This window comes from Nomascus leucogenys, chromosome 3 (assembly GCF_006542625.1).
Source record: "Nomascus leucogenys isolate Asia chromosome 3, Asia_NLE_v1, whole genome shotgun sequence".
In the NCBI taxonomy this organism is placed as follows: Eukaryota; Metazoa; Chordata; class Mammalia; order Primates; family Hylobatidae; genus Nomascus; species Nomascus leucogenys.
Window position 1 is genome coordinate 1636298 of NC_044383.1, and position 143288 is coordinate 1779585.

Here is a 143288-nt window from a genome sequence, read left to right on the forward strand (position 1 = left end):
GTTCCCTGTGCATATAGTGTCACTGAGGTTTGAAGGTAACAGAAGAATTACATTCATTTGAATAAGCCCCCACCCACTTTGCAGCTTTGAGAGTTATTAATATAAGAGAAACAAGTCACTTGGATTGTTCCTTCCCCCAGTGTTCTTCCCCACCCCACACCCACCACCAGATGAAAATCTTGCCCCATTTTCATGACCATTTTCGACCTGGTCTCAGTGAAGTAATTTTTGTGTCCTGGCCAGTGAAACTATCAAAACTCCCAACTTTACTCTGAGTCGAAATGCCTCCTGCTCCAGCCTGGGCTCTGCCCACTTCCTCTCCAGTTGTAGCTCCTGACCCTCTGGGGACAGCCCAAAGGCCAGCGGCAAGGGCCGGGGGTCTTTGCTGCCTACACACTGCTTGGGCTCCCAGGTGACCAAAGCTGACTGCCCCTCTTGGGCCACTTTTTTGGGGTCTGGAGTATCTCTGCCTTCGGGTGAATACTTCCAGCCTCCTTCAGTTTCACTCTTCCAGGTCCCCACTTCAGGCAGATTCTAGACAAGCCCAGCCCCGCTCCCCTTCACATGGGGTCCTCCTGGATCCCAGAAGCCAGGTCCTTGACCTGCCTGCAAAGGTGCAGCTTCCCGCTCTGCTCAGCAACCTTTCATTCAGAGGGGGCAGGCAGTGTGATCCCAGCTCTGCCCTCTCTGTGTGCCAGGACATGAGGACATGTTTGGGTGGTACCAGGCTGGGGAAGTGTAGTAGTCAACAAGTGTCCGCTTGAGCTCGTGGCCATGAATTTAAAATGAAACCGGTCTGCATGGCTGTGTCTCCTCTCTTTCCACTCCCGGCAGCTTGGGTGCAGGCCCGGTGCCCAGCTGGGCTTGGCCAACTGGGTGAGAGGGACAAGGCAGCTGAGGGTGCACTCCAGGGAATGAGCAGATGGAGCTGGACTAAGGCCTGAGGAGCTACAGGCAGCAAGGGGCAATGGAGGGGGAGTAGGCAGGACAGAGACCCCCGAGCTGCCCGTTCCCAGCAGTGAGCACAGCCGGAGAGGAGGAAGGGCTTCGTTGCTTTAGCATGACGTCCCTGGGTCTGCTAAGGCTGCGCGTCTTTTCAGATCATTGGCCATTTCTCTGTTTTCATGAGGTGCCAGTTCTTTTTCGATTTACCAGATTGTACTGCTGGGGCTGGGTGTGGTGGCTCACGCCTGTAATCCCAGCGCTTTGGGAGGCTGAGGCAGGTGGATCACTTGACTCAGGAGTTTGAGACCAGCCTGGGCAAAATGGTGAGACCCTATCTCTACAAAAAAAAAAAAAAAAAGAAAAAAGAAAAAAAAATTAGCTGGGCACAGTGGGGTGCACCTGTAGTCCCAACTACTCAGGTAGCTGAGGTGGGATGGCTGCTTGAGCCCAGGAGAACGAGGTTGCAGTGAGCTGAAATCACATCACTGCATTCCAGCCTGGGCGACAGAGCCAGACCCTGTCTCAAAAACAAACAAACAAAAAAGATTGTGTTGTTTGTACATTTACTGTGATTTTTAGATCCATCTGCATATTCCATTACTAATCCTTTGCCTATTATGTGGGTGGTGGATATCTTTTCAGTTGAATATACAAAAATCCATTTTACTTCAATAAAATGGACGCTCCACTCTGTAAAAAAAGAACAGTATAATTCCTGCCTGCATGAGTCCTGGACAGTGTTAAATGGGTCATTCAATGGCAAGTGCTAGAACATTGTGGGGCCCAGATAAGGCAAGGGAGAAGCTGGGCTATCTTTATGATCACCATTATGATCAGTTTTGTCCTTTAACAACACGCTATGTCTTATAATCCTTAGTGACGTCTTCTTTTTCTGTTTTTATTTTATTTTTATTTTTTTATTTTTATTATTTTTTTTTTTGAGACAGAGTCTTGCTGTCACCCAGGCTGGAGTGCAGTGGCGCGATCTTGGCTCACTGCAGGCTCCGCCCCCCTGGGGGTTCACGCCATTCTCTTGCCTCAGCCTCCTGAGTAGTTGGGACTACAGGCACGCCCTGCCACCACGCCTGGCTAATTTTTTGTATTTTTAGTAGAGACGGGGTTTCACTGTGTTAGCCAGGATGGTCTCGATCTCCTGACCTCGTGATCCACCCACCTTGGCCTCCCAAAGTGCTGGGATTACAGGCGTGAGCCACCGCACCCGGCCTTTCTGTTTTTGAAGAAGACCCGGCCAGCTTGGGTGCAGTCCTGGGTAGGACCTGGGGGCCCTGAATAGTGTCTGTTATATCTTAACATAAAGTTTTATGATTTTCTTTGTACGTGTCTTGAGTCTTGAACATTTTTCTTTTTTTGAGACAGGGGTCTCACTCTCTGACTCTGTTGCCCAGGCTGGAGTGCAGTAGTACGATCTTGGCTCACTGCAGCCTCCACCTCCTAGGCTCAGGTGATCCTCTGACCTCGGCCTCCAGGTAGCTGGGACCACAGGCACCTGCCACTACACCCACCTAATTTTTTGTATAGATGAGTTTTTGCCATGTTGCCTAGGCTTGTCTCAAACTCCTGGGCTCAAAGGATCTTCCCACCTCAGCCGACCAAATCTTTTTTTAAAATTAAAAAAACTTTTATTTTTTACTTTTTTAAGAGATGAGGTCTCTTTATGTTGTCCAGGCCGGTTTCAAACTCCTGAGCTTAAGAGATCCTCCCACTTCAGCCTCCTGAGCAACTGGGATGACAGGCACGAGCCTTTCCTTGAACACTTCTTCTTAAATTTATTCTTAGATTTTGTTGTTGTTGCTCTTACAAATGAGGTGGTGTTCATCTCTAAAATGGTCATTGCCAGTATATGAGAAAGCTACTGATTTATATATGCTTACCTCTTAACACATACTTTATTGCATTCTTATTTGTCAAATAGTTTTTCAGTTGATTTTCTTGGATTTTTTAGGTGAACAATTTTATTATTCTTTGTGAATTTATATTCAGCAAATGTTAACAGAATACCTGCTATATACCAGGTGTGGTTTTAGGTGCTCAATGTACAGCAATAACCCTAAAAGACAAGGATCCATACCCTCATGGAGCTCACATATGGTGGGGACGATAGTGGGCAATAGAGACAGTGTGTCTGTTTGGTATTTAAAAGACTTCATTTCTCCATCTTGCCTTAGGGCATGGCCTAAGCCCCCCAGAACACAGCTGAGTAACAGGGGTGCTGATGACAGCCACTGGCCTGCTGCCCACTGAAATGGAAATGCCACTCATATTTCACAGCCAAGCACGGTGCTCACGATGGACGGTGCTCACGATGGACGGTGCTCACGACGGACTTCTGGTAAACACCCTTTATCAGGAAACTTCTGAGTTGCAAGTAATAGAGACCAGCTCTGGCTGATTGAATTGGAAAAAACCTTTGCTGACAGAGTGTTGGAGGGCTCACAGGTGGCTGGGAGGGCCCAGATTTGAGAACTGGGCAGGAACAAAGAGCAGCCACATGGCCAGGACAGCAGAATCAGCCAGTCCTGCAGGTAAACCACAGCCACTGAGGTAGAGCATGAAGCACAAGCACCACCCCTTCCATGCTGGCACCAGGTGTGGCTCATGCCTATAATCCCAGCACTCCGGAAGGCCCAGATCAGCAGATCACTTGAGCCTAGGAGTTCAAGACTAGCCTGGGCAACATGGGGAAATCCCATCTCTAAAAAAAATACAAAATTTAGCTGCATGGGGTGACATGCACTTGTATTTCCAGCTACTTGGGAGGCTGAGGTGGGAGGATTGCTTGAGCCCGGGAGGTCGAGGCTGCAGTGAGCCAGCTGTGATTGTGCCACTGCACTCCAGCCTGGATGACAGAGTGAAGCCCTGTCTCAAAAAAAAAATTTTCCCTGGAGCCTCTGGAGGGAGTGCAGCCCTGCTGGCACCTTGGTTTCTGCCCAGTTAAACTGGTGTTGAACTGGCCTCAAGAACTGTGAGAGAATAACTTTGCGGTAGTTTGTTATAGCAGCTACAGAAAACTAATATACTAGGACACAAGAAGCATGAACTATTAAAAAAATCAATAAATTGGACTTTGTAAAAATTGAAAGCTTTGTTTTTCCAAAGACACTTATGAAAAGGCAAACCATAGACTAGGCGTAAATGTTTGCAAACACATATCTGACAGAAGGACTTGTATCCAGAATAAACACAGAACTCAGAACTAAATAAGAAAACCCAGTTAAAAACTAGGCGAAAGATTTGAACTGACACTTCACTAAGGAAGATATACAAATGGCAAGCAAGGTTTGTGGGTTTGTGAAAAGATGTTACGATAGGGAAATGCAAGTTAAAATCGCGAGACGGCAGCATACACCCATTAGAATGGCTAAAATTAAAAAGCCCGGCTAAACCACAGTTGGAGTGGGTGTTCAGCCACTGGCACTCTCCCGCTGGTGGGAATGTAACATGTGCGAGCACTCGATGGCACACCCTTACCATGCGACCCAGCCACTGCACCCCAGGGTATTTACCTGCAAGAAATGGAAGAACGTGTAGATACAAACTCTGGCACATGAACGTGAACGTTCACAGCAGCTCGATTTGCCAGCGGCAAGAACTGAAAACATCTCAAATGTCCAACAGGTGAACAGTAAACAAATGGTGGCACATCCATACAACGGATTCTGCTCAGCCATAAAGAGGAACCAACTACTGATAAATGCAGGCATCACCGATGAATCCCAAAGTCATTACACTGAGTGAAAGCAGCCAGAGGAGGAACCTTTTGGAGATAATGGGTATGTTCATTATCCTGATGGTCTTGTGGTGTCTACAGATGTAAATCTCATCAAATTATAACTTTAAATATGAGCGGGTTTTGTACATTAATTACATCTCAATAAAGCTGATTTTAAAATTGCATAATTTTAAGGTCTTACGAAGCCTGAATCTGCTTCTGCTTTTGGACATTGTAGATTGCTTCCTCGTGTGTGTGTGTGTGTGTGTGTGTGTGTTTAAGAAACAGGTCTCGCTCTGTTGCCTAGGCTGGAGTGCAGTGGCGCGATCATAGCTGACTGCAAGCCTCGAACTCCTAGTCTCCAGTGATCTGCCTGCCTCAGCCTCCCAGAGGGTTAGGATTACAGGTGTGAGTCACCGTGCCCAGTCTTCCTGTGCTCTTTTATATTGTCAGTGTTCCTGTCACTTTGTCTTCTAGATGCTATTAACGCTGGTCCACTGAGGAACCTACTCTAGTTCTCCTCTCCATTGTGGGTTTAATCTCTTGCATTATTTCTTTACTGTCATTTCAATGACGTCTTGAGAGGAAGGCAAGACTAAAAAATGTGTTCAGTATGCTATAATTCTCACTTAGGTTGTAACACATATTGACTTCATAATCTTTTTCTATTATTGTGAAAAATATCCAACATATACAATAGTAGAATAACATGGACCCATATGTACCTAAGACCCGGTTTCAACAACTGTCAAGTCGCAGCAAATCCTGTTTCATCCATACCCTCAGCCATGGCCCCCCTCTTGTGCTATGTTGAAACAAATCCAAGACATCATTTCATTTTCCCCATAAATATTTCAGCAAGCATATAGGTGACACATTAAAAGATAAAAATGCCAAAAGAATGACAAAAAAAGACTACGATACTATTATCACATCTAAAAGTAATAATCTATTTTAAATCTTCAAATGTCACATGTTCAAATTTCCAGTTCCTTTTCTCTCTCTCCTTTTTTAGTTTGTTTAGATAGGGAACAAATCCATCTCCTATTTTTCTTCTTGCAATGTATTTACTGTAAAACTCATTTATCATACTTCTCCACTTGATGTATTTTGCTGATTCCAATTCCACAGTATTATTTGTCTATTTATTTTTTATAGAGATGGGATCTCACTGTATTGGCCAGGCTGATCTCCAACTCCTGGCCTCAAGCAATCCTCCCACCTTGGCCTTCCAAAGCACTAGGATTATAGGCCTGAGCCAACTTACCTGGCCCACAGTGTCATTTAATACATTCCTCTGTCCTGAATTTGGTAGGCAGTTCTAAAGCCTGATCAGGTTCAGGTTCTATTTTGCAGGGAGGATGTGGGAAAAGGACAAAACTATTTTTTTTTTTTTTTGAGATGGAGTCTCGTACTGTCATCTAGGCTGGAGTGCAGTGGCGCTATCTCGGCTCACTGCAACCTCCGCCTCCTGGATTCAAGCGATTCTACTGCCTCAGCCTCCTGAGTAGCTGGGATTACAGGCGCCCGCCACCACACCCAGCTAATTTTTTTGTATTTTCAGTAGAGAAGGCATTTTACCATGTTGGCCAGGCTGATCTCGAACTCCTGACCTTGTGATTCGCCCGCCTCAGCCTCCCAAAGTGCTGGGATTACAGGCGTGAGCCACCGCGCCCGGCCGGACAAAACTATTTCATAGGCCATGTTAGGCTCTTCCATCAGGAGGCACAGGATTTCTGTCTGTGTCTTTTTTTGCAGTACTGACAGTTGTGATTAGTAGTTAGATTCACTGATTCATTAGGTGTTATAAAATGTGATTTTTTTTTTTGAGATAAGGTCTTGCTTTGTCACCCAGTTTAGAGTGTAGCGGTGTGATCATGGCTTACTGCAGCCTTGACCTCCTGGGCTCAAGCGATCATCCCACCATGGCCTCCCAAATGGCTGGCGCCCTGATAGTTTTAAAATCGTTTTGGTAGAGACAAAGTTTTGCCATGTTGCCCAGGCTGGTCTTGAACTCCTGAGCTCAAGCGATCTGCCTACCTCAGCCTCCCAAAGTGCTGGGACTACAGGTGTGAGCCTCCGTGCCAGGCCCTCTTTCAATTTATATGAGTAACTTAGAATAATTTCTTTTTTTCTTTTTTTTTTGAGATGGAGTCTCATTCTTATCACCCAGGCTGGAGTGCAATGGTGCAATCCCGGCTCACTGCAACCTCCACCTCCTGGGTTCAGGTGATTCTCCTGCCTCAGCCTCCCGAGTAGCTGGGATTACAGGTGCCTGCCACCACGCCCAGCTAATTTTTGTATTTTTAGTAGAGATGGGGGTTCCCCCATGTTGACCAGGCTGGTCTCGAACTCCTGACCTCAGGTGATCCACCTGCCTCAGCCTCCCAAAGTGCTGGGATTACAGGCATGAGCCACTGCACCTGACCAGAAGGATTTCATAATTAACAATTGGAATGATTTCTGGCGGGAGGTTTTCTTTTTGCAGATGATGTTGAGAACAACATTGTATTCAGAATGCAGCCTGAATAATTTCTACTTTTGATACTTCGAGGTTTGTGTTTTAAAAAAGTGATCCAATACATAGCAGATTGGAAAAAAAGATCCAAGGGTGTTTGATTTAAATGTGTAGTTTCTGTGTGTTGCTATAAAAATTCATATAGACGTGAAATCAAGTTTGTTAACTGTTTTATTCATATACTTGCTATTTCCCCTTTCCTATTGCTAGTTTTCTCTTTTTCTCTCAAGGAGTTTGAAAGTTGAGGGCCTAAATCTAGTCTTCTAGTGGTTATCTTTATATATATATATTTTTTAATTTTTTATTTTTTTTGAGATGGAGTCTTGCTGTGTCGCCCAGGCTGGAATGCAGTGGCATGATCTCGGCTCACTGCAACCTCCGCCTCCCGGGTTCCTGTCATTCTCCTGCCTCAGCCTCCCAAGTAGCTGGGACTACAGGCGCCTGCCACCACGCCTGGCTAATTTTTTGTATTTTTAGTAGAGATGGCGTTTCACCGTGTTAACCAGGATGGTCTCGATCTCCTGACATCATGATCTGCCCACCTCAGCCTCCCAAAGTGCTGGGATTACAGGCGTGAGCCACTGCACCCAGCCCAGTTATCTTTATATTTTAAGAAACATAGTTCAACTTCTACTTTTTCCATCAACATATTTAACATATTTCTATACATATCAGTATCTACAGCCTTTTCTTCCTGAAAGTCCTGTAATGTACAAGTTCCTTGCCTCTTCCAATTTCTAACTGAAATCCTGCGGAATTTTAGTGCAAGATTATATTTTTATTTCATTCTATCTCAGGAATAATTTATTAACAATTACCTTAGGGTTTTCAGCCACATTAGCAGCAGTTATTTTCTACTGTGATGGGAGGGCACTGGGGGGTGGATGACACATGCAAAGAGGGACGCTTCTCCCTTCTGGAAGCTTTCAACTACTCAGTCCAGGAAGTCACTTCTATTAAAGGGGTTGAAGTTGAGGAGCTGTGAGAAACCTTTCCTTTTTTCATGTGAAAGGCAAAGAAACCACTTGAGCTGGTAACATTTCTAACTCTCCATCAAGTTCACATTTTCTATCTCCTTTTCTCTTAGTAGACCAGCTGGTCTGGTAGACAATTCCAGGGCCCTCCTCTTTCCCTTTATGTGTCATTGGGGCCTGTGCGGTGGCTCATACTTGTAATCCCAGTACACTGGGAAGCCAAAGCAAGAGGCTCTCTTGAGCCCAGGAGTTAACGACCAGCCTGGGCAATATAGCCAGTCCCTGTCTCTATTTTTCAAAAAACATTTGTCATATGTCCGGTCACAGGTATCTCCCTCTGCTCAGTTCTTACTTTGTGCCTTTCAGGGACTGGGCTTCCCTCTGCTACAGTTTGTACCTCCATTTACATGTTTCGTTTTGCTTCAACTAGCTTTTCTTAGAAAGGACTAGAGTCTATAGTAGTTTAAAATAGTAATGTTTGGGCTGGGCGCAGTGACTCACGCCTGTAATCCCAGCACTTTGGGAGGCCAAGGCGGGTGGATCAACTGAGGTCAGGAGTTTGAGACCAGCCTGACCAACATGGTGAAACCCTGTCTCTACCAAAAATACAAAAATTAGCCGGGCGTGGTGGCAGGTGCCTGTAATCCCAGCTACTCGGGAGGCTGAGGCAGGAGAATCGCTTGAACCAGGGAGGCAGAGGTTGCAGTGAGCCGAGATCCTGTCATTGCACTCCAGCCTGGGGGACAAGAGCTAGACTTCCTCTCAAAAAACAAAAACAAAAACAAAAAACAAAAAACAGTAATGTTTGTCCTTAAAAACTCTGATCCGGAATGCTCAAATGCTTGAGGAGACTGATTTGAATAACAATAAAACTACAGTCTCCTGCATAGCCGGCTGTGCGTGAACTACTGTTTCTCTATTGCCATTTCCCTGTCTTGATAAACTGGCTCTGTCTAGGCAGCTCCAGCAAGGTGAAACCACTGGGCAGTTACAATATAAGTGGAGTCATATAGTATGTATTCTTTTGTATATGGCTTTTACCTAACGTTTATGAAATTCATCCATGTTGTTACGTGTATCAGTAGTTCATTTCTTTTATTGCTGAATTCTATTATATGAATATACTGTAATTTGTTTATCCATTCTCTTGTTCATTGACATTTGTGTTATTTTAGACTTTCGGCTATTATGAATAAGGTAAATCTGTAAACGTCATTTTATGGATATATGTTTTCATTTATCTTGAGAAATACTTGAGAGAATTATTGGATCACGTGTTTATGTAACTTCATGAAAAACTTGCAATCAGTTCTTCAAAATGGCTGTACCACTTTACATTACCACCAGCAATATATGAAAGTTCTTTTTTTACCTTTTATCTTTATTTATTTTTTAAATTATACTTTAAGTTCTAGGGTACATGTGCACAACGTGCAGGTTTGTTACATATGTATACATGTGCCATGTTGGTGTGCTGCACCCATTAACTCGTCATTTACATTAGGTATCTCTCCTAATGCTATCCCTCCCCTCTCCCCCTACCCCACAACAGGCCCTGGTGTGTGATGTTCCCCTTCCTGCGTCCAAGTGTTCTCATTGTTTAATTCCCACCTACGAGTGAGAACATGCAGTGTTTGGTTTTCTGTCCTTGTGATAGTTTGCTGAGAATGATGGTTTCCAGCTTCATCCATGTCCCTACAAAGGACATGAACTCATCCTTTCTTATGGCTGCATAGCATTCCATGGTATATATGTGCCACATTTTCTTAATCCAGTCTATCATTGATCAACATTTGGGTTTGTTCCAAGTCTTTGCTATTGTGAATAGTGCTGCAATAAACATACGTGTGCATGTGTCTTTATAGCAGCATGATTTATAATCCTTTGGGTATATACCCAGTAATGGGATGGCTGGGTCAAATGGTATTTCTAGTTTTAGATCCTTGAGGAATTGCCACACTGTCTTCCACAATGGTTGAACTGGTTTACAGTCCCACCAACAGTATAAAAGTGTTCCTGTTTCTCCACATCCTCTCCAGCACCTGTTGTTTCCTGAGTTTTTAATGATCGCCATTCTAACTGGTGTGAGATGGTATCTCACTGTGGTTTTGATCTGCATTTCTCTGATGGCCAGTGATGTGAGCATTTTTTCATGTGTCTGTTGGCTGCATAAATGTCTTCGTTAGAGAAGTGTCTGTTCATATCCTTTGCCCACTTTTTGATGGGGTTGATTTTTTCTTGTAAATCTGTTTAAGTTCTTTGTAGATTCTGGATATTAGCCCTTCGTCAGGCTGGTCGTTGCTTTGGCTTCCCAATGTACTGGGATTACAAGTATGAGCCACCGCACCGGTAGATTGTAAAATTTTTCTCCCATTCTGTAGGTTGCCTGTTCACTCTGACGGTAGTTTCTTTTGCTGTGCAGAAGCTCTTTAGTTTAACTAGATCCCATTTGTCAAGTTCTTGTTTCTCTATATCCTGATTAGCATTTGGTATTGTCAGATTTTAAAAAATAATTTTTGCCTATGAAATCATAAAAAAAAAGTAATGTACCACTTGTGATGCCCCCTGCAATCCTGCAGCAGATTTTTTTTTTTTTTTTTTTTGAGACAGAGTTTTGCTTTTGTTGGCCACGCTGGAGCGCGATGGCGCCATCTTGGGTCACTGCAACCTCAGCCTCCAGGTTCAAGCAATTCTCTGCCTCAGCCTCCCGAGTAGCTGGGATTACAGGCATGCACCACCACGCCTGGCTAATTTTGTATTTTTAGTAGAGATGGGGTTCCTCCATGTTGGTCAGGCTGGTCTCAAACTCCTGACCTCAGGTGATTGGCCCACTTCGGCCTCCCAAAGTGCTGGGATTACAGGTGTGAGCCACTGTGCCACTACGCCCTGCCAGTTTCTTTAAATATCATCAGCAGGGTACATTTTCTGGTGTATGAGCCTTCATTGGTTAACCTTGCAGAAAGTAACTTCTGCTTCTGGCTGCACCCACCTCTCCACTGTTTCCAAATATTCTCCAAATTAGCTCCTTTTGGGATTCCTACAACTGCTTTATCTACCCATAGCTGTACCAAGAAGAAATCTCAACCTCCAAAACTCTGGGGACTCCCTGTCTGCAAACCTAGTTCAGTAATACTGAACACTTGGCAGCTTTTACAGGGACTAGGCACGGAATCCTCCCAAATACTGGACCATTGAGGGTCTCTCCCACTCCATTCCTGCCTGTAGAACCTGAGTTCTCACCAACTGCTTGCTCCCTGCTATATGCTGTCCTGCCACACATGACAGCTTCATTGTCCACTGATACTGCCATAAAATAGCCCTGTTTTCTTTAAATATCTGCATCAGAGGCAGCAGAGGCGATGACAATGGGTGAGTGAATCCAATATTTAAGGACAGAGAGGTTTATTTCACTGAAACAAAGATTCCCTAAAACGAAGCATGTGGATTATTCAGTGCTTGCTGGAGAGCATTGAAGAGAGGCTCCAAGGCCAGGCATGGTGGCACACGCCTGCAATCCCAGCACTTTGGGAGGCTGATGTGGGTGGATCACTTGAGGTCAGGAGTTAAGAGACCAGCCTGGCCAACATGGCAAAACCCTGTCTCTACTAAAAATACAAAAATTAGCCAGGTGTGGTGGTGGGCACCTGTAATCGCAGCTACTCAGGAGGCTGAGGCTGTAGTGAGCTGAGATCACACCACTGCACTACAGCCTGGGTGACATAGTGAGACTCCGTCTCTAAAAAAAGGCTCCAGATGGGAGATGGCCTCGGGTGGGGGGAAAACAAGTACATAATTCCCAGAGGACAGTGAGATTCACCCAACAAGCCAAAGTGTGAGAGCTGATGGGTAGGGCTTTGGTGCTCCACCTTCCCGGTCAATTCCCAAGCCCCCCTTTTTTGAATAAGGACTTTAGCCAAGGCTCTTTCTGATGCCTTGCCCCAGTTCTTTCCTAAAAATGTAGATTGGAGGAGAATTCAACAATGTACTCAAAGGTCAGACAAATCTGTGCTTAGATGTTTTGAAGGGTGTGTAAAAACCTTTAAATAATATTCGGGAAGGCCTGTTAACCTCCAAGATCATTAGAATGACTCCACATAAATTCCACTTTCCTCAATGGCTTAAGTGAGGGTTTAGTTACCTAAGTTAAAAAGATACCAGCTTAACTGGGTGCATATACAAACCCATAAATTAGTAAGCTATGCAGATCAACTTCCTAAAACGATTCAGAAGGAAGAAAAAAACTAAGGTCTCAAAGATTATGAATTTGCAACTACAAGAACTGACTAACCAAATGAGGCCTTTTAAGAAAAGACAGGGCCTCCTTCTAACGATAAAAGGGCTGTTTGCTTCTAGTGTAAAAAGCCTGGCCATTTCAAAAAAGATTGTAGAAAATTTAACAGCAGGACCAATGAAAAAACAGGATCCTACATGATGAACAGGATTGCTCTGAGGATCAAAGGGAGGTGTTCCTATTTCTACTAATGCATTAGGAGAAATGGACATTTCCATAAATGAAGAACGGACACATGCCCTCAAAGACACTGGAGTCACTCTTTTCGTCCACTTTAAATTGTCTCCTTCCTTGGAGTAATGGAACTGTACAAATGGTAGGGTTATCTCAACAGCCTATCACTGGATACAAGACCAAGCTCTTAGAATCCCAGGGCCCTCATTCTTTTCTTCATTCCCCCACCTTCCAGACATCTCTTAGACAGACATTTTGTGTTGGAACGTCACAATGCATGCATTTCCTTCTCCCAAAAGGAAGAAATGGATTCAGGTTTAGAATGGAAGGAGCAAATGGAAAAACTACAGAATGAGAAACTACTGAAATTATAAAAATACAGATCAAACAACTTTTTTCTAAACTGGGACTAATGACACGGATGGCTTAGGGCAAGCTTTGTTAGACCACTTATGGTCAGAGTCTTCCACTGACATTAGTAAAATATATTCAGCCACTTTCATTAAAGTGGAAGTAAACCTGATTAATCCTTTACCCAAGATGAGACAATATCCTCTATGACCTGAAGCAACTGAAGGAATAAGATCCATAACAAAAGACTATATTAAAAGGGGTCTAATTATTTCTTGCACCAGCATGTAATACTCCAATCCTTGTAAGGAAGCCAAATGGGAAGAGTTGGTATTCTGTACAAGATTTGAGAACTGTCATCAACACTGTGATCTGGTAGTACCAAAGCCCCATCCTCTTTCGGCAGCTGGAAGTGAGATACTGTGACTGATTTATGTAGTGCTTTCTTTAGTATTCCAGTGGACCTAGAGTATTTGTTTGCTTTTACTTGGGATTACTGCGAGCATATCTGGCCTATCAGGAAATATTGCTGATGAAACTGCTGCCTCCATCACAGCCCAACAAAAAGCTAGTGACTCACTAAGGCTGCACTGGACGACTGCACTGCTTTCAATTATTAGCTGAGTAAGCAAGTGTATGTATGGTGGCAAATACCGCTTGATGTGCATACACCCTTTCCACAAAGTAGAAACTCATATGGGAAAAATTACGAGCCACTTGGCTACGCTATTCTAAAGAATTCTCCATTTAATTTTCTTCATAATACTTTTAGTTGACTCCCTAGAACAGGTTCCTTTTTTCATTCTGGCATACACATTCTCTTTTTCATTGTAATCCTTATGTGCACCGTACTTGGTAACATTTTTGTTTTAATAGAGATGGAGTCTTTCTGTGTTGCCCAGGTTGGTCTTGAACTATCAGGCTCAAGTGACACTTCTGCCTTGGCCTCCCCAAATGCTGGGATTACAGACAAGAGCCACTGCCCGGCCAGCATTACAGTTCTACTATCGAAATTATTAATGCTATGCTATGTATCTCTGGCTGTTTTTTTTTTTTTTAAGACAGGGTCTCACACTGTTACCCAGGCTGGAGTGTAGTGGCCTGATCATGGCTCACTGTAGCCTCACCTCCTGGTCTCAAGGAATCCTCCCACAGCAGGTGTGACCATACCCAGCTAAGTTTTTTGTATTTTTGGGGGGGAAAGTGTTTCACCATGTTGCCCAGACTGGTCTCCAACTCCTGGGCTCAAGCGATCCTCCTGCCTCGGCCTCCCAAAGTGCTGAGATGAAAGGCATGCACCCCACACTGCCCTCTGGATGTTTGTTACTTCTGAGAAAACTAAAATCACGGCACTCCAAAGACTAGAGACTATTCAACAGGCAAGAGCAGTGATGAAATGCACGCAGCGACTGAGGTCTGGCTTCGCGGCTCTGTGACCCCGGTTCAGCTTCTGAGCTCCTGGTTCCTTGGCGGGACGCCTCCTCCTTCCCCGCAAGACCAGACACGGCTGTCTGGGAAGCAGCGTTTCTGGGGCGCACCTTGACACTTGGATTTGGATCAAAAATGCTTTCAAGAAGAAAGACTTTTGATCAAAAGCGGGAAATGAGAAAGCGACTTTCCTCTGAAAAGTGCCTCCCAGTCCCGAGGCTGCGAGGCCCCCCTGCCAGGCTGGCTCCCACGGAAGCCGGGCACCCACCCGGCCCGACCAAGCGCCACTCCGCCCCGTGACCCGCGGAGGCCCCGGCCCACCCCGGGGACGCCCGCCCCACACCGCGTTTGCACCCCGGAGGCCCCTCGCCGCAGAGGCGTATGGCGCGCCTCTCCCGGGCCCCTGGGGTCCGCGCCTCCCTCGGGCGGACTCTTTCGACTCTGCTCGAGCCTCCGCTTCCTCCTGCGGGCGGACGCCCCAGACGCAACGGGACCCGCTGTTCACGCAGGGGCGCCCCGGCGGGGCGGGCAGAGACCCAGGGACGCGGCCCCGTCCCGAGACGCTCAGCTCCGGCCCACCGCTCGCAGCTCCCGCCCTGGGCGCAGGTCCCGATCCCACGGGCCGTCTCGGAGCCGCAGCGGCCGCTTCCCTGCACGTCCTCACGCCCCCCGCACGGACGCCGCCAGCCCCGCGCCTGTTTCCCCACCAGCAGGATGGAAAGACGGGCCCCGCCCCGAAGCGTAGCGGCGTCTCCGTGGTAGCGAGTGCCCAGAGCGTCCGCCGGTCCCACCGCCCCTTTAAAAGAGGACCCGGCCCACCGCCTGCCGCGGCGACGACCGCCCAGCCCACTCGTCACGCGGCCCGCGGCGTCCAGCCCACGGCAGCTCACCTCAGGCGGTCGCTGCCGCGCTCGCGCCTGCGCGCCCCTCGCCCCGCCCCCTCGCCCCGCCCCGCCCCTCGCCCCGCCCGCGTCCCGCGCACCGCAGGCCCCGGCCCCTCGCCCACCCCAGGACCCGCCCCGCGCACGCGCCGCACGTGCCACACGCACCCCACGCCTCTGCGCACGCGCAGGCCCCGCGTCGCGGCCAATGGGCGACGCGGCCGCAGATCCGCCCGGCCCCGCCCTGCCCTGTGAGTTTCTCCGGCCGGGCTGCGGGGCTCGGCTCAGTCCCGGAGCGCAGCTGGACCGCGGCACTCCTTCCTCCGCTTTCCCACCGCCAGCAGCTGAAGCAAGCCCGCAGCCCGGCGCGGACTGCCATCGCCGCAGTCGCCCTCCGGCGCCATGTCGCAGAACGGAGCGCCCGGGATGCAGGAGGAGAGCCTGCAGGGTGAGGCGGAGGAGGCGGCGCGGGAGCCGAGGGGGCGCGGGCGGGAAGCCTGGGGAAGGCCAGAGGGAGGCCAAGGGGGCGCCAAGGGGGCGCCAAGGGGAGGTTGCCGGGGAGGCCTAGGGGGCATCGCGGGCCGGGCGAGGCTGCGCCATCCTCCCCTCCCGTACCCACCCCTCCTGCGGGCATGCGGAGCCCGGGGCGTGGGGACCTCGCGTACTGCCCGGGGTTCGCGGCCTCGCCTCTCGGGCGGGGGTTGGCTTGGACCCGGGTCGGATCGCACGGGAAAGCCCCGATTCTCCAGCTCCGTGCGAGCTAGAATTCCACCTGGAGGTGAATCTGCGTCTCGCAGTTGGCCCGAACAGCCTCAAAGTCCACGTTGCCCTCCGCGGTCTGTAGTTCAGACCAGTATTGGTTTTAGTGACCAAAACCAAGGCGTGGCAAGTGGCCTGTTACGTGGTTTAATTTTGTTATTAATGTTTATATCCATGGTGACTTAGGATTTCCTGAAGGGTGAACGCAGAGATGGGAGGGGGTTACAGCATTTTTAAAATATGGCATTAAATGGGCATGTTCCAGTTCCACTAGAGGGTCATTCCAAAACAAAGCTTTAAATGACTTACGGATTAAGAAAACAAGCAAAAGGACGCTGCTCGTGCAGCACTCAGTCGTTACAGCCTGCTTAATGCCCGAGTAGAGGCTCGCTGTGTGCCCTTGGCTAGATTCGCAAGATCATCCGTTCACGCAGCGGGAAACGCAGGCCTGGGGTGCAGGACTTGCCCCACGCACAGCCGGGTGGCGTGGAGACCCACCCCACCCGGTGGGTCCGCGTCAGAGTCCAGACGAGCCTTTGCTCAGGGAAGCGGGCACTGAAGCCGCCTTCCCAGGGTCCCTAGGGCCCAAGCCTCGGAGGAGGGACCTGGTGGCAGCTGACCTTTGTGTTCTTTGAAGCCAGAGTTTACTAAGCAAAATTAGCATGTAAATAAGCTTGGGAAAGGACTGCTGAAACCTCTGACAGTGAACTTTTAATCTTCATTGAGAGTTTTTAAAACCATATATTCTCATAAATTTAGTGAGTTGCTAATTTTATTACAAGAAAAAGATTTTACTAGGCAGGACTTAGTTACCGTTTTATATATACACATATATACACATATACACATATATATACATATATACACATATATATACACATATATATACATATATATACATACACACATTTGAACACTACAACCATTTTTTATTAACTTTTTTTTTTTAAGAGACGGGGTCTCACTGTGTTGCCCAGGCTGGTCTGAACTGGGCTCAAGCGATCCTCCCGCCTCGGCCTCCCAAAGTGCTGAGATTATAGGCCTGAGCTACCAGGCGCGCCTGGCCTAGAACCATATTTTTTAAAATTCTGTAATTCAGATTTTTCCTCTTGAAAGTTAAACATTGGCGAATTACTATTTTGAAATAGATTAAGAGATGTTTTCCTGTCTTCTGTCATAAAATAAAATCCAAGGGATGTTTTTATAAACTCTTTGCCATAAAATCACCCATTTTCCGGTTGTGAAGCCGCGTTACTCCTGACATTGTGCGTTTCACTGCCTGGCTGGGATCTGGGCGCTGGGAGGTGGAGGGGGCTCCGGGGGGGCTCGGTCCTCTCTCCAGTATGTAACTTACACAGGCTGCTGAGTCATTGGCAGCGCAAGACGGCCAGCGCCGGAGTTACGAGATTTTTGTTTTTCTGTTTTGTTTGTTCTATAAAAAGGTAGTTACCCGCGGGGTGGATCCCATGTAGGCGATTCCTTGGGCCGCCCTGAGTGTCCGCGCGGCAAGACGGGGCCACCCTGGGCTCGGCGTGGGCGGGGTTGGCCGGTCCCGCGGGCTCCAGCTGCCTGCAAATCCAGCACAGAGCGGTGGCTCAGGCAGCGCTCACCTCTGCCTGTCCGATTTCACTGCCCCTTGTTTACCTCGGAACAGAGAACTCTGGGAGCCTTGCAGCCAGACCCACAGATGGAAGCAGCAAGCACTGTCTCCTCTGAGTGTACGCTGTGGGGCCAACTGCTTTTCCTAAAGAGTTAATGGCAAAATGGGCTGATTCTGTTCCTTTCTGTCTCTTGATCATTCTAGCTAAAGTTGCTGACTCGCAGGATGCTCGTATTCGTCTTTTTCCTTTTTATTTTTTATGAGCCCAGTCTTACTCTGTCACCCAGGCTGGAGTACAGCAGCACAATCATTATAGCTCACTGCAGCCGTGAACTTGGCCCTTTTCTCCTAGACATGTCACTGCCAACATGCAGGAGAGGTAGGATTCTGTGATGAGATCGTGTCACGGTTGCGGGGGCATCACTTCCTTGAAGGACCCACTGTCTTCACCAGGAGGGCATCAGTTCAGTAAAGTGCATGCCCATTTACTCTGGAGCGGCCGTGTTTAATGATCCAAGCCCTCACCTCTTCACCCACTGCTGTGTCTGCAACTGGCAGATGGTTCTCCCTTTTGTCAGAGGCAACTCACCATGGGCAAAGTTGTATGAGGGGAAAAGATGTTTCTACTTATTTTGGAGTGGAATTGTAGCATTGTGCGCTTTGAGACCTGAAGGGGTTGCAGACATCTAGATTCTCGTCCAAGACCTGCATTTCAGAGATGGTCCCAATGAGGTTCTAGAGGTGGAGTGAAAGGCTGGCAACAACACTTAAGAAGAAGCCAAGGACTCTGCATTAAGCACCAGTGGGATACCTGGAGCCCAGATGCCTGAGGCTGCGTGCGATAGGCCAGGGTCCTGGAGGAGAGTCCGGCAAGAGGAAGGTGGAGGGAAACGAGCCCCGTTAGAAACCAGGGACCTGATTTACCTACCGGGCTGACTTGATACTTGAAATCTTTTGTCAGGCAGGTCTCTTTTGTTCCTCTCCCCACTAACCTGAGAAGCTTTTAAAGGTAAAAACAGCAATTTCTTAGAGCCCACCTCCCCTGGGGAAGAAGCCCTTTGTATGGTTTTGGGGGTGCTAGTTCCCTCTGGGGTTCACAGCTCCTCTGCTTCAGGCTTTTTTTCTGGGATGCTGCCTCCCTCTGTTCTGACATTTATCCCAGAGCTTTTTCAATCTGTTTGCCTGGATTCCACCCCAGCATCCCAAATAGTCACTTTCAGAGTGGGCTGAGTTGGACACAATGAAAAAAACACCACAGGTGATTCTCCCTTCATAGCCAGAGTTGAGATTGTCACCCCAGGTTAGGGCATAGGGTGGCCTTGAGAACTTGGCCCTCTGTTTACTCCACGTGGGGCTTATGGCTGTGGCCCGTGAATCCATGTTGAGGAATGGGACCCAGGGAGTTGACCTGGGACATGCAGAGGGCAGCGAATCGAAGGGATTCCCTGGCGTCTGTCACTGGAGAGAGAACTGCTTTGGGCACCTAGAAAAGCTGGATGTCAGATTTTTTTTTTTTTTTTTTACACAAAGTGAGAATAAATGGATTAAGAACTCGTTGGATTGTATTTTGTCTCTGAGGCAGACCTATCAGTTTTCTTTTTGTAATGTGATATAACTATTTATAGTCTAGGCTTTTCAAAATCTCATCTGCCTTGATAGAAGAGGGAGGTAAGATTCACTGGCTGTGTGTCTGGTTAGCAATGTAAATTATGAGTGAGTGAGGAGGGGGAGGAACATAAGGAGAGGGACGTGAAACGAGATTAGGAAGGAGGGCTTTTCTTGCAGCAGTAACAGCAGCACCTTTCTTTCTGGGGCCTAATTATACTACAGTTATTTGAAGTGTAAACTACTTGTGATTATGAGCAAGTTTTCTAAGGTTATTAAGCAACCTTACTGTAACCCCATCTTTCTTCGAAAAGGTGAATGATCCGAGTGGAGAACTGTAACATGTGAGTAGATACACAGCATGCTGCATTCTCCAGGAAGTGCCTTCTTTTCCTACCCGGTTGCTGTAGGTTAATAATAAAACTCCTGTCGCTTAGTAAATCATTCCTGGGAATACAGCTTTTGGGCCCAAAGTCATTAGCCATGGACAATCGGGAATGGGTTTTTTTTTTCCTTGTTTCCTGGATTTTTAGGACCCTTTCTGGGGCGATTTTTAAAAAGCACTGCTTTGGTTCGAATGCGTCCCTCCATGTTGCCAGTGGGATGGTAGTAAAAGGTGGGCCTTTAAGAGGTGGCTTGGTCATGGGGGCTCCTCTCTAGTGAATGGGATTAGTGCTCTAAGGGGCTGGATGGAGGGAGGTGGGTCCCTCTGTAACCTCAGTGAAGGGATGAGGCAGGAAGGCCCTCACCCGACACCAGATGTTGGTGCCTGGATCTTGGACTTCCCAGCCTCCAGAACGGAGATCAATTTCTGTTCGTAAATCGCTTAGTCTGTGGGATTCTGTTACAGTAGCACAGACAGAGGAAGACAGAGATACACTTGTCCCTACTTCATCTTCCTCTTCCTGTCGTCTTCAGCTTGCCCCTTGGGTGATAGATAGAGTGTTTGGTCTTGACCCTACCTACTTCCTGGTGCAGAGCACCCAAACCCCTGGGGTTTCCTGAGCAGCGTCTTTTTTTTTTTTTTTTTTTTTGAGACAGAGTTTCGCCCTTGTTGCCCAGGCTGGAGTGCAGTGGCATGATCTCAGCTCACTGCAACCTCCACCTCCCAGGTTCAAGATATTTGTCTGCCTCAGCCTCCCGAGTAGCTGGGATTACAGGCGCCCACCACGCTCGGCTAATTTTGTATTTTTAGTAGAGACGGGGTTTCACCATGTTGGTCAGGCTGGTCTCCAACTCCTGACCTCAGGTGATCTGCCCGCCTCGGCCTCCCAAAGTGCTGGGATTACAGGCGTGAGCCACTGTGCCAATAAGCGTCTTAAGCATGTTTATTAAGAAAGTAAGAGAGTAAAAAGGTGGCGACTCCATAGGCAGAGCAGCCTGACCAGTGTGTGCGTTATTCATAAAGTCACCCTATTAGCAGCGTACTCCAAAAGTGCTCCTTGGTTAACCATTTTTGGTGTAAGTTGTAAGGAGCCCCTTCAGAATACACTGCTAATACAGTGGCTCAAGGGCAGCCCCAGGATAGTTATTTGAGGTGGAAATTCCCAGGGCAGCCCCTCCTAGGAGGGGAGGGGACTGGAGACGGAGATGGGGGAGCCATGAGGTGTGGGTAGCATGGTTGGGGTTAGAGTTGGGGCGTGTGGGGTGGGTGGGGATCTGGGCTGTATGTCATTCCCATTTGTCTGCTCTGAATTGTTCTGGTAAACGGATAAATGTAAGTAAAGTGTTTTTCTGAGTTCTGTGAATTGTCGTAAATTGTTGAACCCGAGGCAGGTGTGTGGGATCCCGAGGCACTGGCAGAAATGTGGGTAACCCGGACACCCCATTCTCCACTTGCATCTGTGGGAACGGTCTTGTGGGCCCGACACTAGGGTTTAGGTAGATAGTCAGAATGGAATTGAATTGTTGGACACCCCGGTGGTGGTGACTTGGTGTCCCACATTTGATGTTAAGAGTGGCATCGGAGAAGAGACCCCACACCTTCAAGCTCCATTTGTGTTCCATATCGTCAGATATCTGAACAACACTTTAGTCAAGTAAATTGAAGCAGGCCCAGAATGTGAATACTGTAGATTCAGCGTAGAAAGACAGCTGGCCAAAACAGAGGCTGTGGTGCCATTCTCTCAGGGGCAGGCTGTGGCTAGCTGGCCGCATGGCATCTTGAACCCCAGAGAGGGAAGGAGGGCTAGTGAACATCAGAGTACTTGGCAATACTGTCTGGTCAGATGAGCGGCTTCAGGAATGGTGTGGTCTGTACATCTCGGAAGGCACCACGTACCCTCTGCCGGAGTGTGGGTCAGACTGACCTGGGCCTTTCTCCTCCATTGAGCTCCAGGATCCCAGACAGACCCTGGCTTGCCTTTGTATTAGGGATGTGCTTCGTGTGGGCCAGGACATGAGGCAACGTGAGACGCCAAAGAGAAAATCATGCATTCATGTGAAAATTTGTGACCATTTCGTTAGCAGCTTACTGGGAGACTGTTGATGGTGTAAGCTGCAAATCCACTTTTCCTTCCTGGGCCTTCGGTTTGCTTTTTTCTGGTTAATATGAAATACACTCTGCAATGAGTGGCGTATTGAGCCCAGGCCAGCCCTCTTTCAGGAGAGATGCCTCGTGTGTGGAAATGCACCTGCCTTTGCTTCCAGTGAACATGACAGATGAAGAGGCTGCTCCGTTCCCCCAGTTGCATGGTGTTATTAGTGCTGTGTTGGTTTAAGGACAGTCAGCAGCTCAGGGTGATTATTCTGCTTAATACAATTATAGTGACTGCAAAATGAGATAATTCTGTTGTTCTCATCCATAAGTTTCTCCGTCTTTTATGGCCTGCACTTTCCTCCCACTGCACTCCATCCTCCATACGCTACCAGAGGAAGCTTCTACCAGATTTGCTTTAAATAAATAAACCTATGACACAAAGTAGAGAAATTATCCTGGGCCCAGAAATAGACATGTGCCTATAGGCACGCTTGATTTCTGACAAAGGAAGCAGCCCAGAGCAGAGGGGAGGTGGGAGCTGTCTGCAATAAATGGGGCATCCGTATCACATCAATGGAAAACTTAATCCATGTAGATTTTGGATCTAAATGTGACTGTCATAACAGAGCTGTGTGAAAATAATAGAATAGAATATCTCAGCTCAGGAAGGGATTGCTGCATTTGACTGAATTAAAATCAAGAACTTCTGTACATCAGAAGACATGAGAAGTGAAAAGAACAAGCTACCGAGTGAAAGTTACGTGCAACGTATTTAAATGCAGAAAAACGTGTATCTAGAATACAGAATTATCCCACAATTGCACTTTTAGCAGGAAGGGAACGGAAGCAGCGTTCCAGCCTCAGTTCTATTTATAATGGTGACATGGAAAAAATACTGCTGGATGCCCACAAATAAGAGAAAGACAGATAATAGAAAAGAATAAGAGATTCGAAGAACCAGTTCAAAAAAGATGCTATCCAGATGGCTAGCAAACTTGTAAAAAAAAACCGTGTTCAACCTCGTTAGAAATTATATAAATGCAAAGTAAGCCACGCAACGCAAGTAATAGAGGCTGGGCATGGTGGCTCACGCCTGTAATTGCAGCACACTGGGAGGCTGAGGTGAGAGGACTGCTTGGGCCCAGAAGTTCGAGACTAGCCTGGGCGATAGAGCGAGACCCCATCTCCTAAAAAAAATAGCCAGGAGTAGTGGTACATGCCTGTAGTTCCAGTTATTCCGGAGGCGTCAGCTAGAGGATGGCCTGAACCTAGGAGTTTGAGATTATAGTGAGCCTTCATTGTGCCACTGCACCCCAGCCTGGGTGACAAAGCGAGACTCTGTCTTGAAAAGAAACAAAAAATAGAGTTTAAATCTTTTAAAGAAAACTTCAAATCCCTTAAGCTTATGTTGACATTAGTGTTTTTTTTTTTAAAAGACCTCTTTTTCCAAATAATAGCCTTTTTCTTATAAAAGCTCACTGCAAGGAAGTATTCTAATTGGATTCTGGTGACTCAGCAGAGTTATTGGACATTTGCTTGGTATAAAGGAACTGCAAGAGCTGGACAGATACGTGGTCTCAGCCCCAGGGAGCTTCCTTCCTGTACCCGGGGAGTGTGTGCGTACAGTCACTGCCATGAGAGTGGGCAGAGGGATGTCTTCAAGTCGGGGTTAAGGGATGGCTCCTGGTGTGTCACCATTGCTACCTCTTGGAAATGGAAGGGCAGGCTGGTTAGATATTAAGACCAGATTCCAGAGTGGGTAGAAAATTCCATCTGTGCCCCTTTGTTTGTCCCCACCAGGCTCCTGGGTAGAATTGCACTTTAGCAATAATGGGAACGGGAGCAGTGTTCCAGCTTCAGTTTCTATTTATAACGGTGACATGGAAAAAATACTGCTGGACGCACAGCATGAGTCTGGACGGAGCAGCTCCAAGAGTTCTCACTGTGACAGGTAGGTGCACGTCAACAAGTGTGTGTGTTACAGTGCTGATGTCTTCAGTGGGTGAGTCACAGCTGGAAGTGCCCGTGTCACCTCTAGGACAGTGGGCTGCTGCTCCCCTCAGGCCGCGTTCGGGAGTGGCTCCTGCGGCAGTCCGTTCTTACATAGGAGCCTTGCCCTCTTTGGGGATGCAGTGACCTGGGACTTAGTCTGTGGGGAGCCGTGTTCAAGTAGTCAGTAGGCAGCAGAACAGCCACAAACCCCGCTCTGAGAAACGCACTCACGCGCCTCAGCAGGGCTGTGGTTGCAGAGGAGCCGTTCCTGGTTAGCAGCACTTCTGAGTGACTCCAAGGTAGAGTGGCTGACAGTGGTCAAAGGTCGTGTGCCCTTGAGAGCCGTGCAACAGACCGTGAAGGTGGCAGGTGACAAAGCCAGCTGCTTGCCAGTTGCCCCTGTGTCTTCTCTGGAAGAATGGCTAGCTAACTCCTGTCGTGTTCAGTCGAAAGGGCTGAGGAATAGCTTGGCTCTGGCTGGTGCTGGGTGGAAGGGAAGACGCGTACGCTGACTGGCTAGAGCCCCTCATCGCGGAGGCGGTTCACTGCCTTTGGGGTTTGAGCTTCTAATGATAGAATGTTCACATGATGTTGTTTTTCCCATTCTATTCACATCGCCAAGTCCACCTCGCTCACAGACACCACAAGATACCAACAGAGTTTCTGAAACAGATACCCATAGCATTGGAGAGAAAAACAGCTCACAGGTAAGCTGGAAGGAGAGTGTGCAGTTGTAAAAGTATTTGTGATCTGTTTGTACAGGAAACAGTTTTAAATGTAATTGAGCACCTCAGAGAAAAGTCGGGCTTTAAGGGTGTCTCCTGCTTTAAAAAAAAAACAAAAAAAACCCAAAAAGAAACTGTGGGTGGGAACATCCACAAGCACATGGGCTGGACACTCAGCTGAGCAGGGGAGGCGCCTAGACAGGCAGCAGGGGCCTCCTGTCCCTGCCTGCCATTAGGGATACACCAGAAAGGAGGAAGGGCTCCCTGGTGGCTGCAGCCTAGAGAGGAGGGAGGGACCACTGGAAAGGGTGGCAGTGAGCCAGCTACTGGCTGGTCTTTCCTCGTGGTTGCTGGTTGGACAGTGAGTGGGTTTTAATATTTGCATGCTGTGTGGGACTCAGGCGTTGCCCACGGGGCCATTTGAGGCCATTTGGCCACTGTGGCTGTGACTCTGAGGTGTCTTCCTCATTAGACATTGTCACTGCCTGCCGGAAATTACACCCTGTGCCTTTCGTAGCATTAGTCCTGAGCTAACTGGTGCCTGAGCAGTGTAGCATTAGTGGCTGATCAGCCTGATAATTTAGTGTACGATCATCACTTTTTCTTCTTTTTTAAAAAAGTTTTTTTGTAGAGACGGGGTCTCCCTGGGTTACCCAGGCTGGTCTTGAACTCCAGGGCTCAAGTGATCCTCCCAAAATACTGGGACTATAGGTGTGAGATACCATGTCCAGCCCAAGATGACTTCTCTGTTAACAGCTATTTAATGGGCCTTACATACCGGCATTCAGCATTGTTGTGAAAGCAGAGTCTTAGAGGAAAAAGTGTACCTGGGATTATTGCCTTGGTTTACTGTCATTCTCCCCTCCTACTCCGGCACAGATAGGGTTCGAGGCAGTGATCAGTACCGTCTTGCTCCGTTGTATCTGGTAGTGCCTTACCTTGTTGCAGATGAGATGTGCGATAAATGTTTTCTTGGATGTTTGTTGCTGGTGAGAACTTTAATGATGGACCGTGTTCTGTATTTTGGAAGCTCTGTGAGGAAGCATGGCCTTCCAGGCAGGATTGGTAGCTGGCCCTTCGGTGCCAGCTTCCCTCAAGGCGTCCTTCACCAAGGAAACAAGGAGTCCCTGTTACCCAGGCTTTCTCAAGGCATCCCCCTGGCCCCACTCCGAGGGGCAGCATGATTTCGGGAGCCCCAGGAGCCCTGGCTGTGGGTGTGTGGGTGCAACTAGGGCGTGCGGCCTGCTCCTGGGCACCTGGGGGTGTACCCAGCTTGGGTGTACCCAGATGTTTGGTGAGTTTGGAGAGCTATATTCTTGAGTATTTTCAATTTTATTTTATTTTTTTGAGACAGGGTCTTGTCATTTTCACTGTTCTAAACAAAACTTCCCCCTTAGTTTTAAAAGGAATTAGATGTTCAGGTACAGAATTTTGAAAATGCAAAAAAGTAGAGAAAAACACTTATAGACTCTCAGATTTAAAATCCTCTTTAAAATTTCGTGCTGCTATATAATTCTGAGGATTTGGCCGCAGCTGTGGTTATGTGTACATTTCTGCCTTTTCCCTCCTGCTTATCCCGGAAGCATCTTGTAAACCTGCTCACTATACAGTGTCCGTTTTCTTCGTCATGTCCCTGTTTTTTTTTGAGCCATTTTCGGCTGTTTTCATTTTCTTTTGTTATAACCAGTGCTGCAGTCACCATCTTTGCCCTCATGTCACATGACTTCCCTAGGACAGTGTTTGCCGCTGTCAGTGCCCCCAGAATCTCACAGTGACCCAAATGTATTTACACCCTGTGTGGGGCTCCCCCAGAGGTGATCTGTCCCTGGAGGAGGCGAGCATGCTGTGAGCCGGGAGTGCGGTGCGGCCCGGGGAAGGCCCCCAACCCCAGGACTCCCCTTGGACCACAGTCTGAGGCAGTGACATGTGCCTCTGGGCACTTGAATTGAGCCTGGGGATCTGAAGTTTGGGTGGGAGCTGGGTGCTTTCCCGTGTCAGTGTGGTACATTAATCTGCATTTAACATTGACTTTATCTTAGTCTGAGGAAGATGATATTGAGAGAAGGAAAGAAGTTGAAAGCATCTTGAAGAAAAACTCAGATTGGATATGGGATTGGTCAAGTCGGCCTGAAAATATTCCCCCCAAGTGAGTGTGTTCTCAGTGTCACGGGGGCACCCCTTGACAGAGGACACATCAGCTGACACGTTTCTTCCCGCCTCAGGGAGTTCCTCTTTAAACACCCGAAGCGTACGGCCACCCTCAGCATGAGGAACACGAGCGTCATGAAGAAAGGGGGCATATTCTCTGCAGAATTTCTGAAAGTTTTCCTTCCATCTCTGCTGCTCTCTCATTTGCTGGCCATCGGATTGGGGTAGGTGATGTGACTGTGACTCCTGTCATGGCGTGTCGTGGGGCGATTCTGGGTCGCGGTGATTTATTCGTAAACTGTTCCCTGAAGTCCAGATCATCAGTTACAGCTTGGTGCATTTTCACACACACACCCACGTAGTCACTGTTCAGGTCAAGAAACCACCAGCCTGCAGCCCCGGAAGGCCCCAGCACAGGCGCCCCGTGGTGCTGCTGTCTGGCCTGGACGAGTCTGCCTGTTGTTCGCTGAATGTAAACGGAGCCAAAGCAGGGATTCTTATGTCTGACCTCTCTGTCCTGTGTGTAGTTGAAAGCAGTCAACTACAGTCTCATTTCTGCGTAGTACTGCGTGGTGGGAATGCACCCAGCTGTCGGCTGTAGATGGAGGGTCTCAGTTACTTGCTGTACTTCCTCCAGACAGGACTGTTCTAGTTAACTCTCAGGAATAAAGGAACCGATGCGGGCTCTGATTTTTCTGGCTTGAGTTTCGCTCTTGTTGCCCGGGTTGGAGTGCAGTGGCGTGATCTCGGCTCATTGCAGCCTCTGCCTCCCAGGTTCGAGACTCTCCTGCCTTAGCCTCCTGGGTAGCTGGGATTCCTGGTTAATTTTTGTATTTCTAATAGAGATGGGGTTTTGCCACGTTGCCCAGGCTGATCTCGAACTCAAGTGATTGCTCACCTTGGCCTCCAAAGTGCTGGGATTACAGGCGTGAGCCACCGCGCCTGGCCTTTTCTGGCTTCTTATACTAACTCACTCTGCAGAAAACACAGAGACCAGGCAGGTGCCGCTGTGGATTCTGAAGAGCTTTAGCTGCAGCAGGGGTGAAGAGCCAGAGCGGGAAGCCAAAACCACTCCTCCTCGGGCTGGTCCCAGCCTCTCTCAGTGGGGAGGAGATGTCTAGTCCTGGCGTGCAGACAGTGTTCTGTGCCTGCCGTGTATTGGACAGACTGGAAAGACTGGACTGCCACTGGGGGCAGGTGGGTTAGGTTGGCCAGAGGGCTCACATCTGGCGTTGAAGGAAACGGGATAAAAGCCACTGAGTCTCCTGGGCCGGGACCTGAGCACTGTCCGTGTCTCCACCTCACCCTCGTGTGTGCATGGTTTTCTCCTAGCTCTTGTACACATTCTCCCGTCCACCCCCCACCCCCCATCACCTTTATTTCTGCTGGTGCTTTTTGGAGTCAGACCCACAGACTACATCAGCATCACCAGGCAGTTTGCTTTCTGGAGCCTTTTCCAGAACTGTCAAGCAGACTCTGGGAGCAAGGCCTCGGGATCCTCATTTTAAATATGAGGTTTAGCCTTTCGTTTCAGGATAGATTTCTGCAGCCACTACTTCCCAGCTACTGTCCTTCATCCTGCCCAGGTTTTCAGAGCCCGATGCTGCCACTGGCGACCCACACCCCCTCAGCTGCTTTTCAGAACCGCACGATAAAATCTGCCCCGAAAGCTGCTGCAGCACTGTCCGTGCTCACGGTGCCCACACCACTGCCCACAGGCCGGCACTGTCTGTGCTCACAGTGCCCACCACACCACTGCCCATAGGCCAGGCCGGCCAGGCTTCCGATTCTGCCCTTTCCTGGAGACCCATCCTCCTCCCTCCGGGAGTGATGCCCACTGGTCAGCCGGAGCGAGCCTCTCTATTGCCGAAAAGCCTTTTCTGACACTCCTGCATCTTTAGTTTGGGACATCTCTCCCACTACCAAACTGAAACCACATGAGAGCAGGGGCTTCATTTTTAAGCAGTTGGCTTTGGTGAGACTGGTGGTGATGAACTAGCAACACCATCTTGCCCTGGTAGGTGACTTCCCCCAGCACTGAGTTGGAACAAAGCAGAAGCTTTCTGTGTGGAAACAGCATTCAGTTTGGTGATCCTTCTATGTAAGAATACAATCTGATGTTTTCTAAATTAATTAATACAAAATACATATTGATAAAACACTAGATAAAAGATTACAGATAGATTCATTACAAAATTTTTATAATGGGTGTAAAATCACCAGTCCCCTTGCATAAGCTCTAACCACAGTGAGTACCCTGTTTCAGCTGTAACACAGTCTCCTGTGAATCACAAGATACGTTAACTGCTGATAATTTTTCTGTTAAGGATCTACATTGGAAGGCGTCTGACAACCTCCACCAGCACCTTTTGATGAAGAACTGGAGTCTGACTTGGTTCGTTAGTGGATTACTTCTGCTTGCAACGCAGCTCACTGAAGAGCTGTTAGATCCTGGGGTGGCCGTATCACTTGTGTTTATTTGTTCTGTAAATGCTGCGTTCCTAATTTAGTAAAATAAAAGAATAGACACAAATGTTGATCTATAATTATACCTATGGGATCAATAAGCATGATTAATGTCTGACTGATTAATGTCTACTGTAAAAATCTGGTAGTGAATTTTCATTTGATATTAGATATAAATATCTGAATATAAATAATTTTAATATACCAGTCATGATGTATGTTGTATTTTAAAAATTATCTGCAACCTTAATTCAGTTGAAGTACTTTATATTTCAAAAGAATGAATAACATTGATAATAAAATCGCTACTTTAAGGGGTTTGTCCAAAATAAATATTGTGGCCTTATATATCACGTTATTGTAGAAAGTATTATTTAATTTAAATGGATGCAGGTTGTCTACTAAAGATTATACATAACTTGCTAATTGTTCGTAATCAACAGAAACCAAGATAGAGCTACAAACTCAGCTGTACAGTTCATACACTAAACTCTTCGGCTTTTGCATTATAAGGAATTAAGTCTCTGATTATTAGGTGATCACCTTGGATGATCAGTTTTCTGCTGAAGGCACCTGCTCAGTATTTTTTCCTCTTACCACTCTGCATTGAATTTAATCTTCTCCTTTGTGCTCAACTTTTGTGTGCTTTTAAAATCAGCTTTATTCTAAGCAAATCTGTGTCTACTTTAAAAAACTGGAAATGGAAAAAAAAATAAATCTTTGCCAAATCCTTCAGATTACTGTATTTACATATGGTTTAAAATCAGACATCATAATAGCTTCTTGATGAAACCAGGACTGGTCCCTGTTTTGACATTATCTTTCCTACAGCAAGCTTTTTAGAAAGGCTGCCTGCCGCCTTGATGTTTCACCTTTCCACGCTTAATTTGGGTGTTAAATCTAACGTTTTCATTTGTAAAAATCTTCGTTGATACTACCTTGGAAGCAGTCATCTCTTAAGTCTTACATTTGGAGAAAGTGCATGGCATGACATCAGAATTCCTTTATATAATTTAACCTCAGAATAATCTGAGATCATTTCAAAGCATGCTGGTCAAGAGAATTCCGTTTTTGGTTTAGAGCAAATGTTTGCTGTTTGTCTTTCATCACAAACATCAGTGGAGTTTCAGCACCATACAGAGCTCAGTGAACCCCCCCGTCACCATCAAAGCACACAGCAAAGCCAACCACGTGTCCCCCTCACAGATGACAATGGCTGAACTCTCAGTGAAACCAGCTGTATGGCTGGGCGCAGTGGCTCATGCCTGTAATCCCAGCACTTTGGGAGGTTGAGGTGGGCGGATCACCTGAGGTCAGAAGTTCAAGATCGGCCTGGCCAACATGATGAAACCCCGTCTCTAATAAAAATGCAAAAATTAGCTGGGTGCAGTGGCACGTGCCTGTAACCCCAGCTGCTTGGGAGGTTGAGGCAGGAGAACCGCTGGAACCCAGAAGGCAGAGGTTGCGGTGAGCGGAGATCATGCCACTGCACTCCAGCCTGGGAGGGAGAACGAGACTCCATCTCAAAAAAAAAAAAAAAAAAAACCAGTTGGAGATACTAAGCTCCGGGACTGGGCCAGTGTGATGGCTCCACACCTGTAATCCCAACACTTTGGGAGGCCCAGGTAGGAGGATCACGAGTCCAGAAGTTCGAGACCAGCCTGGGGGAGCATAGCAAGACCGTCTCTACAAAAAATACAAAAATTAGCCTCATGTGGTGTCACACCTGTCGCCCCAGCTACTTGGGAGGATCCCTTGAGCCCAGGAGTTCAAGGCTGCAGTGAACCAGGATAGTGCACGTGGCCTGAGCAAGAGCAAGACCCTGTTTCAAAACAACAACTTTGGGACTGGACTGCTTTAGACAGATGGGAGACCAAGAATCAAGTTTTCTAGAGGTGTTTTTCATTAGATTGTAACATTAGACATTTTATTAAAAATGAAACAAGTTTGATGTGTGTGCGTATCTGAATGTTTTTATCTTTGAGGTAGGATAATGGCAGTAAGCCTTTCTGGATAGCTTTTGTAAATGGCCCTTTTCTACAGTGGTTAATACAAATAACTGCCCATACCACTCATTTTAATCATTAACAAGTTTACAAAATTAACATTATCTAAATGATTTTGATATAAAAACATTGAACACTTGGCCACTATTTACCTAATATGTACTCCGATGCAGACATTTGCCCATACACATCTGCTTAGGGTGTGGAACGTGACGCCTACACGTTGCTTAGAAGGAATGCACATGGCTGCGAGAGAGAGGAGTTGGCAACACCTCAAAAAACTAGCCATGCATCTATGCTTTGGACGCACAATCCACTTCTAAGAATTCACTCTGGATAGACCTAGAAACTTCTACGTGCACATGCACAAGGATGTAACTAAATATGTAGTATTTATTATAACATGTTTGTATTGAAATATATGAAGCAACTGAGGTGCCCATGCATAGAGACTCGAGAGAGCGACAGTGCTGCCCTGCAGGGCCGGTGCTTGGCCACTCATGCACCAAGGGGAAGAGCTCGCGATGAGAAGGGTTTCCAGGGTACGTGAAGTAAAACACCGTGCAAAAATAGATGTGTCCCTAGCAGAAAGGAAAGAACATTTGGAAGCAGCTCCTTGAAACAGGAAACCTGTAGCAGTTTTAATACAGCCCCCGGCCAGGTGCCGTGGCTCACGTCTGTAATCCCAGCACTTTGGGAGGCTGGGGTGGGTGGATTGCCTGGGCTCAGGAGTTTGCCTGGCCAACACGGTGAAACCCCGTCTCTACTAAAATACAAGAAAATTAGCCGGGTGTGGCGGCGTGCACCTGTAGTCCTAGCTACTTGGGAGGCTGACGCAGGAGAATTGCTTGAACCCGGGAGGGAGAGGTTGCAGTGACCCAAAATCGTGCCACTGCACTCCAGCCTGGGTGACAGAGCGAGACTCTGTCTCAAAAAAAAAAAAAAAAGCCCCCTAGTTTTTTTGACAGCCCTTAATGAGTGATGGGGGTCTGTGCCCCTTCGGCTCTGGACTCAGGCCAACAGGATAAGGAGGGAGTGATGCCAGTGGTGCAGCACCACTTTCTGGGCCCGCCCAGCCTTAAGAAACTGGCAGCCACCACTTCCTGTCTCTTTGGGGGTGCACGCTCTTGGCGCCCAGCCTCCGCGCTGGGAAGAAGCCACATTGCTCAGTAGAGAGGCCTGGTCAGATAGGATCCAGCAACTAGCACCCCTGCCAGCCATGTGGCCCCCTCTGTGGATCCTCCAGTGCCAGGAGAGATGCCCTCGCTGACAGTCTGGAGCACAGATGAACTGAACCTGCTGAGCCCCATCCAAACTGCAAATGGGAGGACAAAATACAGGATTATTTAAGTATATACAGTATACTTTCTGTAAAAAGAGCTAAGAAAAACACATACCTGCTCATTTGTGCAAAAAAATTAGGGTGAATAAGGTAGAATTAAATGAGATTGGTTACCACGGGGTGGTAACAGGTGGAGATGGAAAATGGAAGAGGGTGGAAGGAGTGCAGCTTTTTGTGTAACAGACTTAGAACCACACTAATGCTTCACATGCTGCCAAATTCAATAAATAACTATTTTGGGGGGAATCCAAAATGGAATACCTACAGTAAGGGAACCTCACTGTTATAAATAATAAAGCCACACTGAAGGGGTGGGCTGGTGAGCTAAATGACCAGAGAACACCATTTGGGGTGGACACTGCAAGGTTAAAGTGACAAAAAAGAACCCAGTATACTCTTGCTAGTGAATTTGCTTCCCATGGGTTGGCAATCCTGAAACCACAGGCGTATTAACATTGTGTGATGTTACACATAATGACAGCCTCATTTCCCACTGCTGGACAGTCACAAGGAAGGCTAGCATGAAGCCGTGGGCTTGCTGGGTTTGGTTTAGCAGTGAGTTGCGGTTTGAGCTGGAGCTGTGCATGGGGGAGTGTGTCTTTCCAAGTGCCACTCAACAAAAGGGCCTGGAAGCAATGATCCTCCAACAGCCGTGTTCATGGCCAGCCCTGGGTCCCGGTGGTGGTGACGGTTGTCTCAAAGAAAAAAATAAATAACAGAAAGTCACCATCAGGCAAATACCAGTAAGTGCTGATTGTCGATGGAAACTAAAGTTAGTGGGTTCTTGAGAGGATATTCTCGTTGTGTCCCCGCAAGATACTCATTACACCAAGGAAAACAGTAACTCTACAGTGAAGAGACCTGGCAGACACCACCTACATCCTGATTTGATGCAGAGGAGGCCAGATCTCTTCCGTGTTCTTGCCAGAATGCATAATTGCAGTTTAATCACGAGAAAATATCAGGCAAACCAAAATTGAGGGGGAGTCTACAAAATGCCTGCCCACACTTCCCAAGTGCTCAGGTCCTGAAAGACTGCAGCAGAGACTGGAAGACAGGGAGACAACGAAATACAATGTGGGCCCTTTGGGAAGGCCCTGGACAGGAAAAACTGACTCGTGAGACAGCCAGGCGGGTGCCAAGGCAGGTGCAGGTGAGGCCACTCGCCCTGCATGGTGCGAGTCCCCATGAAGCTGCAGGACACACCATTGTTAGGGGGCTGGGTGAAGGCTGCAGGATTTCCAAAACCTGTTCAAAATTATTTCAAAGTACACTACTAAGAAGGAAAATAAATAGAAGATACCTTTTTACTAAAAAAAAAAAAAAAAAAAAAAAAGGTGTGGTCCCTGGACTAGGGGTGTCAGCGCGCTGCCTGGGGGCTTGTTAGAAAGGCAGCGCCTCAGCGCATAGCCCTGTGGCGTCAGAAGCCACGTCCTACATGTGTGGCGACGCCATCGTGCAGCGGCCAGTGAGGCTTCACGGATGGTGTGGACAGCCTGCCCAGATGCGTGCAGTGAGGACAGCCAGCTGCCCCGCGGCATGCACAGGATGCTACCCAATGTGTAGAAAGGGAAACAGGAGTGAATCTTATTTGTGTTTGTATAAAAACTGGAAGTACCCCCCCCCCCCCCAAGAAACAAGTATCCAAAATGATCCAGGGAGCCAGAGGCAAGGGCAAGATTTTGTCACCCTCCTCTGGGGACTTGTGAATGCTGTACATATGACCAGTTCACAGCTTCTGTAAGAAAAAACACTTCTAGTAAGAACCAGGGTTACACTGTGTTCAGATATTTCGGTTTGGATAACAAATTTCCCCTGAAAGTTCTTGGAATCATAAATTAGTGTTTCCCATCCTCCTGGAACAGACACACTTAAAAAGATGTCCCAACCTTTTTTTGAGATGGAGTCTCACTCTGTCGCCTAGGCTGGAGTACAGCGGCGCAATCTCGGCTCACTGCAACCTCCGCCTCCTGGGTTCAAGTGATTGTCCTGCCTCAGCCTCCCAAGTAGCTGGGATTACAAGCGTCCACCACCACGTCTGGCTAAATTTTTTGTAGTTTTAGTAGAGACGGGGTTTCACTATGATGGCCAGGCTGGTCTTGAACTCCTGACCTCGTGATCCGCCCGCCTCAGCTTCCCAAAGTGCTGGGATTACAGGCGTGAGCCACCATGCCCAGCCCCAAAGATAATTTTCTAACAACTCCAAGGCAAGCAAGTGAATTGTCTAAGGTCACACAGTCATCTTCAAAGGTATAATATTAATAAATGGAAAGTACCACTGATTATGAAACTCGATGTCACGTAGTCGACCCCTTCAAGCAGACGGAGCTCTATCTGGACCTCTGATCGGTGGAAGTGCAGCCCCCTCTCGGCCTTGGCTGGGCTGCGGTTGGGGGTGGAGCCCGGCAGGCAGTCACGTGGTCTGGGCCTGACCATCTGCAGGGTTGGTGCCCAGTGCAGGCAGCCCCTGCCAGTTCTGACTGGGTGGTGCCAGTGTTTTGTTTTTGCATCTACACACCAGTGATGGACGGTCCCTGCAAATCTGCAAGGGACCCAGTCTCTAGCTGAGTTTCAGGTCCAGGAACACAGCCTGTTAGAAATGTCCAAGACACGTCCCAAGGATAAGAAGAAAATGGAGAGCTACAGAGCCTAAGACAATGGGAGTTGCAGAACCGAAAACTATTACTATCGGAAGCATTTCCCAGCAACCAAAAGGAAAATGAAAGTCACGGAACGTGACTTTAACCACTCACCAGATGGAGACTGTGATTATTAAAGAAATCACAGTTTCGCCTCTTTGCAATCTTCATCTGGTGAGTGAGTGAAGGTGACTGTGTGGAGCTGGAGAGCTTTCTTAGGACCGTACCGCCCCTCACCCCAAACCTGTTTCCCGTGCGTGATGGTAGTTTCACGAAATGCCGTTCTCACCTCAGCATTCCACTGTCAGGGATCCCGGCCACTGCGAGCCCCGCTGCTCCATCCGGTGTCGATCGCTGGGCAGCTGGTCTTGTATTTTAAGACACCAGTTTGTTATATTAAGAAATACACTAAAAGGTTCTAACTGGAGATATTTATACAAAATCATCGTACAGGCCAGTCTCAGAAGCAGAGTCCTGGGCACCGGTGCTCCCCGGAAGGCAGGGCCGCCCCCTGGCCAGCTGCCTTGCTGGGCTCCCACTTCCAAAACCCCCGCGGGTTCGGACTGGCACAGGGGTGTGTTTATTCAGGAAACGCGTGCAGGAACTCAGGCGGAGGTGCATGAAATTAGGGACAGGTGGGAGCAGATGGGGTGGGAGTCTGTCAGTCCTTAAGATAATGTAAAAAAACCCTGGAGGACATCAAGTGTGGGTTCCCATCCTGGGTATGACACCACCACCTGCCCTGGCCAGAGGCAAGTCGCAGCCGCCGTGCTCTTGGGACTGGGTGCCGGGGCCAGAGCGCAGAAGGCGGAAGATGAGGCCCGGCCCAGGACGGCAGCACCTCTGCACCTCTCACAGCTTCGGCGGTGCCACAGTTCCTAAAAGATCAAGGAGCCCTGGGCGTCCTATGCAGGCGGCCCCGCACCGTCACCAGAGCTCTGAGGGGCATATGGGGCACAGAGGCACGGAGCTCAAAGCCAAGCCCAGCGTCACCCCAGTGCCCAGCTGGGTGCTGTGGTGTGTGCATCTGTGACCCACGGCCAGGATGGCTGTAGGGAAAGCCCTGGCTCAGCGCCCGCCTGCAGCAGGCACTCAGGAGGGGTTGCCACCCACACCAGCCAAACCCCACAGCTCTGCAGGGCCTGAGCTGTGACAGCCCCGTGGGGCTGGGGGTGCTGCCCTTACTCACAACTGGTCTACACTCCACCCACCCCCACACACCGCCTGCGCGGAGAAGCCCACCGTTGGGGACTGCTGAACTCGGCTTCGGCAGGTAGCCCCCTCGGAGGGTAGGAGCAAGTCCTTCTGCCGAGCACAGGACCTGAGGGAAGAGCGCGGGGCCCGCCAGGCCCCCAGGCCCAGCCCTCTCCCGGGGGTTGGGGAAGCGTCTGCCGCAGGCAACGTCTGAAGGTGGTCTGTGGGCCCCTTGCAGCTCCACCGGTTTGAGCTGCATTTTCTCCCCACCTGCGGCTGGATTCCTGGCTTGCTGTCTCACCAGCTCATGGACAGCCTCCGACCGACTCCCTTGGTGATCCCGGCACAGCACCGACAGGACAGCTCGCCACAGAAAATGCGGCTCCAGCCCCGCTCAGCACCCCTGGCCCAGCCCAGGGCGAGCAGAGCCGCGCCCTGCATACAGCAGGCACATCCTCTCCCTTTGCCTGCAGCTCTGGGAAGACGCAACCTCTGCTGCCCCGCACAGCCCGGACTCCTGCTGGCTCTGACCTCATTCCCCCACTCCCTGGCTGATGCCAAAGCCGCTGGCCAAGGACAAACAGCACAGGTTTAGGAGAAAGCAAGCTTAAGGCCACCCGGAGAGCCTCCGCAGCCCCAGACCCACTGTTCCTCCGAAGCAAGCAAAGGGGTGACGCAGAGCAGCCGGGCCAGGCGGATCCAGGACCAGCTTCTTCCGGCCAGGAGCAGGACACACACCAATCCCATGGCACTGGGCTTTGGAAGGCTTCTGGCACTGACAGTGATGATTTGGCTCCACACAGGACAGACAGACACGCACATGCTGCTGCCTCCAGCCCACACCTGCCAGTCGTGTGGCCTCTGAAATCAGAACGAGTCTGTCCACGAGGGCATCATACACTGGTTCATAGGAGCTCCATTTTTCTTTCTTCAAAAAAGGCATGTTAAATCCACATATGAAGTGTGTTCATGGAATCACCTCCAGGTGAACCACGGGCACAGAATCCTCATCAATGAAAACTGCTCAGCATTAACCTTCAGAAGCTGATGACACTGTTCTACTTTAAGCAGGAAAGAGGAAAGTTTTAAAACAAGAGAAATGACAGATATTTCCTAAGCTTGAATATAAATAATAAACATAAGTCTGAAAAAGACAGGATTCTTACCTCACTGGGATGGAAAAAGGCTTGAATGGAATCCGAAGTATAAAAGGGAAAAGAACCCAGGAGAAGCTTCCTCCACGCCTGTTGAGAGCACTTCTTTCTCTCAAGTGAATGGATCCTGCTTTTTGCGGACATAGGTGCCTGCAATCGCCAGCGCCTCTCAGAACATCAAGACTGCACTGGGGAGAACCCACAGAAACGGACAGGACTGCTGGCCAGGTGGCTTCCCTCACAGGCGCCCCAGAGCCAGGTGAGGACACCTCCAGGGAATGTGCGCCTCTACACACGGGACTAGCCTGGGCTGCACCTTCTGCTCTGCCCTGGAGGTGGAGGAGGTGGGCTATTTAGTGGGAAATACGTTCTAGAGGAAAGATGGAAAAAGGTGTCCAAATACGCAGTTAAAATCCAGTTAAACATTTAAAATTTATTAAACTTTTTGGTCAAAATAGTTGAACAAATATATACAATCCCATTTTACTAGAATTGTCTTAAGGACCAGGGTTGACTAATGCTTAAATAACTCTGTTCCACACCTCAGACTTTGTAAATTGTGTCACAATCAAGATACAGTATATAAATTATTTTTTAGTTAAAATAAAGGTACTTTTAGATTCTCAATTTCTAACTTAATGTGAACTCAAGTTGCACTGTGTTAGCATTAATTCAGGGTAATGACGGACAGCCTGTTCTTGTGCATGTGGATTAGTAATCAGCACACACTTTCATCTCCACAGGGGGATGGGGGATCAGCACACACTTTCATCTCCACAGGGGAGGGGGATCAGCACACACTTTCATCTCCACAGTGGGACGGGGGATCAGCACACACTTTCATCTCCACAGGGGGATGGGGGATCAGCACACACTTTCATCTCCACAGGGGGATGGGGAATCAGCACACACTTTCATCTCCACAGGGGGATGGGGGATCAGCACACACTTTCATCTCCAGAGGGGGATGAGGGATCAGCACACACTTTCATCTCCACAGAGGGATGGGGGATCAGCACACACTTTCATCTCCACAGGGGGACTGGGGATCAGCACACCCCTTCATCTCCACAGGGGGACGGGGGATCAGCACACCCCTTCATCTCCACAGGGAGACAGGGGATCAGCATGCACCTTCATCTAGACAGGGGCATGAGGAATCAGCATGCACCTTCATCTAGACAGGGGGATGAGATAGGGGGTCAGCACACACCACCATCTCCAGAGCAGCATGAGGGAGCAGCACACACCTCCATCTCCACAGGGCACAGGGGATCAGCACACACCTCCATCTCCACAGGGGCACAGACAATCAGCAAGCACAGACCTTCATCTAGACAGGGGGACGGGGGATCAGCACACACCTCCATCTCCACAGCAGCACGAGGAATCAACACACACCTTCATCTCCATAGGGGGACAGGGGATCAGCACACACCTCCATCTCCACAGGAGCACAAGTAATCAGCACACACCTTCACCTCCACAGGGGAATGGGAGCCCGACTCCTCACTCCCCTTGGGGACATGTAGTGGGCGTGTGTTAAATCCCACGGAAGCAAGCTCTGCTCACTCGGCATTGGCACAGCTCTGTATTATCTGTCTTGGAAAATTTTGATTTCTGGTATCAAAGATCTTACTTTGAAACTAAACCAAGGTACTTGTGGCATCATGTAATTAAAATTGCTTAGTTTTGCTGGCTTGAAATGCAGGATGAAATTTAGCACGCATGTAATTTTAGCAGTATTTTAAAAGTATACTTCCCCCAAAGTGCTTTTTCAAAAGCCTTAGAAAGAAAGCACATATTTCTTCAACTGTAGTGAATTTGAGGCTACTTTAAACCAGGCTTACTGGACGGCAGCAATTTTGGTTCTTCCTTGCAACTTTCTTTCTCAGAGGTGGCCTCGGTTCTGGCTTTTCCCAGACCTTACCTGGTGTATCCGATGGGTTACTTCTACAGAAACACAGCGGGTGGCAGCTTGGGGACAGAAATGCTGCACACATACCCCCACGCTGTCAAAGAAGGACACACATTTCGCAAACAGTTAGTTCCAAAGAAGAACCCTGCATAACTTCATTCTGTGCAATAAAATTAAATAAAAAGACAATACTTATGTTTGGATTTAAAAACACTTTATAGTGTGTTGTTTTTATTGAGTGCTCACACCCGAAGGGGTGGTGGCGGATGCTGTGGGTGAGTGGGGCCGTCTGAGCCTGCTCGGGCCATATCCACACATCCACGGAGTCCACCAGGACTCGGAGAAGGCCGAGAGGACACGGACGGTGGCCACGCCACGCTGCAGGGAAGGCCCAAGTGCGATGGCAGAGAAAGAGGGAAAGTTGGAGAAAGAGCGATATCTGACAATAACTTTTCTCTTGGATGTTAATTTTTTGGTCTATAAATTGGAAAGGAAGGCTCGGACTGAAATAAATACATTTATTCTGAGTAATGGCCTTTTGGGAGCAGTGTCCGTCAACTCTGCTTCGAAAGTGTCTCCACGTGAGCAGCAGCGCCTGCCTGGCACCTCACAGAAGGCAGAACCACACTGGGCCTCCAGCGGAGGCGGCTTTCTCCTGTGTCTGTGAAGGGAAGTAGCAGGTGCTTCACTGTTCTTAATGGAGCGGACAATGATGCCTTTTCTCTGACAGAAAAATGACCGGCTTAACTATGCAAGACAAGACTTGGTCCTCACATTCGCGTCTCTAGTTGATTTTGTCCTGGAATATGTACAAGTTATTGGTGGCAGCCACGGCAATCACATTGTCCGCGGGGTGCCAGGCCGTGTGCAGGATCTTCTTGTTGAAGTCCAGACTGTCCACGCTGATCTCGTCTTTCTTCCGCTTACCCCCTGTACACACCTTCCGGGGTTTGAGGCTGGCGCGTGGTTTGCTGCTCTCTCTCGAGGCCTCCAGGGTCACATCCCTCCGTGTGTCTCTATCAAACATTCTGAAGAAGTTGTTGTAGGACCCGGTCATGATGGCGCTGTTCAAAACAAGAGCAGACAGCAGCACTCCTAAGTGGGGGGAGCGGCAGCAAGGACTCAGACCCCACCCCTGGGGTGCACAGCACACACCACCCTCCCCCACAACCCAGTTACTTTCAGAAATCAGGAATGAACAATCACAATGGGTAGAAGAGAAATGCAGTGAAGATGCTTACTGAATTTTATATATAATCATGTCAGTAAGAATAAATGTCACAGGAGAAACAAAATAATGGAGTCACACTTTTAACAACATTAGTATATTTTTTGAAACAACCCCACCTATTTATCTCACTCATGAATAACAGTACGGTTTATTTTTAAGCCTTAAGTTCTGCAATGTCAATAATTCATAATGACCTGAACATAATCCTTATCATGTTCAACAGTTACTAGTCATATCTGTCAACGTTTCTTCAGAGTTAAACTGCTTTTCTATTAATTTCAAAAAGTTTCTTTCAAATGAAGCAACGGATAGAAATAGTAAAAATCCACTGGGCAAAGTGTGGCAGAATTTTGGAACAACTGCATTTCACACACGTTCCAGATAATACAATATCGTCCATACTTTTGTTTCTTCAAGATCAACTGTAATGGCTTTCAAATGTCTCTGCTGTTGAAAAATTCTACTAACGCACACATCCTCATGATAAAACTTTATAATATTGGTAAAAACCTCTGCAATCTTACTTTTTCTACAAAAATGACAGAAAAATGGCTGAATGATAGCCAACGCTGCCATGATTTGACCCACGGCTTTATGAGTCCAGTTTCTGATGAAAGATGTGTTCAAACAATGCCCTTCTGGTTTCTCCAGCAGTCCTCGAAGCTCGCCTCCTCTTCCTATTTTGACACTGACCCGCACCCTCACGTCCTGCCCCCATGGTCATTCGTGGTGAGAGGCCTTTCACGCTGGCGTGTCTTCAAGGTGCCTTGAGAAAGAAGTGAGCCGTTTCCCTTCCACGGCCCAGCACTGACCCCGGCTGCTGGCAAATATCTAGTGTCTGACTGACCTTGTCTAAAACTTCAAAGCGGGAAAAAAAAAGACAAACTCAGAGGAGAGAAACTGCATTCAACAATCCACGTTTATTTCCCATCTCCTGCTTCCATCCAGGAGCCCACAGCGCCACAGAGGCGGGAGACACAAGGTGTGCCCAGCGCCCTCCAGCAATGCCAAGCTGTGCATGTGGTCTTGGAACAGGGGTATGCAGCCAAGTTGGCACGTGAGGGCCATTGACTGGGAGTTCCCCAAAATAGTTTCCACATAGAACACAATCTTTACGAAAGGGTAAGTAATAAGAATGTGTGAATCTGAAGCTTACATTTATGTTATTAAAACTCAACAGCAACCATTATTCAGAACACAGACGACGAAAGATGTATGGCCGACATTGACTGGAATTGCTGGTGCACGGTAATAATGCAAAGCACATCAGCTTTTAAACAGATTTATGATCACTTTTAAATTCTTGACAGACAGTGCCAGCCCCAGAGTGGGCGTTTCCACACTGCAAACAAGGGCGCTGCCCAGCAGCCCGGTGCTGGCCCAGGAAGGGAAGAGCACAGACACAGACACAGGCGTAAGCGCATAGCTGGTTTTGTGGGGTAACCTAGAACACAAGAAGGCGCTGCCACACGGAGAATCAGGATTGGGCTGAGGCAGCACTGAAATGCCTCACTCCCCTTCATCGCATCCCTCAACAGAAGTTTCCAGGTAGGAAGACGGGAGTGTTTCTGAGAGTGAATGGACCAAGCAAATGTTACTGGGAACGCTTTTAGATGTTCCTGGGAATATGTAATCTAAGGGTATTTTGCAATATTTGAAACATATCAAGAGGAATAAAAAATATAGTGACTATCTATGTACCCGCAAGTCACTGCTAAGACAGCGAACCGCCCTGCACACCTGCAAGTCACTGCTAAGACAGTGAAGCCCTCCTCACACGGCAAGTCACTAAGGCAGTGAACCCCCCCAGCACACCCGCAAGTCACTGCTAAGACAGTGAAGCCCCCCTCACACTGGCAAGTCACTAAGACAGTGAACCCCCCACATACCCGCAAGTCACTGGTAAGACAGTGAACCCCTGCACACCCACAAGTCACTGCTAAGACAGTGAACCCCCGAACACTCGCAACTCACTAAGACAGTGAACCCCCCCAGCACACCCGCAACTCACTAAGACAGTGAACCCCCCCTCACACCTGCAAGTCACTGCTAAGACAGGGACCCCCCCGCACACCCGCAAGTCACTAAGACAGGGACCCCCCTGCACACCCACAAGTCACTAAGACCGTGAACCCCCACTCATACCCGCAAGTCACTAAGACATTGAATCCCCCTGCACAACCTCAAGTCACTGCTAAGACAGGGACCCCCCTCGCACACACGCATGTCACTGTTAAGACAGTGAACCCCCCACACACCTGCAATCACTGCTAAGACAGGGACACCCCCCCCGCACACCTGCAAGTCACTGCTAAGACAGGGACCCCCCCGCACACCCACAAGTCACTAAGACAGTGAACCCCCCGCACACCCGCAAGTCACTAAGACAGTGAACCCCCCTGCACACCTGCAAGTCACTGCTAAGACAGGACCACCCCCCCCCACGTCACTGTTAAGACAGTGAACCCCCCCGCACACCTGCAGTCACTGCTAAGACAGGGACCCCCCACACACACCCGCAAGTCACTGGTAAGACAGTGAACCCTCCTGCACACCTACATGTCACAGCTAAGACAGGGACCCCCCCACATACACCCACAAGTCAATGGTAAGACAGGGACCCCCCACATACACCCGCAAGTCACTGGTAAGACAGTGAATCCCCACTGCACACCCGCAAGTTACTGTTAAGACAGGGACACCCCCACAAGTCACTGGTAAGACAGTGAACCCCCCCGCACACCCGCAAGTCACTGCTAAGACAGGGACCCCCCCCGCACTGTGTTGCCACTCTGGAAAGAAAGATGATCTCCTGTCCGATCCCCAGTTGGGGTCCTCACTTGCTAGAGTACATATGTGTCACCCCCACACATTTATATTTTGAATAGTTACAGATTTTTCTTTTTTCTTTTTTTTTGAGACAGTCTCACTCTGTCGCCCAGGCTGGAGTGCAGTGGCACGATCTCAGCTCACTGCAACCTCCGCCTCCAAGGTTCAAGCGATTCTCCTGCCTCAGCCTCCTGGTGGGATTAAAGGCATGCACCACCATGTCTGGCTAATTTTTGTATTTCTAGTAGAGATGGGGTTTCACCATGTTGGTCAGGCTGGTCTCGAACTCCTGACCTCGTGATCCGCCCTCAGCCTCCCAAAGTGCTGGGATTACAGGCGTGAGCCACTGCGCCTGGCCAATAGTTACAGATTCTTAAAACAAAACTGTCTTGTATGTCTTAAACATGTTGTATGTCATTGCACTGTGCGCATTCCTCCTGAATTTTCTTTGTGGATTATCTTTGTGAGATCCACCTAGGTGATCCATGTAGTTCTAATAATTGATTCTCACTGCTTTGCAGTATATGTTATGATAGAGAACAACTTACCCGTCCATTCCTCTAATGATGCACCTGTGGGCTCTCTCCAGGTGTTCGCTATTTCAGGTATCTGAGCATGTTTTCTTTCTTTTTTTTTTTTTTTTTGAGACGGAGTCTCGCTCTGTCACCCAGGCTGGAGTGCAGTGGCGCGATCTCGGCTCACTGCAAGCTCCGCCTCCCGGGTTCACGCCATTCTCCTGCCTCAGCCTCTCCGAGTAGCTGGGACTACAGGCGCCCGCCACCACGCCTGGCTAATTTTTTGTATTTTTAGTAGAGACGGGGTTTCACCATTTTAGCCAGGATGGCCTCGATCTGACCTTGTGATCCGCCCGCCTCGGCCTCCCAAAGTGCTGGGATTACAAGTGTAAGCCACCGCGCCCGGCCACTGAGCACGTTTTCTTGTCTGTACATGCAAGAAGCTCCCAACCAGACTGAATGTCACCAAGGAGGTCACAGGAAGGGCACTGGGTGAGACCAAGGAGGTCACAGGAAGGGCGCTGGGTGAGACCAAGGAGGTCACAGGAAGGGTGCTGGGTGAGACCAAGGAGGTCACAGGAAGGGCACTGGGTGAGACCAAGGAGGTCACAGGAAGGGCACTGGGTGAGACCAAGGAGGTCACAGGAAGGGCACTGGGTGAGAGCACTGGTCTCCACCCTCTCCCCCACACCATCATCATTCTGATGGGCATGAAAGGACGTCCCTCTGGCTTTACTTGCTGATCACTAAGAAGGATGAGCATTTCTATTTATTTTTCCATTTCTGCGAAACCCCATTCATGGTTTTTGCTCTTTTCTGAGTTTGTTTGCCACCTTCTTGTTGACTCCTAATTCTGTACCTATTCTGGATACTTAATCTCTGTTCATTATCCTTTTGTGGATTTTGTTTTCACTTTTAATTTCAATATAAAGAAGTTTAAAATTTAATGTAGTTGAATTTCTTAATGTTTTCCTTGGGCTTTGGGGGCCTTCTTAAAGAAGCCCTTGTCTCCAGAGCTCACAAAGATGCCTCAGGCTTGAAAACACTCAGAGCTTATTTATTTATTGTGTGGGGCTGGTGAGGGCTCTAATTTTTCTCCCCCCAACACAGATAACTAAGGCCGCCCAGCTGGCAGAGCTTCAGAGTTCGCACTGCTCTTCCCCGCGGGCTGTGTTCCCCTGCCTGTCTGTCTCAGCCCCTTTCTGCAGGGCCACGCTCCCTTTACAGCTTGCTCTATTGAGTTTCCTGTTGTGATACATTGTTTCCCATTTGAAAATGCCTTTATCACAAGCAGATTCTTGAACAAGCATCTATTTCAAAGCTTGATTCTAAGCTGGCAGTGGAGAGTCAGGAGTCCCACTTGCTGGATCTGTCACACGGCTTCTGGCTCCCACTGTGGCCGTGGCAAAGCCGAGTCTCAGTCTCAGTGTCTGCTCTTGGAGGTAATTTGAGTTTCTTCCTTGGGTGCATTGAAGATATTCTCTCTGCGTTTGGTGTCCTGCAATTTCGTTATGAGATGGATGAGCATTTCTGTGCTCCCAATCCTGTGTATTCAGGCTTTCAGAAGTTAGAGAAAATTGCTGGCCACTGTCACTTTAAGCCTCACACCCCCACACTTCGTTTAAACGTGTGCTGTGCCTCACCCTGGCCTCCACGGTTCCTACTGTCTCTTGTTTTCTGTTTGGCTCTTTAGCCCGCATTTCTTCTGGTTTTCCTTTCCGTCCACTAATACAAGATCTGTTTAGCCAAAATGCACCTGCCGCTAAACCCACACAGTTTCATCTATCATACTTGTCATTTCTAGATGTTCTCTGATTCCTTTCCAGCCTCCAGGTCATGTTTGGCGGTCATGTGGCTCCTGGTTCAAGCCGTTTCCTTCCTCTAGTCTGTGAATATCTCAAGCATTCTTAGTTTATCTTCTTTAACTTGGGATCTCAACAGCTGCCTTCCTGGAGGTTCAGTTCTGCCATGGTTCTGCTGACTTGCTCACGGTGGCTTTTCCTGTATGTGCTTGGTAATTTTCACCTGTGAGCTCATGTTTAGATGATATTAATGTGAGGAAATCCAGAGAGACCTGGGTGTGTTGGCAGCAGCCACCTGGGCCACTTCTCAGGGCTGTGCTTCCAGCAAGCGGCCTTGAGGAATGAGGTCATGTCTCTTCTGGTCAAAGTGCAGGTGTGTTTACTGCCCACTGTGAAAGCAGTGGGGTTCTCCAAGCTCTGTGCATCAGCCACGGCCTCAAGTGTCCACCCGTAGGGAACCCAGGCTTACGCTGCCGGCTGTGCCACGAGGACCTGGGAACCTCATGTCTTCAGTCAACATCCGTGAGATGCTACAGGCTGGCAGGTCAGTCTGCAAACAGAGTAGAAGCCAGAGCTGGAAACACGCCGGTCCCTCCCGATGCCCGCACACAGCCCTCATGGAGGCGGGAGCCCCACAGTGTGAGATTTTACAGATTATGACGTAGCTGGCACAAACCCAAACTGCAAACCCTTGTGAGGAGAGGTTTTGCTTCCACTTCTCAGGGCAGTGCTGGCCACCCCCATGCAAGGCCTCAGACAGACAAACTGCCCTTTGGACCCCATCTGCCAGTGGAGGGACACACCATCCTCAGGGGTCCCTGTTCCAACTCCACACCTCGTGTGGGCCAAGGCTTCAGCTCTTGAAGATTACCAAGCACACACAGGAAAAGCCACCGTGAGCAAGTCACCTCGTGTGGGACAAGGCTTCGGCTTTGCACCACAACCTGCTGTTCACAGAGGCAGTGGTTCCTGCTATGGGCTGATGCCCCTGAGGCCAGCCGGGGCTGCGAGGCTGCTCTCGGAATAGACGCCTTCAGAGGCTGCCATTCTGGTTTCAGCTCCCTCTTAGTTTCTGGCCGTTGTGAGATTTCCCTTGCTCATCTGTGAGCTCAACTATGCACCTGAAGAGACACCTGCTGTATCATATCCAGCATTTCTAGGTGTTCATGCCAGAGGGTTTTGCAGAATATCCAGTCAATCACTTACTGCCAGTAGCAGACTCCTCTGTTCTCTTGAATTCTGAACAAAAATTCTATATAAAAATGGTGCAAGATAATCTTCCATCATCTGAAACGTAACATTTGCATAATAAAAAAACATAACTCTCAACCACACTAATCATAGTATCTTTAAAGAATGTATACAAAATAAATTATCAAGGTACTAGAACCATCACATTATAAATTACATCGGTGTTTCAGACCAGCCATGACCACGCTGTGTCTGGGCACGACGGGCAGTGGCTCTGGGGTGTCTTCATCTGCTTCTCTCCAGAAGGAAAGGCAGACTGCAACACGGTGAATCACTTCCCCACTTCCTTCCTTTTCATTCATCTTCAGCATAATAGAAAGTAATAGACTATCATTCACTAAGCATTTAACGCATAGCCGGCCTGTACCTAGTGCTGTACTTCTTGTCTAAATACAGATGGAATGACAAGCTAGGTGAAAAACTTGCTCAGAGATCCTATTTTCTCTACCTTGATACTATCATCCATCAATCAAAAGGTCTGGAAAACAACACCCTATAAGCGAGGGTCCTCCTCTGACGCTGGAGGACAGCTCGCCTCCCTCACTGACCTTGCACTCTGGGAAACCAGCAAGCTTGGGGCGATGGCTCATCTCCACGCAGGTCTTACCTATCCGAACCGTTCCAGCAACACTCAAACTTGTCAAAGATGCAGTCATTCTCATAGAGAGAGCAGAGCTTGCTGCGCAGGTACTCGTGGACCTGGTGGGTCTCCACCGGCCTGCTCTCCATGTTGAGGTCCCACACCTTCACCGACAGGTAGTCTCTGGTCATCATGTACCGCCCACTATGACTGAATTTTACATCGGATATGGATGAAATTATTTCTGAGAAGAAGGACCTACTGCTGGGATCTTCAGGCTCTTCAAAAACTGAAAAACAAAATGAAATGTTTTCAGCTTCTGTTTAAAAATCAGAGAATAAATCATTTTCAAGTTCAAGTAGGACGTGGCCCCTTCACAGAGACTCTGGAAGGGCTTGGCCTCAACACTAGGTCTTCTGATCTTTCTGATTCTCTAGGTTTCCTGATCTTCTGTGACTTCCGTGGACAAGAGCTTCGGGTAAGACATTCTAGCACCAGCTATGGACAAGGGACGGGCATCAGAAGCGCAGACACCCAAGTCTCACCCAGACCCTGAATCAGAATCTCTAGGCAAGGTCCTGGGCACTGCAATCTGTGGGAGCTCCTCGGGGCATCCTGATGTGTGCCAGGTTCAGCACCACCGCATTCCTGTAGGAGTGTCTCCGCGTCCTCATGGCACCAGGCCCGAGCACATGAAATCCTATCACATACACATCATAGGAAGACACAAACAGCATTATATGGTCATGCAGACACAGCGGTCTGTGCCTCTAAGGAACTGCCTGCTCTTTGGAGGGTTGACAGCTTGTGGGTGGGTCTGCAGGAGTGACCACCTTGACTGGCAACGCTGTGGTCCTGATTTTAACCACCAAGATGGTCCCGCCGGTCAAAGCCAGCCAGCAAAGGTTTATCTCCAATACTGAATACTCAAGTTCTACTGTGACAAAACTGGATTCCTAGTTTCAGAAAGATTTGGGTGCTTCCTCAGCAGAACTTGCTTTCTCTGCAGTAACTTGACAGAGTTCCCTCTACCTGCACCTGTGGCAGACGGAGGAGCCTGCGGCCCCACTGGGCCACTGACTGCCCTAGCATACGGTTATGCTTTAAGGTTTTGTAAACTTCAGGCCAGGAGAGATGTGCTTCCTTTCTTTTTTTTTTTTTTTTTTTGTTAAACAGACAAGATCTTGCTATGCTGCCCGGGCTGGTCTCAAACTCCCAGGCTCAAGCGATCCTCCCCTCTCAGCCTCCAGGGTAGCTGGGACCACAGGTGCGTACCACTGCACCTGGCTTGTGCTTCCTTGACCTTAAGCTGCTTTAGGTTTTTTCTTGATGTAGAAGCATGTGTGTTTGTTGGCGTAGCATCTGCAGTTAACTTGAAGCCAGCTGTGCCAACACCAAGAATTGACTCAAATAAATCACTCTGATGACAAATAGAACTGGAATCTGAAATTATTTACTCAAGAATATTATGCTTAAGATAAAGGCCAAATGCTATGAAACACTTAATCTTCATCGCAGGAATTCTAGTAGAAATACGAAATTCTTAAAAACACACCTCACCCTCAGGAAAGAGAACAGACAAAAAGGCTGCTGAGCACAGTCCGTGGGCACAGTCCACCGAGGCACTGGGGGCGCCGCTGCACATGAGCAGCGACTCAGTCTGGTGGGACTGACTGGCGGCTTCCCCGTTAGAGGAAGTCACTGGACCCGTGTCTACCTGCTGGCACTGGAGGGTCAGCAATGTTTCAGGACCCTGGGACATGCTGACTACAGTGCCCTATAAAGTCAAGCCCATTCTTTATGGCTAAAAATAAAAACAAAACCAGAACCTCCCTCACCTAAAAGGAACTTGAAAGCTCACTGGATTAAAATGCTAGACTTTCAGCTCAGGGAAGTGGCTTCCAATCCAGCCAAGCTCAACATGAACAGAGCTCATTCCAACAGCTGGGAACGGCCTCCTGTGTGCTGGCGGCCTCAGCCCAGGTCTCATGCACAGAGGCAGAGGCAATGGGTGGCTCTTGGTGAGACCCAGTGCTGGCAGCCTCCCAGGAGACGCCCAGGCTCTGGGTAGAAGTGACCCCGCTTCTTGGTAGTGCCAAAAGCGTGCCCACCCTACAGCCATAAGCCTGTGGGAAGCATGACCTTGAGTTCCACTTATTAGCAGCAGCCTCTGACACAGCCCCTCTCAGACGGCCCCAGCAAAGGAGGGCTCCCCAGGCGCGCAAAGGTACTTGGGGAACAGGAAGAACCCTCTAAGTCTTTGCAGTGTCTGAAGAACAAGTGGCTCTAAATGAGATGCTTTAAAAGACGCCAGGCATGACCGGATGCGGTGACTCAAGCCTGGGAGGCCGAGGGAGGGGTATCACCTGAGGTCAGACCAGTATGGTCAACATAGTGAAACCCTGTCCGTACTAAAAATACAAAAATTGGCTGGGCAAGGTGGCACATGCCTGTAGTCCCAGCTACTTGGGAGGCCGAGGCAGGAGAATCGCTTGAACCCGGGAGGCGGAGCTTGCAGTGAGCCGAGATTGCGTCACTGCACTGCAGCCTGGGCGACGGAGCCAGACTCCGTCTCAAAAACAAGACGCAGGCACTTACACTTGGAGTGTCTGTCGCACAGGGCCGAGGAGCGCATGTCACACAGTCGGATGGTCCCTTTGCTACTGCTGTAGACGAACACGTTGCACTGGTGTGGGTGGAACTCGGCTGCGGTGATGACTTCGGTCAGCTCCTCCATGTTAGCAGGCTTGATGTCCACGATGTCTGGGAGTGCGTGGTTAAGGCACAGTGCTCAGCTCAGCTGGTTTTTAATTAGTCTACATTCAGTCACGAGAAATAGGATGCCAAATAATCCACGCAGTGAGGTTTAAGGGATTAGCTATTAAGAAGGCCGGTTACACATCCTGAATTCCAAAGGAGCGCCTGGTAAGAGGATTGGCATGAGCACACTCGGACTACAGCAACGCCCAGCCCAGGGGGAGACCCAGACACGTGAACACCGCTTTCATCTTGCTGCTATTATTAATGTTATACAGAAAGCCCTTAACAGCAAGACAGTACATACTTAATCATAGAAATAGGAAAAGCAAGCTAGCACCATCTGTGCAAAATTACACACTCCCATACAAAACTACAACACAAGAATGCCGCCGAATTCCAAGATGCTGCTCTTCCTGACATGAAGAGCTTACTCTGTGTAGTTAGAGCAGATCCAACATAGCAGGCTGCCCTATACAGAAATCCTTCAACTGAAAAAAATAAGAAAGGGCAGAATTCAGCTGTGGGCCAATTCAGACTAGCAGGCCCAGTTTCACCCTTCAAGCTGAAACAACTAAGAAAACCAACATACCACATGGAACCCCAGCTCAAGCCGCTGGACAGCAGAGGGAGGATGGCAGGGACCCTGGAGAGGCTGCAGACGAAGCAAGCCCCGTGCTCCCAGCTGCTGGCTGGAAAGGGGCCCATGTGAGGAGGGCTGGGGCCACCCAGACCGTGCACAGCCACGGAAGAAAGCAGGTTCTAACTGGAAGCTGCTGCTCAGATGGGTGATTAAACACTGCTCTAACCTAAGCCAGTATTTTCTATTATCCATTAGCAAATTTAGAAAAATAAAAGAACACATAATGTTGGTTTTTCAAATGCAGCCTATTTAAAACTGCCTCTGATTAAACCAGGCAGGCAGTGGACTTCAAGTAATTCTCATTATACAGATAACTTTTTCCCAAAGGTAGAAAGAAATTTGTATTTTTAGAGACAAACATTTCAAATCAGAGAACTTGTATCACAGGCCGCTGTGCAGCGACGGTATTGACAAGACTAGACTCTGAGATACACATGTATAAAGGAACAAGAGAAATTACTATCTAAAGTGCACCCTTGGGAAGACGCCAGTGTCCCTCTGAGGAAGGATACTAAAGCTTCTATCTGTGATTTCTAAGTGCCACAAATTAATTCTGAGGTCATCTGCAGAAAGATATGTTTCATGATCACTATTTACTGAAATGGAATTTATATGATATGTGTGAGCATTTGCAAAAATTCGCCGTGGACTCGCTTCTACCATAAGATCCATGGGCTTCAATATTGGGACCTAAAAATGGAAGGAAATAGCAATTCAAAACAAAGATCACAGCAGCATATAATCAGAATACTTACAGTAGATAACGAAAGAGGACAAGTTTATATTCACGGCTAAGTAATGATTCTGTACGGGCAATACCCCCAAATAACCAATTAGCAGAGTTATGAAAATATGCTACAAAATGGAATACTGTCTATTCCAAGTCTTCCCCCTTGCTTCCATTACGGAGGTCAACATGTTCCTGCTGAAGAAAAGAAGATCAACTGGCAGGTAACAAACTGCCCAGGCACCGAGGCCTGCAGCTCCCTCTCCTGTGTGTCCTCCAGTGGCCACACTGAGGTGCTGGACAGCAAAGTCCTCCGGGGTGGCTCAGCTGAGCCCCTCCCTTTGTCCTCTCCTTGCAGCTAGATGCACACACCTCCACTCACTGCACTAGGGCTATGCTTCTCGGTGCAAACCCTGCAAGCCTCCACCGGCTCCAGGGACTGGCAGGGTGCACAGCAGGGTGCTGGGGAGCTGAGGATGTTCCATTTCTTGGTCTGGGGCTGGCTACATGGGCATGTCCACTCTACAAACATTCACGGAGCTGGTCACTTATAGGGCAGATGTCTTATTTGGAGGTATGTATTATATATTACACCTCATTTGAGGTTAAAAAGTAAAAGGTACCTCCCGCACCCATCTCTGTGTTGAGTGCTGTGGTCAGGGAGGCTCCTAGGGAAGCCCAATTCACACAGAAGTGGAAAGGACAGAGAGGAGAGGGCTCCGGCTGGAGGCTGCCTGTGGTCAGAGGTGAGAGCTCAGGCGTGAGGAACAGCATCACACATGAAAAAAGGAAAAAGGCCTGTGTCTCACTAACATCCAGCTGGAAGAAAAACATAAGCTTTAAAATCAAAACAAAAAATTAATGATAGTATTTTTTGTTATTCTTGTAATTAGAAACCAAAAGGGAGAGCCTTGAAAGCTTAGGGAAAAAAAAATCTCTCAACTGAGTCTTGTCTGGCCGAATTCTGTAAAAAATTAACTTGGAAAAGTGTGTGTAGTGAGACTTCCCTCATTTTAACCCAGTTAGTGCTGACCACACCCTTGGATTCTCTAGCGCAAGAAGAGTCACTTCTAACAAGTTCAGGCTTAAAAACATACACCTGCCACAATCCTCTAACAAGTTTCCCATTAATCAAAACACATGATAGCTGCAATACTTACAAAGATTCCTTCTTTTATTGAAAAAATTTTAATTTGCATATAAAATAATTTGTTTTCATTTTTAGAGATGGGGTCTGGCTATGTTGCCCAGGCTGGTCTTGAACTCCTGGGCTCAAGTGGTCCTCCCATCTCAGTCTCCCAAAGTGCTGGGATTACAGGTATGAACCACCGTACCTGGCCAATATTTCTTCTTTCAATTATATCCCTTTTCTGGCACTAAAATAATTCAAGAGCAAAAATTTAAAAATAGCAACATTTCTGACTCTTACCCAGTTAGGCTCAGATACATAAATAGCCCACTCTAAACTGTCAGAGAGGTGAGATCTCAAATACTGACCTAAGTCAATGTACAGAATTACCTGTCTGTGGTCCCTTCCCCATGCACCGACTAATGAAATAACTACACTTCTCACACGCTTCAGTAGGGCCACCAATTATACCCGTTTTATTCAGGCTAAACCTACAAAAGCAGCCTTGAATAAAACCAAGACTGGGCCTAGTAAAGGCCTGTTCTCCCAAAATGAGCACGTGAGCTCATGGGTTGTGGCAGGGTCTGATCAGGAGGAACAGGGGTTTCTGAGGGTGGGGTGTGCACAGGTAACTGGGTGGGAGGTGGTGTTGGCTGCACAAGAGATGGACAAGGCTGGAGGGGGTCAAGTGCCCACCCTCGGGGGTCCTATCACACTTCTACTTTAGGATCAGCAGTTTGATGATGATGGAACTGCACAACTCGTGTTACTGTCACTAAAAGTGATTTACACTAATTCAGGGGTGCAAAGGCAGCAGCACTGTGTATCAGACATCACCAACATTTTGGATCAAAACATCTTGGTTCAAATTAGGACCCTATAAACTAGATTTTCAGCAAATGCCACAGCCTTTCTCGCTTTGATGAACTCATAGGAAATACGGTGATAACATCGATGTGAGAAGTCTGAGAACACTCCTCCTGGGGAATGCACGACCCCAGGTGCAGCCACCCCGCACGGCAAAGCTGGAGAAATGGCATCAGAACAGACCCAGCATCACTCCCAGGGGCACGTGTGTTAGGGAAAGGCTTCTGCGGTACAGTGTCCTTCTCTGTAGCACTCTCAAAGACTAATGTGGAATGGGCTCACTCACTGTCTTCACTTGATAAACAATAGTGTAATGGGGGCTGAAATCTCATTAAAAACCAACCAAACCACCCAACTCAACCACCCACCCACCCACCCACCCCCCGCAACCAAACCACCCAACCAATTAACTAACCAACCAACCAACCAACCAACCAACCAACCAACCAACGGTTTTCAAATCTAGTAACAGCATTCCCTTGGGACCAGGCAGGGTTTCCTTCCAGGGGACACACCTTTGCACAGGTGCTGGTTTCTCACCAAGACACACCTGGGCTCGAGCCCAGTTTGCCGGACACCCTTCACCATGTTCCATCTAATTTAAGACAACATCTGTGGTGCGTAGCACCAGGCCAATTATAAGACACTGAGGTTTTAAGTTTTGCCCGATTTCATAAATGTTAAAATATGAAAAAATTTAGGCATCAGAATTGATGAAATATGATTTCATGCTGCATGATGGGGGGGTAAGGGGTACCAACAATGGAGCAAATAATTGAACAATTAAAAAGGAATGATGCTCATGGACGGACAGGTGAAGAGTTCTGAACCATCAGCATCTGCCTAAACCAACCCCAGAGAAATTCCACGAGAAGCATCCTGAATGTACCTTGGTGGCCCACAGCTCATCTTTTGATCTGCAACCTGTGCTATTTCACCTGTGAAGTGTTCTGAATTTCATCTGAACTTCAACCTCCCAGGTGCTGTTCTGAACCTTCAAAGAGAAGGGTGGTTGGTATGTCCACAAAGATTTCTGCTGTAGAATTAAATATGAGTTTTCCCCTTAGTATTGCTGTATTTTCTAAGGACCACATGTGACTTTTTGCCTTTGTGAAAATAGGAGAAAGACCTTGCTTTTAAACACACACACACGAGTGCAAATGACTTTCATGAATCATGAGGCAGACCTCACAGTATTCCACTGAGCAGTACTCTCCAAACAGCAGACTTCAACGTTTATTCTTAATTTCTGAACAGCATTGGATAAAGAAAAGGCAACGTATACCCGTAGTGCTGTGATTCTAAATGGATCTCGAAGTCTTCCATCTTCGTCTTTCAGGTTATAACCTTCTGCTCTTTTATCCCGTTCACTTATTTTCCATAATTTTATAGTTTTATCTGAAAATAAAAACCTCATTCTCCATATGAAAAGAAAAACTATAACATGCATCACTATTGTTTGAGTATTGTATTCGAAAGCGGTGTGGTCCTATATTGGTTTATAAGCTATCGGGTCTTTGAACATGAATATTTCCAATTGGAGGTGTTTTGTACAATAAATAAAGATGTGAAGACGTGCACACTAACATCATAATAAAGTGCACGTGTGGTTTTTGTTGCATACTTTGAATTTTCAACCTATCACTTGCTACCCTAGATAACTTACCCTCCCCCCAAAAATTTAAAGCAGGAATAACTTCTAAAATAAAAAGGAAATCTACACACACAAAAATTAAAAATAAAACACTAAATCAAACAGCCACTTAGAAAACAATTCTTACCATTTGTAGACAGCAGAAAATGAGCAGCATTCTGTTGTGGTAACCACCTGATTTTATTAATTTTTTCCTCAATTTCTAGACTTTTCAAATAGTCAAACTCTGGTTCATGACTTTGAAAGGTGCTGTAAACATTATATTCTCCCCTAGAATGAGGGCGGCTTTTATTCTGCAAGGAAACATGAGAGCTGTTTTAATGAACAAAGCACAGTGCAGAGAAAATTTCAGTATATAAATTTGAATATCAAATGACCATACATATTTTTCAAAGCTAAAAAATCCTGGCTCAAAAAAATCTCAAACAGATGAAACTCAGGGAGAAAAACGAGAAAGAAAGAACTTGATTGCCAACTCTTTGACTCCACTTCTAGGTATGCATCTGGAGCAGGTCTGCCAAACGCAGCCTGCCGTATTTTCTGGAGCAGGTCTGCCAAATGCAGCCTGCCGTATTTTCTGGAGCAGGTCTGCCGAATGCAGCCTGCCGTATTTTCTGGAGCAGGTGTGCTGAATGCAGCCTGCTGTATTTTCTGGAGCAGGTGTGCTGAATGCAGCCTGCTGTATTTTCTAGAGCAGGTGTGCTGAATGCAGCCTGCTGTATTTTCTGGAGCAGGTCTGCCGAATGCAGCCTGCCGTATTTAAGGCAAGTGTTAGTGGAACACAGTCAAGCCCATGTGTGCACATACTGTCTCTGGCTGCTTCTGCACCATCTGGGTAGAGGTGAGTGGCTGTGAAAAGGCCGCATGAGCTACAGAGGCAACAATGTTTGCAATCTGGCCCTGGAGAGAAAGCGTCTGCTGCGTCTGCTCTAGAGGAGAGCTAGCACGGGCCCGAGGAGCGTGACACAGTGATGTGGCGGCTCCAACACAGTGGTAGTGAACCAGACGCCACACACACGTCAACCAGAGGCGAAGGGCAACAGTAAGCCACAGAGCCATGCAGGGACCCAGGGACCACCACGAAGCCGCTGAGATAAACGAGCCAGCACAGACAATCGCACAGTGCTGTGCAAGTGAAGCAGGCCGCACAGGCGCCCAGAGTGAGGCGCTGCTGATGTAAGTACAGAACAATTCTGTTACAGAAGTGGAGAAACATGCTTGGGAAGATATATACCATCTTCAAAATCATTAGCAACTCTGGGAAGGTAGAGGGGGAGTGAAAAAGACTGGGAGGAAAGTAGCAGGATGAAACGGGAGGGGACAACAGGAGCTTCATCTGTATCCCGAGCATTCTCTTTCCTTTGATGAAGGGACAACCTCTGGGTGGTGGGTTTGCAGGTACATCTGTATTAACCTCTGAATCTTCTGTATGCCCTAAGTAAAATTTTCTATTAAGTATTAAATATTTCATAATTCAAAATCAAGGACGCCAGTATTTTCACTCTTGCTCTATAACCAATATCTAATACCTTGGGTGTTTAACACTTTAGTACATACGCTAAAGGAACGGAACTAAACAAACTTTTAAGTCTAAACAGATGTTCCTTGATATTTCCAATCTGATCAAGTATCAGAAGACATCCCAGGAAGCTACCCACACCCGCATCACTGCAGAGTCCGATGCGCGGGGCATTCCTTCAACTGAAGCCTCCACGTGTAGGAGCTGAGCGCCTCGCCTGCCCCACATTGCTGCACTGAGTCTGATGCGCAGGACGTTCCTTCAACCGAAGCCTCCACGGGTAGGAGCTGAGCACTTCGCCTGCCCCGCATCGCTGCACTGAGTCCGATATGCAGGACATTCCTTTGACAGAAGCCTCCGTGGGCAGGAGCTGAGCACTTCGCCTGCCCCGCATCGCTGCACTGAGTCTGATATGCAGGGCATTCCTTCAACCGAAGCCTCCACAGGCAGGAGGAGCTGAGCGCCTCGCCGCTGACTGTCCCGTGTGTGCTGCACAGGGCAGATGTTGAAACTGCTCTCCTTTGACCCTCTCCTACCACTCTACAAAAAAGCACAGCCCCTCAACAGACAGTTCTATTTCAAGGGAGAAAAGTGGAACCAAATTATTTAAAAAGAAAAATCTGTAAAACTAAATTAGTCCTATGCCCAAGACATTCATCTACCAAGAAAAAACAGTGGAACAGAAGCAAAAAAAATAAAACGTCCAAGTCAAAGTGCTGCCTGTGCTGCCCTGGCCTTTCTCCCAAGAGCCTGAACAAGAATGGTCCCTAGGCTGCAGGCTTGTCTCTCTGCCATGAACTGGTTCCAACTCCCATCCCAGTTACCTCAAACCCAAGCAACCCCTCAGCCTTCTCCAACACTCCGAGATCTCATGGAGCGCCACTCTGCTAGGGAGAGGAATTCTAAAGGAAGCCTCACGGGGACAGAGGCAAGAGAGCAGGGAGTAACACACAGGAAAAGGAGGAGGAAGCAAGCACCTTCTCTTTTTGGACATGCTCATTTCTGATTTAACCTGATTCCTGGGGGCTAGAGCTGAGCCTGGAGGGCAGGGGGCTGCACAGCCACACCCATAAATTCTGTGTGCCTTAGTTTTACTGGCTGGGCTTTCCTGCAAGACTTAATCTGCACAGAAAAATAAGAAAAGCTTGAAACTCAAGGTGCTGACTATGCTTCCTACCTCGTCTTCTGCACAGCCAGAGCTTCCCAACAGGCCTCTATGGATCTGACTCCTGAATCTCAGGCCCTGCACCTTCCACAGTCTGGTGCTCACTCACAAGCCTTCCGAATCCTCCATGCTCCTTCGATTCTAAGACGCACATCTGGACACCTGTGAACCTTGCTGCAGCTTCTAACTGGGAGCTGGGGTCACTTAATGGGCAGCAGCTTCATCCTCCTGGCGGCTGCAACACCATCCGCGGCCTCTCTGACCATGGATGAAAATGTGCACTGCCACCCTTACCCACACAGACATACTGAAGTCCACAGTGAAGGTCACATGTGGAAACCAGTGAAATGTTCTAAAAATAGATGGAATATGAAAGCCTTTCAGATGTTAACCAAAATACGAAGAAAAAGAAAAAAACCTGCCTGGGGTTTATCAGGTTGCAGGTGACTAAACAACTTTAGTAGGGACTTGCTCCTGTGTAAATCTGTCACTCACGTAACAACTTAACACACCTTAAATAAGCACTTAAAACTCTGTAATACCCAACATATTTCAGAACAAGATGCTTGACTTTATCATGGTCTGCTTTATATTTGAGACTGTTAAGCAATGATTCACACAAACAAGAGAAATTCCATTTTCTATCCTAAAATCTGTTAGGCAGGGATGAGGCATCTTCCCTAAGGCTATCGCTACAATGACAGACTTTTTAAGCAAAAGCTATAAGTGAAGTCTTCCATTAAGATAGCCATGACTCAACAATTTGTGAAAAAATCCTCCTGCTGGCCAGGTGCGGTGGCCCATGCCTGTAATCCCAGCACTTCGGGGGGCCGAGGTGGGCGGATCACCTGAGGTCAGAAGTTCAAGACCAACCTGGCCAACACGGTGAAACCCCATCTCTACTAAAAATACAAAAATTAGCCGGGAGTGGTGGCCCATGCCTGTAATCCCAGCACTTGGGGGCCGAGGTGGGCGGATCACCTGAGGTCAGAAGTTCAAGACCAACCTGGCCAACACGGTGAAACCCCATCTCTACTAAAAATACAAAAATTAGCCGGGAGTGGTGGCCCATGCCTGTAATCCCAGCACTTTGGGAGGCCGAGGTGGGCGGATCACCTGAGGTCAGAAGTTCAAGACCAACCTGGCCAACACGGTGAAACCCCATCTCTACTAAAAATACAAAAATTAGCCGGGAGTGGTGGCCCATGCCTGTAATCCCAGCACTTGGGGCAGTGGCGATACTGAGGCAGAGTCAGACCCTGGCAACAGGGAAACCCATCTCTAAAAATACAAAAAGCCGGGGTGGTGCATGCTGTAACCAGCACTTGGGAGGGAGCACACCCAGGAGACACAGGTTGCAGTGAGCCGAGATCACGCCATTGCACTCCAGCCTGGGTGACAGAGCAAGACTCCATCTCAAAAACAAAAACAAAAACAAAAACTCCTCCTGCCTTAAAAGTAACATTTAAACACCACAACCCACACTCTTGCTGCCCAGGCTGGAGTGCAATGGCGTGATCCTGGCTCACCGCAACCTCCGCCTCCTGGGTTCAAGCGATTCTCCTGCCTCAGCCTCCCAAGTAGCTGGAATTACAGGCATGTGCCACCACACCTGGCTAATTTTGTATTTTTCGTAGAGGCAGGGTTTCTCCATGTTGGTCAGGCTAGTCTTGAACTCCCGACCTCAGGTGATCAGCCCACCTCGGCCTCCCGAAGTGCTGGGATTACAGGTGTGAGCCACTGCGCCTGGCCAAGGTATATGGTTCTTAAGTAGCATTGTGTGATATTCTACTTCTGAGATAAAAATACAAAATTATAAATGTATCAAACTGTGAAGATTTAGAAAGATTAATAACATACTTATTATTCACAAAAGGATTTCTTACCATCCCAAATCAGAGAAAACAGGATTTAAAAAAATCTTTCCCTAGACATAATCAAAATAAAGCTGCAACAGGTATGCTTTGATAATGAAATTGGTCAGCACCTGTCAATTTTCCCCATGTGGCCCAGGGACAGTCCTCCTCCAGGCTCCCCTTCCTGGGCGCAGGGCCAGCGCTTCCTGTGTACAGATCTGCAGAGAGGGGAACCAGGGCCCACCAACCTCTAAACCAAAGTTCGCCACACAAATTTAGAGACCAGACTTTGGAGATGATAAACTGTCCCTTTCATCTGTTAGGAAACTCAGAGACAGGAAGGGCAAGGGACTGTATTTACCCTCTGGTAAGGAAAAGGCAGGACAAATATTTCAGACCCCAGGCTTGGCTGCACCGAGCCAAGGTTCCTGCCCGGAATCCTTAACTACCAAATCATGATCTCGCTTCCTTTAACATTGCTCATTAGAACCTCTGAGGAGGCTCAACAGAAAGAAGAGGGAGGGGGCTGGCAAGGCATCAGTGAAAAGGAAGTGCCGTGACCGGGAAGCCAGTGCTTGCTTATGAGCTGTGGGCTCCTCCAAGGCCCACACTCTGAAGGTTCCCTTCCCTCCGGACAGGTGAAGTCTTCAAGGGGGCATGGAGGAGTGAGTGCTGCTCACCTCTCCCTGAAGGGAAGAGAGAATTCACACCCCTGCCAGACTTCTCTGCAGGAAGTGCTGAGAAAGCTGCTCACACCTCAAGGCAGGGCAGGACGGCGGGGCTGGGCCAGTACCTGCACAGGCGTATAAAGGGATTTTCAGAGAGAGCCGTGTGAGTTCTTACAGAATGAAAGCACATAAATGCACCTCACCACCACCCTGCATCCTTCATGGGGTCCCCAGCGGAATCTCCTCCCTACTCTGAAGACAAAGGCCTTGGAGACTTCACCGGGGCTCAGCAGCTGAGGCCAGAACTAAGATAATTTCTGAAAGGAGATTCTGTATGGCTAAGGTGATGGAACTGAATCTTAATGAAATGAGACAATGAGAAAATAATTTTGCTTCCTCCCTGCTAAGTTATATGCGAAAGGTTGAATAACTGCATTTGATTTGTGGACTGAAAATTACTGACCTCTTGTTCACGCTGAAAAATAACAACTCTGCCGCCCTTGTCTCCTGTCGCAAGAAGATCTCCAGAGTAATTAAACTCAACGGTGGAAATGATGTCCGCTGTCAACAAAATACAGAAGCGATTTACCAGATGCGGTTTTGGGGAGGAGTCACAATACCAAAAAATTAATAAAAAGGAGCAAAAGAAAGATAAACACATATAACTTTCTCTGAGAATAAAGCAAAACTGTCACAGCAAACTTGTAATTACCAGGCGGCCACTTACTGGTTCTGGTGCAGAGAACCTGTCTGCACATGTGAATGGGTGAGTTTTACCCCACCTCCGTGCCTGAGCCCCTGGAGCACCAGGATTTATCTAGACTGGGTTGTCTTGAGAAAAGGATAAAGGGTAGAAATTTAGAAAATTCATTTGTAAAAGAAAAAAACAGAGGAAAAAAATGGGTCCTGAAGAATGTTGCCTAATTTTATAATGCAAACCTAATGTTAACTTTTAAAATAAATCTGATTCTTATACAATAGTAATAAAAATGTTGTAATATTCTATGCAATAACTTTTGTTGGCTTCTGTACAATGTGATATTCTAGACAGTAGGAGTTCCATGTCATTGTCTGGATACAGTTACCACCACTGATAATGATGACATCATTACCAAGCGAGACAACTGTCAGGGAGGCCTTGAGATCTCTGACACCGTAACAAAGACCCCAGACACCAGCTCAACAGAGGCCAAGACCCCGGGGCAGAAGGAACACCACCACTAAGCAGTGAGAAAGTCCTCAGGTGTCCTGAGGCTAACCCTTTGGGTTGGGAAGGGAGTGTCTGGATTTATGACTGACTATTAAATTAAAAAAAAAAAAAATCCCAGGTCTGTGACTTGGACAAAGATTTTCTATTTTCAGGGAGCAGTTCCATGATGGACTCTGGAGGAAGCTGGCTTCTCTGCAGTGCTGCTGTGTCGCGTGCGGACTGACAAGGATAAGGCCTGGCGTGGCCTCCCAAGGGGCTGTCGGAGCTTGTCCTATGGCCACAGCGGGACTCCTTGCCTTACCCTGCAGTGTGGGGGAGTCTCAGGAACAGCTAGAACACAAGCTCGCCTCCCTGCTGGGCACCAACTCAAGGGCTCACAGTGACCTGGGCACACCCAGGGCCCACGGTATCTTCATAGTAGGAAGTAACAAAACAACTAAATGGCTATTGTAAACAACCTGCTTACTAAGAAGAAATGGGCCCTAAAGCTGAAGCGACTCAAACAGCTCCCTCCAAAAGTGGCTAGAATGCAATTCTGAAAGGTCTGCAAAGGTGTTTTAATCGTGTTAGTGAAGGATTTCCACCAACATCCGCACAGCGAGCTCCCGCGGCTGGCACTGTTTGCCGGCCTCACATGGGAATCCCTGGCCTGGGAGTTCTTTCTTTTTAAAATCTTCAGACTTTGGAAGAAGGATTGGGTTGCTTCTTAGAAATGTCACTATTAAATTACTGAAAATAACCTAACTTGCTTAAATGAAACTAAAATATTATGTATTGGATTAAAAAGGTCTCAATCTATGTCATTTATACCCAGAGGGTGTATAAAATTACGTAATTAATGGTATTCTAGCTCTGTCAGTGATTTTCAAACTTAATGATAATGGACCGAGTCTTTTAAAAGAGAAACTCCCGTAACTGTCAGTGCTGGGAAGTTTCATTAAGCTACGCAAACACACGTGAACCTAAAATTAGAAACACTGCAGTGCTCAATCTCTAAACCCAAACTAAATACACAAAATTGCAAAACCAACAACGTTTAAATTATCAACATCAAATTAATCTGATGGAGATAGTTTTTAAAAACCAGACTGATGCTGAAGGCATAAATATGGTGCTGAAGGCATAAATATGGTACTAAAGGCACCAAGTTAGGTTTTTTTTTTTTTTTTTGAGACAGTCTGGAGTGCAGTGGCGTGACCTTGGCTCACCGCAACCTCCATCTCCAGGGTGCAAGTGATTCTCATGTCTCAGCCTCCTGAGTCGCTGGGATTACAGGCGTGCGCCACCACACCCAGCTAATTTTTGTATTTTTAGTAGAGACAGGCTTTTGCCATGTTGACCAGAATTGTCTCGAATTCCCGGCCTCGCGTCATCAACCCGCCTCAGTCTCAAGTGATCAACTTGCCTCAGCTTCCCAAAGTGAGTTAGGTATTTTAAACTACCATAAACGTGGCTGCATTTATGCCTCCGTAACTGCGTTCTGCCTCCATCTCCCTGCTGGGGTAGGGGAGAGCTTCTGCCCATGGTACAGCCTGGCACCTCCTGGCCATCCCATGGAGACATCGGGTCTCTTCTCAGCCAGACAGGCTCCACTGTGGTGTCACACTCTGCCTGCCGTGGCACTGCTGCCAGCTGGCTGTGCAATCCTCACTCAACATCCGGGTCACATCAAATCTGCAAGGTGTCTGCAGCCACCTCGAGTCCTCTCAGACCTCCCACTGAACACGGTGGGCCATGCGCGTGTGTTCATCTCCTTTACCCTCCCACCCCTGCCCAGGTGTCAGAAGAAAGCAGAAAAAGCATCTACGTGAGCAGCTTTAACAAACGTGGGGGCAGCAAGGGGCTGGCACAGAGATGCAGAAAGTCTTCACGGAGCTGCTTGGTCCCCAGGTCGCCCCCCATTCACCCTGCCAGGTGGGAGCACACAGCTACTCCGGTTTCTTGTTCCTCAGACACTGGCTACCGGCTGCCATCCCCAGGGATGCCCTCTGAAATACTCCAGCCCTGGGGAAAGGGCCTCAATATTCAAACATTTGGGTTTTACAAGGACATGGCCAACCACAGTGAAGCTGCCAGCTGAAAAGCCCATGCCCACAGAAACAGCAGCCTCGCTCCACTCAGAAATAGAAACCAATAGCCATGACCTGCAGAGCCTCAAGAAGTCACCAAAACAAAGATGGGTGGGGCCAGGCACAGTGGCTCATGCCTGTAATCCCAGCACTTTGGGAGGCCGAGGCGGGCGGATCACCTGAGGTCAGGAGTTCGAGACCAGCCTGGCCAACATGGCAAAGCCCCATCTCTACTAAAAAGCCCCATCTCTACTAAAAACACAAAAATCAGCCAGGCATGGTGGTGTGTGTCTATAATCACAGCTACTCGGGAGGCTGAGGCAGGAGAATCGCTTGAACCCGGGAGGTGGGGGTTGCAGGGAGCCGACATCACGCCACTGCACTCCAGCCTGGGCAACAGAGCAAGATTCCAGCTGAGTAAAAAATAACAAAAAAACAAGAACGAGGATGGAATCTGAACAAAGAGAGACGGGAAAGCCCAATTCATGTTCTGGAGATCTGCTAACTACTACCAGACATTACAGTCCCAGGGTTTGGTTGAGTGCTTACTAGGAGCCAGGTGCTATTCTAACCACGCACAAGCCCTGTACTAACGCAGCCAGGCCTCTAAGAGCCCCAAGAAGCAGGGCTATCATCACCCCTGCCTGATGGAGGGGAGAGGAGAGGGATGCTGGACGTGGGACCCTGCGTGCTTGAGGTGGCAAGCCCCTGCGGGTGAGTGGGGCAGGACACCTGGGCTGGTCACAGCCAGGACACCCAGCGGGGCCCCCGGGAGAGGAAGAATATGCTCAAGAAAGAAAGAGGAGAAAGTGCCATGTGAAATCCAAAGGGCAACAGTAATCATCAAAACCTTCAGATCTCCTCCAAAGGGCAGAGTGGAAAGGCAGGCATGGGCGACAGGAAGGATAAGACAATCAGAGGATCAGTTTCGGTGGCCCACCTCCCAGCTGACGAGTTCTAGAAACACAACAGAGAAAGCAAGGGAGAAGCACCCAAGGCCCCATTCCCAGGCTCAGAGGCCCCACATGGCTGACAGCAGACCCAGGCCACGCACATCTCAACACCAGGGATAAAAACGAGATTCTAAAAATTTCCAGAGCAAATGAACAGGTCACATGCGGAGAGGAAGGGAGTTAGATGGCATCACACAGGTTGCAGGAAACGTGGTGGATGAAACCTCAAACCACCCTCAAAATTCTGAGAGAAAACAATTTTCAACCTGAAATGCTAGACCTAGTCAAGTTTTCAATCAAATCTGAGGGAGCAGTAAAAATGTTTTCGAATATGCAAAGAGCCAAAACAAACAAATGCTTTCTCAGGAAACTGCTGCAAGAGCAATTTGGCAAAATGAGAGAAAAAGCCAAGAGAAGAAAGATCAGGGATCCGACTTCCAAAAAATGGTGAGGAGAATCTCAGGACATGAGACAGGCGGCCAGCAGGCCTCAGAGTGGCCGTCCAGGCCAGGGAGACTGGTCTGCGGACAAGAAGAGCTGAGAGCTGATCTGATGTGTTGGTATTTGATAGACCTGCTGAAGTGTTTGCTAAAAAAAAAAAAAAAAGACACAGGTAACTAAGCATATGAGAAAATCAGGCAATCATTAGATCTAGGAAAGTGAAAACGTGTGAAAAAGAAAAGGCACAGTTCGGTAATACACAATATTTACCTGTTAACAGAATACTATGTAACAAAAACTTGCAATAGATTTCTTTCAACCTCTTTTTTTGCGGGGAGTGGGGATACACGTTGGCTGAAGGTGGTATCAGTAAAAGGCGGAATCATCAGTTGCCATACAGGAGGTTGGCACTTAAGGTTCGAAATCACGGAATGAAAAGTGAGCAGTCCCAGCACGGGAGTTAGAACCGCGGCGGCTTAGGTGGCAAGAGAGGAGGGGCAGGTGACGAGGAATGAGGTCCCAGGTTTAAAGGACATTTGGGTGCTATGAGGAAGCAGACTAAGGAGCTGTGGATGGGGAAGGGGAAACGGAGTCAGTGGGACCTGTAAAAGATGGCCTAGAAGTCAGGACCATGTGCCCCAGGGAGAGTCAGCCGCCGGTGGCGGGGAGGGAGGCACTGAGCACAGCCGGGAGCTACTGTGAGAATGGAGAGGGCAGGTGTGGGGGGCAGAGCACAGCCCCTGAGGCTGCACTATTTCCATGAGGCATGAGGGAGGGTCATCTGCTAGCAGTGAAAGAGAGGGGACACAGGCGATGTGGGGAGCCTGTGGCGGAAGTCCCCTCAAAAGAGAGAAGAGTGACGAGTCTTGAGAAACGCAGGCCTGCCTCGCAGGATCCACGCCCACTTCACACCTGAGGCCAGCAGCTTATCTTTTTAAGCTGATCCTACATCTGAGTGGCTCTAAACCAAGCACTGCGTGGGTGGCCTCAAGACAACACAAAGCCTGTCTTCACGTGGCTTACGCTTTAGTGAATGAAACACTAAGGGCAACACCAGACCACCCAGCACAGTTCCCACGATGGCATTTCCAGCCTGCCCAGTGGCTGGGAGGAGGCAGAGGCTCAGAGGATCAGGAGGGGGTGCCTGAGCAGGGCAGGGACGCCCGGGTCTGAGCCCCAGGAGGGACAATGGTGTGGAGGAAGCTGGTGTGGGGAGCAGGGCCACTCTGTGGGAAGCACAGGAGACAGGAATCCGAGGGGGTGCCTGAAACCAAGATTTCCGAGGTACTGCAGGGGGAAATGACAAGGCCGTCTGGGGTCATCAGCCTTCAGGAGATCCAGAAACTGCATCTGGAGAGAAACACAACGAAGGCAGACAAACAACTCCAGGGGTGAGTTCTGGGGTTGAGGACAGAGGCGCCTGTTGTATTATTTATTCTACTTTTCTTTTATACGTACATCATTTCTAACTACTTCATTTAACTGGTCTGTCAAATACGAATGCATCAGATCAGCTCTCAGCTCTTCTTGTCCCGAGAGACAATGTCTCCTGACCCGTCTCCCCTGCCTGGATGGTCATTTGGAGGCCTGCTGGCTGCATGGCTCACATCCTGAGATTTTCCCTAACTGAATAGTTTTTGAAAACCCACTAGGTTTTTCAAAACAAAATAAAAATGTGACTATTTCACTTCTCTACTTCTCTGGATCTTCACTGCCGCCAGCCTCCACCCACGGCACCCACCACCTCTGCTGGAGGGTTGCCGCAGCCTTCAAGGGGTTCCCCCATTTCCTCTCCTGAGCCTCAGAGCCCAGTGTCCAGAAAGCAGCGGGAGGAAGCTCTTGAAAAGCATAAAGATAACATTACCAGCCTGAAAAAACCCTGTCAATACCCAAGTACCACAATCAGTCTATTACCAAAAAAGATACGGTACTTAAAATGCATCACCTAAAATTACTGAGTCATTGTTAAAACAAAAGGGATCCATGACAGACATGATATGAAAGTTTCCTGCAGGTCCTCTTCGGCTAGTTCTGGAGTGGGTCATTTAAACACACTTCCTGGCACATAACCACAGACCAGGTGCTGCTCGCGAGACCACTGCCCCTTCCCGATGGTCTCCACCTGGCCACCAGGAACTGAGGTAGCCTAGCAGCCCAAGAGGTGGTTATAAAGAAAACCAGTGCCTTACCGGAGGCACTAGCAAATCGGGCCCTAGGCTGGTAGGTAGATGAACTGGTGTCCACCCTCCCTAGCCGTCAGGAAAGGGCCAGTACAAGCCACCCTGGAATGTCACACTCTCACACACCAGCTGAAATGAGACTGACCTTTCCAGATATCCACGGCAGCTCTCGCAGACAGCTCCTGGAGCAAACATGGGTACAGCAACTCTGAAAACCATCGGGCAATATCCACTAAGGCGAAACATGCATATCCCGTGACCCAGAAACTCCACTCCAGACACACAGCCCCCAGAACTACATATGTGCATCACTGAACCACTTACGAGAATGTTCACAGCACGTTCACAAAAGAATCAACTCAAATGTCCATCAACAGTAGAAAAGATGCATAAACTGTGGCATATTCATACAACAGAACGCCACGCAGCAATGAAAACAATCAAATGACCATCGCGTAACACCACAGGTTAGTTACAGAAAGCCAAACACTGCAGAGGACTTATGGTGCAATTCCACTTATACCACGTTCAAGAACAGGGGTGTCCGATGTGCGATGCCAGCTGGGGTAGGAGCTGCCCCGGAGGGAGGGAGGGAGGGCCTGGCGTCCTGGCAACGTGCTCCTGGTGCAGCTGGGTATTTACTGGGGGTCTTTGCTGGGCGACAGTCAGTACTGCATGCCTGGGACCTGTGCCCTCTGCAGGTATCCCATTCTGCAGCAAACAACATCCCTCTGACTTCAGGCCCAAGCAGCTATCCGTCTTCACTGGGACTCTCACCGCCTCCGAGCTCTGTGCCTCCCGTACTCCGACCCACGCACCCGTCTGACCCACGCACCCGCCCTCTCTGAAGACTCCTTCATCCTCTTAGTCTGAAACTTGCAATCCCTGACAGCAGCTTCTCCCAGGCCCTCTCCGTGGGGCTCTCTGTTCTCTCACACCCCCACTCCCTGGGGGGAGAGTTTCTCCTTCCTTCATTTGATGCTCCCAGACCACAGCTCCTCCCTCCTCAAAATGACTGTCTCACACCTCTCCTCTCCCCTCAAACTTTCAGCACCCCAGCCACTCACCCCACTTCCCATTAATGAATCTGCTTATTTCATGAAAAACAGAAAACCCCAAAAGAGAACAGCCATAATCTCCCGATCGAAGACACCCCCTGCAACGGAAGAAGCACTGCTTCCAGCAGAGACCACCTGGATCGGGAAGACACAAGCTGGGCAGCTCTCTGGACTCGTGGTCACCACACCCTCTCCTCCCAGTCCTTCATGAACTCGCTGTAGCGAGCACTCTGCTACCCTGACTCAGCAAGTTCACCCATTTCAACGCACCCCTACTCTGGCAACGAGTTCGTTTCCTACCATTACCCACCCCATCACTTTTCTCCTCTACACGCTGGGCAGAGGCAAGGTGCCGGGCGAGGCCATTTGTTTCCTGCTCTGCAGCACCTGGCAGAGATGTGCGCATACTGCAGGGACTCAAACAATGACACACAACAGTCAAAAAACACATCCAGCCAGAGAGTTTTCGGAAATCATAACTCCTTCACATAAAACTTCTCTAAGAAGAATTTAGTATGTATGCAGAAAGAGGAGTAGAGCTGCTCTCCAAGGATGTAGAGTTTACCGAGGCTGCCAGGCGGTGAGCTCAGCAACAGGGCACTCTGGATACGACAAACTGACAGACAAGAAAAGTGGGAAATTGTCTACCTTTTTTAATGTTTTGTGGAACCAGGGTCTCACTATGTTGTCCAGGCTGGTCACGAACTCCTGGGCTCAAGCGATCCTGCTGCCTCAGCCTCCCAGAGTACTGAATTACAGGCGTGAGCCACTGCGCTCAGCTGGAAGTAAGAAATTTTCTACAAGCAGACACAGACGTACGCACGCACATACACACATACACACACACGTTTCTGTGTCTTTTCAAAGAAGCTCACCCAAAGGCAAAAAGTCCGTTCTGTTCGAAAACCGGACATAAACTAATAGAAGTGAATTATAAGCCTCTACCATATATTAAAAAAATGGAAAACTATTTATGTCCGGGACCCAGTAAGACCCTAGAGACACTATAATCTAAAAGCATCCAAAACTGAGTTTATCTGAATTACTGATAGAGGCAGGAGACAGCCAAATGCAATACATAGGCAAACAGGGAAAGGTCCTGGGAGAATCTCTGCCCTGCCCAGGTCACCGTGCATGGGGTGGGGAAGTCGCCTAAACACGCCCACATTGAAAAATCCCATCCCTTAACACATGTCCAGTAAGAGAAATAAATCAATGTGGAGTGGCTCAGACTAAGGGCCTGTGTACGTGCTGAAGAACGGGGCGGAGCCACTAGGAATATGCATCTTATGCTGGGGAGGGGCCTGGCCTCTTCAACCTGTGTGGTGGCCTCGTATTCAATTTGTGAGGGGGAAACCTGCTTGGAGAATCCCTCTCTTTGCTGAGAGCTTTCCTTTTGCTTAATAAATTCTGCCCTCCTCACCCTTCAATGTGTCCGCATGCCTGATTTTTCCTGGTTGCAAGACAAGAACCTGAATTTAGCTGAACTAAGGAGCAAAAAAAATCTTGCATCATTATGACTAGACTGGATAAAATGTGACAAAGTAGAAAATTCTGCATATTACTTTCTAGTCACTTAGGCACTAAAAAAAAGTTTGTGGCAAATTATTCTAAAATACAGAAGTCAGAAAGAACAACTAAAACTTAATTTCTCTGCTACAGGAACAAACAATATTTTTGAAATATGAGAAGTATACCATATCCTAGGAGTGCAAGGTTGGTTTAACATACAAAAACAAATCAACATAATACACCATACTATTTAACATTAAAGGACAAAGACCACATGGTCATCTCAATAAATGCAGATAAAGCATTTAACAAATCCAACACCTTTTCATGATAAAAACACTCAACCAACTAAGAATAAAATGCAACTTCCTCAACTTGACAAAGAGCACCTACAAAGACCACCGCTAACATCACACTTAATGATGAGTCTGAAGGCTTTTCCCCTAAAAGCAGGAACAAGACAAGGATGTTTGATTTGCTAACTTCTAGTAAACATTCTACTGGAAATTCTAGCTGGGGCAGTTAAGCAAAGAAAAGAAATAAAAGGCATCCAGATTAAAAAGGAATAACATATCTCTATTCACAGATGGCATTATATTGCATATAGGAAATCCTAAGGAATCCACAAACACAAAACCTATCAGAGCTAATAAACAGGTTTAGCAAGGACACAGGATGCAAGGCCAATAAAGTCAACTGCATTTCTACACCTAGCAATGAAAAATTCAGAAATAAAACCAGGAAAACAACTCTGTTTACAATATCATCAAAAAGAATAAATATTTAGGAATAAATTTAATCAAAGAATGACAAGATTTGTACATTGAAAATTGCAAAATATTGTAGAAAAAAATTAAAGACCTGAATATACAGAAAGTTATCCTGTGTCACGATTGGAAAACTTAAGAAAGTATCTCCAAACTGTTCTACAATAGTCAAGGTATTAACCCTATCAAAATCCCAGCTGCTTTTTTTTTTTTTTTGGAAAATTGCCAAACTAATTCTAGAATCACACGGAAGTGCAAGAGACTCAGAACAGCCAAAATGATCTTTAAAAAGAGCAGGGTCCTCCCCCCCCTCCTTCCCTTTCTTTCCTCTGGCCCAGGCTGCAATCTACTCAGCTCGCTGCTGCCCGCGCCGCGGACTGCCTGGACTGCCCGCGCGCCACCGCGCCGCTTTTCCGTTGGCTGCAGCGCGCGTCGCCATGTGGCCACGCTGCTCGCCAGCTCCTGACGCCGAGTGCTCTGCCCGCCTCAGCCCCCGACCCCTGCCCCCCCGCCCCATCTGGACGTGTGAGCGCCTCGCCCGGATGCCCGTCTGGAAGAGGTGAGGGACCTCTGCCCCGCCCCGTCTGGAAGTGAGAGCACCTCCCCGCCGCCACGTCGGAAGTGGGAAGAAGTGAGGAGCGCCTCCGCCCGGCCGCCCCGTCAGGGAAGAAGTGAGGAGCGCCTCCGCCCGGCCGCCCCGTCCGGGAAGAAGTGAGGAGCGCCTCCGCCCGGCTGCCCCGTCTGGGAGGTGAGGAGAACCTCTGCCCGGCCACCCATCGTCTGGGAGGTGAGGAGCGCCTCTGCCCGGCCACCCATCGTCTGGGAGGTGAGGAGTGCCTCTGCCCGGCCGCCCCGTCTGGGAAGTGAGGAGCGCCTCTGCCCGGCCGCCCCGTCTGGGAAGTGAGGAGCGCCTCTGCCCGGACACCCACCGTCTGGGAAGTGAGGAGCGCCTCTGCCCGGCCACCCACCGTCTGGGAAGTGAGGAGCGCCTCTGCCCGGCCACCCACCGTCTGGGAAGTGAGGAGCGCCTCTGCCCGGCCACCCACCGTCTGGGAAGTGAGCGCCTCTGCCCGGCCACCCACCGTCTGGGAAGTGAGGAGCGCCTCTGCCCGGCCACCCACCGTCTGGGAAGTGAGGAGCGCATCTGCCCGGCCACCCACCGTCTGGGAAGTGAGGAGCGCCTCTGCCCGGCCACCCCGTCTGGGAAGTGAGGAGCGCCTCTGCCCGGCCGCCCCGTCTGGGAAGTGAGGAGCGCCTCTGCCCGGCCACCCCGTCTGGGAAGTGAGGAGCGCCTCTGCCCGGCCACCCATTGTCTGGGAAGTGGGGAGCGCCTCTGCCCGGCCGCCCCGTCTGGGAAGTGAGGAGCGCCTCTGCCCGGCCACCCACCGTCTGGGAAGTGAGGAGCGCCTCTGCCCGGCCGCCCCGTCAGGGAAGTGAGGAGCGCCTCTGCCCGGCCACCCACCGTCTGGGAAGTGAGGAGCGCCTCTGCCCGGCCGCCCCGTCAGGGAAGTGAGGAGCGCCTCTGCCCAGCCACCCACCGTCTGGGAAGTGAGGAGCGCCTCTGCCCGGCCACCCCGTCTGGGAAGTGAGGAGCGCCTCTGCCCGGCCACCTCATCTGTGAAATGAGGAGCGCCTCTGCCCGGCCACCTATCGTCTGGGAGGTGAGGAGCGCCTCTGCCCGGCCGCCCCGTCCGGGAAGAAGTGAGGAGCGCCTCTGCCCGGCCGCCCCGTCCGGGAAGAAGTGAGGAGCGCCTCTGCCCGGCCGCCCCGTCTGGGAAGTGAGGAGCGCCTCTGCTCGGCCACCCACCGTCTGGGAAGTGAGGAGCGCCTCTGCCCGGCCACCCACCGTCTGGGAAGTGAGGAGCGCCTCTGCCCGGCCACCCCGTCTGGGAAGTGAGGAGCGCCTCTGCCCGGCCGCCCCGTCTAGGAAGTGAGGAGAGCCTCTGCCCGGCCACCCATCGTCTGGGAAGTGAGGAGCGCCTCTGCCCGGCCACCCATCGTCTGGGAAGTGAGGAGCGCCTCTGCCCGGCCACCCCGTCTGGGAAGTGAGGAGCACCTCTGCCCGGCCACCCACCGTCTGGGAGGTGAGGAGCGCCTCTGCCCGGCCGCCCCGTCCGGGAAGAAGTGAGGAGCGCCTCTGCCCGGCCGCCCCGTCCGGGAAGAAGTGAGGAGCGCCTCTGCCCGGCCGCCCCGTCCGGGAAGAAGTGAGGAGCGCCTCTGCCCGGCCGCCCCGTCCGGGAAGAAGTGAGGAGCGCCTCTGCCCGGCCGCCCCGTCCGGGAAGAAGTGAGGAGCGCCTCTGCCCGGCCGCCCCGTCCGGGAAGAAGTGAGGAGCGCCTCTGCCCGGCCGCCCCGTCCGGGAAGAAGTGAGGAGCGCCTCTGCCCGGCCGCCCCGTCCGGGAAGAAGTGAGGAGCGCCTCTGCCCGGCCGCCCCGTCCGGGAAGAAGTGAGGAGCGCCTCTGCCCGGCCGCCCCGTCTGGGAAGTGAGGAGCGCCTCTGCCCGGCCGCCCCGTCCGGGAAGAAGTGAGGAGCGCCTCTGCCCGGCCGCCCCGTCCGGGAAGAAGTGAGGAGCGCCTCTGCCCGGCCGCCCCGTCTGGGAAGTGAGGAGCGCCTCTGCCCGGCCGCCCCGTCTGGGAAGTGAGGAGCACCTCTGCCCGGTCACCCATCGTCTGGGAAGTGAGGAGCGCCTCTGCCCGGCCACCTATCGTCTGGGAAGAAGTGAGGAGCGTCTCTGCCTGGCCGCCCCGTCTGGGAAGTGAGGAGCGCCTCTGCCCGGCCGCCCCGTGTCTGGGAAGAAGTGAGGAGCGCCTCTGCCCGGCCGCTCCGTCTGGGAGGTCTACCATGGAGGCCAGAAGCAATGTGGGGGCTGGACGTGGTGGCTCACACCTGTGGTCCCGGCACTCTGGGGGGCGAGGCGGGTTGATCACTTCGGGCTAGGAGTTCGAGACCAGTCTGGCCAACTTGGCGAAACATGAAAAATACAACAGACAAACCAACCAACCAACTCAGTGACAACAAAACAGGTCTACCCTGGAGTCATACTCTAATTTTTTCTATTTTCCTCCCTTTCTGATCCTTTATCCCACTTTCTTTTTCTTCCTCTTCCTTCTCCCTCTTCTTTGTCAAATAGAGGATTGAGTTATTATCACTGATCCACAAAAAAAAAAAAAAAAAGCAGGGGTGGAAGACGGACACTTCCTGATTTCGAAACTTACCATAAAGCTATAGTAACCAAGACAGTATGGTATTGGCATGAGGACAGACATACAGACCAATGGGTCAGAGGTCAGAGTCTAGAAGGACACTTATGGTCAACTGATTTTCAACAAGTGCACCAGGGCAATTAATGGGAAAAGAATACTATTTCAACAATGATGCCAGGACATCTAAATATCCACATGCAAAAGAAAAAAGCTGAACCCTTACACCACATATAAAAATTATATGTAAATATAATTCATTGCACATAAATTATATATATAATGATATATAAATATGAATCAGAGACCTAAATGTAAGAGCTAAAGGAATAAGTCTTCACAATCTTGGATTAGACAGTGGTCTCTTACATATAGTACCAAAAACACAAACTTCTGAAAGAAAAAAATAAGGTGGACATCATCAAAATTAAAAATTCTTGTGCATCTAAGGACAGCATCAAGAGACTGAAAACACAACTCATGGAATGGGAGGAACTGTTTGCAAATTATGTATCCGATAAGGGACTTGTATCCAGAATACCTGAAGAACTCTTACAACAATAAAAAGACAGGCCCGGGCACGGTGGCTAACACCTGTAACCCCAGGAATTCAAGACCAGCCTGGGCAACATAGCAAGACCCAATCTCTACCAAAAATTTTTTAAAAGTTAGCCGGCTGTGGTAGTGTGTATCTGCAGTCCCAGCTACTTGGGAGGCTGAGGCAGGAGGATCGCTTGAGCTCAGGAGTTAACAGTGAGCTATGACAGCACCACTGCACTCTAGTCTGGGTGACAGAGCAAGACCCTGTCTCTAAAATAAATAAAATAAAAAGACAAGCCAATTGAAAATGTAATTTTCCAAAAAAATATATATATAAATGTCCAAATAAGCACAGGAAATGCTCAACACCATTAATCACTAGAGAAATACAAATCAAAACCACCAGATACCAGTTCACAACTATCAGGATGGCTAAAATTAGACAGACAATAACAAGCGTAGGTGAAGAAAAACTGTTCATACATTGACAGCGGGATTCTAAAATGTTGCAGCCACCTTGGGAAACTGTTTGGCAGTTCCTCAAAAACATTAAACACAGTTGCCATATGACCACGCTCCATTCCCAGGAATATACCCAAGAGCACAGAAAACACATGTATACACAAAAACATGTACAAGAATGTCCACAGGTGCATTTGAAAGAGCCAAAAACTAGGAACAACCCATCAACTAATGGATAAACAAAAATGGAAAACTGTTTGACCAGGAAAGGAGGGAGGACTGACGCATGCTGCAGGATACGCCTGACAGCATCACGCTGGGGAGAAGCAGCCGGAACAGAGGGACACATGGGCCATGACTCTATTTACATGACTGTGGAGAACAGACGAATCGACAGAAACAAAGTAATCAGTGGTTACCTGAGGGCAGAGGGTGGAGGGAATGGGAGGGACTGCTAGTGGGTTTCTTTCGGGGGTGATGGAAAGGTTCTAGAATTGGATAGTGCAGAAGGCCACACAACTCTGAATATTCACCCACACACTTCACAAAGGATGAGCTTTGTGCTCAATGAAATACGGCTCAAAAGCTGTTGTAAGTAAAACTACCCCATAAAAACAAATGGATCGAGTCACTAAAAGGGCCTCACAACTTGTAACCATTCTCAAATACACTCTAAAAGTAGACTACATTATTACAAGTTTTAAAAATAACCAACCAACAAAAATCTGATATAAATTTGTTTTCCACAAATTACTAAATTCATTTGCCTATTTAAACCTAAAGGGATTTTGTTTTCTTTTTGGCTACCTTCCAATTTTTTTTAAGAAAAAAACTGACAGACAATGGCCGGGCGCAGTAGCTCATGCCCGTAATCCCAGCACTTTGGGAGGCCGAGGCGGGCGGATCACAAGGTCAGGAGTTCAAGACCAGCCTGGTCTTGAAAACGGAGTGAAACTCCGTCTCTACTAAAAATACAAAAAATTATCCAGGTGTGGTGGTGTGCACCTGTAATCCCAGCTACTCAGGGGGCTGAGGCAGGAGAATCGTGTGCACCCGGGAGGCAGAGGCTGCAGTGAGCTGAGATCAAGCCACCGCACTCCAGCCCGGGTGATGGTGTGAGATTCCGTCTCAAAAAAAAAAAAAAAATGACAGATAACGTATGTATGTATTATGTACAATATGATGTCTAAAGTATACACACATTGTGGAACAATTAAATTTAGCTAATTAACAAATGTATTACCCCACATAACTCATTTTTGTGACAAGGAATACTTAACACCCACTCTTTATTTTTCAAGAATACATCAGCATTGACAATAGTTACCTTACTGTAAATACAGCTACTTTACTTCTCACAGGCATAGACGTAAGTAAATGACATCAGAGAGAAACGGTCAATCTTTTATTGTGTTTTACTCGGAAAATTAGTGTTTGCGTCATGCTGTGATCATAAGTCTTGCTTTGTCTAACAAGTTTCAGAAGACTTCAGAATTTGGGAACCATATTAAACCACTGCCATTGAAGCCTATAAGAGGTAGGACTACTCTTTTCAAGGAAAATCTGATTTGCTAAGAATATTCCAGGCTATTTCCCCCAGGCCATGCTGAAAAATGAGAACGTCTTTATCCAAAAGGCTGTCTGATTGAATATATTAACCTTTCTCTCAAACATATTAAGCAACTTGAATTACTACTAGGCAATTTTATGCTCAATTTTATGCTTAGTTCTTTTTGCAAATAAGAACTGTGTGAGCCATGGTAGACTCTGATTTACAGGCAAATCAAAAGCACTCTATAACCACCAACGACAGGCCAGGGGCTCTGACACAATCACCAACATAGTCGCTTTGGAAAAGTAAAAATACACTCTCCCCAGCTGAGCAAAAACGGATTCCAGCCCACCTCCGCACACTGCAGCCAGTGAGTTCTATTTTTTAAACTCAAATCCAACCATGCTGTTTTGAATCCTCACTGCCCTTAGTAAAGACCAAAATGTTAATCTTACTCCCTCTTTGCTTTCACACCCCATTGTCCCAGCCTGTCCTTCTCCCGTGTCAAGTCCTCCCACCCTCTCTTCCCTTTGCAGGCTCCTCCCATCCCTCATCCTGGTCCAGGCCCATCCCTCATTTGTATCTGAGCTCAAGGGTTCCTTGTTCAGGGAAGTCTTTTGACTCCTAGAGCCCTCATCAAATGGCAACGGATGAACTACTTAACTGCCGAAGCCTTAGGACCCTGTGTGCTGTGGGGCAGCGACATCCCCCCGGTCACTCCCTGCATGTCAGCAAAGCCTCTCTGGCCCCTCCCCTGTGGCAGATCTAGACATGCAACAACAAATACAACTATCTTTAAGTATTTCAGAGTCAGTCAAACTAGCAAGAAGGCAGTGACAAGTATTTCCCTTGCCTATACAGAAAAGATCACCACTCTGAGAACTGGTATTAACAGGGGAAAAACACATCTCAAACTTTAGGAAATGATCCTTGAACCTAGCCCATCATATTAGCAAAGCAAAGCTGCTAATGTTTCTCTCCTAATAACTTGTTCCTGAAATTCATCTTCTATTAACATTTATTCCTGTTTTATTTTTTGTAAAGACAGGGTCTCGCTACGTTGCCCAGGCTGGAGCACACTGGCGCAATCTTGGCTCACCGCGACCTCCTCCGCCTCTCGGATTCAAGTGATTCTCCTGCCTCAGCCTCCCGAGTAGCTGAGATTACAGGTATGCACCACTGTGCCCAGCTAATTTTTGTATTTTTAGTAGCAATGGGGTTTCACCCTGTTGGCCAGGCTGGTCTCGAACTCCTGACCTCAGGTGATCCACCCACCTCAGCCTCCCAAAGTGCTGGGATTACAGGCGTGAGATACTGTGCCCAGCAACAATTTTTTAAATAAACAAAAGTAGGTTAGAAACGTATTTCCTACTTCAAAAATCCACATCTAATTCTGCCATAAAAAGGAATGAAATTCTGACATATGCTACAATATGGCTGAGCCTTCAAAACATCATGTGTAGTGAAATAAGCCAGATACAAGTGGACAAACACGATGTCATTCCACCCGCGTGAGGTCCCTGCAAACACGATGTCATTCCACCCGCGTGAGGTCTCTACAAACACGATGTCATTCCACCCGCGTGAGGTCTCTACAAACACGATGTCATTCCACCCGCGTGAGGTCTCTACAAACACGATGTCATTCCACCTGCGTGAGGTCCCTACAAACACTGTCATTCCACCCGCGAGGTCTCTACAAACACGATGTCATTCCACCCGCTGAGGTCTCTACAAACACGATGTCATTCCACCCACGTGAGGTCCCTACAAACACTGTCATTCCACCCGCGTGAGGTCTCTACAAACACGATGTCATTCCACCCGCGTGAGGTCCCTACAAACACTGTCATTCCACCCGCGTGAGGTCCCTACAAACACGATGTCATTCCACCCGCGTGAGGTCCCTACAAACACGATGTCATTCCACCCGCGTGAGGTCCCTGCAAACACGATGTCATTCCACCCGCGTGAGGTCCCTGCAAACACGATGTCATTCCACCCGCGTGAGGTCTCTGCAAACACGATGTCATTCCACCCGCGTGAGGTCTCTGCAAACACGATGTCATTCCACCCGCGTGAGGTCTCTGCAAACACGATGTCATTCCACCCGCGTGAGGTCCCTACAAACACGATGTCATTCCACCCGCGTGAGGTCCCTACAAACACTGTCATTCCACCCGCGAGGTCTCTACAAACACGATGTCATTCCACCCGCGTGAGGTCTCTACAAACACGATGTCATTCCACCCGCGAGGTCTCTACAAACACGATGTCATTCCACCCGCGTGAGGTCTCTACAAACACGATGTCATTCCACCCGCGTGAGGTCCTACAAACACGATACGATGTCATTCCACCCGCGTGAGGTCCCTACAAACACGATGTCATTCCACCCGCGTGAGGTCTCTACAAACACGATGTCATTCCACCCGCGTGAGGTCCCTACAACACATGTCATTCCACCCGCGTGAGGTCCCTACAAACACCGATGTCATTCCACCCGCGGCCCCCCCCCCCCGGTCCTACACACTGTCATCCCCCCGAGCCCTACAAACACTGTCATTCCACCCGCCCCCCCCCCCCCCCCCCCCCCCACCCGCGTGAGGTCCTACAAACACGATGTCATTCCACCCGCGTGAGGTCTCTACAAACACGATGTCATTCCACCCGCGTGAGGTCTCTACAAACACGATGTCATTCCACCCGCGTGAGGTCCTACAAACACGATGTCATTCCACCCGCGTGAGGTCCCTACAAACACTGTCATTCCACCCGCGAGGTCTCTACAAACACGATGTCATTCCACCCGCGTGAGGTCCCTACAAACACGATGTCATTCCACCCGCGTGAGGTCCCTACAAACACTGTCATTCCACCCGCGAGGTCTCTACAAACACGATGTCATTCCACCCGCGTGAGGTCTCTACAAACACGATGTCATTCCACCCGCGTGAGGTCTCTACAAACACGATGTCATTCCACCCGCGTGAGGTCTCTACAAACACGATGTCATTCCACCCGCGTGAGGTCCTACAAACACTGTCATTCCACCCGCGTGAGGTCCCTTTCCCTGCAAACACGATGTCATTCCACCCGCGTGAGGTCTCTACAAACACGATGTCATTCCACCCGCGTGAGGTCCCTGCAAACACGATGTCATTCCACCCGCGTGAGGTCCCTACAAACACGATGTCATTCCACCCGCGTGAGGTCTCTACAAACACGATGTCATTCCACCCGCGTGAGGTCTCTACAAACACGATGTCATTCCACCCGCGTGAGGTCTCTACAAACACTGTCATTCCACCTGCGTGAGGTCTCTGCAAACACGATGTCATTCCACCGCGTGAGGTCTCTGCAAACACGATGTCATTCCACCCGCGTGAGGTCTCTGCAAACACGATGTCATTCCACCCGCGTGAGGTCTCTACAAACACTGTCATTCCACCTGCGTGAGGTCTCTACAAACACGATGTCATTCCACCCGCGTGAGGTCTCTGCAAACACGATGTCATTCCACCCGCGTGAGGTCCTACAAACACGATGTCATTCCACCCGCGTGAGGTCCCTACAAACACGATGTCATTCCACCCGCGTGAGGTCCCTACAAACACTGTCATTCCACCCGCGAGGTCTCTACAAACACGATGTCATTCCACCCGCGTGAGGTCCCTACAAACACGATGTCATTCCACCCGCGTGAGGTCCCTACAAACACTGTCATTCCACCCCGAGGTCTCTACAAACACGATGTCATCCACCCGCGTGAGGTCCCTACAAACACTGTCATTCCACCCGCGAGGTCTCTACAAACACGATGTCATTCCACCCGCGTGAGGTCTCTACAAACACGATGTCATTCCACCCGCATGAGGTCTCTACAAACACGATGTCATTCCACCCGCGTGAGGTCTCTGCAAACACGATGTCATTCCACCCGCGTGAGGTCCCTGCAAACACGATGTCATTCCACCCGCGTGAGGTCTCTGCAAACACGATGTCATTCCACCCGCGTGAGGTCCCTGCAAACACGATGTCATTCCACCCGCGTGAGGTCCCTAGACTAGGCAAATTCAGAGACAGAAAGTAGAATGGTGGTTGCCAGGGGCTGGGGAAGGGGCGAAGGGGAGTTACTGTTTAATAGGACAAAGCTGTGTTGGTAATGATGAGGTTGTTTTAGGAACAGGTAGTGGTGACAGCTACACAACACTAAGTGCATTCAACACCACTGAACTGTACACTTACGAACGGCTAAAATGATAAACATTGTGCCATGTATATTTTACCACAATTAAGAAAATATTCCTAGACCTCAAAAAAAAAAAAAAAATCCCAATCTATGCCAACCTGGGTGTCACATTTCTCTCTGTAGGTCAAGTGAAACACAGCCCAAACCACCCTAAGTTGCTGAGATACAGATGCGAACTGCACAGAGCCCGCCTGTGGGTGGTCTGTGTGCCTCCACCACAGCCTGTCCTGTGGGGAACACCGAGGTTATCAGTGCGCATGGCCAGAGAGAGGTTCCATCTACTTTTCAAATAACCCAGCAGCAGACGTTTAATGGATTTCTATGGTTACTATTTTACCTACGACATATTTTACTGTGATCAGTACTTTAGGGAGTATGCAGAAAGCCCTATGCTGATACCTTCATAATCCAAATAGATTACGCCTTTTACTACTGAATTCTTTAATGAACAGTAAGTAAATTGAGAATGGTTAAAGTAAAAACTTTCTCATTCTCTCCATTTTAAGATCACTATTACACAACTGAACTTAACCGGGGCTCTATGGCAGAGGAGATTAATAATTTTGGTTAATACCACTTCAAGGATTATCTAATATTTCAGATGCCTTTAACAACATCTATCTGTTACCATAAACGACGTCAAAATCTAAGAAATGTGACCTGTGACATTCAACTAGATCTCCAGGGTCTGACAAAATTGCAGGGAGCTGGAGAAGCGCGGCCACGGCGGAGCTGCAATTCACCATCGGCCTCTGTCTGATAAAAGGCAACCCGTGATCTATTTGGATAAACACTCAAGAGCAGGGACAGGCTATGAACCAATTTCACAGACACTGCCTCCAGTGAGGAAGGAGTGCGGGCAACGGAGTTGGGGAGTTAAAACGGAGATGGAGAGCCTCAACGTGACCGTAGCCTTCATCTCTTCAAAAACCCAAAACAAGATGGACCGTTGTTAGGTGTGGAGTACGTGGGTGTTTATTTACAGTATGCTAATAATACATAATTATTTATTCTAAAAGCAACCTATAGGTCTATCCAAATGTGAGGTGGCCAACAATGGAGCCTCCCGTACACAGGTTACTGCAAAGGACAGTAACAAAGCTGAGACGCAGCCTTCAATGCTTACGAAAGCCAGGAACGTTTACAAATGCACTGGTACACGTAAGGCACGAATCCCCCCTTTACAATCATTATCATTAGCCAAGTTTTTGTTTTGCTTTCTTTTAAATCTAGTTATGTACTAGAGCTTTTGTAATGAATACTCTTTTAGGGATACTACTTTGCCATTCTAGATTCTGGAACAGAACTATTGAAACGAAAAAAAAAAAAGTTTAAGGTATTTTCAAACGTGAAGTAATGGCAGCCTAAAACCGTTAAAATTCCAGAAAACCGGAGCACAACAGAAGGTGGGGTGATAAGCAGTGCTGAGTCATTATTAGGGGCGCACGGAGAGAAAAACCTTCCTCCTTCGAGTTGCTACAACTCCCTCTTTACCTTTTCTTAAGGGCACTTTTCTCCTTATATCCACAAAACAATGCATTCTTGGTGTGGAATATAAAACAATATAGAAATGTGCAGAACAAATGCCAAAGTCTCTATCCAGTGAGGCGTGCTCACTCTTTCCCCACAGGCACTCCGACGTCGTCCCTGGATATCTGCTTTCCAGAGCAGCGTTTACAACCACATGCAGCGTCGCCTGGGGTCACCGTTCCTCTGCAAAAGCTGCTGTTTTTCACCCAATGTGTCACAGACTGCTCTCTGAGGGGCACAGAACACTCTTACTCCACAAAGTGTGTTCTAACACATTTAACCGCCTCACTACTTTTAGGCATTTAGTGTTTTCAACGTTGTGTCACTGCAGTGCACACCTTTCTGAAATGCTGGCCTATTTCCTGTAGGATTCCTACAAGTGGAACCTTGGGGTCCTAACCCTTGTGTTAAGTTTGAGAGAGAAATGTCAAATTACCCTCCAAAAAATGAGTGTACAGACACTCTTCCCAGAAATGACTAGGAAAAATGGAACATTATTGTTGCTTTAATTAGAATGTCTTTGCTTGAGACAGGGTCTACTCTGTTCCCAGGCTGGAATGCAGTGGTGTGATCACAGCTCACAGCAGCCTTGACCTCCTGGGCTCAAGGGATCCTCCTGCCTTGGCCTCCCAAAGTGCTGGGATTACAGGCGTGAGGCCGGTCATATTTTGGCTCATTAATACCATCTCTATGATGATTTATGTTAACTCTTTTACTCACCACCCACTTAAAACAAATCAGCCATTAGATGTGCTTAAACATGCAGACCTATTGTCTGTGTTTTTTCACTCAAATGTTGCCAATTATCAGCGAACCTGCTGCCCCTTTCAGGCAGGTATGGTGACTCACCCAAGAATTCATAAAAGCCCTTCCTGTGTGCCGGTGCAGTGTTAGGTGCTGCGCACAATACAGAAAAAGATCAGCACAGCCTGTGTCTTCACACGGTTGCATTCCTATTTTAGTTGTGGTTTTATCATCTCTGGAGATCCAGATAAAATAAGCTCAAGTCTGTTTCACGCTCTGAGGTATCTAACATCATTAGCAAGACTTCTGTGACTACTCCAGGACTGCCTGTTTTCACGGTTGCCCCTGCCTCTGAGCTCTAAACTCCCGACCGTCCACACCTGCCATGGCGCTCCCACGAGATAATAATGGAGGCCTGTAACGGAGTGAGCCCTGCCACCTGGGCTCGGTAAGTGTACTCTCAGATGCTCGCATGCCAAAATTGCCCTAACGACACATTGCTCAGAAAATATCCACCCCCATCATTAAGCCTCGCATGGTATTTCAGTTCAATTCGCCAGTCGCCTTTTGTCCCACACATTATTCCTCTTCCACCCCATTACTGACCCAAACATGGATCTCAGCTCTTTTTCTTCATTTCCAGAGTAGCAACAGCAATAAAAAAAAAAATCTAGTCAAAGACACACGTGTAATAAATTCAACTGTACTCGGAGAGGAGAGTGCAGAATGGGGGCAAAAGAATTAAAAGTCAAGGTCAACAATTTTTAAAAACTCAGAAGACTAATATTCATAATGTATAAAGAACTTCTACAACCTGGGTGCGGTGGCTCACAACTGTAATCCCAGCACTCTGGGAGGCCGAGGTGGGCGGATCACTTGAGCTCATGAGTTTGAGACCAGCCTGAAACAGTCAAGAAATGTGCACAGCCTCTGACACCGTGTACCCACTCCTGGGTGTCTGCCACCCAGGAAGGGCAAAAGGATGGACGAGACTCTCCTGCACTGTCATTAGAACCACTGGACTAAATAAGTAAGGGAATACTATGCAGCAATCAAAAAGGATAAAATGAGTCTCATAAAAAGGCAGCCTGGTTAAAAATTTAAGTATGGGCTCTGGACTCAGAATGTCTGCATGCAAATAACGAGTATAGCACCTATTAGCTCTGAGACCTTCACCAACTGACTTCATCTTCCTGATACTTGATCGCCTCATGTGTATGATGAAGGCAACACAGTAGTACTTACATCTCAAGGGGCTGTGGCCGGGGGTCAAATGAGCTCGAGTATGGCTGAGCAGAAAACCTGGTTCCCTGTAAGATCTCCAATTATAGACTCTTAATGAAAAAAGGCAAGTGGCAGCTGTGTGCCATGGCTCGTGCTTGTATTCCCCGCATTTCGGGAGGCCGAGGTGGGAGGATCACTTGAGTCCAGGAGTTCAAGACCATCCTGGGCAACACAGCAAAACCCTGTCTCCACAAAAAAACAGAAAAAAGCTGGGCATGGCAGTGCACGCCTATAGTTCCAGCTACTCGGGAGGCTGAGCAGGGAGAGGACTGCTTGAGCCTGATCAGGCTGCAGTGAGCTCTGATCGCACCACTGCACTCCAGCCTGGGCGACAGAGGAGTAAGACCCTATTTCCAAAAAAGGAAAGGAAGGAAAAGAAGTAGCAAAAAACCAATACTAATACAGAAAATCTTACTCAACGTCTAGAATAAGGTTCCACGTCTGTGGATTAAAAAAGATTGCTCATACATAAACCAGGTTTCAAAACATAAATAAATACACACAGAGAAAATAAATACACACAGAGAAAATCATCTACAGAGACACAGTTAAGAGCAGCGGGCTCTGAGGAAGACTCAGGACAGCAGTGGGATGAAGAGGAACTTTTGCTCTCTGCTCTTGATCCAGCTGTTCTCAGCTGTTCTATCATTTGATTTTCTTTACATAATAAACACTCTATTTTTGTATTTTGAGACAAAACCAGTACAAGCTGGTAAAGATGAGAGAGGACAGTTAAGTCTGCCCTGTCCTTGACACTCCTACTGCTAATAGCTTGCATTCAAGCAGCAGTTCTCAAAGTGTGGTCTGTGGGCCCTTGAGGGTGCAACGGTCTTCAAAAACCTCTCAGAGGGTCCATGAGGTCAAGACTATTTTCATCATAATCCTTGTACGTCATCTGCCGTTTTCACGCTGTTGTCATTTCCACGGATGAGCAAAGCCAAGGGCAGGTGGAGCTGCTGGCGGCTCAGCACGATCTGTGGCAGCAGCCCCAAGCTCTCCTCTCCACGCCCTGCACAGGCAGGGAAAAAGGGAAAGAAAAAGAAAAAAGGCCAGTTTTGCTTAGCTTATTCCCTGATGAACAGTTAAAATAATTCGCCACTTTATTCAATTCCAACCCTGTGATAAAATGTGCCACAAAAGAACTTTTGCTGCATCCCCAAGTACAACTGTCTCAAGAAAAAGTACATGGTACAGTTGTTTGTGTTGAAAAACAAAAAACAAAATTCAGTTTCTCCCATCACATCCTCACAGCACACTTAGGACACCAGATGTGTGGGGACCTCTCCCCATCAGAAAGGAAGCAGTCAATTCTGGACTGGACACTGGCTGGGGTCCCCTGATTCCGTTAAATCTTGATGCTGGGAGAAAGCATCAAATCCCACAGGTTGAGTGCTCTGTCCCACAAGACTGCCTCCCCACTTCAAGAGCCAACAGCAAGCCTCAGGTTGTGTTACTTGTGCTTCTGACTGACCGGCCATCAATCAGAGTGTCCACAACCCTCACCGAGCACGCACATCTCAGGGAAACACTTTAGTTTAGCGGTTTATTATAAAGGAGACTACAAAGGACACAGAGGCGATGCATAGGGCGAGGGATGGTGGCTGAGAGCAGAGCTCCCATGCCCTCTCTGGGTGGGCCCCCTCCAGAAACATCTGGAAGCTATCTTCAAACCCAGTCCATACATAGGCAAGACTATTTAAATCACTGGCCACTGGTGATCAGCTTAACCTTCAGCTCCCCCGTCCCTCACCACTCCCCGAGGTTGGGGATCGGGGCTGAAAGTCCCAACCTTCTAATCCTGCCTACATCTTTCTGGTGACCAGCCCCCGTTCTGAAGCTACCCAGGGGTTGCCGGCCCTTAGCCAACTCATTACGAAGACATCACTGATGAGCCCGAGGATTTTAGGAGTTGTGTACTACGGAAGACCAAATACATATTCCACAGTATCACACAAGCTCAACTAGCCCTTTTTTTCATGGAACGCCATTTTTATTTGAAAGAACAACTGACCAACTTTGGTTATTAAGAACTTGGTATCTGGCAGAAATTTACTTGAAAATGAACACAGTGAGCCTCTCACTTCACAGAAAATAACTGCCAGTATTTGTTACCAATGATAAAATCCAAGCTTTCAAGAGAAAATTAGAATTTTGGAAAACTTTTATCTACTACTGCTAATTTGACAGTTTCTCACTTTTTCTTCTGATGAGATCAGTGGTGACATTAAAAAATATGATTTTCTTCAATTTTACATAACGGAATGTGTCAACATTTAGAAAAAAGAAACAACTCTATGTAACAGTATTTCCATACAACCCCCGTGTGATGTTACCAAACCATGTCCATGAGCAAAAGACCCACTCTGAGCACAAGACAGACCTCAGGGTTCTGACGGAAGAGAGTACAGAAATGTCACTCACCCCAAAGGGCCAGCACACTCAAACAAGCTGCCACCTGGCGAGTTACAGTGCATCGCTAAGAGCCTCCGGGATGTCCCCTCCTCTGCCCACATGGAAGCGTGAGGCCACATTTTCTTTACACACTTCAATAAAGCAACTGGAACACACTGAATGCAGAAGCAGGTCTGAGAATCCAGCCATCACCTCTTAAGCCACTTATTTTAAAAAGATGTACAAAAGTATAAAACAACACTGTTCTTCTTGCTTAACCTTTTTGTTTTTGAAAAGTTGTTTCTCATTAAAAATGTTATGTTAACATGTAGTAGATTATTTTAAAGTAAAATAAATATTTTAAGTTGTTCTGTTTTAATTTCAAATATAGAAAACATCAACAGCTATAACCAGCACAAACAAAGGCTCTCTGGATCCTCAATATAACTATTAAGAGTATATAGAATTATTCCAGTACCAAAAGACTTTGCGAACCAACTCTAGGTCAGGGTTTAGCAAACCACAAGCTGGGCGACATCTGGCCAGCTGCCTGTTTCTGTAGGCATGCTCGTGTGAAAGCAGGGCACAGAGCCACGCCTATCCTCCTCTGCAGGGTCTATGGCTGTCTTCCTGCTAAAGGCAGAGTTGAATTCAGTCGTTGCAACAGGCACAGTATGGCCTCAAAGTCTAGAATACTTACCATCTGGCCCTATACAAAAAAGCTTGCCCACCCCGAAACTACAGTAAGCCCATTTTCCCAAACTTTATTATTGCAGTAACTTCCTATCTCCATTCTTACCCACCACCATCCATTCTCCAAAGGGCAGAGTGACCTTGTTGAAAACATAGCTGATGTCACTCCTCTGCTTAGGATCTGAAAAGCTCACAATCACTCAGAGTCCTGAGCACAGTATTCACGTCCTTTATTCATCATCCTGTGGCCCCAGCCAGCCTCCTGCTCATCACAGCCACTCTCTTTTCTGCCAGAAGACCGTGCCAAGCACTGACCTCTCAGAACATACCATGCTCTGTCCAACCCCCACACCAAGCCCTCTCCACCTGGAACATTCTGCTCCCCCTCCCTTCCTCCCTCTTCTTATACCCTGATGTCCTCCCCTCCACTCCCTACCCAAGTCTGTGTACTGCGTACTTCTTCACATTGCCTCAGTGTGCCCTGGTCCAGCCATGGTGCAAGGAACCACCTGCTTGTCTGTGTCCGAACAGTTTCCTGAAGGCAAGAACTGCGTTTCTATTTCCAACAGCCAGCACTAGCAGCCCTTTGGTACGCTGTTGTGAACTTTTCAGATGTGCCAAGCTGAAAGCTGGCCCCTGCATTACCCTTCGTTTTTCTTAAACTGGCTCTCTGAAGTGACAGAGTCAGCTATTCTCCTATGCAAGAGGGTCTCTTAAGACAACAGCCTCTAAACAGTTACCAGTTAACGTGTTTGTTTGCCAGAGCTTTCCATACATTTTCTGGAATCTTCACAGCAACCCTGTAATGGTCACAAGTAATAGTACCCGTTTAACAGATAAGAAAAGAGTAAGTAACTTGCCAAGTTAACACAAAGCCTGAAGAGGGGGAAAAAGGGATGTGTACCAAATTCCACGTGCACAATGCCTCTCCATCACCTGGTAATATTGTGACATTCCATACGCTGACTGACATCCAGTGGGAGAGACAAGCCTAATAACACACGTGATAAAACGAGGGAACCACAAGCAGGACACAGCCAATTGCTAAACAACATGGAACACGGTGTGAAAGTGAAGCCTGGAGTCTAAGACGACACTGAACGCTGAGGGGAGCTGGAGCAGGGACTCGCCAAGTGGGATTGGAGGTGGATTTAGAAGGATCAGCAGGGCTTACAGAGTGGACAGGAAGCAAAATAAATACTCTAGGCGGAGAAAGAAACAGGAGCAAAGATCAAGGGATGGGAATAATCACTGAATAATAATGTAAACATGAAGAGGCCAGGCCCAGTGGAAGGGATCTGGGCAGATGGAGATCAAGCAGGTGAGGAAAAACAAGAAACTGCTATTTTTGTGTTTAAATATAGCTAAAACCAAGCCCCAATACCTTAAAATACAAGAGAATTAACAGTTGTATCTAGCACTTGAAAAGCACTTTTCAAGTTGCAAAAGCACTGCACATTGTTTGATCTTAATAAAAAGCTTCCGATTTAACTTCTAGATAAGCGAGCTGAAGCTCAGAAAGGGGCCCTCAGAGTTGAAAACAGCGGACACAAACCCAACCTGGAAGTTCCTATCAGAACGGTAGACTGCTTAAAATCAGGGAACATGGAAATCACCAGGTATGATTCAATACCACCACGTATCTTGTAAACGTAACTTCACAATGTAACGACGACCAGGCCAGCCTCCTGAGTGTTAAGATATGGCTGTACTAAGCAGGATGAGTCTGTGAATCTTTTTTTTTTTTTTTTTTTTTTTGATATGGAGTCTCACTCCGCTGCCCAGGCTGGAGTGCAGTGGTGCGATCTCGGCTCACTGCAAGCTCCGCCTCCCAGGTTCGCGCCATTCTCCTGCCTCAGCCTCCCAAGTAGCTAGCTGGGACTACAGGTGCCCGCGACCACAACCAGCTAATTTTTTGTATTTTTTTTAGTAGAGGCGGGGTTTCACCGTGTTAGCCAGGATGGTCTCAATCTCCTGACCTTGTGATCCACCCGCCTCGGCCTCCCAAAGTGCTGGGATTACAGGCATGAGCCACTGCGCCCGGCGAGTCTGTGAATCTTAAGGCATACAACCGATTTCCTAAAGGCAGAGGCTTCCTATGAAACTCTCGTAAGTCAAACTGCACAATATTACTAGACTGTTTCCTTGTTTGATGGCCTTCCCCAGAGGATGCTTTCCTGAATGTTCTCTTCAACGGCACAGATATAAATATTAAGTAAATGAAAATTCTACAATGGAATATAGAAATCAGACCGGAAATAATTCAAATAAGCAGACACCACGTCCCATTAAGACAAAAAAAAAAAAAAGATAAATACCAAATGCCCATTTTCTATACACAGAAGAAGTCAATAAATATGACTGACAAGTTTTGCATTCACCAACACTGTATTTCATTGATTCTAAGTACATTTCCCCACATCTTAGTATCTCTGAAATTAGATGTAGATTTTATATATACACATAAAAGACATTATAGACTATATATAAAAGATACACCTAATTTCAAAGATTATATATATACATACATAATTATTATTATTTTTTCTTTTTTCTGAGACAAGGTCTCACTCTATTGCCCAGGCTGGAGTGCAGTGGTGCAATCATAGCTCATTGCAGCCTCAACCTCCCTGGCTCAAGCGATCCCCCAACCTCAGCCTCCTGAGTAGCTGGGACTACAGGTGTGTACTACCATAGCTGGTAAACGTTTTGAATTTCTTTTTTTTTTTTTTTTGGTAGAGACAAGATGTTGCCCAGGCTGGTCTCAAATTGCTGGGCTCAAGGGATCCTCCTGCCTTGGCCTCCTGAAGTGCTGAGTCTACAGGCGTGAGCCATTGAGCCAGACGTTATCTTACATTCAATGAAACACAGTAACTTTCTGGTATTGATGCTCAAGTTACCTTAATTTTTGTTACCTTTCTGCGATTTAAAGTGTTTCTTTCAAAGTACCAATGTAAACTCCCTTGGAAAGGCTATCCTACCAGATTAACCAGATATCCATGTTACTTACGTAACTCCCCAGACTCAAGCTTGACTTCAGCAAACAAACCTTTAGTTTTGTTTAGTGTATCTCTTTAGAAACAGGTTAATGTCTAATTCAAAGCAATAGATCATGGATTAAGAAACTGATTAAAGCAAAATCAACAAATAAAACCCCAATACACTTAAAACTGCAAATGCTAAGAAAGGAACCAGCTGTTATCAAGCTATAAAGCTATATAAAACCAGGTTCAATGTAAGACCCTCCTCCCCCAACCCCTCCTCATGGTTTCTCCACAGGAGCAATTCGTGTAATACATAAAGCAGCAAGACCCAAAGCTTCCCTGCAGGTAAGCAGGCTGCAGTCATGTGGAAAGTGCCGTCGCAGGCAAAGGTGCTGCAGCACTTGCTTGACGTGCAGGTGTTTCACTTACTTACTGTCTCTGCGGTATCTACTCTTCAAAGAGTTTGAGAATTGGTTGGAAAGTGATGCTATTCTTGAATCCTTGTTACTAATCTTCTATCATTTTGATACGCACTTCCTTTAAAGGCATTCCATTTTCATTTGCCTTCAAAAGCATTTTCACACGCCTCTTGGTAGTAAGATTTTTACCGAGCTTTAGAAGAACAGCTCCATCCCAAGGCTGGACGGCCACATGCCACAGTGGGGCTTCATCAGTACTGTGCTGGCTGCAAATGGTCGCTGAAGCAATACAGCACTCCATGGCTCTGCGGCCAGTTGGCATGGCTTCAAACCCTGGCCCTGCCATATACTCGCTTTGTGACCCAAGTTAATTGCTCCCGCACCTTGGATTCTGCATCTGAGACTGGGAAGAACAATATTTCCTCCCTTCTTGGGTTGTGTGAAGATTAATTGACATGGGAAAAGCACTGCGAGCACTCTCTAGCACAGAATGACCACTCAGCAACTGTCACCTATCATGACCTTCGTGCTGGGTCCTCTACAAAGGCTGGGGTGGGAAAGGGGATAGCCAGCCTTCAAGCTTGAGGAGCTCAGCCTACCAGAGAGAGAAGCAAAGGATGAAATACCATGTGACATTGCAAAACACATCACATGCTGAATGAAGTACGTTCCAGGAGAGGGAGCAGGGGCTGGGTGAAGGTGATTCCATAACATGCAGAAAAAATCTGCAAAACAGTTAACAATTTCCAGAAAGGAGCCACCATCTAGAACCAAAACATCGTGGAGGTAGAAGCTAACAAAAACTTTTCTACTTGCTTCCTGCTGGAAGTCCCCTGGTTTTACTATTTTAACTCTTGGGCACCTCAGCATATAAACTCACCTAGTCCCACCTTCCAGCAAAGGGAGGAGAGGCAAGTCACCACTGACTGCTGCTCATACCCCTGCTCATCAGCAGGACACTTAATAACTTCCTTGTGAGCTCAGCTCTACTCCTACCTGCAGGAGGATGGGAAGTCTGATGACCCAGTGGGATCACAACTCTTAGCAAAATGACCTGACCCATAGCTAAACCCAATTCTTTAAAAAAAAAAAAAGGGGGGGGCACATCAAATTTTACACAGGCCAACACTTTCACCGTAGGTTATGATTCTGATCCCCAGCCCAAAACTATTAGTCTTAAAAACAAAACAGAAATCAAAACAAAAACCAAAGGCTTTCCTACATTACTCACTTCATGACCTCCAAAGTCAGGAGTGCCTACTCTTACCCCTGCACCACTTCCTGTGCACTGGACACCACCCCACTGAAGTCAGGAGAGGACCCAGGCCTTAATCTCTAAGGCTCTTTCTCCTTACCCACTGCAGAGAGGGCAGAAAGGCGGCCAGAGTGCAGGGCTGTAGTAGAGCTCTACAGAGCTGAACTTGGCCCAGAACAAAACCTTCAAGAACAAAATGCCTCACAAGCCACAAATCTAAACAAATAAAATCTGCTATACCTTAAGTTCTACAGCCTGAGCAGCAGTGCACGATAAACACCCCTGTGAACTGCCCATCTCTCTTTTTTGTTTTTGAGACGGAGTCTCGCCCTGACGTCCAGGCTGGAGGGCAACGGCACCATCTCGCCTCACTGCAACCTCCACCTCCCAGGTTTAAGCGATCCTCCTGCCTCAGCCTCCTGAGGAGCTGGAATTACAGGCGGGCCCCGCCACGCCTGGCTAATTTTTGTATTTTTAGTAGAGACGGGGTTTTGTCATGTTGGCCAGGCTAGTCTCGAACTCCTGACCTCAAGTGATCCACCTGCTTCAGCCTCCCAGAGTGCTGGAGTTACAGGTGTGAGTCACCGTACCCGGCCACCCATCTCTTCTCTCTCACCAACATCTCTCCCTCAGGGTTGCATTTGGGTACGACCAGCTTCTTGATACTTGCTGCTCAGCAATCCCTGGTGACTAACGACTACACTTCCCTTCATCATCACTGACTCTCTGGTCTTAATACAAACAAACGGCATCACAACTATGGGACAAATCGATGGTGACTTATAAATGTGTTAATCTGGATGGGTTACTATGGCCAAAGCATACATGGATTAAAATAGAAAGCTCTGAATACATACAATAACCAAAACACATGCGGATAATTACCGCAAAGCAATGTTACAAAAAAAAAACCACGACAACTCGAAATACCAAACTTTTGGATTTACTCAAAATTTAACTTAAAATGGGGATTTAAAACTGCAAAAAGCTCCCATCAGTTTAATTCAGAGAACAAAGTATTTGTCAATTTTTTTTTTTTGAGATGGAGCCTTGTTCTATTGCCCAGGCTGGAGGGCAATGGCACGATCTCCACTCACTGCAACCTCCACCACCCGGGTTCAAGTGATTCTCCTGCCTCAGCCTCCCAAGTAGCTGGGATTACAGGCATGTGCCACCACGCCCGGCTAACTTTTGTATTTTCAGCAGAGATGGGGTTTCACTGTGTTGGCCAGGCTGGTCTCAAACTCCTGACCTCAAGTGATCTGTCCACCTTGGCCTCCCAAAGTGCTGGAATTATAGGCATGAGCCACAACACCCAGCCCAAGATTTTTTTTTAAAGAAAGAATGCTATTTTCATATGTGTAAAGTCACATTTAAAATACACTACCTTAGTTATACTTAAATTTTAATTCATTCAGCTTATCAATAATTTTTTTTTTTTTTAAAGTAAAGAAACCAGGCAGGTGCAGTGGCTCACGCCTATAATCTCAGCACCTTGGGAGACTGACGTGGGCAGACCACTTGAGCCCAGGAGTTCAAGACCAGCCTGGGCAACATGGCGAAATCCCCTACAACAATACAAAAATTAGCCTGGTGTGGTGGCGCACACGTGTCTGTGGTCCTAGCTACTCCAGAGGCTGAGGTGGGCGAATCGCTTGAGCCTAGGAGACAGAGGTTGCAGTGAGCCCAGATCGCACCACTGCACTCCATCCAGCCTGGGCTACAAAGTGAGACCCTGCCTCCAAAAAAGAAAACAAAGAGTTAACAGAAATTAAGGCAAGCATTAAGCCCTCTCACCTTCCTACTCCCAAACAAGTTTTGCTTTATTTGCGATAGAAGGCACACTTGAGTAAGGCTGAACTGTCACTTGCTTAGCACACGCAAAATCAAACAAAAAAAGTAATGTATTTTAAAGAAATAAAATCAATAAACTTTTTAGATCACATAAAATGCACCTAGTTTTAATCTCAAACCATATACATTACGCATTTCTTAGAGCCCAGTTTCACCTGCTTAATAACCTAGGCCCTGTTTGTCCCACGGGGCCCAGAATCTCCAGATGTCCTCACGGGTCATGCGCCAAACCAGACACTGCCAGGGAGAGGTACAGGGTAGGGAAGAGGGAGTAAAAGTTCACGGGATGGGGGTGCCGAGATGCAGGGAAGTGAACAGGACGTCTGACAAGCGGCTTTTAGTAACTTGAGGCAGGGAAGGTGTATTTGGTACAAACACCAATCATTTTTAAGAAAAGGTTAAAGGTTTACAATGTTCAGTAAGATGTATGAACAACAAAAAAGTCACTACCATTCTGAATCTGAAATAGCAATCAAACTTCTAAGACTCGACCAAGTTCTGAGACATTCAACGGTGAAGGAGAAAAGCTACATAGTTTTTTAACTTTCAGGTGACAGGTAAGCTTCATGGGAAGCTGGGGTGGGAGGCACTCCCCAGTTCCCTCCCATCACCCTAAAACTTTGTGCCTGGGCCAATTTGAGGGTATGATTTAAGGAAAAGACCAGCTAACTTCAAGTAATACCATAAAGTTCAAGATTAAAATCGGGAATAGAGACCTTAAAATATATCAGTGGAGAAGGTAGCAATACTTCACAGTAAAATTAAAGGATTTTAGAACCTCAGAAAGCAGACCTTAAGAATCAGGGAGTCCGGCTCTCTTGTTATGGGTGGACAAACCGAGGCAACCAGCCTCGCTCAAGAGCGCACCGGCGATGAAACGCAGAGCCCGGTGGGGGCCGAGGCCCCAACCCAGCCCTAGGCGCGTTCCCAGCCTCTGGGCCATTGTGCCGCGCTGCCCGAGCGCAGGATCGGGACTCCGTTCCCGTCCCCGGCTCCGCAACGATCTCCTCAGTTCCGCCCCGGGCAGGAGAGAGCCCCGGGCTTCGGTTCCGCCCCGGGCAGGAGGCACCCCTAGGCGCTGGGTTCGGAGGGCCCGGCCGCCCGTGACCTTGGTGACTTACATAAGCCCCGCCGCGGGCCCGGCGCCTCCACCCGTGCCCCGCGGGCAGGGACAGCGGACAGAGGACGGCCGCCCCCCGACCACGGCCCCCAGCTCGGCCCCTGGCCCCTGCCCCGCCCGCCCGGCCCCCATCCTCCTGCCTGCTTCCACGGACGCTTGGGGCCCGGAGGCCGCGGCCGGGCTGGGAGCTGTCCGCGAGGGTCCCGGGGCGGGGCGCGGCGCGGGCCTCACCTTCGGCCACGTCCTCGTCGATGGCCCCCTTGACCTGCGAGAAGCACCACTGGAAGTCGTTACCGCCCGCGGGGCAGCCGCCGCCTCCGGCTCCTGCAAACACAACGGGACGGTCAGGCCGGCCGCGGCCCCCGCCCGCCCCCGTGGCCCCCGCCGGCCCGCGCAGGCCCCCTCACCTGCCATGGCAGCCGGCGGCGGGACGGGCGGGGACCGCGGCAGACCAGGGAGACGGCCTCCGCGCCGCTGCAGCCGAGCGCTCAGCCCCGGCTGCCGCCGCCGCCGCCACCGCCGGGGAGGGATTTTTTTCCCTTTTCAAAATGGCGCCCAATGCCCGTCGCCCCGCTGGATGACGTCATCGCCCTCCGCCTCCTCGGACGGGCAGCGGACGGGGCGGGCCGCGGGGGCTGCCAGGGGCGCCCAATGCGCCTGCGCCCGTCGACCCCGGCCCCGGGCCCGGCGCCGCTCGGCTGTGGGGGGAAGGGATGCCTGGGCGACTGCGGAGGGAAGCCGGGGTCGGCGGGCGCAGGCCAGCTCCTCGGCCCTCGGCCCTAGGCCTCTCGCAGTGGACCGGTGTGCACCCGGCGCTCCGCAGAAGACTAGGGCCGCCGCCCGCCCCTACTCTCCGGGGACTCCCGGAGAGCCTCGGCTGCAGCCGGACACGCCTTCAGGGCGCCGCTGGGCCGGACACGCCCTCATCCCGCATCGGCCAATGGAAGCGTGGGTTCTCCGCGGAACCGCCAATGGAGGGCGCGCTTGGCGGCGGTGGGCGGGCATGTGGGCCGGCCTCACCTGAGCGCGCCGCACCTGAACGCTGCCTCCAGCCCGCTGCCTCCAGCCCACTGCCCCCGACGCGGAGTCTCGCTCTGTACCCCGGGCTGGAGTGCGGGGGCGCGATCTCGGCTCCCTAAAGCCTCGACCTCCTGGGCTCAATCCATCCTACTTCTTCAGCCTCGGAAGTAGCTGCGAGCACAGGCACGCGCCGTCAGGCTCGCTAATTTTTAATTTTTTTGTAGAGACGGGGGTCTGTGTTGCTCAGGCTGGTCTCGAACTCCTGGGCTCGAGCCATCTGCCGGCCTCGGCCTCCCAACCCTGTCCACCTCCCTTTCGGAGCGCACCGTGCTCACCAGATGGCTACCTTACGGGTTCTCGAAGCTCCCAGTGCAGTCTTAGGGAAACAGGGCCGATCGTTTCTTCATTTGCGGGTGGTTTTCTCTGGCATACTGAGCGATCATGGGTGCTCCTCGACTTACAGTGGGGCTACCCTCACCGCCAATAAGCCCTTCCTAAGTCAAAAATGCATCTAATACCCAATCTACCCATCGTAAAGTTGAAAAATCTGAAGTCGAGCTGTATCATCAGGGAGACTGTCCCTATGGGGTTGATGTCCGGAATCAGAACTTCTTTCAGGATAGCTGCGGTGAGCACTGATGGTATTGCACCACTGAAAGACAGTCGCTGCAAATCAGGAACATTTGTCCACTCCACTAATATTATTTACTGACAGCTCCTGCCACGTGCGGCACACTCCACAGCCCTGGGGATGAGAGGTTAACAGAGCAGAGAAATCTCAGCCCTGGTGGAGCTTACCTTTCAGTGGGGGAGACAGACAATAAGGAAATAAATACATAATAAGTCGGAGCTAGAGAGAAAAATCAGGGAAGAAGGAAATGTGTATGGGGAGAGTTGGAGTCTTGCACGGGGTGACTGGAGAAGACTCGAGGATAAACAGCAAAGCATGCAGGGGTCTAGGAAAGCTTGGCCAGGAGGGGAGACCACCAAGTGCCAGGACAGGAAGGAGGGCCATGCCTGGCATGGGCAGGAGGCAGCCAGAAGCCGCGTGGGTGCAGAGTGAGTGGAGGGGAGGCCAGGGGTTGGAGTCAAGGCAGGGAGGTGAGTGGAGGAGGATGGACAGTGGGCAGGCCTTTTAGGGGACTTGGACTGTGAGTGAGATGGGCTCATGAACAGAAGAGGATCGTGGTGGACTTGGGCTTTCACAGAGCCACTGTGGATGCTCTGCTGAGAATAGCTTGTGAGGAACCAACGAGGGGAAGCAGGGAGACCAATCAGGTGGCCAGCTGGGCTGACCAGGCACGGGGATGAGGACAGAGTGGTGAACATGGGGTGGGGTGGTGAGAACCAGTCAGATTTCAGAGAAAAGTGCTTCAACAGCAGAGTCCCTGGGATTTGCTGATGGAGAAGATGCGGTGTGAGAGGAAGCAGGGACTTAGGAACGCCTGCTCTCGGGTCGTCTGAGCACCCGGAAGGATGAGTTTCTGCAGCAGAAGGGCTGCAAAAGGCACAGCTGGGTGGGGGCGGTGCAGCCCGACCAGAGGTTCGCTGCCAACACGAAGCACTGTTGCACAGACAAGCCAGGAGCACACAGGGAAGTCAGAGCCAGAGCATCAAGGTGAGAGCACTTAGAGGTCATTTCAAGTCAGGAAACTGGGTGAGGTCACTCCAGGAAGGAGGACAGATGGGGGTCAGGACCAAGGACAGAGCCCTGAAGGGGTGAGGACGGGGAGGATGAGTGAGCAGCCTGCGAGGAGGGCTCCTGGAGAACCCACCACCAGGATCCATTGAAGACAGGAGGGAGTGGCTGCTCTGTGATGCTATGTGATGAGTATACAGGAGGGACCATTTGGTTGTAGCGACTGGGAGGCCATTGCTGACTTGGATGGACCAGTGGCTATGGAATGGACTCAGGTCACAAGTTTGCAGAGGGCTCTGGGGACAGTGGCAGGAGAGGAACTAGAGGCAGTGAATACTTCCTCTGTTGAGGAGAAGAAGAGCAGAAAAATGGGTCTGTAATCTTCTTTTTAAAATGTAGATTTAGCCTATCTGCCCAGGAGGGCACTTGAAAAACTGAGTTAATGACCAGATCTCTTTTATGTGTTAACTTAAAAACCCGACAATTTATAAATTTAGAAAAAGAGGAACTTTATTTCTTATAAATGGTTACAGCCAGCAAGGCAGCCATCTCCCAGGCCAAGATGGGAGATGGCTCTTCGAAGGAGGAGGGGTTGGGGCAGGAGCTCTATGCTGAACAGGTTGGCGAAACAGACATTGTCAACAGGCTTTGGGAGGAGCTATGAATACTCAGGAAGGGGGTCCTGACACGTGTATTATGTAACATAGGACCCAATGTCACTCTATGGGGGAGACTAAATATTTGAATATATTACGACTGTAATCCCAGCACTTTGGGAGGCCGAGTCTGGCAGATTACCTGAGGTCAGGAGTTCGAGATCAGTCTGTCCAACATGGCAAAACCCCCTCTCTACTAAAAATACAAAAATTAGCCGGGCGTGGTGGTGTGTGTCTGTAGTCCTAGCTACTCGGGAGGCTGAGGCAGGAGAATCCCTCGAACCCAGGAAGCGGAGGTTGCAGTGAGCCAAGATCACGCCATTACACTCCAGCCTGGGCAACAGAGCGACACTCCGTCTCTAAATAAATAAATAAATAAATAAAGACAGACTAAGCCCTGTACCTCAAGAGGTCTTTTCAGGACAGGAAGGCATGCAGATGTGCAGCCTCTGTAAACCGGCCAGAACCGGTCCAAGGTCAGTGGTTTCTTATCAGGAGAAAGTTACGGTCTTCTGTCCAGTGAAAGCTGTAGTTAGGCTGCTGGAGCAGGGCTGGGGGTCACTTAGTGGCTGGTGGAGCTGCAGTTGCCTAATGTTGCTCATCTCAAGGCCAGTGCTTATGTAGCTGCTGGAGGGAAGGAAAACCCAATGGCAGTGGGAATGACGTTTTCTCTGTATGTGTGCAGTGTGTGGCTTCACCCTCCCCCCGCACGGCCTTAGGCCCTGTTTATAATTTGGCATCTTACTGCCACAGAGTCTGTTCTGTCAGTTTTATGGTCTCTAGCTTAACGTTAACGCTGGTCTGTTGTGTCTAAACCACAAAAGAGAGGGAGTATCAGGAGGCCTGTCTGACCTCCCATCCTCCATTATTTAGCCTCAGTGTTAAGGTTTTCCTGGGGCCCCACTGGCCACAGGGGGGTTCGTTCAGCCAGTGGGGGACGTAGGATTTTATTTTTCGTTCATATGTAATTGCTTTAATGTGTGTTAAATATGTCTTTTGGAGTGATGACAAGATAATTAGTTTTTGTTTAGAATGTATTTTCTGGTTAATTAGCTCCCATTAAATTAAACTGTAAAAACAAGATGTAGCCACAAAAGTAACATATTCCTGAGACTGGTGGGCTGCCTTCCCTGCATCCCACTATGCATCAGCTGACCAGCAAGAGATTTTTAACTATTCTTCTTATGATGCTAAAAACTTAAAATGTTTGGCTAAACCACAATTACTTTTGCACCAACCTAATAGCTCAGTGAATTTCTCTGTTTGGATTCTAAATGGTGTTTACAAGTTTCTGAGTATTGACAGCAATTTTATTTTTTAAAATTGTTTTTCAGATCTCACAGCTGAATTGAAAATGCCTGGTGTGTATTAGAATCTAGCCTGTTGTAATCATAGAAGGCAGTACTATTCAGTAACAAAAAGGCATGAGCTACTACTGATACAAACAGCAGTCCCAAATGAGTCCCTGAAATATTATGAAAATGAAAGGAGCCAGACACGGAGGCGTGCAAGCTGCATGCGCCCCTTTATTTTATCATACTTAGTCTCATGTGTCAACATAGCAAGGGTATAGTATCTAGTTATTTCATCAAAACTAAGCCAAGTATTGCCACGAGGGTGTTTTGTGGATGTGGTTAACACCCACAGGCAGTTGACTTTGAGAAAAGGAGATTACCCTTGATAATATGAATGAGCCTCATCCAATCAATCAAAGACCTTCAGAACAAATAACTGAGGTTTCTTGGAGAACAAATTCTGCCTCCAGGCTGCTGCATCAGCCCTTGCCTGAGCTAGCCTGCTGGCCTGCCCTGCTCACCCTGTGCACCCTTTGTTTTTGAACTTGTCAGCCTCCACAATTGTGTGAGCAAGTTCCTGAAAATAAAGCTCATTCCATACACGGTTTCTCTGAAGAATCCTGAAGTTCTAGAACAGGTGAGACTGCTCTACAGTGATTTAAAAAATGGCGTGGGGGCCGGGCATGGTGGCTCACACCTGTAATCCCAGCACTTTGGGAGACCGAGGTGGGCGGATCATGAGGTCAGGAGTTTGAGACCAGCCTGATCAACATGGTGAAACCCCATCTCTACTAAAAATACAAAAGTTAGCCAGGCATGGTGGTGCATGCCTGTAATCCCAGCTACTCAGGAGGCTGAGGCAGGAGAATTCCTTTAACCCGGGAGGCAGAGGTTGCAGTGAGCCGAGATCGTGCCACTGCACTCCAGCCTGGGTGACAGAGCAAGACTCCACCTCAAAAAAAAAAAAAAAAAATGGCATGGGGCACGAGTGTGGGGGGATGGACTGGAGGGGGGAGGATGGACTGGAGAGGGTGGGGGAGGGACTGGAGAGGGTGGAGGATGGACTGGAGAGGGCGGGGATGGACTGGAGAGGGTGGGGGAGGGACTGGAGAGAGCGGGGGGAAAAACTCCCTGGGTTGATGGAAGTGTTCTGCGTCCTGATGGCCGCAGCTGTTAACGCAGCATGAACGGTTGTCAAGACTCATTGAACAAGACACTTAAAGTGGACCCATTTTATTGTATGTAAATGATACCTCAATAAAATGGATTTTTTTAAAGGATTGTTTTATTTTAATGGCTGATCTATGTAATCACAAAGGCCAGTATGTACAGACAAAGGGGAGCTTTTATTTCTTGGTATCTTCCTCCTTGGACACAGTCTTGAAGATCTCCTCCTTCTTGGCCTGGAGGCGCTCGCTCTTCACGGCGCTTGCGTGCCTCCTTGGTCTTAGACCTGCGAGCCGCAGCCTAGTCAGCCGGGAGCTTCTTGCAGGCCTTGTCTGCCTTCAGCTTGTGGCTGCGTTTCATGAGAATCCGCTTGTTGGTGAACATATTCCCCTTCACCTTCAGGCACAGGCTGTGATATATGTGGCGATCGGTCTTCTTCGATTCCTGGTATCTTCTGAGCAGCCAGCGCAGAATCCTCATTCTCCTTATCCATGTGACCTTCTCTGGCATTCGGGCATTGGCTGTACCCTTTTGCTTACCTATGCCTATGTGCCCACCCTTCCGGCGGGCCAAGGTGCTTTTCCGGCACCGAGCTGGAATGGACAGTCACTGGCTTGCGGATGATCAGCCCAACTTTGATCAGCTTCCAGATCTGCTGACGGGAGTTGGCATTGGCGAGTTCATTGATCTCCTTGGGGTCCAACCAGACCTTCTTCTTCCCACAGTGGAGGACACTAGCAGCGAGCCTCTTCTGAAGCCTGAACGTGCTCATGGCTGTGGCCGCAGCAGCGAAAGGAAAGAGCTCAAATGGATTATTTTGAAGTCTAACTTAACATAAATTTTCTCCAAGTCTATGAAGGACTTTATATCTTAAGAGTCTGCAAATCACACTTCCCCCGAATAACTTTATTTTAAAATTTTTTAATTTAATTTTCTTTTTTAAAATTATTATTATTATTATTATTTTCGGAGTCTCACTCTATCGCCAGGCTGGAGTGCAATGGCACAATCTCAGCTCACTGCAACCTCTGACTCCCTGGTTTAAGCAATTCTCCTGCCTCAGCCTCCAGAGTAGCTGGGAATTACGGGTGCCACCACCATGCTCAGCTAATTTTTGTAATTTTAGTAGAGACAGGGTTTCACCATGTTGGCCAGGATGGTCTCTATGTCCTGACCTTGTGATCTGCCCTTCTCAGCCTCCCAAAGTGCTGGGATTACAGGTGTGAGCCACCGGCCCGGCCTTTAATTTTTATTTTTTTGAGACGAAGTCTCGCTCTGTCACCCAGGCTGGAGTGCAGAGGCGTGATCTCAGCTCACTGCAACCTCTGCCTCTCAGGTTCAAGGGATTCTCCTGCCTCAGCCTCCCGAGCAGCTGGGATTACAGGTGTGTGTCACCACGCCCGGCTAATTTTTGTATTTTCATTAGAGACAGGGTTTTACCATGTTGGCCAGGCTGGTCTTGAACTCCTGATCTCAAATGATCCATCTACCTCGGCCTCCCAAAGTGCTGGGATTACAGGCGTGAGCCACTGCACCCAGCCTAAAATAATTTTGATTTATTTAGATTTCAGCTACTAGATATTATTCGAAAATACCAAATGTGGATTATTTTCAAGTTCAGACTTACTAACAATCTCAGTGTTATCATAGATGTAGCCTATTGGTAGGATGTGCAATCTTTCCATGGGAAATAAACCACATTTAGAAGCTTGCTAATACGAAGAGGAAGCACCCTGTCTGCCTGGCCTGTGGGCTGGTTGGAAGAGCAACGGCAGGAGGACCTGCACTGAGACTCTGTGGATAGAGGGGCACGTGCTGGTTTGTGTCTCCGGCTTTTGACGCATGGCTGCCTCGTACTGCTGGAGCCTGGCAAGGCGTTAGACCTCATCCCATCATTCTTCTTTCCTCCTGCCAGAAAGGATCCGAACCTCATGTTTTTATCACATGCTGAAGGAAGGGAAGAAAGATGGGAAGAAATGAAGGAACAGAAAAAAGAAAGGGAGGTAGGAAGAGAGGGACGGACGGAAGGCTGTGACTAGCCCTGCGTTGTGAATTGAGAAGGAAAACCCCACAGTCACCTGTTCCTGTCTCCTGGGCCTTTCTTCTCTGGCATGGGGGCATTTGCCTGTCCCCTGTCTTCCTCTGCACTCCTTCCTTGTTTCAAACAAAAAAAAAAATCTCTACATGCTGAATTGAATGTGGTGGAGAGAACATCAGGGTTCCAGGAACAAGAGAGATGTGTGCATGTGTGTGGTCTGCAGAATAATGACCCTCCAAAAGTCCATGCCCCAATCCCCAGAGCCAACCTGTGGCTACGTCAGATTGCATGGCTAAAGGGACTTTGCAGATGGGCTTCAAGTTCCAGGATTTAACCTCGGCAGATTATCCTGGATCATCCTTGCGGGCCCAGTCTAATCGTGTGAGCATTTCAAAGCAGAGAACTTTCTCCAGCTGCAGTCAGAGATGCAGCAGAAAGGAGAGTCAGAGCGCGTCAGGGCACGAGAGGGACCTGGCCTGCGGGTGCTGGAGGGGTGCGTGGAAGGAGAGTCAGAGCGCGTCAGAGCACGAGAGGGACCTGGCCCACAGGTGCTGGAGGGGTGCGTGGAAGGCGTGAGCAGGAACCTGGCCGCCTCCAGGAGCCAAGACTAGCCCCTGACTGAGAGCCGGCATGAAGACAGGAATCTGACCAAATGAACAGTGTTCAGACAACAGCCTGGAAGAGTCTGGAAGGAGATTCACTCCGAGAGCCTCCAGAAAGGAGCGTGGCCCTGCTGTCACCTTGATTTCAGGCTCCCCTGACCCTAAGCAGAAGACTAGTCAGACAAACTACCTGGCCTTCTGACCTAAGGAACTGTGAGAGAATAAATAGGTGTTGTAAGCCATTGAGATTGTGGTAATGTGTTATGGCAGGGAAAGAAAGCAGGTACGTGTACGTGCAGAAATACACGTGCTTTCATAGACTCACTCATCTTGCTGTCCCCGCTATCTTTGAGCTCGGTGTCTTGTTCAGTCATTGATTCACATTGACATGCTGACACCATAGCCATGTATGAGCAGAGTCCACTACTAATTGCCCCTGCTTTTATTCAGCAGGGGCCACCTTCTGAGCAGCTGGCAGGTGCAGGTATGAAGAGGGGTCTACCTGTGCTCTTAGCGGCACTGTGGACACAGCCCAAGTGTCCAGAACAGCACTGAGCACTTCACATGCACCTCATTTAATGCTTACAAAGCTCTACGAGCTGAGTATTGTCATCCTGTTTTTTCAGATGATGAAACTGAGGCTTAGAGGGATTAAATAATTTGCTTAAGTCTTCACAATCACCAAGAATCGAAGCCCAGTTTAAGGTAAGTTCTAACCTTGAGGCTGGGGCTCGTGACCTTGAGTCTGGATGTTGCTAAACATGGAGCAGTGCCGGGGCTTTTATGCCCCCGACTCCACCGTCCATGGCACGGGGAGGCCGCAGGGGAGCCTCAGCACTGGCTCTGCCTGGCAAGAAGGACACCCTCATGCAGTGACCTGGAAACTGAACCCTCTGGTCACTGCCTCCCGGGATCGTCACGCGTGGGGACAAGAGGATGGCGGTGGGGCGGGATTTTCCACCCAGCTGCTGTGGCAGATTCCTTCACGGGTGCTGTGGGGAACACACAGTGGATCCTCTGCCATGGCTGCAGGGGCCGCTTCTGACGCACCATCCTTGACGTTTGCAGATTGGCCAGGGGAGCGCGTCGTGCGAACTCCTTAGCCCTTCCTCCTGATAGCTCTCTCTTTCAAGGATTTCCAGTCTTCTTCTCCACATGTGTGGCTGCTGTAGGCTCTGCTCTCTCCCCTCGGATTTCTCCCAGTTGCCCTCGGAGCAGCCTCCCGGCAGTTTCTACCAAAGCCTTCTCTCTGGTTCCCAGCTTCCCTCCAAGCCCAGCCACTAGGAAGGAATCCCACCTTCCTGGAGTTTGGTGTTCTTGTCTTCTATGCAGAAGGTTAAGCCCAGAGTGCCTGGCGGTGCGGCCCTTGGAGCTCACCTTGCAGTGGCAGAGGCAGAGGCATGCATTCCTGCGGTCCTTTCCCAGGTAGCTGGAGGGGACTAGATTTGTGGGGAACCGAACCCTGTCCCCTTTTCTTTCCCTGGACTCCTCCCATTGGGTGGAGCAGCTCCTTTTCTTCTAGGCGTGGCCCTCCGCACAGGACCAGGGGACACACTCTCAGAGGCTTCACTGTTCAGTTTAAGATAACGAGCTGAAGTACAGGCGTCAGACAGAAAAATGTGGAAGGCTCCTTGCCCTGTATGCCAGCTTTCTGTCCCTGAGTCTCTGGGTTGGATGTCTGAGTGGATGTCTGAGAGGACAGCTAGAGGGGCGCCTTGGAGGAGGAGCCAGCCTGCTGCAAGCAGCCCACCCTGTGGGGCTGGGGACAGTGGCACCTGTGGTCGGCTGGAGAACGGCCCCTCAAGGACGTCCACATCCTAATCCCTAAGACCTGTGACAGCAGCCTCTGGAGCACAGGGACTGTGCCGATGTGACTGAGTGAAGGATACTGAGACAGAGAGGATTCTGGGAGACCCGGTGGCCACGGGGAGTCACGGAGTGGGCAGGAGGGCTGGAGAGGGAGGAGAGATGACTTAAGCAGAGGCTGGCGGGCTGGCCACGGCGAGGAGGCAGGCGGCCTCAGGGCGGGAGAGGCGAGGGCTGGCGGCTCCCCTGGATCCTCCAGAGGGCACCAGCCTGATTTCAGCCCCGTGAGGCTGCTTTGAGATTTCTGACCTGCAGAATCTTACGAGAACATTTGTGCTGTTTTAAGCCACTAAATTTTGGTCACTAGCTAGAGCAGCCACAGAGAATGAATATGCATCCCCAGGGAAGTTGGAGAATATGGGGGCTGGGGGCCAAGCAGCCACTTTAGGAGCCTTGGAGCAGTGGCCTCAGCAGAGGCCCTGGGCCCTCCTCAGGAAGGGGACACAGCTGCAGGGCACCAGGTTGCCCCAGAGTGTCCCCGAAGGGCGTGGAGGAGGTCCTGCTCCCCTGTATGGGTGAGGACTGAACTCAGCGTGCGTGTGTGTGTCTGTGTCCGTATGTGTCTCTGTTGGGGTGTGTGCCTGTCTCTGTGAGTGTATCTGTCTCTGTGTGTGTCTATCTCTGTGAGTGTGTCTCTGTGTGTCTACTGTGTGTGTGTCTGTGTGTCTCTGTCTCTGTGTGTCTGTGTGTCTGTCTCTGTGTCTCTGTGTCTGTGTATGTGTGTATGTCTCTCTGTGTTTCTCTGTGTATATCTCTGTGTGTGTGTCTCTGTGTGTGTCTGTGTCTCTGTGTCTCTGTCTCTGTGTGTGTCTCTGTGTGTCTGTCTCTGTGTGTGTCTATCTCTGTGTGTGTGTCTCTGTGTGTGTCTGTGTGTATGTCTCTGTGTCTCTGTCTCTGTGTGTGTCTCTGTCTCTGTGTCTGTGTGGTCTCTGTGTGTGTGTCTGTGTGTATATCTCTGTCTGTGTCTGTCTCTGTGTGTGTCTGTCTCTGTGTGTATCTATCTCTGTGTGTCTTGGTGTGTCTGTCTCTTGTTTTTTTTTGTCTGTGTGTGTCTGTGTGTGTCTGTCTCTGTGTGTGTGTCTCTGTCTCTGTGTCTATGTGTGTCTCTGTGTGTATCACTGTGTGTGTCTGTCTCTGTGTGTATCTGTCTCTGTGTGTCTGTGTCTGTGTGTTTGTTTCTGTCTCTGTGTCTCTGTCTCTGCGTGTGTCTCTGTGTGTCTGTCTCTCTGTGTGTCTCTGTGTATGTGTGTGAGTGTGTAGGCCCTGAAGAGGTCTTGTGGTCACCATGAGGGGCCCCCACCTGAGGGTGAAGAAGGGTGTTGGCCAAGGGCTGAGAGGGTAGAGGTGGGTCTGAGAGACGCCGGTGTGGACACCTGCTAACAGAGAGCCAGAGCCCTCCCCTGCGAGAGACCAACAGAGAGAAAGAGGGATGGGGACCCCAAACCAGTGCGTTTACACAGATTTGACAGAGCTCGGGCCTAGCATGAACCCTGAACCAAGTTGTAGAATGGTGCCATGCTTGTCGCCTGATGTTTGCAGACTGAGAAAGACAAACCCCCCTGGGTGTGTGTCTCACCAGCACACTTGCTTTGTTCAGTGGGGAGGGCCACTTTAGCACCTGCTCCCTGAGGCCTCCCCAAGTGTCCTGGGCCCGGTAGGGAGTGCGGGAGTGACACAGGGGCACAAAGACCCCATGGACGGCTGCAGAAAGAATGGTACAGACCTGCGTTTCACCCACCTCCATGCGTATGTGAACCTTGAGGTACAATCATCCCGCCATGAGAGATTTACTCATGTGGCTTCAAACAAAGGAGAAGGCAGTGACGGCTTCTGAGCGGATGGCGCTTTTCCCAAGAGGGAGTTGACAGGATCTTATAGCATGTCTGGGATTTTAGTTACTCCAGGCAAGGGAACCCGCACGTGGATCTCAGAATTGTGACTATACTAGTGTGAATCTAGGGTAAAGGGTGTTGGCATTTTTTTAAACCAAGATGATACCCTAATTGCTTTTTAATTTTTCAAATAATTATTTTTATTTTGTTTTAGAGATGGAGTCTTGCTCTGTCCCCCTGGCTGGAGTGCAGTGGGATGATCATAGCTTACTGCAGCTTTGAACTCCTGGCCTCAAGTTACCATCCTCCCTCAGCCTCCCAAGTAGCTCGGACTACAGGTGTACGCCACCATGTCTGGCTCCTAATTGCTTTTTAAAATTAATGGACTTTATTTTCTAGGGAAGCTTTAGGTTTACAGAAAATTGAGAGTTTCCATATACTCCCTTCCTCCACACACAGATACAAATTCTGCTATTAGTCATGTTTTGTACTAATGTAACTAGTAATTATTGACATTTACTACAATTGATAAACTGCTATTATTGATATCTTGTTATTAACTAAAGTTCATAGTGTACATTAGGGGCCACACTTTGTGTTGCATAGTTTCATGAGTTTTCACAAATGCATCATGTCATATATTCACCATTATAGTATCATATAAAACCGTTTCACAGCTGAGCATGGTGGTTCACACCTGTAATCTCAGCACTTTGGGAGGCTGAGGCAGGAGGATTGCTTGATCCCAGGAGTTTGAGACCAGCCTGGGCAACATAAGAAAGGAAAACTTAGCTAGGCGTGGTGGTATGCACCTGTGGTCTTAGCTACCCAGGAGGCTGAGGTGGGAGGATCGCTTGAGCCTGGGAGGTGAAAGCTGCAGCGAGCCATGACTGCACTACTGTGCTCCAGCCTGGATGACAGATTTAAACTGTGTCTCAAAAAAAAAATCATTTTACTGTCCTAAAAATAGCCTGTGCTCCACCCATTCATCCCTCCCTCCCCCCAACAACCCCTGGCAACCATTGTACTTTGTATTGTCTTTATAGTTTTGCCTGGAATGTCATGTAGTTGGATTCATATAGCCTGTAGCCATTCCAGATTGGCTTCTTTTAATGAGTAATATACGTTTAAGATTCCTCCATGTCTTTTCACGGCTTGATGGCTCATTGTTTTTATTGTTGAATAATATCCCATTGTATGACATACCACGGTTTTTTGATCCATTCACCTTTCGGAGGACACCTTCGTAATTTTGACTTTTGGCAATTATAAGTGAAGTTGCTATAAACATTCATTTCAGGTTTTTGCATGGACATGTTTCCAACTCATTTGGAACAATACCTAGGGGTGTGGGTGCTGGATCCTATGGTAAGAGTGTGTTTAGCATTGTAAGAAACTGACAAACTGTCTTTCAAATTGGCTGTACTATTTTACATACCCACCAGCAATTAATGAGAGTTCCTGTTGCTCTTCATCCTTACTAGCATTTGATAGTGTCAGATTTAAAGTTTAGCCATTCTAATAGGTATGCAGTGGTATCTCACTGTTGTTTTAATTTTTTTTTTTTTTTTTGAGACAGTGTCTTGCTCTGTTTCCCAGGTTGGAGTACAGTGGCATGATCTTGGCCCACTGCAACCTCCACCTCCGGGGTTCAAGTGATTCTCCTGCCTCAGCCTCCCAAGTAGCTGGGATTACAGGCGAGAGGCCACCACGCACAGCTAATTTTTGTATTTTTAGTAGAGACGCAGTTTCACCATGTTGGCCAGGCTGATCTCGAACTCCTGGCCTCAAGTGATCCACCCGCCTTGGCCTCCCAAAGTGCTGGGATTACAGGTGTGAGCCATAGTGCCCGGCCTGTTGTTTAGATTTTCAATTACTTAATGATGTATGATGCTGAATCTTTTCATATGTTTATTTGCCATGCATATATCTTCATCTGTGAGGTTCAGATCTGTTGCCCCTTTTGAAATTGGGTTGTTTGTGTTCTTACGGTTACATTTTAAGAGTTCTTTGTATATGGTGGATACAATCTTTTATAAGGTATGTGTTTTGCAATTTCTTTTCTAGTATGTGGCTTGTCTTTTCATTCTCTTAACAATGTCTTTCTTGGAGCAGAAATATTTAATTTTAATGAAGTCCAACTTATCATATTTTTCTTTTATGGATTATGCCTTTGGTGTTGTATCTAAAAACTCACCTCCAAATCAAAAGTCACTAAAATATTCTTCTATGTAATCTTGGGGGAGTTTTATAGTTTTGCATTTTACATACAGGTCTATGATCTATTTTACATTTATTATAGCCAAAAGGCCAAGAAGCAATTAGGTCTATGATCCATTTTGTTTATTTATTTATTTATTTATTTTTGAGACAGAGTCTGGCCCTGTTGCCCAGGCTGGAGAGCAGTGGCACGATCTTGGCTCACTGCAACCTCTGCCTCCTGGGCTCAAGCGATTCTTGTGTCTCAGCCTCCCGAATAGCTGGGATTACAGGCGTGTGCCACCACAACCGGCTAATTTTTGTCTTGTTAGTAGAGATGGGTGTCACCATGTTGCCCAGGCTGGGCTTAAACTCCTGCCCTCAAGTGATCTGCCCACCTCGGCCTTCCAAAATGCTGAGATTACAGGGGTGAGCCATGGCGCCCAGCCTAAGAGGTTTTGTTTTTTGTTTTTTGTTTTTTTTAAAAAAATAATTCACAGGTGGGGATAACTTCCTTTCAAAAATAAAAATACCAGCTTCATGATATTCCAAAATATGGTTTTGTTCTCTAGATTATAAAAATTAGGGCAGCTCTAAGGCAGTTCCAAGCCTAAATATCAGCAGAAGGCACAAAATGGAAGGCACAGACTCTGTTCAGAGTGTCTGGTGATTTCCTTTCACTGGGAGCCTATTTGAATTTAAATTATGCACAATAAATGTCAAGTCTTCCCCCATTTATCTGAGTAACTTAAAAATCCTGTGCAGTGAAACAAGATCTCTGTACATCAAAGCCTCCTTAACAATGTGAATCTTCTCACGTTCTTGTGGGAGGAAGTGCCAAGTTGATTGATAAGATGACTTTCTGCTCCAGAAAGAAAGGCTCCTCCGCTCCCAGAAGACACAGCATGGGCCTTTGTCTCTTCCCTTTTCCCGTCACGGGCTCGGATCCGCCTTCTCCCTGGGAAACCATCAAGGCGCTCAGCACTTTGCTGTCTGCCGAGTGGGTCACCTCCTGAGAAGTGCCACCGTCAGGGCAGTACACCATTAAGAGCGGTGACTCAATCTCAGGGGCCTGGTACTGAGTCCTCTGTCAATACATTCAAACAAAAGGCATTATAAAACCAACTGAAACAAGAAATTCTAGAATGTGCCCTTTCCAACTTGACCCACGCATGCTGGTTCAGGGAGCACTTCAAGTCCTCTGAACTCTAAAAATAAGCCTTAGTGAGTGTCCATGAGCCTGGGGGTGTAAGACCAAGACCCTGGTTCCTTGGGATGGCGGTGGATGGGAGTATAACTGGAGATGCATCGGCCCCAGGCGGCCCACCAGAAGCAGGGTGGACAGAGAGCTGGGTGGAGCTGGGGCAGGGCCACCCCCTCGTGGCCAGGCTGGGGCTGGGGCACTGGGATTCTGAGTCACGGTATTCCCAGCCCAGCTTTAATCCGAGGACCCCGTGTGCATTTCCAGCCTCTCCGGGTTTGTTTGCTCATCCTTGATAAGTCACAGTTCTTGCTCTGCCGACCTGCCTGCTATAAAGAGTTATGAGGCCAAAAGAAAATAAACGAAAGCTCTCTGAACATTGGCGACGTGCTGCCTACCTGTGAAATGCTCTTACTGTGAATTTTTGCAGAGCTGGGAAATCATTTTCTGGGCCCAGCTCTTGCTGTCAAAGTACAAACAACCTGAGAAACACTGCAGACCTGCAATCCTGCCAGCTGAGCCCAGGCCTGCAGATACCCTGCAGAGCGCAACCCTCCGGCCCTGGGCGCCTCCCAGCCAGGACGCGGCTGCCCTCTGCTGTCCCCTGCTGGCCGAGTGTGAGCAGCCCCTCAGCGCAGTCTTGCAGGTTCAGCCCCAGCAGGAGGCGGCATCACCCCAGTTCCTACAAACAACCTCGGGAATGGAAGGCGCACCCGGGCCGAGGCCCGCACTTCTGCCCGTGCTGACCCTGTGGACACCCAGGGACTTAGGGCAGGGCGCGGAGGCTGCCTGGATGTGTGGCGCGGGCGCCTGCGGTGGAGACACCAAGTCCGGAAACCCTGGCTCTGGCGTGGGCCGCGGCAAGTGCCTGTACCCCCTAGCAGGTGTCTGTGTCCCCCCAGCAGGTGTCTGTCCCTCCCCAGCAGGTGTCTGTGTCCCCCCAGCAGGTGTCCGTCCCTCCCCAGCAGGTGTCTGTGTCCCCACAGCAGGTGTCTGTCCCTCCCCAGCAGGTGTCTGTCCCTCCCCAGCAGGTGTCTGTGTCCCCCCAGCAGGTGTCTGTGTCCCCCCAGCAGGTGTCTGTCTTCCCAGCAGGTGTCTGTGTCTCCCAACAGGTGTCTGTCCTTCCCCTGCAGGTGTCTGTGTCCCTCCCCAGCAGGTGTCTGTGTTTCCCCTAGCAGGTGTCTGTCCCTCCCCAGCAGGTGTCTGTGCTCCCCCAGCAGGTGTCTGTCCCTCCCCAGCAGGTGTCTGTGTCCTCCCAGCAGGTGTCTGTCCCTCGCCAGCAGGTGTCTGTGTCCCCCCGGCAGGTGTCTGTGCCTCCCTCCCAAGGCAGGTGTCTGTGCCCCCACAGCAAGTGCCAGTGCCTCTCCTGGCAGGGCTCACCAGGAATTCTTCTGTCCCTTTGGCCTCCTCCTTAGGAAGCCAGTGGCACTGCCTGACCCCTTCTCTGCCAGGACCACTGTTTCCTAAGGTGAGTGCCCTGGGATGAATTTTTCTAGGGTGAGTTTTTCTGGGGCGAGTATCCCTGGGGTGAGTTCTCCTGGGGTGAGATCTCCTAGGGTGGGTACCTCTGGGGTGAGCATCGCTGGGATGAGTTCTCCTTGGGTCAGCGCTTCTGAGGTGAATGCTCCTGCAGTGAGTGGCCTTGGGGTGCGTGCTCCTGGGGTGCGTGTCCCTGGGGTGTGTGCCCCTGGTCCAGGAGCCCAGTGTTTGCCACACCCTTCCTCACCCCTTGGAGAAGGCTCTGAAGAAGCTGGGCGTTCAGTAGGAGAAACATGGGTGAACCAGGGAAGAGACAGGGAACCCGGCAGGTACATCACAGCCGGGTGAGCGTGGTCACACAACACACACCACAAAACCACACACACACCACACACAACACACACCACACACCACACACACACATTCCACACACACCACAAAACCACACACACACCACACACCACAAAGACTACATGCAAAACACAACACATACACCACAAAACCTCACACACACAAAAACACAACCACATACACTCACCACACACACCACATCACCACATAAACCACACACACACATCACACAAGCTCACACCACATGCACCACACACCACACACATACCACATACTACACACACCACATGGCACACACACACAGCACAAAAGCACACACAAAACACAAACACACACATACCACATTCCCACCACATACATTACACACACACCACACAAGCATACATCACATGCACCACACTCCACACACACCACACACACATTACACATGCCACACACACACATTACACATGCCACACACACCACAAAACCACACACAAAACACAAACACATATACACCATAAAACCACACACACACAAAACCCACCATACACGCTACACATGCACCACACACACAGATGCACACCACACATCACACATAGCACATACACACCCCACACATCACACATAGCACATACACACCCCACACATCACAGCCCTCCCACATACACACACCACACATACTGAAAACTATACACACACACACTACACACACACACACGGCACCCATCACACTCCCCACCACACACTGCACGTGTGCGTGCACACACACTCACACTCACATATACCACAACACTCAAAAGGCACGGGCTGGTGCCAATGTGCCAACCCCACAGGTGCCTGCCCCCTGGGATGAGTGTGCCCTGGAAGGAGGCAGGGAGATATGGGTGGGCACCCCTGTGACTCTGCACAGTGTTTGGGGCTGCCAGGGGCTGGCAGGGGAACGGGGAGCAGGATCCTGGCTAGGCCCTCCAGCCCCACACCGACTTCGCAGGCCATCTTGGCCATTTCTAGCAGGGTCCATGTGGCATGGCTACAGGTTTTGGGCCACTCACCATGCCAGGCATGGCCAGCTGATTGCCCTCCAGCCTCAGGGAATGCTCCAAGAAGTGGGCTGCAGGGAGCCCTTGTTCTTCCTGTCGTCAGACCAGACAGGTGTAGCCCATGTGGTACTTGGTGTGCATGGTGCTTGGTGAGTGTGGTACCAGGTGTGCATAGTACTTGGTGAGCGTGATACTTGGTGTACATGGTATTTGGTGAGAGTGACACTTTGTGTGCATGGTACTTGGTGAGTGTGATACATGGTGTGCCTGGTACTCGGTGAACATGGTACTTGGTGTGCATGGTATTTGGTGAGTGTGGTATTTGCTGTATGTGGTACTTGGTGTGCTTAGTACTTGGTGTGTATGGTACTTGGGTACTTGGGGTGCATGGCACTTGGTGAGCATGGTACTTGGTAAGCATGGTACTTGGTGTGCTGGTACTTGGTATGCATGGTACTTGGTGAGTGTGGTACTTGGTGTGCCTGGTACTTGGTGAGTGTGGTACTTGGTGAGTGTGGTACTTGGTGTGCCTGGTACTTGGTGAGTGTGGTACTTGGTGTGCTGGTACTTGGTATGCATGGTACTTGGTGAGTGTGGTACTTGGTGTGCCTGGTACTTGGTATGCATGGTACTTGGTGAGTGTGGTACTTGGTATGCATGGTACTTGGTGAGGTGGTGGGTGGTACTTGGTATGCATTGCATGGTACTTGGTGAGTGTGGTACTTGGTGAATGTGTACTTGGTGTGCCTGGTACTTGGTATGCATGGTACTTGGTGAGTGTGGTACTTGGTATGCATGGTACTTGGTGAGTGTGGTACTTGGTGAATGTGTACTTGGTGTGCCTGGTACTTGGTGAGCATGGTACTTGGTGTGCATAGTATTTGGTGAGTGTGGTATTTGCTGTATGTGGTACTTGGTGTGCTTAGTACTTGGTGTGTATGGTACTTGGGTACTTGGGGTGCATGGCACTTGGCGAGCATGGTACTTGGTAAGCATGGTACTTGGTGTGCTGGTACTTGGTATGCATGGTACTTGGTGAGTGTGGTACTTGGTGTGCTGGTACTTGGTATGCATGGTACTTGGTGAGTGTGGTACTTGGTGTGCAGCCACCTCGGGGAGCAGCCTTGCACCCACTCCACAGGGACGGGCCTCTGTCCCGCCAGCCTTGGACTGGGCTGGATGTGGAGGAAGTCTGCCGTATCTTACAGCAACAATTCTTCCCATTGAGGAGATGGGCCATTTCTCTTACTGTCTCCTGTCTCCAAAGAAAAGAAGGAAGTAAAAACTGAAAAATAACAGACTGATCAGCGCCACTGGTCAGGCCTGAAGGTTAAAGATTAACCCCCACCCTAAATCGCTTGTGCTATCTATAGATCACAGACAATGGTATGGAGAAATGCTTCTCTTGCTTACCCCCACCTAGTCACGTACCCCATGCTTGCTGAATCTATCACGACCCTGTCACGTGGACCCGTTAGAGTTATAAGCCCTTAAAAGGGCCAGGAACTCTTTCTTTGGGAGCTCAGTTCTTGAGACACAAGTCTGCCGACGCTTCCGGCTGAATAAAGCCACTTCCTTCTTTAACCCGGTGTCTGAGGGGTTTTGTCTGCGGCTCGTCCTGCTACACCACGATGTCAGGGGTGGGGGGGCTTTGATTTCTCTGTTCTCTGGTGGATGTGGAGCTGTGTGAGGGTGGAGACCCCCTCCTACCACGGTGGTCTCCAGTCCTAAGCCCAGGGCCCAGAGCATGGTGTGGAGGAGGTGATGTTTGATATGGGGCGAGCGTCCCTGGTCATTCAGTCTCGGGATGATTCCCCCCACCCTGTAGCCAGGAAGCTCCCCAGCGCTTTAGAAAGTGGCTGCAAAGTTGCCCAGGGCAGGGCCGGCCTCTGCTCCACCAGAGCAGGGCTCAAGGGGGAGAAGAGGAGCCTGGACCCAGTGTGGCCTCTCAGGGGATGTGAGCAGCCTCAGGGAGCGAGTATGGGGCGGGGCTGCACTTCCAGGGAAAGCTGATTGGCCGGAGGCCTCCTGGTCCTCACTCCTGCTGCCTCAGAGGGGAGGGAGATGATGGCCTTCTCTTCTCCTGCGCACCTTCTCCCTGTCACCAGTACCCACCGAGTGATAGAAGCCCCCTGCAAACTAGCTGGGCCACTCATGGGCAGAACCCAGGTCAGCCTGATCTGAGCTCTTCCCAGGATTTCTGATGGGACCTGGTAGGGGAGGATTTGGGTCATGGGGCTGTCGAGACGCAAAGCCCAGTGTTGCCTGGAGCTGTTTCCCAGCTCCAGGCAACGTTGGGGGTGGGGGGTCAGAGGGAAGTAGAGAGATGGGTCAGAGTGAGAAATACCCTGAGCCCAGGCAGGGATGGAATCAGCTCAGCCAGTGGGGCTGGAAAGTGCTGGAGCCCCCAGGATCCTGAGAGGAGAGCGATGGTGGTAGTGGCGGGGAGGACCTTGCGGGCCTGGAGTGGGGACCTTGGCTTCCAGGACTCTGCCTGTGTGTGGGAGGACTACACTTTGGTCATCTGTGTCTCAGCCTGGGATGCTCTGGGGCCTGCCCAGGCCACTCCTTCACCTCATGCCCATGCCTGAGGCCAGAAGGAGGGGTGTGGGATCTCTCGAGTGGACCCAGGCAGCCCCCACCCATCAGCACCCCGGGTCAGCCCCTGGGCCCGACCGTACCTGCCTCCAGGGCTTTGGCCACATGGACCTATCCGAGGGTCCTGGCCAGGCCCCACCCACATCCCAGCCCTCCCTGCAGACCAGCCTCCGGGCTGGAGCTACCTGCCTCCACCTCATTGTTTGTGACTCTTCCTAAGAAAGTTTTCCACGTGCAAGCACACCTCCTTCCCCTCCTCTTAATCAGGTTTCACTGTATTGCCTTTTTCACACGTTGGCTGTTTCCGGCATCACCACACAGGACAAGTCCATAGGCACCATTTTTCCAAGAGCCCGTGCTCACTTCATTAGTGTTTTTTTTGCAACAAATATTTCAAAATGAAGGTATGTACATTTTTTAGACATAATGCTATCACTATCACACATTTATTAGGCCACAGTGTAGTGTAAACATACATTTGACATGCACTAGGAAACCAAAAAGTGTGTGTGGCTGCATTTGTTGTGATCGCCACTGTTGCGGCGTCTGGAACCGAGCCCACGACGCCCCGAGGTTTGCCTGTGCCGCCTCATCCTCCAGGCATCTCTCTGAGCTCCACCTTGCGCTTAGAAGAAATGCAGTGAGAGATGAGCTGACACCTAAACGGAATAAAAAACCACTGAAAATCTTTGCTGTAGCCTCTCGAGAAGTGTCAGAGGAATGGTGCTGCATGAACAATGGATCCTGCCACTCCCCAAAGCATCTGTCCACCAAGCAGGGTGCTCTATCCTCAGACTTCACTGAAATCCAGCAGTCCCCGGCCTCTCCCTGTGGGTCTTGACGTGCTGTCTTCTCCTCGGCGAGAACTCTTTCTTTTTTTTTTTTGAGATGGAGTTTTACTCTTGTTGCCCGGGTTGGAGTGCAATGGCACCATCTTGGCTCACTGCAACCTCTACCTCCTGGGTTCAAGGGATTCTCCTGCCCCAGCCTCTCAAGTAGCTGGGATTACAGGCATGCACCACCACGCCTGGCTAATTTTGTATTTTTAGTAGAGATGGGGTTTCTCCACATGGGTCAGGCTGGTCTCGAACTCCCGACCTCAGGTGATCCACCCGCCCCGGCCCCCCAAAGTGTTGGGATTACAGGTGTGAGCCACCGCGCCCGGCCAAGAGAACACTTCCTAATGCTGATGTGGTTGGTCAATCATGGCTTCCACAGGTCAGTTCCCGTTGTGATTCTCGGAACCTGTGAATGTGACTTTACTTGGAAAAGGGGTTTTGTAGAGTGATTGAGTCTTGGGATGGTGAGATCATCCTGGATCATCCTGGCAGGCCCTAAATGTCACCACATGCAACCTAATTAGAGAGAGGTGGCGGCGGGGGGGACTTAACACACGCAGGGGAGGAGGCAGCGTGAAGACGGTGGGGAGAGTGGAGTGATGTGGCCAAAAGCCAACCACTGCTGGCAGCCCCTGAAGCGGGAGGAGGAAAGAAATCCTCCCGAGGGGGCACAGCCCTGCTGACACCTTGATTTTGGCCCTGTGAAACTGGTTTTGGACTTCTGGCCTCTAGAACTGTGAGAGAATACAGTTCTGTTGTCTTAAGCTGTAAAATTGATGGTAGCTTGTTACAGCAGCTGTGGGAAACTGAGACACCCTCCAACCTAGTTTTGCTGGACTTCTCTGTGTAGTTTGGATACAAGCCCTTTATCAGATGTGTGTTTTGAAAATATTTTCTCCCAGTCTGTGGCTTGTCTTTTCATTTACTTAACAGCATCTTTTACAGAGCAGAGGTTTGAAATTTTAATGAAATCAAACCTCAATTTGGGGTTGTATCTGAAAACCAAACCCAACGTCACATACATTTTCTGTATGGCATATTCTGGAACTGTTCGTTTTGCATTCTACATTTTGGTCTCTAATCCACTTTGAGTAAATTTTGTGAAGGGTAGAGGATCTGTGTCTAGACTGATTTTTTTTTTTCACACGGGATATGCAGTTGTTCCAGCAGCGTTTGTTGAAAAGATCGTCTCTGTGCTGTTGTATTTGCCGGTGTGCCTTTGTCAAAGATCAGTTGATATTTATGTGGGTTGATTTCTGCGCTCTCTATTTTACTATGTTGACTTGTTTGCTTGTTCTTTAGCCAATACCACACTGTCTTGATTACTGTCACTTTATAATAAGACTTGGAGTTGGGTGGTCCCACCTTTTCTCCTTTAATACTGTATAGGCTATTTTGGGTCTTTGCCTTTCCGAATAAACTTTAAAATCAGTTTGTCAGTATCCATGAAATAACTCACTGGGATTTTGATTGGGAGTGCATTGAATCTATAGATGAAGTCGGGGAGAACTCATATCTTGACAATAGTGAGTCTTCCTATCCATGAACATGGATTATCTCTCTATTTATTTAGCTCTTTGATTTCTTTCATTAGAGTTTTGTTGTTTTCTTCACATAGGTCTTATACATATTTTGTTGGATTTCTACCTAAGTATTTCATTTTCTTGGAGCTTACATAAATGGTGTTGTGTTTTTAATCTCAAATTCCAATTGTCCAGTGAATTCTATAGGGGAAAGAAATGGACTATTGTATATTAACCTTGTGTCCTGGAGCCTTGCTATAATCACTTATTAATTCCAGGATTTTTTGGGGGGTGATTCTTTGAGAATCATAGAAAATCATGTCATCTGTGAACAGTTTTGTTTCTTCTTTCCCAATCTATACGTGTGTTATTTCCTCTTCTTGTCTTACTGCACTAACTATGACTTCCTGTACGACGTTGAATAGGAGTGGCCAGAGGGGACATCCTTGCCTTCTTTCTGATCTTAGAAGAAAAGCATCTAGTTTTTCACCATCTAATGTTAACTGTAGCTTCTTTGTAGATGTTCCTTATCTATTTGGGGAAGCTCCATTATGTAAAAAGTTTACTAAGTTACTACGGCCGGGCATGGTGGCTGATGTCTGTAATCCCAGCACTTTGGTAGGTGGAGGTGGGCAGATCACCTGACGTCAGGAGTTCAAAACCAGCCTGGCCAACATGGTGAAATCCTATCTCTACCAAAAATACAAAAATTGTCCAGGTATGGTGGCAGGCGCCTGTAATCTCAGCTACTCGGGAGGCTGAGGCACAAGAATCGCTTGAACCTGGGAGCCAGAGGTTGCAGTGAGCTGAGATCCCATCACTGCACTCCAGCCTGGGCAAGAGAGCAAGACTCTGTCTCAAAAAAAAAAAAAAAGTTTACTAAGTTATTATAAGAAGTTCTCTTCTTAAAAAACCTATTTAGAAAGTTATTTTCCAGAATTAACAGTGGAAACATGTGGGAGGGAGCATCTGTCTCCACATGGCTGCCTATAGATTCCCCTTTCGTCTTTGCTCCAGGACAGACCCCTCCTCCCTCCGGGAAGACCCTCCAGCTCCCACCCACTTGGGCCTCTCCTGTGTGTCTCCCGCAGCACCTAGGCCTCTGCCCTCCCCTTGCCCGCTGGTCTCTTCACTGTCAGAGCCTCCCGTGCTCCAGTCCTCTCGGCCACTCCAGCCTTTCCTTCAGTCTGGAAAATTGCCAGACCACTGAAGTGGCACCTTTGGATTTAATCAGCCTTTCTTAAAGGAAAAGTTGTTTTTCTAAAGCAGATTTGAAGAATGAGGTTTTATATGCTGGGTGTTGTAATACCTGATGAGGCTTTGTTCAATACCCTATTAGCACCTTCAAGGGGCAACTAGTGTGTTTGGCCAGGATTCAGGGTCACCGCCCTCCCCTCCCAGGGAGTCCCATGCCTACCTGGGGGTCTCAGGAGACAAAGGAAGGTGGGACCTAGGCAGAGTCCCAGTGACACTCCTGGCAGGGGTGCAGCGACCTGGTGGGACGTGTCCTCCTATTATCTATCCCCTCTTACAGATGAGCAAACTGAGGCATAGCAGGAGGAAGTCACTTCCCAAAGTCACACGGGTAATTTGCGGCAATCCAGGCCTGGAGCCTGAAACCTGAGTCTGAGCAGGAGAAGGTGCTTCTCTATCTTCCACTCCAATCCTGGCCCCCAGGCGAGGGAGGGCGGGCCAGCTGGGTGAGGAATGGGAGGGGGCCTGCAGTGACCACTGGCAGGGAATTGGCCATCGGTCTCCTCCCTCTCTGGGCCTCAGGAGACAAGAAGTCTGCCTTGAAAGGCAGGAGGAACTAAGAAGACAGAAGTGGGCAGTGGGGCCTGTGGAGGGGAGGCAGGGACTGTGGGGTCTCCTCCGGCCGCCAGAAGGAGAGCCTGAGCTCAACCCCTGAGCCTGTGTCCAGGACGCCAGCCTCCCTGCAAGGGAGGGAAGGGAGAAGCCTGGGTCCAGCTGGAAGCCCCTTCAGGCCCTGCGTGGCTCCTGGGGACTGTGCCCTAATGCCTGGGCATGTCCACCCTCCCACACCTGGAGGATTGGGGCTGGGGCTCCAGGGGTCCTGCTGATGGCCTGGAATGGGGCCACCTGCAGCCGCCCAGTGGGAGACAAAGCCCTGCATCTGTCATGGGCCGGGGCCTGCCCCCAAACACACAAACTGTGCAGAAACAGAGGGCAACATCCCTCTTGAGGCAGAAGCAGCTGAAGGTGTTGGGGGTCAGTGGCCTGTGGCTCAGTTTTCCTTAAGATCCAGTTGGAGAGGAAGACCCAGGTCCCTCAGTGCCATGGCCGTATCCTCTGGGGAGGGGCAGGCGGGGTCAAAATGCTCTTTGGTACGTTGTGTAGACAAGGCCTAAATAATTTAGACTCGGGACACATTCCGAAGGCAAACATCCTCCCTGGCTGGGAGGTCCTGACACCTGCCTCTTCCAAGGGAAAGTTCCCATGGAAACAAACTCCCACCCCACCCGCCCCAGCTGAGACCCCTCCACCCTTAGACTCCATTCTGGAGGGCTGGAGGTTTGAGAGGCACCTTCACACTTGCCCAGCTGGTGCTTCCCTGGCTGGGGAGGGAGGGCAGGGCTCAGGGCTTGGCCGGCAGCCCCTGGGGAGGTGCGTACTCGCCTCCTGGCTTCTTCCTGAGATGCTCCTGGCAGCAGGAGGCAGATGCACCAGATCGGAGGAGGGTCTCAGGAAGCAAACGCAAGCAACGGCAATGAAAGGGACTTGCCGCGGGGTGGTGCTCTCCGACCTCATTTGAAAGGATTGGGAGTCGGCTCTCTCAAGGCAACTTCACTTTTCGTTGGACTTCTGTTAAATTGTCTGCAAGACACACAGGAGGACACCGGAATGAGATACAGCATTGTTGAAATTTATCACAGCTTTCATGTTCTGTTTCACAAGACTACTCTCCCCTCCTCCTCGAGTCCTCCTCATTCTCCTCCACCTTTGTCATCCGTCATCACCTTTTAACTTTCATTGTTTTAGACAGGAGGAAACGGAGGCATTTTCCTGTCACTCTGAAAGAAAGAGAAAAATCAAACAAAGAAAATGCCCATTTCATTCACCTTATAAGAAACAGGTAGAAAAAAAATGCTCATTTCTCCTGAGTTTGGACACAAAATCTTCCTCCTGGGTTGACCACTGGGGAACAAAGTTCTGGTCTCTGAGAAATGCTATTAAAATAGTCCATGACTGTTTCATTTTCAATGTTAATCTGGTTTCCAGTCGAGTTCTGAGGAAGAAAGTGTGGGAGATTCTGTCGCGATTCAGTCTTCAAAAAGGTTTTGTGACGTTAGGTTTAGAGCTTTGCTTACTGATGTCACCGAATCCGGCCAGTAAAATTAAGAGAAAAGAGGTAGGTTTGCCAAATCATGGGTGCAATTGCAGATGTGTTGTTGGTTACATGGACACCTCCACCATTTCCCCGGGTCCCTCAACTTTGCATTTCTGGAGCAGGGCTGGGGGACTTTTCCACAGCAGTGGCACGCGGTGGCAGCAAGAGCGACAGTGGTGGATTCAGAAACCCACCCGGGCTCCTGGCATTTGGAGGGTGGAGTAGAGGCGGCGAGAGGGACTTCCTGGGAAGACATTATCTGGGAAACAAAAGGGAAGGGACCAGAATTATGTCCCAAGACACAGCACGCAGCCCTGTGTTCTCCTGGAGGGCCAGGGTGGGCTTCCACCTCTCTGAGGGTGCACACCTTCAGAACGAGGGGTGCTCGTTCACAGAGGACCCCCTATGTAAGCCTCGGGTGAGTTGAGTTGGGGTCTGGCCAGGTTCCCACTGACTGCCATTGTCTCTGCCTTCAGGGACCACAGAGACCCCCTGGGCCTGCTCAGGGTTTGCCATGGACTCTGGCTGCTGGGAATGGGGCCTCTGCGCTGTGTCCCCAGCTCAGACTAAAGGCTCCTGTGTTGAAGTCAGGGGTTAATACCCTGCCCTTAATTCCAGAGCTGGAAAGACTCCACTTTCTCCTCTCTCTCTTGTCCCCTAGCTCCCCATCATGGTGAGACCCCATTGGTCTGAGAGAGCAGGGATTTCTGATTCTTCTGGTTATAGATTGATGAACTCAGTTCCGACCTCCAGTCCCCAGGAGGACTTTCCAGAACCCTCTGTGCCACCAAGTTTCTCCTCTGGGTGTCCAGCATCCTGCCCTGAGGGTCGGCTCACAGCCCACTCCTGACCTGGGTTGTGGGCCCTGGAGCCCCGGCGTCTCCCCAGAGCTTGGTACACCCAGCTGGTCAGAAAACCTTTGCAGGACCCAAGGGCAGACCCTGCATGGACCCTGGGCCCAGGCTCCCAATTTCCTCTTGGTTGGACTCAGCCTGTGAGGGTGTCTGAAATCTGCAGCTGAGAATAGTGAGTGCCCCATGCTGTAGACACTCGAGACCCCTCGGTGCTGTGTAACCTCACAGAGTTCCTGCCACAAGGACGCTTCCAAGGAGCACGGAGTGTGACTCATTACATTTCACTGCGTCTCTCGGTCACCTGATATTCTAAGTACACAGCTTTCAAATAGAGTTCCAGGAACTTCTATCACTAGACCTGAAGATTCATTTGTCTTTATCTGGGAGCTCATTTTGTGTTCACTGTTTTAATACCTGTCATTTCAAACTATTATATCAGAGTCAAGCAGAGAATAATTTACTTGGAAAAACGAGACTCCATAAATAATATAAATAACAGTAAAAGAGTAATTTGGGTGCATTTGCAGGATATTTGAGGACTTGAATGCTGGTCTGGAGTGTTACGTGTTGTTTATTGTCACTAGTTTGCCATGAAGGACATGTGATTCCATGAGTTGGAGGCACGGATGCTCTGGGCCCCGGGCCACACCCTGTGACTTGCGGGCAGTGTGCTTCATGGGAAGGTGTGTGAGTAAAGGTGCTCTCGCGTTGGAAGCGTCCTTGCCTCATCCCTAATCCTGCGATCTAGGCTGATAAGAAGTTAATGCCAGGAAAAGAAAATGTGTGTCTTTCGCCCACTCCATCTGCTGGGCAGAGCTCCTGTCTGTAATCCAGCCTCAGGCCAGATGGCTTCCGTCACCGCTGTATCACAGAAGCACACAATGTGTACACAACATATCTGCATAAAAACCATGCATCTTCCCGGAGCACCGATCTTACTCCATGACAACTCACAGAAGCATTGTTTTCTATATTAAAATGAATAAGTATATTATAAATAGTGAAATATTGGCATTAAAAAAGAGTTAATAAATTGCATAGGACGCTTTCTTTGTGTGGCTGGGGGGTCCAGGCCACATTCCAGATCCCTGGCGCAGCCAGCTCACTTGCCCTGAATCTGGGGAAAGCCCCGGCAGGTGTCACCCTGCCCAGCTTGGCCACTGGGCCCTGTAGTTACTCCCTGGGTGATCTTGGACGAGTTGCTCGGGTTGGACAGCCTCCATTTCCAGGCCGTGTCCCCTGGTGTGATCCCGGCAGGCGAGGGTGAGGGGACCTGGTCCTGGGCGGGCTTGTCCCTGCCTGGCCCCTCAATCCCCCCGGGCTGGGGGGTGGCTTCAGCTTCAGCCACTCAGACCTTTTGATTTAAACCAACTTCTGTTGTTTATTCAGGACATGACAAGCCGAAGGTTTTGAAGCTTTTTCCTGGGAATTGATCTGGAGTTTCATCTTTGGGCTCATTTTTACCTTTTAAAGATGACAACATGTGCCGTGCCGGGGGAAGAGAGGGGGATATTGTTGGCGAGTTGAGCTGCGGAAAGTATTTGGCAAGACAGGTCCTGGGGACCCAAGGACCCCCACAGAGCTCATCTGCACTTGCCTCTGCTAGACATGTGCTTATTCAAGGGGAAAGCAGTGCTTTGAAAATGCTGCTTCTCAGATGAGTGAGAAACCGTGGACAGGCGTGTGGGAGGGCCCCGCAGCCCGGCCCTGCCAAAGGCACTTTGTTGCCTGCCCCCCGTTCCTGTGTCCTCCCCACCTCCCCGCCGAAGGATTGGTGGGTGATGGCCTCATGTTTATCACCACAAATTAAATACACTTATTTTGGACAACATTAACATGTTCATCAGCTCTGATTTTTAAAATATTTGTTAAATTAGCAGGAGTTCAATTTTACCCCTTAAATGTGCTGAAAGTCAGTATTGATTTATTTAGTTGGCTCAACGTAATTACAAAGTAAGGTCTTAAATACAGCTTATTAACACTTTTAATAGGATGCAAAAAACCCAACATTTCAACAGAGATAACATTCTAGCATAAAAATGAGAGCAATAATGAAGGCGTTAGGAGGTGAAAAGTCAACTCTACCTTATATGGATGATGCCGGAGATTTTATTAGTAAATGTGGATTTATGTCGTCTGAGATTACTCACCAACAACAACGTCATTCTTCCGAGCCCGGCTGAAGCTGCCCTCCATTTTCCTGGGAGACCAGCACCGCTGCGACTTCATTTTTGACTTCCGCACTGTGGAGTATTTGGGGAGCGTCCACCCCGCATCGGGGCAGGAAGGCAGAGTCCTCTCGAGCTTCTCCTCTTGCTGCTGGAATTGTGCAATCCATGAAGTAGATTTGAAACAACCAATCTTCCAGGTCTGCGACCTTCATTCCCAGGCTGGGAGAATGTGGCCCTGAGGTCAGAATCCGAGTTTTACCCCCAGGAGATCTCTGTGAATAGAACCTTCTAGAACTTCCCACCAAGATGAAGTGTTCTAGGTCTCTACTGCCCAGTGCAGCAGCCACCAGACACACAGAGCTACTGAGCACTGGCAATGTGGCTGGTGTGGCTGAAGAACTGATTTTCAGATTTCATTTCATTATAATTAATTTGAATTTAGGCCAGGCATGGTGACTCATGCCTATAATTCCAGCACTTTGGAAGCCTGAGGGGGGTGGATTACCTGAGGTTGGGAGTTTGAGACCAGCCTGGCCAACGTCGTGAAACCGTCTCTACTAAAAACACAAAAAATTAGCCGGGTGTGGTGGTGGGCACCTGTAATCTCAGCTACTTGGGAGGCTAAGGCAGGAGAATTGCTTGAACCCGGGAAGTGGAGGTTGCAGTGAGCTGAGATCGTGCCATTGCACTCCAACCTGGGCAACAAGAGGAAAACTCTGTCTCAAAAAAAAAAAAAAATTAAATGCAATAGCCCTGTGTGCTTGGGAAAGTGCAGCTCTAGCAGATGGCTTAGGGCTCATCTCTCTCTTTTTGTAGGGATGGGGCCTCGCTATGTTGCCAGGCTGGTCTTGAATTCCTGGCCTCAAGCGATCCTCCCACCTTGCCCTCTCAGAGTGCTGGGATTACAGGCATAAGCCACCATGCCCGGCCATCTCTCTCTCCCTACAGCTGGCCTGCCCTTCTCTCTGCAGCAGTGGTCCAGGTCGCCGTGGTGCATGCTGGGAGAACCCTGGAATCCAGGGAGGGGAGATCCAGCCACCCCTGTGCATGCTGGGGGCACTGGGCTGCCTTGAAGGGCAGCAGGAGGCAGGTGGCTAGGGACGACCACCACCTCTGCGTTGGCGAGACCACCTTTCCTCAAACCCTCCCTTTGATTCTTCTTCACGTGAATCAGTTTCCCCTCATCTCCATTTAAGTAGATTTAGGATGGAATTTACTATGACTCTTATTATGAACCACTGGTGAATCATGACCCCGTTTGCCCTCAGCTTTTCAACAAACCTCCGTAATCTCTTCCCAAGGCCTGGGTGCAGCAGTGGCAGCTCTGCCTCAGCAACGACAAGACTTTCAACTCCTCCGTGGGGAGTCAAACCCACCTACCAGGTTTTAAGAATCAAAGGCTGCTCCAAAGTCCTTTTGCTTGTATCTGTCTATTTTTTGTAATAAAGTCCTTAGTTGAAGAGTCCACATAGGTTTCCCATGGGTAAAGAACCCTATTAATATAGTCAAATAGAGAGTTTTCTTTTTTAATTTATTTTATTTTATTTTTTTTTTGAGACAGAGTCTTGCCTGTTTCCCAGGCTGGAGTGCAGTGGCGCGATCTCAGCTCACTGCAACTTCTGCCTCCCAGGATCAGGCAATTCTCCTGCCTCAGCCTCCCCAGCAGCTGGGATTACAGGTGCCTACCATCACACCCAGCTAATTTTTGTGTTTTTAGTAGAGATGGGTTTTTGCCATGTTGGCCAGGCTGGTCTTGAACTGCTGACCTCAAGTGATCCACCTGCCTCAGCCTCCTGATGTGCTGGAATTACAGGGGTAAGCCACCACACCTGGCCAAATAGAGACTTTTCTAGAACAGGACCACAAACCACTCTGCTCTCCCTGGGCCCAGCTCCCCATCTCCCCACCCCCAGCCACTGGAAACCACCACTCTGCTTTCTTTTGCTATGAATTCGAGTACTCCAGTTTCCTTCCATGAGTAGAATAATGCGGTATTTGTCCTTTTGTGACTGGCTTCTTTCATGCACCACAATGTCTTCAGGTTCGTGCAGGTTGTAGCATGTGTCAGGATCTCCTTCTTTTAAGGCTGAATAATATTCCATTGTCTGGAGAGACCACATTTGGTTCATCCAGTCACATCCATCAATGGACTGGGTGGCTTCCACCTTCTGGCTGCTGTGAATGGTGCTGTAGTAAGTATGGGTGTGCAAAGATCTGTGTGAGACCCTCTGCTTTCAGTTCTTTCAGGTGTGTACCCAGGAGCGGACTTTTTTTTTTCTTTGAGATGGAGTTTTGCTCTTCTTGCCCAGGTTGGAGTGCAATGGCGCAATCTCGGTTCACTGCAACCTCCGTCTCCCAGGTTAAAGTGATTCTCCTGTTTCAGCCTCCAGAGTAGCTGGGACTACAGGTGCACTACAGGTGCTAAGCCAGGAGTGGATTTGCTGGATCATATGGAAATTCTGTTTTTAATTTTGTGAGGAACAGCCACACTATTTTCCACAGCAGCGGCACCACCTTGCACCCCCACCAGCAGTGCAAAGGGTTCCAATTACTCTACATCCCTTCCAACACTCGAGGACAGGAAAGGCAAGAATGAATGTGAGGGTCAGCAAATCATGTGGAGTTGCTTGGAATTTTTAATGAGCGTGGCTGTCTTGATCTGCTCTGCCCAGAAGCACTTTGCAATTATGGAATAAGGGTAGTTAATTTGCTAATTTCTGTCTTGATAGTGGCCATCAAGATGTGAGGTGTATCTCAGCGTGGTTTTGATTTTCATTTCCCGGATGATTAGTGATGCTGAGCGTCTTTCCATGGGCTTATTGGCCGTTTGTATGTCTTCTCTGCTGAAATGTCTACTCAAGTCTTTCATCCATATTTGAATTGGATTTTTTTTTCATCGATGCTTCTTAAACTTCAAACCCACTTTAAAACTTACACTGCAGCATGTGCACCTGCAGGAAATCAGAGCCAGGATTTCTTTCTTTTTTTTTTTTTGAGGCAGAGTCTTGCTCTGTCACCCAGGCTGGAGTGTAGTGGCGCAATCTCGGCTCACTGCAAGCTCCGCCTCCCAGGTTCATGCCATTCTTCTGCCTCAGCCTCCCAAGTAGCTGGGACTACAGGCGCCTGCCACCACGCCTGGCTAATTTTTTGCATTTTTAGTAGACACGGGAGCACTGGGCTGCCTTGAAGGGCAGCAGGAGGCAGGTGGCTAGGGACGACCACCACCTCCGCGTTGGCGAAACCACCTTTCCTCAAACCCTCCCTTTGATTCTTCTTCACGTGAATCAGTTTCCCCTCATCTCCATTTAAGTAGATTTAGGATGGAATTTACTATGACTCTTATTATGAACCACTGGTGAATCGTGACCCCGTTTGCCCTCAGCTTTTCAACAAACCTCCACAATCTCTTCCCAAGGCCTGGGTGCAGCAGTGGCAGCTCTGCCTCAGCAAGGACAAGACTTTCAACTCCTCCATGGGGAGTCAAACCCACCTACCAGGTTTCACCATGTTAGCCAGGATGGTCTTGACCTCCTGACCTTGTGATCCTCCCGCCTCGGCCTCCCAAAGTGCTGGGATTACAGGCGTGAGCCACCACGCCCGGCCAGAGCCAGTATTTCTAATTTAAGTCAGTAAATGTTTGAGAAAACATGGGCTGGGGCTGTAGGGAATCGGTGCTTCTTTGGATCATCTTAAAGACTTGTTTTGATGCTCAAGTGCTGGCTAACAAGGTGGCCTTGGTTCCATTCAAAGAAGAAATTGTGCTAAGGGCTTCCTCTCTGCTGTCAGCAGGAAGAACTCCTCGTACTGTCCCAACCTTCAAGATAAGAATTTGGACAGAATGGGAGTCATTAGTGTCCTTTCACTGCAGGGAAGATCAAATCCCAACCTAATTATTTGTAAAAGTGAAGTCCCCGCGCCCCCCGAAAATTGCAAGCTTTTAATAATTGGTGTGAAAGGCACACTCTGTGCATAGGAGTTTGGGTGATTTAGTGATGTTCGCCTAATCAGCCAGCACCAGCTGCAAATGCAACCACATCCAGGGTGGGGGCGCCTGGGGCTGGAGCTGCAGTGAAAATGGGAAACACCTAAGTGAGTGATCCTGGGTCATTATTTAATCAGGGGAGAGGCTGGGGAGCTAATAACAGCTCAGGGAATAGGATTTAATGAGGAAAGAAAAGGCAAGAATGAATGCAAAGGTCAGCAAATCATGTGGAGTCGCTCGGAATTTTTAATGAGCGTTGCTGTCCTGATCTGCTCAGCTCAGAAGTACTTTGCAATTATGTAATATGGGTAGTTAATTTGCTAAGAAATAATAATAATAATAGTCTTGGCATTTATTTAGTTCTTGGCGATTGACAAAGCCCTCTTGCACACACTGTGTTTGATCCTTTCCAACGCCCTTGTGGTGGGTGTCGTGGGCCAGCCCGGCCCAGAGAGACCTGCCCAGGACGCTGAGCCTGAGGGCCGGTGATCAGGCTTCAGCTACCTGCATGTCCCATCACTCCCTGGCGTGGCCACCGCCAGCCCCTCCAGCCCCCTTGGCCTCGTGGAGCCGCACACTCTGGAATCACCTTCAAGGGCACACCCAGCAATAATGCTTCGTGTGGGCATCCCATGCCACAGCCAAGTAGACACGTTAAAATTGACCGTCACAAAGTTCTTTATCACATATTTGTTTTGCAAATATTTCCCTCCAGTCAGTGACTTGTTTTTTTCATTTTCTTAACAATGTCTTTCATAGAGCAGAAAAATTAATTTTAATAAAGTCCAACTTATCAATTTTTTTTCTTTCATGAATTGTGCTCTTGGCATTGGATCTAAAAACTCATCAGTAAACCCAAGGTCATAGAGATTTTCTTTTATGTTTTCCTCTAGAAGTTTTATAGTTTTGCACATTACATTTATGTGTATGAACAATTTTGAGTTAATTTTATTTTATTGCTATATAATATAAAACTCATTGCAATACAATATAAAACTCACTTTGTTAAAATGTACAATTCAGTGTTTTTTAGTGTATCCACAAATTTATGCAACTATCATCACTAATTTCAAAACATGTCAATCACCCCCTAAAGAAACCCTAGAACTATTAGAAGTAATTCATGGCCAAGCACGGTGGCTCATGCCTATAATCCCAGCACTTTGGGAGGCCAAGGTGGGTGGATCACCCGAGGTCAGGAGTTTGAGACCAGCCTGACCAACATGGTGAAACCCCGTCTCTACTAAAAATACAAAAATCAGCTGGGCGTGGTGGCGCATGCTTGTAGTCCCAGCTACTTGGGAGGCTGGGGCAGGAGAATCGCTTGAACCTGGAAGGCAGAGGTTGTACTGAGCCAAGATTGCGCCATTGCACTCCGGGCTGGGCGACAAGAGTGAGACTCTGTCTCATTAAAAAAAAAAAAAGAAAAAAAAGTAATTCATTTTGAACTCTTTACTTATTTTTTTGTGAAAGGTGTGAGACACGTGTGTAGGTTCAGCTTTTTGCATATGGGCATCCGGTTGTTTTGGCACCGTTTGCTGAAAGGACTATCCTTTTCCCTTTGACTTGACTTTGTGATTTTGTTCAATATCAGTTGACCACATTTATGTCAGTCCATAACGGGGCTCTGTATTCTGTTCCATTGACCCATGTGTCTATTATTTTGCTGGTATTCAGCTGTCTTGATTACTGTAGGTTTATTGTAACTCATGAAATTGGGTAGAGTGAGTCCTCCAAATCGGTCCTTTTTTAGAATGGGTTACTCTACATCTTTTGCTTTTCTACATAAACTTTAGAATCAGTTTGCCAATATCTATAAAATGGCTTGCAGTGATTTTGATTGGAACTGCACTGAATCTATAGATCAAGTTGGGAAGAACTGACATCTTAACACTATTAAGACATCCAATCTGTAACCACACATATTCTCCATTCATTTGGAACTTCTTTGACTTCCTTCACTGGTGTCTTTTAGTTTTCTGCATATAGATGATGTAATATTTTCTTACTTAAGTATATACTTAAATATTTCTGTTTTCAGAGCGATTGTAAATGGTATTGTTTTATAAATGTTAAATTCTAGTTGTTCATTGTTGGCATATAGAAAAGTAACAGCTTTTGCTTTTCTTTCTGTATGAGAAGAATGTGTATTCTGCTGTTGTTGGATCGAGTGTTCAATAGATGTCAATTAGATCCATTTGATGGATGGGGCTGTTCAGTTCAACTTGATCTTTGCTGATTTCTAGTCTGCTGGATCTGTCAGTTACTGAGAGAGTGGTGTTAAAATCTCCACCTGAGCGGTGGCTGCCTCCTTCTCCCTTCAGCTCTCCCAGTGTTTGCTTCATGGATGATGACACTTGGGTGTCAGGATTACTGTGTCTTCTGGGGAATAGACTCCCTGGAATGCCCCACTTTTTCTTTCTTTTTTTTTTTTAGACAGAGTCTCGCTCTGTCGCTCAGGCTGTAGTGCAGTGGTGCCATCTCGGCTCACTGCAACCTCTGCCTCTCAGGTTCAAGTGATTCTCCTGCCTCAGCCTCCCGAGTAGTTGGGATTACAGGTGCCCGCCACAATGCCTGGCTAATTTTTGTATTTGTAGTAGAGATGGGGTTTCACCATGTTGGCCAGGCTGGTCTCGAACTCCTGACCTCAAGTGATCTACCCTCCTTGGCCTCCCAAAGTGCTGGGATTACAGGTGTGAGCCTCCGTGCCCAGCCTGAATGCCCCTGTTTATCCCTGATAATGTTCCTAGTCCAGGAATCTGACATTATTACAGTAGTCACCCCTTATCTGCAATTTCACTTTCTGTGGTTTCAGTCACCCACAATCAACCATGGTATACAAGTATGAAATGGAAATTTCCAAAATAAACAATTCATAAGTTTAACATTGCATGCCATTCTGGGTAGCGTGATAAAATTTCATGCTGTCCTTCCCCATCCTCCTGGATGCGAGTCTCCCTTTGTCCATTGTACCCATGTCATTTACCCAGCCTGACTGTCAGCCACTGAGCGGTCATCTCAGTTACCAGATCCTCCCACGCCCCCGAGAAAACCGCAAAATCAGTATATACAGGGTTCAGCACTACCGTCGGTTTCAGGCATCCACTGGGGGCCTACGAATGTATCCCCGGAGGACAAGGGGGGCTCCTGGATGGTGAATCTAGAGATTTTTCAATTACTGCTCCATGGAATTACTCTCTCCATCCTTTTACTTTCAACCTATTCTAGTCTCACTTGTTTTACCCACTCTGACCGTTTCTGTCTTATAATTGGTGTATTGAGACCATTTGCATCCAAAGTGATTATCGATATTGTTGAATTCATGTTTGCAACTTTTTTACATTGTGATTATCCTTCGCTCCTTTTCCCTCCAACTTTTTCTGTCTTATCTGGTTTTAATTGAGCATTTTCTATGATTCTGTTTTATCTCCTGTGCTCGTATGTCAATCATACTTCTTTTTAAGCCACTTTTTAGTGATTGCTTCAGGGTTTAAAATGGAGCAGGCCTTCCACATCTGTGGGTCCCGGGTATGTGGATGCAACTAACCACCAACTGAAAATACTCGGAGAAAGGAAAAAAGGATGGTATGTCTGCACCATGTACAGGCTTCTCTTTCCTGTTATCGTTCCCTGAATAATACGTTTTAACAGTGATTTACATAGCATTTACATTGTATTAGGTATCATAATATGGGAGGACATGTGTGAGTTACATCAAATACTACACCATTTTAAATACGGGACTTGAGCATCTTTGGATATTGGTATCTGTGGGGGTCCTAGAACCAAGCCCCCAAGGATGCTGGATACACTTTTTTTTTTTTTTTTTTTTTTTTTTTGAGACGGAGTCTCGCTCTGTCCCCCAGGCTGGAGTGCAGTGGCGCAATCTTGGCTCACTGCAAGCTCCGCCTCCCGGGTTCACGCCATTCTCCTGCCTCAGCCTCTCCGAGTAGCTGGGACTACAGGCGCCCGCCACCACGCCCGGCTAATTTTTTGTATTTTTAGTAGAGACGGGGTTTCACCGTGGTCTCGATCTCCTGACCTCGTGATCCGCCCGCCTCGGCCTCCCAAAGTGCTGGGATTACAAGCGTGAGCCACCGCGCCCGGCTGGATACACATTTTTAACTCATCTAAGTTCAGCTTTAAATAACACCATTATCCCTTTCCCATGTGGCGCCTTCAACTTATAAGAAAGTCTTCTCAATTCCTCCCTCTCATTTCTGTGACAATACTTTACTTTCATTTTTTTTTACTTGTCCATGTGTTATAATCACTTAATACATTGTTGCTATTATTATTTTATGCAGCTATTTTTTTTTTTTTGAGATGGAGTCTTGCTCTGTTACCCAGGTTGGAGGGCAGTGGTGCTATCTTGGTTCACTGCAATCTCTGACTCCCTGGTTAAAGCGATTTTCCTGCTTCAGCCTCCCAATTAGCTAGGATTACAGGTGCCTGCCACCACACCTGGCTAGTTTTTGTATTTTTAGTAGAGACAGGGTTTCACCATGTTGGTCAGGCTGGTCTTGAACTCCTGATCTCAGGTGATCCACCTGCCTTGGCCTCCCAAAGTGCTGGGATTACAGGCGTGAGCCACCGCACCCGGCCTTGAACAGCTATGTTTTAGATCAATTAAAAATAATGAAAACAAATACTTTTAACCTTCATTTACTCCTTCTCTGACACTCTTCCTTTCTCTTTCTTCATTTATTTTAAGGATTTCATTAGTCTTATTTTAAGGATTGGCCATAGGATTGTGGAGGCTGTTAGTCTGAAATCTGCAGGGTGATTTGCAGGCTGGAGATCCAGTGAGGGGCTGGTGTTGCAGCTCGAGGCCGAGGGCCACCCTCAGGCAGAGCTCCCTCTTCTCCAAGGCACCTCAGCCTTTTTTCTATGAAGGCCTTCAGCTGATTGGCTGAGATCCACCACGTCCCAAACAGTAACCTGCTTTACTCCAACTCTACTGATCTAAGTGTTAATCTCACCTAGAATGTACTTTCACAGAAACAGCTAGAACAATTTTTGGCCAAATGTCTGGGTACTGTGGCCTTGCCAAATTGACACATAAAATGAGGCATCCCAGGGGCCTTAAGCAATGGCGCCCCCAAAGGAAAGCTCCGTGAATGTGCAGGAGAGCAAAATCCTTGATGTGAGAACTGAGCGGAAAGTTGAGCAGGTGCAGCTTCTCAGAAAGGAAGATGAGACCGGGAGGCTTGTCTGTGTGGAGGAGAAGCGCCTGCAGGTGGTGCGTGCACACAGAGCAACACCGAGAGAAATGCAGGGAGGTCGCAGGTGAACAAGGTAGTGTCATGAAAACCTCAGTCCTTCCCCTGTGAATGTGTGAATGGGATGCCACCTAAATAGAAATCCTAAAGAGATGTTTTCCATTTTCTTTTTTGAAATAAAAGGAAGTATTTAAATTCACATTGAGGAATAGTGTCTGAAAATAGTTGAGAATGTTTTCTAAAGAACAGTGAGCCAGGAATCACACCTTATCAGACACTTAGATCCCAACAGAGCCGACGGAATCCTGATGGCATGGTTTTGGCCCCAGGAACATGCAAGAAGAGCTGCCTGGAGCGGGTTCAAGTTCCAGGGGGAATTTCAGGCAGCTCAGCGGGAGCTGGGGGCTTGTGTAACAGAAGGTGCTGGCATGATGGGCGATGAAGGAAAGATCCAGAATCCTGTATCGCACCATGCATAAAAATAAACTCCATCGAGAATGGAGACTTGGGTGTAAAGTGTGAAAATATTAAAAGATAGCTAAAGATAGCATTCTATACCCTTGGGATGGGAGAGAGCTTCTCCCATAAGACGGGATATCTAAAAGCCATAAAGGGAATCAAACTTTGTCTTATGAGGTGCAAAATTTCCCCCTTCGATTATTTGCTTCTGGTACATTTTGCAACATTTAAACAAGAATTTTAAACAAAAAGTGAATATCCCTTATATTAAAGCTTTCTGACGCCATGATAAAAAGACACCAAAAGTAAAGCAGAGAATAGGGAAAGGCATCCCACGGAACAGGAGGCACAAATGGCTGGTGAAGAGATCAAAACAGGCTCCTCCTCCCAGCAGTCAGGACGTAGCTGTGGTGTGGAGGCTGCCAAGTCAAGCCCAGCAAAAGTGACTGGGCATCTAGGGACCAGGTTCCTATGCAGGTAAAGATGGCCAGTATTCAGTGGCTGGGGATCCCCAGACCAAAGCAATTTGTCAACCCCATGGGAGTTGTGCAGGTGTGACTGGCTATCAGACTGCTGTGGAACGAGGCAACTGTATCAAGGTCCCCAGGCTCTAGTTACTTTAGGAGACAGCCTGGTGGCCAAAGATAACGGGTTCTGTCCACCAGGTCACTGGGAGGGTCCTGGGCCCAGAAAAAGGGTTGTTCATGCTGGGAAAAAAATGTCTCTAAAATTCTGGTTCTTAAGCTGTTTCATGAGGAGCTGAAGTCCTAAAAAAGGGATGGAGTTTGCAGTGCCTCGTTGCAGTGCCTCGTTGCAGTGCCTCATTGCTGTGACTCGTCGCTGTGACTTGTGAGGCTGAGTGGGCATGGCTGCCTGCACACCTCTCCCCAGGCTCTGTCAACCACCTAGGCTGAAAGCTGTTATGATGGGAAGATTCCATCCCAAGCCCGTGGTGCCGTCCTCACTGGAGGATTTTTAGCGAGATGAGAGGCTGAGCCAATTCTGGACCAGGCTGGACAGCATCCCTGTTGATGACCTGAGACATACTCAGCTGTCCCACTGGCCGGCCCTGATTCATCCCCAAGACTCCAAGGAAGAAACTGCACAGCTGACTGCTGCTTCACGTCCTCCCTCAAAACTGTGTTTTTGGTGTTGCCACCCTCCTCCTGGCCATGTGGGTCTCCCACGTTCTCTGCCGCCGTCCAGCAGGTGACCCTGGGAGGGCTTCAGTTTCCCTTCCAGTGTGGTGGAACCACCCTAGCCTGATCTTTGCAGGGAGTTCATGGCCCCACCACTTGCCTTGCCTGCAGGGAGCACCGGCTGAAGGGCCCGAGCACCTTTAAAGCCTGCCCTGAGAAACACCCGCCTTGACTGCTGTGTCTGCCTGGCTCACACAGCGTGGAACGGAGGCTTTTGGCCTACTTTAAAGAAAAGGGTGGATGTTTGGGGAAGAAAATGAGGTTTCCTGAAGTCAGGGACAATGACATAACAATGACAATTTGTTAAGTGAGCCCTTGCCCGAGCCAGGCACTGTGCTGGGCCAGGTGCAGGTACAGGGATTCCTTCCTGTACAACTCCCCTCCGAGGGCAGGTGTGGTCTGTGAATAGGACAGGTCGCCCTCCTGGTCCTGCTTCTCTGGAGGACTCAGACTGATCCAGCCCCAGTCTCGACGCCGGAAACCTGCTCTTCTTTCAGTATCTGATGCCCTGCCCTCCTGGGCACCACTGTCCTGCTCTGGGATGAGCAAACGTTGGTGCCTTCTGTGTGCAGCCAGGATTTCTCTTTCACCCTCCTCCCAACCGGCTGCCGGCAATGGCGCTTTGGTCCCAAAGCCGAGGGGCTGCACTGCCGAGGGGCCATCGAACCTGTATGGATCTAAGACCCGTCAGGCCCCCCGCAGTCACTCAGGGGTTGCGGCACCATGGCCACATGCTTCAAAAACATTCTTTCTAAAAATTTGCCCCACATCTCTCCTGCTCAGCATTCCTTGGACTTGAACAGCCATCAGGAAGCTCCCTGCTCCCCCTACCCCACCCACTCACCACGCATTTGATTCTCTGAAGTCACTCCAGGCCCTTGGGGAGGAAATGGGGCCCAGTATTGTCTCATGGTGAAACCAGCTTAGAGCCTCCTGATGGGTTTGCAGCAGAGCTAAGTCTGTCGAGACAGCTTCCTCCCCCTCCGTGGCTCCATCCATCAACACCAGTGTCCTTTGTCTGGGTGTGAATGAGAGCCGGGAACGTTGGTCCTCGCTCCTGTTCTCGGGTGGCGCAGTGGTGGCTGAGGCTGGCCTCCTGTCCCAGGCTTTAGAGATCGTGGTGCTGGCTTTGGAGTGGGCTGTGGCTGAAGGCTGTGCTGCCCCTGCCTGAGGACCAAATGGGGATGGGACCTCCACAGTCCCTCCCCTGGGTGCTGCCAACCAACTTGGCATGGCCTCGTGAGGACTCGGGGTCCTGCCCTGCCCCGCCCCCCCATGGCCCTGGGCTGCCGCCTCAGTCAGAGGCAGGCTCTGAACCACTGCATGCTGACAATGAACTCCACTAAGAGACCTGTTTGGGATGGGGGTGCCCAGGGCCACCCCTGGATGAGTCTCCGGTTTATACGGACTTCTCAGAAAAGGCCATGGCGTCACCTCTCAGCACCCCTGACTCATGTCCCCTGCGGGTCCACAGCCTCAGTTTGATTTGCTGCTTCTGGCCATGCTGGGTCCACATCCTGCCCCAGGCGTGCACCCAGGCTTCTCCTCCATCACTTCCCCCACACCAGACTGGAGAGTGCCACTGGAGTTGGCAGAATCATGTCCCCAAGGATGCTGCTGTCCCACTCCGGGACCTATAGATATGCTAGGCTGTGGGGGGCCGTGGGGGGTGCCTTGAGGGGCTCAATTTGCTCATCAGCTGACCTTACCCCATGGGAGGAGTGTGGAGAAGCTGAAGGGCTCAGAGCCAGGGAGGGCAGTGTGAAGGCTCAGCTGGATGCTGCTGGCTCTGAGGACGGGGGCAGCTTCCTTCTAGAAGCTGGAAGGGGCAAGAGAAGGGATTCTCCCCTGGATCCTCTAGAAGGAACCTGCCCTGCCAGCACCTGGACTTTAGCCCAGAGAGCCCTATTTCACTCCATACGGACCCCTGGGGTGTGAAGAAAGAGGACTGTGCTGCTGTGAGCCACCGAAGCACGTGGTGGTTAGTTCCAGTGCCACAGGAAACGCGCATCGGCACCACCAAACAAAACACCAGGGCTGTGCCCGGCGCCCGAGTCCCCGCGAGATCCACTGTCTCCCTGGCTGGGCCTTGCCGCACCTGGGGCCGCTGCACTCCTGCTGCCCATCTCCACGCGTCCTGCTGGCTTCTGCCTCCCTGTGGCTGCCTGAGGCATTGGCCTGAGCTCACACCGGCCCTGACGGGTTTCTGGCTCACAGACCTCTACAGGCCGAGCTCTGTTGGTCTCTCTAAGTTCTGAGGCATCTCTGGACTGTCTTCCGCCTGCTTGCCTCTGGGAATCTGAGCTTTTCCTTCTGGATTCTTCTGCCATGGAGCTTACTCTGGGGCCACCATATCTGTGCTCTGCCTACCCCCCCCCAGTACTGGGGCTGTGAACGTGGTTTAAGGGTCATTAACTGAACAATAGGCAGCCTGGGCCCCCACCCAGGCCGTCTCCATGCAGCTGCCCTCGGGGCAGAGTTCAGGTCACTCCGGGGCCCAACACCCTCCTGAGGCTCCTATCTCAGACTCGGCCTAAAGCCCAAGCTTTGAAGGCCCACAGGGCCCTGCCCAGCCTCCCCCACCCGCCCCGCTCCTCTGACTGATTTCCTTCCCCTCTCCGCTCCCTCCTCCCCCAGGCTGGCTGCCCAGCCATTCTGCAGCCTGCATGTTGTGGTGCCCCAGGGCCTTCGCACCTGCTCCCTGCCTGGAAAGTCCCTGGGGTTCTGGAGGCTGTTCCTCACACTCCCGGGAAGCCTTTGCTCCTTTCCCTCCTCAGGAGGCCCCCACCCACCTGGGCACAGCTGTGACCATGGGCCCTCCTGCTCCACCCTGTGAGGGCGACACCTCACCCGCTCCTGACTTTCCAGGGCAGGAATGTTGGGGGTCGGTGACATTCAGAGTGTCCCTCTGGGGTTACAGATGCCCAAAGATGTGCCCAAAGACACCGCCAGTCACACGCTTTGCCAGGGTGGGCACAGCTGGTCCCAGCTCTTGGTTTCCCAAGTTGAGACGCCTGCACTCGCATTTCCAGGGGGTGCAGCCTCACCCTCCTGGGCTCTAACCCACCACCGATTCCACCCACCTGTGCTGTTCACTGTTGGCTTCTGCCCCAGAGCACCAGGGGCACCGCTCTCTTCTGCCGCTGCAGCTTCTGTGCTTCCTGGAGGCGTGGCTGTGGGAATGGGCTTTCAGCATGAAGGGTGCTTTGGTCCCTGTGCAGGGATGGGCCCTGACAGGACAGGCCTAGGGGTCCCGGAAGGAGGAGCCTCTCCCTGGGGACAGGTGGGCCATGGATGTGCCTGGTCCAGGGCACAGGCTCTGCCAAGGCCGGCGTCCGGAGGTGCTGGCTGTCCCAGGAGTGCCGAGTCAGCCCTGAATGGGCCTCCGCTCGTCTTCCCCATAGCCCCGGGAAGGCAGGCTTTCAAACTGGCCCTCAGGTGCCTGTCTTTGTAGGGAACACACCTTCCCCCTGTCATCCAATCACCACAGTCCAGGGGCTGCTGGGGAGGGATTCTGCAGGTGTAATGAGGGTCCCTGCTCGGTGGACCTTCACTGGGGGTGTGTGCTGGGCCCTGGGCTGGTCAGTTGAGTCCTTAATGCGGCCTCGAAATTCTGGGCAGGCGGGGTTCAAAGTGGGAGGGATCTGGCCCAGGAGGATTCCTCTGGGGCTGGGCTGGGTGACTCTGAAGATAGAGGAGACACGCTGACCCCTGGGTGTGGGCCTGGCTGACAGCCAGCAAGCAAGTGGGGACCCCGGTCTTACAGCCATGCGGCAGCAGACTCTGCCAGCACCCTGAGGCCGGCACAGGAGAACTCTGCCCGGCCCACACCTTGACCTCAGCCCTCGGCACTGGGAGCAGGGTGCTTGGACACTTCCCACCCTCAGAACGAGTGAAGGGATAAGTACTATTCTAGCTTCGAAGTTGGAGATGGCGTGTTTCCCAGTGGTGGATGGCAAATGCACCCCTGGGTGCTGGGGTCCACACACCTGCCACATGGCCTGCTTGTCCTTTTCAGCCTCAGAACATGAAGGATTTTGGTGGCCGTCTTGTGTGCGTAGGGCACACACAGAGTGGTGGTCTCCTACAGTGACTCACAGGCAGCTGAGCTCCTTGGGGTCACTGAAAACTGTCCCTCGGCCACCTCCCTGGAGGGGCACAGCTCGGAGGCTTCCAGCTCCTGGCTCCACCTGCCCCCAGGTGTGTGACTGTCGCCTCCTGCCGGCTGGAACCCCTTCTCACTGTTCTCCCTGGCAGCAGCCAAATGGCCTCTTGGACATTCTTTGTTTTCCCAGAAGGAAGCCTCACCTGGTAGGTGTGTTGGAGGGAAGGACAGCAAGAGGCTGGGGGTGTGGGGGAGATGTGCCGGACCCTCGTGGTGTGGACACAGAGAGGCTGGGGGTGTGGGGGAGATGCTGCAGGACCCTCGTGGTGTGGACAGAGAGAGGCTGGGGGTGTGGGGGAGATGCTGCAGGACCCTCGTGGTGTGGACAGAGAGAGGCTGGGGGTGTGGGGGAGATGCTGCAGGACCCTCGTGGTGTGGACAGAGAGAGGCTGGGGGTGTGGGGGAGATGCTGCAGGACCCTCGTGGTGTGGACAGAGAGAGGCTGGGGGTGTGGGGGAGATGCTGCAGGACCCTCGTGGTGTGGACAGAGAGAGGCTGGGGGTGGGGGAGATGCTGCAGGACCCTCGTGGTGTGGACACAGAGAGGCTGGGGGTGTGGGGGAGATGCTGCAGGACCCTCGTGGTGTGGACAGAGAGAGGCTGGGGGTGTGGGGGAGATGCTGCAGGACCCTCGTGGTGTGGACACAGAGAGGCTGGGGGTGTGGGGGAGATGCTGCAGGACCCTCGTGGTGTGGACAGAGAGAGGCTCTGGAGTTGGGGAGATGCTGCAGGTTCCGGCGGGTGTGGCGTGAGGTCCCCGTGGTCTCTGCTTGCGTCTCACTCAGCCTGTCACGAGGAACCACGGGTGTCCTCAGCTCCTCCTCTCCACGGTGTGCTGAAGCTGGAGCCGGCTTCACGCAGAGGTTTCTGCTGCGTCTCACCTGAGGGCCTGGACGGGTGCTTGTGGTGCTGGAGGGAGTTGGAACCTCCCTGACTCACAGTCCCAGGTAGTTCCTGGAGGGGCCCTGTTGGAACCCTCACCCCATAACCCAAGGCTTGGGCCTAGCTGTGGCCTTCCTGGGGGGCCATGAGTTTTAAATGCGATGTTTCTGTGATTAGGTTACTGTGGTATCTCAGAGACCGGGTGAAAGCAGATAAAACTCTACCTTCCCGCCTTCCTAAAACAACCAGTCGGTTTCCATATGCCATTTGAATAGATTTGTGATGAAAGATGAAAGTATAGATACAACTCTGTATCCGACTTCTTGCTGTATTTAAAAAATACTTACGTATCACCATTTTTAACAACAGCTTACTCCTCACCCCCGATGGGCGGGCACTCGAGTCCCCGGTTGTCCCCAGATCGTTGCGCACCCACATAGGGAACTCTGTTTATGCATAAATTGCTGTGGGTATTTAGTGTCAACTCTTTACCTTTCATTCCCAGGAGTGCACGGACTGGGCCGGTGGGTCCTGTTACCTGTTTCTGAAATCTTGCTTGAATGGAAAACTCACGTCTACCTTAGTGCCAGGCCCCAGAGAGGAAGGTGGGACCAGGGACTCAGAAGAAATGGATGGGAGAGGGGTCACCGGGGACCTGGGGAGCCCTTGTCACCCTGCTCACGGGAGAGGGGTCACCGGGGACCTGGGGAGACCCTCCCATCCTGCTGACAGTGTCTGTTCTTGGACAGGGGTGGGAGGGACAGGAGGTGACTGTGGTGAGTGAGTTCACGGTCACATCACACCGGAGGGCTGCTGCTATGGGGAGGCCACGGGATCCAGGGCCACAGCCTCTGCAGCCACCGCCTGGGTCTCCACCTGCCTCAGCCTCCTGGGGTCTGGGGTGGGCGGGAGAACCTGGGGGTCTGAGGTGCAGATGAGGGAGGGGCGCTCCCCGGGCCTTTGGGCCCACGGGCTGGGCAGCTCCTTTGCTGACTGCAGAAACAGAGGTGCCTTTCGCTCCGTGGACGACAGAGGGCACTGTCCCAACGCAAGGCGGGCCCCGTGCCTCCCGAGTTGGGAGTTCCAGCAGGGCCGGCAGCGGCTTCAATTTGTCACCCGCTCAGCTCAGGGTCAATGCCGGGTGCCCCGGGAAGCGCCCCAGCTCCTAAGACGCCCTCCTGGAAGGGCTCCTGCGACTCTCCGGGCTCAGGCAGAGCAGGGTGGGCTTCTGTTCCAGAACAGTCTTCGGGAGGGGGTGGTGATGGTCCTGGGGTCCTCCTGCACTTTGGGCGTGGTGTGCTGCAGGCCACCTTTGGGAAGGCTGGGGTGGCGCTTGTGAGCCACGGGAAGGGCAGAAATGTCAGAGCAACTTTTCTCTCCTTTCCCGAGGACCAGGCTGGGCAGCTACAGGGTCTCCCTGGAAGGCACAGGGGTGATTACCAGCCTGGTGTTGGGGTCCTAAGGGGTGGTGGCACTTCATGGTGGGACACCCTTTGAAAGATGTAAATTGAACACTGTCTTGGACATAGCTTTTGGGTGCAAAAGTCATATATTATACTTCTCCAAAAAAAAAAAAAAAAAAAGAATCAGAAAACTATCAAGGGGGCAGTAAAGTTCGCCCAAGAGTTCACCCTGGAGATAAGCACCCCTGCTCTTGTGACGCACATCCTTCCAGATTCAGAAAAACTTACACAAAGGATCACACGGTAATACTGTTGAATAAGCCTTGCCCACTTAACAGTATGTTGTGCACATTAAAAAAATCAGCAAACATGGATTTGCATAACCGCTTTTAACGGCTTCTCTTCACAGCACGCAGGAGCGGCGCTGGTGTCACTATTAAATATTCCTCTCTGGTGGCCTGAGACCCAGAGCACTGGGGAAGCTCGTGCATGCGGGAGCACGAGTGGATATTTAGATCGTCCCTGGTGATCCGTTGTGGAAAGTGAGCTCATTGCCGTTGTTCAAATGCCTGTGCACCTCTCCGATCACTTCCCGAGGACACATTTCTGGGAGTGGCGTGTGGGATGCAGGAGGCTGTATTTGAAGGACATTTGTTGGGGTTTGGATGCATCTCTCACCGTGTATCTGCAGTGGGCTCTGTTGCTGGCTTCAAAGACGCCGGCCACGAGAGACACAGGCTGTGCAGGTGCTCGGTGGGAATGGGGTCCCCTCATCTTCTGGACCATCAATGGCCCCAGACATTAAACAGGGACAAAGCAACGACGTGCCTGGTGCTGAGTAGAGACAGTCAATCCCGAGCAAGAGCTGCCCTTGGGAGGCCACGTGTCTGACGGGGAGGGATAGAGAAAGGAAGGCTTGTTGAATGGATTGCGAAGCATCCTAACCTCCTCCGGACATGAGTGTTTCTGGAATCCTCTTATGAATGACAAGTGCATTTAGGATTGTGATGATTCCGGGGCAGACCCTCTTCACCCCTTCACAGGCCATACTCATTGCTGGGCCCTCCCCTCCCCAGCTCTCAACTCCTGACTGATCTGCCTGACCCTGGCCGGCTCACACCAGAGTCCCAGCCCAGACCTGGCTCACAGTGTCACCTGAGGAGCAGGTGTGTGGGCGGTGTCCCCTGTGATGGGCAGCTAGCCGGGCTCTGGGCCGCCTGGGCTCCCCGGGCCCCTCCCTTCCCCTCTTATCCCCAGGAGGACATCAGGTGGACATGGTGGGTGGGTGGAGTGCAC

The 143288-nt window shown here is 49.4% G+C and overlaps 2 protein-coding genes, 1 long non-coding RNA gene and 1 pseudogene across 6 annotated transcripts; 2 read left to right on the forward strand and 2 right to left on the reverse strand.

Moving 5' to 3' along the window:
* Nucleotides 1–15490: 15490 nt before the first annotated feature.
* Nucleotides 15491–31013, forward strand: BNIP3 (BCL2 interacting protein 3). Its single transcript, XM_030805221.1, is given in 7 exon segments — nt 15491–15642; nt 15645–15740; nt 23536–23686; nt 24350–24434; nt 26492–26598; nt 26675–26824; nt 28928–31013. Coding segments are annotated over 7 exon segments (777 nt in total). The 5' UTR covers nt 15491–15500; the 3' UTR covers nt 28974–31013.
* Nucleotides 31014–36409: 5396 nt separating this feature from the next.
* Nucleotides 36410–39043, forward strand: LOC115832991. The gene is made up of 2 exons (XR_004028412.1): nt 36410–38602; nt 38673–39043. It is a non-coding gene; the product is annotated as an uncharacterized LOC115832991 (long non-coding RNA).
* Nucleotides 39044–39516: 473 nt separating this feature from the next.
* Nucleotides 39517–95899, reverse strand: PPP2R2D (protein phosphatase 2 regulatory subunit Bdelta). 4 transcript variants are annotated; one of them, XM_030805247.1, is made up of 10 exons: nt 95388–95591; nt 95212–95304; nt 60976–61073; nt 60525–60637; nt 55432–55597; nt 54936–55048; nt 51440–51617; nt 50126–50290; nt 47555–47816; nt 39517–40383 (listed from the first exon to the last, which is right to left on the reverse strand). In XM_030805247.1, exons 7-10 carry the CDS (start codon nt 51597–51599, stop codon nt 40104–40106), a joined length of 867 nt encoding a protein of 288 aa, XP_030661107.1. In that variant the 5' UTR covers nt 51600–51617; nt 54936–55048; nt 55432–55597; nt 60525–60637; nt 60976–61073; nt 95212–95304; nt 95388–95591; the 3' UTR covers nt 39517–40103. The 4 variants fall into 4 exon arrangements, with proteins under 4 accessions (XP_030661107.1, XP_030661088.1, XP_030661114.1 ...); XM_030805228.1 differs by lacking the exon at nt 60525–60637 and having other exon boundaries at nt 95388–95899; XM_030805254.1 differs by lacking the exons at nt 60525–60637; nt 60976–61073.
* Nucleotides 95900–100936: 5037 nt separating this feature from the next.
* On the reverse strand, nt 100937–101538 carry LOC100601388 (annotated as a pseudogene).
* Nucleotides 101539–143288: the final 41750 nt, after the last annotated feature.

Excerpts from the sequence above, each read along its gene's own strand:
- PPP2R2D (XM_030805228.1), bottom strand. Across the intron at positions 55,049-55,431 it reads TTTTCTGCTGTCTACAAATG|ATAAAACTATAAAATTATGG; the intron begins GTAAGAATTGTT and ends TTTTATTTTCAG. Across the intron at positions 50,291-51,439 it reads AATCACAGATAGAAGCTTTA|ACATCGTGGACATCAAGCCT; the intron begins GTATCCTTCCTC and ends ACGCACTCCCAG.